Genomic DNA, 144179 nt, shown 5'->3' on the forward strand with positions numbered 1-144179 from the left:
AGCTGACAGTGCAGCCTGCAGTCTGTGGCTGAAGGCCCTGGCAAATCACTGATGTAAGTCCAAGAGTCGAAATTTGAAGAACTTGGAATCTGTTGTTCGAGGGCAGAAAGCATCCAGCACAGGAGAGAGATGGAGGCTGGAAGACTCAGCAAGTCCGCTCTTTCCAACTTCTAGCTGCTTTATTCTAGCTGTGCTGGCAGCTGATTAGATAGTACCCACCTAGATTGGGGGTGGGTCTGCCTCCCCAGTCCACTGACTCAAATGTTAATCTCTTTTGGTAATACCCTCACAGACACACCCAGGAACAATACTTTACATCCTTCGATCCTATCAAGTTAACGCTTAATAGTAACCATCACGCCCTCCATACATCTCCTCTTCTCCTTTTGCTAGCCTTGGTCATCCCACAGGACATTCCATTCAAACCACCCCTGAGAGGAGGGAAGACAGTGAATCCATGATTGGGAAGGGCAGTCTCAGACAGTAACTAAACTGGTACAAGCGCTTGGGAAAGGGGTAGGGAGAGAGGAATGCCATATGGAAACAGTAGAAAAGCATTTTTTTTTTTTGAAAGAAATTGTTAGTAACTATGTCACAAATATGGTATTATGTTATACAGGTAATTCCAAAGTGTGAGTATGTATGTCTATGTATGTATTTCAATTAAATTACTTCGACTATAACAATCCAACCCAAGCCAACAAAATTAAGTTATTTATTATAACTGTAGTCTGTATATGAATGTAAGGGATAATATTTACAATCCTTTTAGTATCAAACCAAGTCTGTGCCTTTTACACATCTACGCTGTCCTGATGCCATGTAGCCAGTACCCAGATATAAAGAGTTCTGAACAGTGAAGCCCTGTTTATAATTAAAATTCTCTTTCTTTGATCAATGTTTGGACTTCTTAGCTGGCACCTGTGTTCACCAAGATCCTGAACTCTTGCCTTGCATACAGCTAGGGTCCTAGTGCTTACTCTTCAGAAGTAACTGATGACAGATACATATTGGCTTGACTTTTGAACCCTGAATATCCTTCTTAGATGTGGCATCTGGTTCCTCAGAGTATCTGACTCTCCTTTCTCAGGTGCCCCTAAAGATAATTTGTAATTAGCATTCTGTATGAATTGAATTATTCTAAATTGCTGTAAGGTTTGTTCTTAAGTATCTTAACCATTATTCTACCACATACTCCAAACTTTTTTAAATAGTATCCACATAGTATATCTAGAAATATCGATTATGGAAAGCAAAAGAAAATGTATTCTGGGTGCACATAGAATTAATGAGGTTTTCTGATATACATTTTAGTCTCTTAATACATAGTCAATATTTATTCATCATCGACAATAAGATCTGCATAGCTAATGCAGGCAAAGGAAAGTCTTGAATAAAATAATAGTTCTAAAATAAAAATTAGAGGTCAGAGAAACCAAAGGTCAAAATCTAAGAGGTATATGCTATTAAAGAGTCATGTTCCAATTTTCACACTGTAAAAGTAGTAAAAAGTAAAATCAAAAGGAATGATCTTGCATATTGGATTACTTGTTCATAGAAATAATGGCAAGAGAAAGGGGATTAGGACAGTTCAAGGGGTCTGTGAAGGGGACAGAGAATGAACAAGAAATATTTCCCCTTCTTTTCAAGGCAAAGGCACTATTAACTTGACAAATGGCTAGTTCATGGTTGTGCTGTTGATCACATATATTTATAGCGTCAGAAAGATGTGGTGTGACAATGAGAAATAGGGTAGTTTGAAACTGTGGTTAGCAAAACAAAGGCAGAAAAATAAATGAAAAATTGTCTTAAAAGTTTCCAAGATAATGGGGAATAAAGAATCCATGGCCATTTGCCATCCCCTAAAGCTCCCTAGCATTTGGCTATCAAAATCAACAGAGCTAAATTTATCTAAGAATGCCACCAGCACCCAAAGTTGATAATTTCAAAGGGAAACATCTAAGAGCTTAAATTCATTAAAAAGATTATGCCAAGAGATTTTGATGAATACTTCCCCAGTCTTAAAACATATTTCCCTAAGCTAGAATTGGGAGGGATAAGATAAAAGGGAAAGTGAACTGGGGGATCCTAGAAATAGCGAAATTGACAGCATGTTAGGAATATAGCAAGATCTGAGACAAAAATGACTGCAGATACACAGGCAGATAAACTATACATAGTATTGAAGAAAAATGTTCCATGTCCTTAGCATGAAACTAAAATAGCAAAGGAAGTGCAGAGGGCTCCTATGTATGGTTTTGAGTACCCGTGGGGCATATGGGTAGCTGAGTCCTCCAGGGTAGAGCAGTTATCCTTCCCTGTACATATACCTGGGGTCTATGATGCTGTCTATATGGTCTGTCAATTTTTGATGTAGACTTGTATTCATCAGCAGCTTGAATGACCTAGAGAACTTCCAGCAAGGACTTTATCCTTCCTCACACCCTAAGACATTGGCATCTGACTTAAGCTGTGTAGAAACTCATCAACCATATATACAATGTCCAGTGATGCCCACAAACTTAGGAAGCAATGTAGGCTCTCATGGATGAAGAAGAGGGAAGTACTTGCTTTGCGGGTAAGGTTGAATAAGCATTGTAGTTACATTTTTATTGAATCTAACACATGGCGCTCCATAAATGGTGTGTTGATTGTTATCATCATTATTATTTTATTTAATGCATGTCATTTGTCATTTTGGGAAAAGTAATCCTTTAAATAACTCCTGAAGGTATTGCAGCAGAGAAACACATAAACTAGCTGAACTCATAGTGAAGACTCTGATGCTCAATGACCAGTCTTCCTCACAATGCCATGTCAAAATAGGACTTGCCTCTGGCTGGGGTGGCTGTTAGCATATCTAATAGGCAAAAAACTATTTTTCTAGGCTTGATTAATATTTGCATTACACTTCTGGGAAACATTTTGCACTTCACTTGTCACAACTTATCTATGTGTTTTATTCTTTTTTATCTTTATGAATATAATAATGATCTAACTGCCATACCTGTCTCTCTATGTTCCCTAAGGTTGGTTCAAATGGTGTGTTCGGCTAGCAGTTGCCCACTCTGTCCTTTAATGGTCAAACCTTTCTTTCTAAAGCTGTACTGCTGACTGAAGGGATAACCTTTTTTATTCATTCAAATAATGTTTATTACGACCCTGGCCTCAAGGAACTTAAGAGTCTGTTGGAGGGGATAGACAGTTGAATAAGTCAAACTGATTATTATGCAATTAAATACCTATGTGAACTAATGTTAAATTTTTGAAAATTTAACAAACCACATGAAGGGAGATTCTCAAGACTACAGTAGTGCATAATGGAGGGCCCTCCAACCAGATGGGAGGTGAGATGGTCTTCATTAAACGCTTTTTTGAGGAAGAGCTATTTGTACTGAGATTAAAAGGATATACATGAGTTTAATAAACCAGGGGAGGGGAGGGGAGGAATGGGGATTGAGAAGACCATTTGAAGACAAATATTTTGCTAGACTGCAGTTTGATTTCCCAGCAGTGAAAAAGGGGGTTTTATACTGCTAATTTTCATTAATTCATTCAGCATGGATTTATTGAACACTTATTGCATGCTGAGGCTTTAAAATATACTGGGAATACAATGGTGAGGAAATGGCTATTCCCTTGGCTGTTTATTTATGCAATCACTTATTTGTTTAGCTTGCAGTCTAGTTGGGACAGACTAATTAAATGATAACGAAATAAAGTATAAAATTTCAAATGCAACAGTGCTATAATAGATACAAGATACATTTGTAACATATGATAGCAGTAAATCTTCTCTGAATTGATATTCTTAAGCTAATAGTTGAAGGATCTGTAGGTATTAACTAGGAGAAGATGAGAAGTTAATTTTAAGACAAAATAATAGAAAGCCAGTGTTAGCGAAGAGAGTACCAGAGAAAGTATGGTATAAAGTGAAAATGGAGAAGTAGGTGGAGGCTAAGCCATGCAGAGTGTTATAAGTACGATGTGTTAGTCTGGGTCCACCAAGAAGCAGAAGCCCAGACAGGGTCTTATTAGGGGGAATGGTTATGTGAAAAGAAATAGGAAAGGGTCAAGGAGATCTGGGAGAACCTTTAGACCATGCTGTAACTTGAGTAGAAGCATCTTAGACTGATATTCAATCTAAAGAAATTCAATAAAGCTTCAATAAAAGGATATCTGGCACCAAAGTCCACAGACAAAGGAGTACTCTGCCTCCTAAATAAGGTCTGCCTTAGTATTGTTGGAGAGCCAGCCATGTGTGGTATGGCTTATGGAGGCAAGCAGAGATGGATTTCAAACATTAGCAGCTTTGAATGTTTTGGATTGCACCTCTGGGGTCACTTAACACATTCTTCTTAATTTATAATATCTTTAAACTGGTAGTTATGTCTATCAACAGGATGAGATTAAAGATAAATTTTGTTAAATATAGCTTTTCTCTTAACATTTGTAAGGATATCTTTTGATAATCAGATATTTTATGTTTTGCTGTATTCAAATCTGTCAATATTTTCCTTTTTATTCCTTTCTTTTGTTTACAATGTTTTATCTGTGTCTGTGCAGCTTATTTTAGCACGTTAGCGCATACGGACTTTAAACTTCCTGGGTTAAAATCCTGTCCCTGTAACTGTATAACCTTGGATACTTTTCTTAATAAAAAATAGTATTTATTGTAAAAGAACTGAAATCACAACAAACAGTCTCTCAGACCACAGTGCAATCAAATTAGAACTCAGGATTAAGAAACTCAGTCAAAACCACACAACTACATGGAAATTGAACAACCTGCTCCTGAATGACTCATGGGTAAATAATGAAATTAAGGCAGAAATCAAGAAGTTCTTTGAAACCAATAAGAACAAAGAGACAACGTAACAGCATCTCTGGGATGTAGCTAAAGCAGTGTTAAGAGGGAAATTTATAGCACTAAATGCCCATATCAGAAAGCTAGAAAGATCTCAAGTCAACACCCTAACATCACAATTGAAAGAACTAGAGAAGCAAGAGCAAAGAAATGCAAAAGCTAGAAGAAGACAAGAAATAACTAAGATCAGAGCAGTACTGAGGTGGATAGAAACACATAAAACCCTTCAAAAAATCAATCCGGGTCCTGGTTTTTTCAAAAAATTAATAGAATACATAGACCGCTAGCTTGATTAATAAAGAAGAAAAGAGAGATGAATCAAATAGACACAATAAAAATGATAAAGGGGATATAACCACTGACCCCACAGAAATGCAAACTACCATCAGAGAATACTATAAACACCCCTATGTAAATAAACTAGAAAATCTAGAAGAAATGGATAAATTCCTGGACATGTACACCCTCCCAAGACTGGACACATACACCTTCCAAACCAGGAAGAAATCAAATCCTTGAATAGACCAACAAAAGTTCTGAAATTGAGGCAGTAATAAATAGCCTACCAACCAAAAAAAGCCCAGGACCAGACGGATTCACAGCCGAATTCTACCAGAGGTACAAAAGGAAGCCAGTACCATTCCTTCAGAAACTACTCTAAACAATCAAAAAGGAGGGACTCCTCCTTCACTCGTTTTATGAGGCCAGAATCATCTTTGGTGTTGTTTCTGTTTTGTTTCCTTTTAATCTTGTTTTGCTTTTATCTGTGGTATATTTTTCCATTCTTATACTTTCAAGCTTTTTAAAACTTTTTTTTTGCATTTTAGATGTGTCTTCTGTTTCTAGATTTTGTGTTTTTATTCATTATGATAATATTTCCACTTCTAAGTGAAGCATTTAGTCTACTTCCACTTAAAGTCATAACTATATTTTGATTATTATAGTAAATAAGATCAGAAAATTCCATGTGAACAAAGGGCAATGGGTTATTTTCTATATGAAATTAGGGGAAAAATTTTTTAGTAAAGATAGTTACCACCTTATTTTTAGAAAAGGTAACTCTAGTATCATTATAGAGGGAAGTCTTTATAAACAGGGCAATAATTGAGGACACTATAACAATAATCTAGATAACAATGAAACAATGAAGACTTCATCCAGGACAGTTATGGTTGGAAAAGAAAAGAAAGGGTGGATATAATATTGGAAAAGTTAGATTCAAAAGGATATATTTTTGAAGTACTATAAATAACTAAGCTTATTGGCTGAGGAAGAGAAGAACACCTTCATAGTCTTTCTCAGAGTTTTCTAGACTTTGTAACTTAAAAAATATATCATTCATTTGTAGAAGAAATAAAGAGGTATAAGCAGACTTCTGTCAGAGTAAGTAATAGTTAGGATTTTAGATATTTTAAAATTGACGGGACTGAAAGTAATCTAGGAAAAGATGTCCTGGGGAACTTTAAAGGACCTCTTCAAGGAGAACTACAAACCACTGCTCAGTGAAATAAAAGAGGATACAAACAAATGGAAGAACATACCATGCTCATGGATAGGAATAATCAGTATCATAAAAATGGCCATATTGCCCAAAGTAATTTATAGATTCAATGCATCCCCATTAAGCTACCAATGACTTTCTTCACAGAACTGTAAAAAACTACTTTAAAGTTCATATGAAACCAAAAAAGAGCCCGCATTGCCAAGACCGTCCTAAACCAAAAGAACAAAGCTGGAGGCATCACGCTACCTGACTTCAAACTATACTACAAGGTTACAGCATGGCACTGGTACTAAAACAGCGTGGTACTGGTACCAAAACAGAGATATAGACCAATGGAACAGAACAGAGTCCTCAGAAATAATACCACACATCTACAGCCATTTGATCTTTGACAAACCTCAGAAAAACAAGAAATGGGGAAAGGATTCCCTATTTAATAAATGGTGCTGGGAAAATTGGCTAGCCATAAGTAGAAAGCTGAAACTGGATCCTTTCCTTACTCCTTATACAAAAATTAATTCAAGACGGATTAGAGACTTAAATGTTAGACCTAAAACCATAAAAACCCTAGAAGAAAACCTAGACAATACCATTCAGGACATAGGCATGGGCAAGGACTTCATGTCTAAAACACCAAAAGCAACGGCAACAAAAGCCAAAATTGACAAATGGGATCTGATTAAACTAAAGAGCTTCTGCACAGCAAAAGAAACTACCATCAGAGTGAACAGGCAACCTACAGAATGGGAGAACATTTTTGCAATCTACTCATCTGACAAAGGGCTAATATCCAGAACCTACAAAGAACTCAAACAAATTTACAAGAAAAAAACAAACAACCCCATCAAAAAGTGGGCAAAGGGTATGAACAGACACTTCTCAAAAGAAGACATTCATACAGCCAACAGACACATGAAAAAATGCTCATCATCACTGGCCATCAGAGAAATGCAAATCAAAACCACAATGAGATACCATCTCACACCAGTTAGAATGGCGATCATTAAAATATCAGGAAACAGCAGGTGCTGGGGAGGATGTGGAGAAATAGGAACACTTTTACACTGTTGGTGGGGACTGTAAACTAGTTCAACCATTGTGGAAAAAAGTCTGGCGATTCCTCACGGATCTAGAACTAGAAATGCCATTTGACCCAGCCATCCCATTATTGAGGATATACCCAAAGGATTATAAGTCATGCTGCTATAAAGACACATGCACACATATGTTTATTGCGGCACTATTCACAATAGCAAAGACTTGGAACCAACCCAAATGTCCATCAATGACAGACTGGATTAAGAAAATGTGGCACATATACACCATGGAATACTATGCAGCCATAAAAAAGGATGAGTTCGTGTCCTTTGTAGGGACGTGGATGCAGCTGGAAACCATCATTCTCAGCAAACTACCGCAAGAAGAGAAAACCAAATACTGCATGTTCTCACTCATAGGTGGGAATTGAACAATGAGAACACTTGGACACAGGAAGGGGAGCATCACACACCGGGTCCTATTGTGGGGAGGGGGTAGGGGGTAGGAATAGCATTAGGAGATATACCTAATGTAAATGACGAGTTAATGGGTGCAGCACACCAACATGGCACATGTATACATATGTAAAAAACCTGCATGTTGTGCCCATGTTCCCTAGAACTTAAAGTATAATTAAAAAAAAAAAATTAAATCTAAAGGCTGAACACAGTGGTTCATGCTTGTACTCCCAGCACTTTGGGAGGCTAAGGCAGGAGAGTCACTTGAGGCTAAGCGTTTGAGACCAGCCTGGGCAACATAGAAACACCCCATCTCTACCAAAAAAAAAAAAAAAAATTAGCTAAGAATGGTAGCAAGTGCCTGTAGTCTCCGCTACTCAGGAGGTTGAGGCAGGGTGATCACTTAAGCCCAGGAGATTGAGGCTGCAGTGAGCTATGATCACACCATTGCACTCTAGCCTGGGCAATAGAGTGAGACCCTGCCTCAAAAAAATATTTTAATAAAAATAAATTAAAACATTTTTTAAAAATCTGAAGTTCGAGCATTAGAATGTAAAACGCCACTTAGGAAAATACCAACATGTAAGTGATAGAGATGACAGTTGAATTTATATGAGCAAATGATTTCAAAACAAGAGTGTGTATGTGGAAAAGAGAGGAAAACCAATAATAGACCCATAAGGAAAAGCAACATGTTGAATGATGAAGAGAGAAGACCAGAAAAAAACACAGTGAGAGAGAAAAAACATTATGTAGTATAGTGTGATGGAAGCCCTGGAAGAAAAAGTATTTTCAACAGCAGGAAGCAATATTACTGTCTGGGACTTCAGACTTCAGACTTCACTTTACTCTCTTAAAGTAAAAATGAAAGGAGAGCACCCACTAGATCTGGAAAATTGCAAGTAATTTGAAAATCTTAGCAAGAATATTTTAAGAGTTTCACTGGTAAGGACAAAAGGACATTTTCCTAAAATTCTTGCCCCAGGTCACAAGGGCTAGGGCCGATTTTTTTGCAAATGAGCTAAGGCATTATCTAGCCATTATACTTTTATGCACTTCTGCATGTGGAGCCTGAAAAATCCCCATCAGCCATGACAGCTACTGGGAGTGCTGTTGTGTTCGGGCGATGAAAGCATCAGCTGTCATCAGGATCATCTCATTCATCCTGAATCCTACAACCACTGTCCCTGCGGCATAGAAGATATTCATTTGTTCAACAAACATTTACTGAACATCAACTCTATACCAAGCATTGGAAATACAAAGATAAATAAGACTTGGCTTCTCCATGTGAGTTTCTCTTTGGCTAGTCAAAGAAACAGATGGGAGCACATTGGGGAACTGATTTTTCATTCTATAACAACATAACCTACCAGGTAGGAAGCAAATATCTATTATTAAAAAGCCAAATATATCTACTTATTTGATGAGCTTAAATCTTTTACAGCTAGAGTATCTTTTTTTGCTTTTTGTAGTTGAAGACAAATAGTTGAAAGTGTGCTCTTCCATAACAAAAATACCTGTATAATCAAAGTAATGTACTGAAAGACAGACATCTTCACTGCAAATTCAATACCTGACTCAGATCTTCTCTGCAATAGTTGGTAGATGCTAAATTATTATTAATTTTTGTCTATACAGAGCCAGTAAAATGATTTTTATTCTGTTTTGATACAGAGAGCCAATGAAATAACTTAGATGTAAATATTTGATTATTTATATTTAGTTTACAGCCAATATACCAAATATCTGATATGCGCACTTGCAGTTTGTTTTTTTTTTTTCTGCACCTGAGGCTACCACTACTAATCAAACATGACTTATAGGTGTGGACACACAATCCTTTTCAGCACAGTGTTCCAGGCTGCCCTGCCATTACCAGTCAAATGACAATGGGACGTGAAATATATCTGTCTTCCCTGATCTATGTAGTGTAGAACATATATTAAAACATAGATGGCCTAATCAATCAATCATTTTAAACAAAGCCTCTTGAATATGTATCTCCCTACTACGTATTTACGGAGCTCCCAAATAGAGCTAGAATTTTTTGGTAGTTTACTGTATATTAGATACTTTTTAAGCGCTTTCTTTATATTAACTCATTTATGTGTCATAACACTCTAAATTCTATACCATTGTCAAACTCATTTCATAGGAAGAAAACTGAAGTGCAGAAAAATTGAGTAACCTGTGTGCCTGTCACACATCTACTAAGTAGGATACTTGAGATTCAGTCTGGTCAGAGCCCATGCAATTAGCCACAACTCCAAACTGAATCCATGTAAAGATGTGCCTGAAAATTACTTTATTCAGAAAATTAAGGATAAATTAATTATAAAATTAAAATTAGTGCTAAGACATTGTATATTTTTAGGAAATGTTATTGGAAGTTAAACCACAAGATGAAATAGGCAGGTGCATCTACTAGATTAATGTATACTTTTTGCTCATATGATAGGTTGTGCTGAAAGCACTAGATAAAAAAAGAGGTATCGATGCTAGGCTTTGTGTTGCTGCTTACCTCTTCATGCCTCAGAAAAACAGAGTATTCATAGCATTTCAGGGGAACATATACATGTATCCATTGCTGGTATCATAGTCAACCAAAGTGATATTTTTGATACTGGTTTGGTAATAAATGTCTTTAAAATAATAATATTTTCTGACCCAGCAATCCAACTCTGAAAAAATCCAAATAAATATTTCAATGTTTCTGTAAAAATTAAAGACCTTGTACACAGATGCTTATACAGCAAGATTACTGTAGTAACATAAAGTTGTAAACAATAATATGTCCCAAACTAAGGTGTTGTGGAAGTAACTACTGTAAATTTATTATTACCCTTTTCAGTATCATAGATTTAGGTGTTAATAATGGTATAAAATAACAGTTATAATAACATAAGGTGCCAGGAGTAAAGAATAATTGGAATAATAAATTTAATGGGTCAGTTGTAGATGAAATGAAAATTGTAATAGTGAACCAAAATGATTTTACGTCAATAAATCAGTGAGGAATGAGAATCTTCCAAGTATATATTAGTGGGTACATAGATGGGAAATTGCCAGAGAATAGAGCTGGTTTGAGCAGGATTTCATTAGCGTTGCTTAACCAAGAAAATTCTTCCAGAAAGAATTACAAGAGGTTATTCTGATGCCAGAAATCCTAACATTAAGATACTGACTTGCAGCCAAAGGAATATACTTAAATTAAGATGCCAGGAATTTCCCTCATAACCTATTATACTAGTTATTTAGTGCTTCAGAATGGACAATGGACCTTGCAGAGTGACAAAGAGGGAAAGTAAAGTCACTTCAGGCAGAAGGGGTAATATGTGTGTCACATTCCCATTATTGTACATAAAATGTCTAGGAAAAAAAATGAATTATTTAAGATATTCCGTCAAAAGTGTGACCAGAGTCTCTTAACTTTTGCAAATAAGAAATTAGGGCAGTTTATTACTGTAATATATCTATTGAATATCCATTATGTGCTAACCACTCTATTAGGCTATTCCCAAGTGTTATCGCATTTAATCCTCATAATCGCTTTACCCATGTATTCAACAAATAACCATAAGATAATTATTATTATTTTCCCATTATAGACAAGGAAAGTAACACTCTGAAACATTAGGTAACATACCAATGTAAGAGCAACTATATGCTAGAAGTATTTGCAATCTGATTTGCCTAATACCAAAGCTCTCTCTGCTAGTTCATTTTGCTCCTTAGATGAATGGAGGGCTCCTTTTTTTTTTTTTTTCTATGCAGTAATTTGGCAGATATGGAGGACTGCTCAGGTCTCCCTTGAAGAAAGAATTTGTTGTCAGCTGTGAGAAGTGCAAAACTCCTAGTGCAGCACATACATAATCTGCTGCTGCAGTATTCAAGCCAAGGCCACACTCTTTGTGGAAGTTCCTAGTCGATGTTTGAGCACAGTGAGAATAGTAGGGTTTGCAATTTCTTCCCAGCATTTGACTCTTCTAATGGGAAATCTTTGCTGCAGAGTTGCCTGTTTGGTTGGCCAAGACTTTTCCAGTTCTCCAACCCTGATTCCTTCTCCTTTATCTTTCGCAGGCATTGAGAAGTAAAAGATAAGGGGGGATATTAATACAAGTAAAATAAAATGTCTGGTTGTTATTACATTGTACTGCTCTACAAAAGGAATTTTTCTTTTTTTTTTTTTTTGAGACAGAGTCTCGCTCTGTTGCCCAGGCTGGAGTGCAGTGGCGCCATCTTGGCTCACTGCAAGCTCTGTCTCCTGGGTTCACGCCATTCTTCCGCCTCAGCCTCTGGAGTAGCTAGGACTACAGGTGCCCACAACCACGCCCGGCTAATTTTTTGTATTTTTAATAGAGACAGGGTTTCACTGTGTTAGCCAGGATGGTCTCCATCTCCTGACCTTGTGATCCACCCGCCTCGGCCTCCCAAAGTGCTGGGATTACAGGCGTGAGCCACTGCGCCTGGCCCAAAAGGAAATTTTTTAAAAGCTGAGGACGTTTAACAATTAAAAAACGGTGTCAAAGTGATAAGCATCTTCTGTCACGGTAGGGTTAGTGTTTCATTCTCATAGATACAGGAACATATTCTGGATACAGATTTGCCTTTCCTGCCTGCAGAATTTCACCTAGCACCACTAGTTCAAGAGTGCCTGAACCATGAACCTTAGTTATAGAATATCAACAATATAACATCCAGTCAGGAGGCCCTCTTCGTGGTAAAGAACATGCTGGAATGGGTCAATGACCATGGGATCCACTGGTCATATTATATACTTGCATCACCCAGAACCATCTGGTCTGAAGGAGCAGTGCAATGGCATGATGAAGAAACAACATACGTACTACTAATCCAGAGGCAGTACTCTTTGAGGATGTGCTGCTGACTAAGCATTATGTACACTGAATCAGAGACCTTCTTAATAGGGAGAATACCTCAGTCCAGAAACCATATGGTAGAAGCAGAAGTGACCACTATTACTATAATTCTCAATGACTTACTGGTGGAGTTGAGCTTCTCGACCCCACAACTCTGAGCTCTGTAAGGTTAGTGGTCCTGGGCTCCAAAGAGAACACCCTGTAGCAAAGGGGTACTTCAGGGGTTCCATGGAAATACGAGATATGGTTCCTCCTTGGGCACTGTGGATTCCTCATATCTAGAGATTAGCAAGCAAGACAAAGAGTCACATTTTTGACAGTACTTCACTCTGATCCTCAGGTAGGTATAGAGTTGTTGTTACATAAAGTGATCAAGAGAGAATATATGTGTAAGTCAGGTGATCCACTTGGGCATCTTGTGTATCCCCTTGCCTAATTGCAACTCTGAGTGTACAAACACTACAACACCAACCTAAGAAGGATATGATTATCAGGGTCTCAGATACCTCTTCAGTAAGAGTTTGGGCTATACCACATACTAAACTATCAAGACCAGCTGGGGTAATAGCTGAAGGGTAGGGAGATTTAGAATGCATAGAGGAGAAAGACTGTGAGACCAATTGTAATCCAGAGACCACCTGCAGTGACAAGGGCTACTCATCCCAATAGGCTTCCTCTTCTAAGCTTTTCCTTGGGAAGAGATGTACACTAGAACTCAGCAAGACCAGCTCCCAAGAAACATTTGACTGAGCACCAGAGAAGTATTAAGTTTTGGTCTTTTTTGTCCAGTGTGGAGCATTGAACAGATATTCCATAATCTTTTTTCCCCAAGTTCCCTACTGGGTCAACTGAGTCTTTATTAGATCTGCATGTTGAGCTGAAATATCCCCTGCCCAATTCTGCATCCTCACCTCATTATTTTTATGGGTTTCAGATCTGTAAAACAATAAAAGTTTTCTTCTGTTTGTCCTAATGAAGTCTGTCTGATCGTAATAGGGATAGGGCAAGAAAGCTTGCTTTAACCTCTTTGTTATTTGACACAAGATTTGTCAGCACATCATAAGCAATAATATCATTCCACATGAATCTGTTATTAGATTTTTATTTTTATCATCTTATTCCAGTAAAAACAGGATCCAACTAAACAAAAACAACTTACCAAGCCCAAAGGTTTAGCTGCCACCTAGAGTAACAGAACTGTGGTCTAAATACTGTACCATTTATTGTGTTGATATGACCATATGTAAATGAATAAGAAATAAACTGAAAAATCCTAAAGATGCTTCAAGAAGGTGGTAACTAACCCTCGTTGTTGACATCTGGCTATGTTTGGGCATGAGGATAAAAAGGAGAGTCAGTTAAAGTAAGAACAAACCTGTATTACTTATCTAACATTGTATTTATTTTCAGTGTTTTTTCCCCAAGGAGATTTGGGAAATCTAAATCCCTCCCAAATCTTATGTTCTTCTCACATATGAAAACCAGTTATGCCTCCCCAATAGTCCCCCAAAGTCTTAACTCATTTTAGCACTAACTCAAAAATCTAAGTCCAAAGGCTCATCTGAGGGGAGGGGCTGGCATGAAGGTCTCTGAAATGCTGTGGAGGCATTTTCCCCATTGTCTTGGCTATGATCACCTGGCTCTTCTTTACTTATTCAAATTTCTGCAGCCTTGAATTCATCCCCAGAAAATGGGTTTTTCTTTTCTACTGCATGGTCAAGCTGCAAATTTTCCAAACTTTTGTGCTCTACTTATAAGACAAGTCCCTTCTACCTATGAGCTTGTAAAATCAAAAACAAGTTAGTTACTTCAAGATACAATAAGGGTACAGGCATTGGGTAAATACTTCCATTCCAAAAGGGAGAAATTGGCCCAAACAAAGGGGTTATGGGACCCATGCAAGTCTGAAACCCAGCAGGGAAGTCATTAAATCCTAAAGCTCCAAAATGATCTCCTTTGACTCCATATCTCACATCCAGGCCACACTGATACTAGGGGTGAGCTCCCACAGCCTTGTGTAGTTCTGCCCCTATGGCTTTGCAGGATACAACCCCCATGGCTGCTTTCACAGGCTAGCATTGAGTGTCTGTGGTGTTTTCAGGCACACGGGGCAAGCTGTCAATGGATCCACCATTCTGAGGTCTGGAGGATGGTAGCGCTCCTCTTACATCTGCACTAGACAGTGCCCCAGTGGGGACTCTGTGTGGGGGCTGAAACCCCACATTTCCCCTCTGCACTGCCCTAGTAGAGGTTCTCCATGGGGGCTCTGCCCCTGCAGCAGACTTCTGCCTGAACATCCAGGCATTTCCATAAATCCTCTGAAATTGTGGCACAGGTTCCTAAACCTCAACTCTTGCCTTCTGCACACCCACAGGTCCAACACCATGTGGAAGCTGCCAAGGCATGGGGCTCACACTCTCTGAAGCAACAGCCTGGGCTGGACCTTGGCCCCTTTTAGCCATGGCTGGAGCTGGAGTGGCTGGGATGCAGGGCACCACGTCCTGAGGCTGCACAGAACAGAGGGCCCTGGGTCTGGTCCATGAAACCATTTTTCCTTCCTAGGCCTCTAAGTCTGTGATGGCAGGGGCTGCCAGGAAGGTCTCTGAAATGCCCTGGAGGCATTTTCTCTACTGTCTTCGCTGTTAACATTTGGCTGTTCTTTCCTTATGCAAATTTCTGCAGCCTAGAATTCCTCCCTAGAAAATGGGTTTTTCTTTTCTACTGCGTGGTCAAGCTGCAAATTTTCCAAACTTTTATGCTCTGCTTCCCTTTGAAATATAAGTTTTAGTTTCAGGTCATTTCTTTGTTTATGCAAATGACTGTAGGCTTTTAGAAGCATCTGGGGCACATCTTGAATGCTTTGCTGCTTAGAAATTTCTGCCAGATTCACTGAATCATCTCTCTCAAGTTCAATGCTCCACAGATCTCTAGAGCAGGGGCACAATGCCTTCAGTCTCTTTGGTAAACATAGCAGGAGTGACCTTTACTGCAGTTCCCAATAAGTTCCTTATCTCCATCTGAGACCACCTCAACCTGGACTTCATTGTCTATATCACTATCAACATTTTGATCACAACCATTCTACAAATCTGTGAAATTTCAAACTTTCCTATGTCTTCCTGTCTTCTTCTGAGCCCTTCCAAACTGTTCCAAACTCTTCCCATTACCCAGCTCCAAAGCTGCTTCCACATTTTCATATTTATAGCAATATCCCACTTCTCTGGCACCAATTTTCTGTATTAAGTCATTTTCATACTGCTACAAATAACTACCTGAGACTGGGTAATTTATGAAGAAAAGAGGTTTCATTGACCCACAGTATCATAGGCTTAACAGGAAGCATGACTAGGAGGCCTCAGGAACTTACGATCATGGTGGAAGGTAAAGGAGAAGCAGACACCTACTGTGATGGAGCAGAAGAGATAGAGAGTTGGGAGGGAGGACTGCTTTGCACTTTCAAACAACCAGATCTCATGAGAACTCTATCAGGAGAGCAGCAAGGGAGAAGTATGTCCCCATAATTCAACCACCTCACACCAGGCTCCTCTCCTGACACATGGGGATTACAATTTGACATGAGATTTGAGTGGGGACCCAGAGCCAAACCATGTCAACCATGAATACATAGAATTTTTATTTGTCAGTGATATACTTCAGTTAAGCTGAAAAAGGAAAATCAAAGAGAAGTTACACTAGTTTCTTGTGGCTGCTTTAACAAATTAAAAACCAGCTTTGTGGCTTACAAAACCCAACACTTATTCCTTCATGATTCTAAAGGCCATAAATTCAACATCAGTTTCACTGGGCAGAAATTGAGGTGTTGGCAGTGCCATACTCCCTCAAGAGGCTTGAGGGGGATGTCTATTCCTTGCCTCTTCCAGCATCTGGAGTTACATTTCTTGGCTCGGGTCCCCTTCCTCCATCTGCAAACCCAGCAGTATAGCGTCTTGCAATACCTTTCTCTGATTCCACTGTCACATTACTGTCTTCCCTCTTTGGTCTCCTGTTGAGTCTCCCTCTGCTTATCTTTTACAAGGATGCATGTGATTGAATTTGGGGCCCAACCAGATAATCCAGGATAACTCTCCTCTCAAGATCCTTAGATTAATTGTGTATATTTTCATATAATCTCACACTCATAAGTTCTGTGGATTAAGAGGTGACTATATCCTTGTGAGGGAGGTCATTATAAAAGTCTGCCACAGAAGTTAATACACAAAATTCGAGTATAAAAAGATACAGGAAAGAGTGTGGTTCATATTGAAGAAAAAGACATTCAGTAGAAATTGACACTGAGTTGGCTTGAATATTGGTATTATTAGCAAGTGAACAGATAGAGAATATCAATGGAGCAATGTAAATTATAAAAAAGGGAACAAAGGGGAAATTATATAAATCACCAAAATGAAAAAAAAATTACTAAATAGGTTCAACTGCAAATGTGAGAAAACTGGAAAAGAATAAGTGAATTTAAATGTAGATTAGTAGAAAGTATTCCATTCAGAAAAAAAGAGAGAAAATATTAAAGCAAATAAAACAGTCTCAGAAACCAGTGCAACAATATAAAATGACCCAGCATACATATAATGATTCAGGAAAAGGGAGGATCAAAAGAAAGGGCAGAAAAATAGTTGAAGAATTAATGCCCACAAATTTTATCAATAGCGTAGAAAATATATTCAAAGTTAAGAAAATGAAAACTAAAATTGTAGTTTAAGTTTGGATGAAAATATTTACAACATGTCATTTAACAAAAAATTGTATTTAGAATATGCAAGGAGTCCAATAACCTAACAGTAAGTTGTCTTCTTCATCAATAAAAAAGCAAGCAAATTATTTGGACAGATACTTTGTAAAAGAAGATATGAGAATGGAAAACAAGTTTATGAAAATGTGTTCAACATCATTAGTAGTCAGAGGAACACAAATGAGATAGCACTATTTACTCACTAGAATGACTAACATAAAAAGATTGAAAATGCCAGTGTTGGTAGGGCCACTTTGATAAACCAGCTGGCAGTGTTTTATCTTTTTCTATGAAGTTGAACATACTATTATCATATAAGACTCAGCAGTTGTACTCCTATGTTTCTATCCAAGAAAAATAAAAGTATATATCTACACAAAGGCCTTTACCTAAATATTCATAGCAAATTAAATAACTCCAAACGGAACAACCAAAATGTCCATGAACTACTCAATGGATAAACACATTGCAGTATATCTATACAATAGGGCACTACTTAAAATAAAATAGAACAAACTACGGATACATGCAATAATATGAATGAATCTCAAATATGTTATGTTAAGCGAAAGAAGCCAGATGCAAAGTCTGTATTCCTACGCTCTGATTGAATTCCTGCGAAAGTCCACAAAAGGTGAAATGTGTTGACAGAAAGCAAATTATCAATGCCTGGGGCCAATGATTGAGGATATTGGCTGCAAAAGGGCACAAGAAAACTTTTTGTGGTGATGGAAATGCTCTATATTCTTATTGTAATGGTGGTAACATGATTGTGGACATTTGCCAAAAATCACCTTACTGTGTACTTAAAAGGGATGAATTTTATTTTAGTATAATTTATACCTCAATAACACTGTTAAAAAACACATGTAGATGTTGGCTACATTATTGTTTTGCTGTATGTAAGGTTTGTGCTATATAATTTTATTTTGTATTCACAAGAAACCCTAGAGTACATACCAACTGTGAACAACCTGAAAAAGATAATTCCATTTACTATAGTCACAGATAAAATTAAATGCCTAGATATTAACTTTAATAAAGAAGTAAAGATCTCTATAATGAAAACTATAAAACACTGATGAAAGAAATTGAAAAGGACCCCCCAAAATGAAAAAAATTCCATGTTCATGGAATGGAAGAATCAATATTGTCTTGGTCTATTGTATGCATGTGGCATTGATCATTGCATACATCAGGAGTGGGAAAGGAAAAATTTCAGGAAAAAAAGTTATCCTCAGAGAAAAAAAAATTACCTCAGAAATTAAAAAGATGTTAACCTAGAAAATTTCTAATAGTCTTATGTTTTACTAAGCTAATTCCATTCCATTCCATAATATTAGGACTCTTTATTCACCTTTATTCCTCTTGCTATCTTTAATTCAAAGATTAGTGTTTGACTAATACAAACCAGTTCATATACAGCGGGAAAATAGCAAGGAGCACACAAAAAGACATAAAACCAAAGACCCATATCTACAACATCCACTATCCCTAGTTCTTAATACCTAGGGATTCTCTGTTGTTTAAAGCAATTTAGTGCACTTCTACTACTTCTCATCCCCCTTCCCAATTATCTTCCCATTAAAAATATGAAGTTGTATATGTGTACATGTGTGTATGTGTGTATGTGTGGTTGTCCTATAGGTAATATAACTTGAAATTAAATACATCCTTAAGTTTCAATTGATTGGCTTTATAAGATGAGTGAATTATAAGATTCCTTAATATCTATTTAGAATAAATACATTTTAATTTTCACTTTTTAAAATCTCTGATGACTATTTTCTTTGTCGTTTTTCTGTCAGGTGAACTCATAAATTGTCATGATTTATAACATTTTCTTTTGCTTCTGAAGTATAAAAATCTTTTCTTTTTAGCCTATAAGTTTATTCTAAATATTAATCAATGTAGAAAAAATAGCATTCAAAATGTATAGGAAAGCAAATGTGATTGTAAATTCCAAAGATCTTGTCAGCTGAAGAAGAATCAAGCATCCAAGTAAACAAATTCTATTTTCCCATGCTTTATCAACTATTCACAATTGGGCCACATTTGACTTTTTATTCTGGTACAGATTTTTGTCTTCTCAATAATTTTGACTTGTCTTTCCTTTCGCCATTGTTGATAGGTGAGATTTGCCCATTTTTAAATTGGATTGTTAGACTTTTTCCTATAGAGTTGTTTAAGCTCCTCCTTATATATTCTGGCTTAATCCTTTGTCAGGTTAGTTTGCAAATATTTTCTCTTATTTTGTGGGCTCTCTCTTCACTATGTTGATTGTTTCCTTTGTTGTGCAGAAGCTTTTTAACTCAACATGATCCCATTTGTCCATTTTTTCTTTAATTGCCTATTTTTGTTGGGTATTACTCAAGAGATTTTTGCCCAGACCAATGTATTAGAGAGTTTCTCCAATGTTTTCTTGTAGTAGTTTCATAGTTTGAGGTCTTAGATTTAAGTCTTTAATTCATTTTGATTTTGTTTTTGTATATGCTGAGAGATAGGGGTCTCGTTTCACTCTTCTGCATATGGATATCCAGTTTTCCCAGCACTGTTTACTGAAGAGACTATTTTTCCCAGTGTATGTTCTTGGCACCTTTGTCAAAAATGAGTTCACTGTAAATGTATGGATTTGTTTCTGGGTTTTCTATTCTGTTCCATTGTTCTGTGTCTGTTTTTATGCCAGTGCTGTGCTGTTTTGGTTACTATAGCTCTGTAGTATAATTTGAAATCAGGCAGTGTGATTCCTCTAGTTTTGTTCTTCCTGGTTAGGACACCTTTAGCTATTCTGGAACTTTAGGGTTTTCATATAAGCTTTAGGATTTTTTTTTTGTATTTCTGTGAAGAATGTCATTGATATTTTGATAGGGGTTGCATTGAGTCTGTTGACTGCTTTGAGTAGTATGGACATTTCAACAATATTGATTCTTCCAATCCATGAACATGGAACATCTTTCTGTATTTTTTTTTTTTTGGTGTCCTCTTTGTTTTCTTTCATCAGTGTTTCATAGTCAAAATAGAAAAGGCAGAAATCATGGACACTCTAGGAGCTTCAGGCAATAAGTGTCCATAAATCTTTCAGGGCCAGAAATTGTCAGTCTTATTGATTCTCATTCACTGTATCCATTTCCAATTCTTGAAGAGAGCTATGGACTGGTTCAACGTTTGTTTGGAATCTGCCTCTCAGTTAAGGGTAAGGTGATAGAATATAAACAGAGCCGAAGATCATCTTTAAAAACATTCTACTAATAGAAAGCATTAACAAAATGTTCATGCTTATATGGCAACTGTGATTCTCACTTCACTCAAACAAACATTTCAGGGTTCAGTGTCATAGTGAGGCTTATTAGCCACTGGACCTGAAGGTCAAAGAATCCCTCTAAGAAACTTTTCTGGTGCCTGTTGCTAAACAGGAAATTAAATAGTTCATATTGACTACAAAATATTCCTTTCTTTCTATGTATTTTTCATGGTTTCAGATGCAAAGCACACCTTGGCCTCAAAAAGCAAAATGTAGTTTTAAGTTGTATTATTCATATACATTAATATTCCTTGTAAACAACAAGTAAACAAAACCCAACAGACTTGAAAGTGAAAAAAAATTAGTGAACCAACGAAAAGAAATAGAATAAATAATTTACCATAGAAAGGTTTTTCACAAATAAGTCAATTGACTCCCAACATCAGCTTATAATAGCTTTCTGCTTTCAAGTTAATAGATAGTCCTACATTAGAGATTATGACATTCATGCTTAAAATAATAAAAGTGTGTGTAACTCAAAAAAGACCTCGTCAGTAAATTGCCTCATTTTGTAGACAAGAAAACAGCATCAGAGAAGAGAAATAATTTTCTAAGATTAAAGAGTTTGCAAGACAAGAGCTGCAATTGAGACGTGAATCAGAATTCAGGGCTCTTTGGACTAGGTTCTAAAACGGTACTTCATCCAGTATTCTAAGAAGCTTCTATTATCTTGGCTGTTGAAATCTTTTGGTCATAATAATTGAGGTTATTATATTTGAAAAACATCCTGCTATGTTCTATAACAGAATGATTTTTTCACCAAACTGATTCTCTAGTTTATTTTTAGGCTGAATATTTGCCCAGAAAGATAAAAATTGTCAGTGATATTATTTTGGTTATTTTTGGACTTGTATTTGAGGACATTTTATGAAGCTAAGCATTTTGACTAAGCTTATTCCTCTTAGATATTATTAATAATTCATTTTATTTTTTTTCTGATGACTTTTGAGTATCTAGTTTGAATTTGACTAAAGTACCTTTAATAATTTTTTTAAATCTTTAGTTTAATGCTTATTTTAACAGCAAGTAGGAGCTATTTTTAAACCTGGACGTATAAAACTAAATAATGCATGGTTTCTATTTTTCAGGAATTCATAGGATAACTAGGAGGAGAGATGAATTTAAATAATTATAATGCAATGTAATAAGTGGCATAGTTTGGAGAAGAATTAGAGTGTTATGAAAACATATAGTACTAGTTACAGGGAATAACTGTAACAGATCCATATATATCCATATATATATATATGAAAGATTATGATCTTTTACTCAAGGATTTCACAGTTTCAAGGTTTCAATATTGTTCTTGATGCAACGGGACAAATGCTCTATTGTGACTACAATTTGCATGGTCATTTTTAACAAAAATAGATGGTAAAAAACCATGAGGCTTTGCTAGATTTTTTGAAATAAAAATAATCAAACATAAATTTTTTCCTCTATTTCTAATACGGAAATAAGCTATCAATAACACAACAGAAAGTTACAAATTTTATAAAAGCGGCGTAGACGTTGATTTGGAGATTTAGAGATGGGAAGGAAAGTTATTTCTAAATAGGAAGAATAAATTTCACAGATAACCTGGTAATATAGCTTGGTGAATATGATTAAGATAAAAGAAACTTATCAAGAGTTGTTAAGGAAATTGCTAAAATGTGAATACCATGCTTAGAATTTATTTTGCACTTATTGAGGGGATCAGCTATTTCTATCTGGTTGGAGTGTTTTCAAAAAGTGGTACAAAATATTTTTTAAAAAGAAATGTGAACCCAATCTGATAAGTCATTAAAGGGCAAGGTACTAATTTAGCAATTTATTCAATAACCAATTTGGAGTAATCCAACATATCTGAAATAGAAAGTTATAGGATCGGCACGGTATTTCAGGAAAATTAATCCACTAGCTTCAAATAGTCAAGTTAGATACACTGGAAAGGATGGAGATCAATTAGAATACAGTTTCAACAATCTAGGTACTACTTATAAAGACCTAGACTAGGACAGCTGCAGGAGAGATTGCTAGGAAAGGTTTTGTAAAATACAACATTATTTTCACATAAAATGTATGTACTCTATATGTTATTAACATAATTAGAAGTTATTTCTTAAATCCCATGAGAAATATGCTGGAAAAATAAAACATGTTCTTAATGAAAGTTACCCAAAATTTCATGAGTTTTAGAAAAACAAAAATAGAACCCACATGAATGGATTAATGTGATGGATTTAATTTTGCCGTATAGGTTAGGGTGTTTAGGGAATGAGATATGGAAAGGCAAATTAAAAAAAAAACTAGGTTAAGGTGTGAAGAGAAGTTATCCAAGGAAGAATTTTTTGTTCAATAAAGGGTATGGTCCAAACTAAGGAGGAATGCTAAGGAGCTAGGGATATGGTGAGATTGAAAGATTTCTGGGGAAGGAGAATACTTTCCCTCTCTTTCTAGCTGACTGACCCTATAGTCTTAAACTTTTGAGTCTCAATTTTCCTTTTTTTAAAAATGAGTATAATATTATCTACTGGCTTTTGGTAATGATTAAGTGAGAAAATGAATGTCTTAGAACATAGTACTTAGTACTTAGTATGCACTCAATAAATATTAGTTGGATGTTCGATGGTTGGGAAGTGGAGATGGAGGAAAATGCCATCTAAATGGCAGAAAACAAAGGGTTGGAGTGAATGGTATAAGTTAACATAAGTGAAAAGGAAAGTAATGTGTACCAGCAACAGAACACAGCCAAATTTCTGGCACATAGGCAAAGTTTATAAAATATTTTTTAAACAGAATTTAAAATATGGGTTTTGTAGCTGACTACACACGTATTGCTGGGGATACAATATTTGGTACCTAAAGACCCCAGGAAAATTTAACAGAAGAATTAATGTCACCATGAATGTTGAAATTGGCAATTGAATCAATTTGTATTTATGTCTGTATTGGGGAGCCATAACTCAGTCCCGTTGGATGCCCCAGTTAATAATATGTTTTTGTCTTAGTGAGTTTCCCCATTGATATGGCTTGGCTGTGTCCCCACCCAAATCTCATCTTGAATTGTTTTTCCCATAATCCCCACATGTAGTGGGAGGGACCCAGTAGGAGTTAGTTTAATTATGGGGGCAGTTACCCTCGTGCTGTTCTCATGATAGTGAGTGAGTTCTCACGAGATCTGATGGTTTTATAAGGGACTTTTCCCCCTTTTGTTTGGCACTTCTCTCTCCTGCCACAATGTGAAGAAGGACACGTTTGCTCCCTCTTCCACTATGATTGTTAACATCCTGAGACCTCCCCAGCCATTCAGAACTGTGAGTCAATTAAACCTCTTTCCTTTATAAATCACCCAGTCTTGGATATGTCTTTATTAGCAGCATGAGAACAGACTAATACACCCATAAAACATGTTTTTGAATTTAAATTAAATGAGAAAACCAGTTTCCCATGGCTCCCTGGGATTTTGCCAAGAGGCAAATTCCTCTAAAACCCCAAGTACCTTTGTTGCATTGCTTTAATGATGTTCTTTTATGAAAATTAAAATTAAGACATTGCATATTTATATGTACACAAACAGGTTAAAAAGATAAAAATTTTTAACTCCAGTACAAGGTATAGTTGCCTGTCTCTTTTTCCCCTACCACAATTTGCTGAGCAATTTGAAGAAAATTTGTGATCTGCAGTGCACCCTGCAGAGACTTAACATCATCCTGCTGTTTCTGCAAGAGTAAACAATAAACTCTGCTTGGGTGTCCCACACAATTATAAGATAATTAAGCTTAGCTCTTTAAGAATGAGTTCAAGACTAGAACTGACCTCTTCTTCGCTAAGTGGTGTTCTGAGGGCAAAACAATTACAGATCATCTTAAACACACACAAATGCACAGGGTAATCCCTGTCGTTTGTAACTGCATCTTTAGAAAAGACTGCCATCCTTTTCATGGTTTTAAATGTGCTTTGGAAACCAAAAGGCTTTCTAGTTACAAATTAGCAGAAATGGAAAACTATGCCTTGAGAAAATATGACACACGTGCAACCTCTCACTGAGTATAATCAGAACATTAGAAGCCAGCAGCAAATTTTCCAAATCTACCTCCTCTGAAGAACACACAAAAATCTGTAGTTTATGCATAGAAGTTTTCTAGAATACCCTCAAATCATTCCATTTCTACAGTCACTTCTGCTTCTTCGACTCTGTGTTTTAGTGAAAAGGAAGTACTCACTCCCTACTTAGACCTTGCCTCATATACCCCTTCTCAGAGAAGTAAAAATAAGATGCCTCAGACAGAGGGGCATGCATGATTTATCAGAGTGGCTATCCTGAATCCCTTCTTCCCTGCTACCCTGGTGAGTTGGCTGGGACTTTGTAGAAAAATAAAACTTGAGGTTTATCTCATAACCTATTTTCACATCTGTAAATTGAGGCTATGATCACTTATCTCATAGAACAGTGTAAGAATTAAAGCATCTATGTAAAAGTGTTCATTAAAATTTTGAAGACTAAGTACTCAAAGTATGTTGAACAAATCAGGTCTGTTTATCATAAAAAAGTCTTAATATCTGTGGAAGTTAGGGTTACAATAAGAAAATGTTCTTTACGAAATTCAGGCAAAGAAGAGGAAACTATTGTATAGAGTATCTTTATTGGCCAGAGACTTGGACTTGATTTACAGAAATTTTATAATCTAATAATATGACTAATTTAATTTTTTGGGTATTAATGCAATTCAAGAATCCTGTCTGGAACAAGATTGAAATAAGCAGTCTAGATTTATTGGGGTCTTACCAAAATAATTGATCTTAAAGCCCTGTTAAGATAACAATGAGACTTTTCCCTTAATGACTTTAGTTATCTCCCAGGTAGAGAAAGAAAAGTTTCTGATTTTTCTATGCAACAATCACTTCATTTATGACAAAATAAGGATGAATCATCTCGCAGAGGTCAAATTTGTTAGATTTATCTTCTTCATCATAGTGATTTTGACTAGACTGGAAATGGGGCATAGTGATACGATCTAATGTGGCAATGGTTAAGAAAATGTATGTGTACACAATGTTTTGAGTAACTGTCACAGAGATACCAAGAACCTGCAGGCCTTGAGACTTGAAGTTTCATAGCTCCTGTTTCAAAGCCCAACCTCTGACTATTTTGTGGGTTTTAGGTGGAAAAGCCATCATTGGTGATCTTATTAAAGTTCTAGGAGGCATCTCCAAATAGCAGGACTCTGACTTGGAAATGCATGATAAGGAGAGGTAACTCCAGGGACAGTGAAATGAGTTATAATATTTTCTCCTCATGATGGCCTTATCAGATATTTAATATTTAACTGTTACTGGCTTCCTAAAACAAATTAAGAAGAGTTCCCTCTTTTTAAGTATTTGTCTAAGATTGGAGTTATTTTTTCTGTAGATCTTTGGAAAAATTTACTGTTGAAGCAAACTGGACCTAGAGGTTTCTTTATAAAAGTATTTCGAATTACAGATTTAGTTTTTAAACTAGTTACTTTTGTAAACACTGAAAATCTGAGACAGGTCTTCGTTAATTTAGAAAGTTTATTTTGCTAAGGTTGAGGATGCATGCTTGTGACAGAATCAAGAGGTCCTGACAACATGTGCCCATGGTGGTAGGAGCACAGTTTGGTTTTATACATTTTAGGGAGACATGAGACGTCAATCAATATGTATAAGATGTACATTGGTTCAGTGTAGGAAGGTGGGGCAACTTGAGGTGAAGACAGGACAACTCAAAGCAGGGAAGGGCTTTCAGGTCATAGGTAGATAAGAGACAAATAGCTACATTCTTTTGAGTTTCTAGATTAGCCTCTCCAAATGAGGCCATCATATGCATTTATGTCTGTGAGCAGAAGGGTGACTTTGAATAGAATGGGAGGCAAGTTTGCCTTAAGAAGTTCCCAGCTTGACTTTTCCCCTTAGCGTAGTGATTTTGGGGCCCCAAGATTTATTTTACTTTCACATTTTCCTCCCTTTTCTTTTTTAAAATCTGTTGGAGAAAGCATTTCAGGAAAAAATGAGTCTCTGGTCTCAGGTTTTGTCTTATCTCTCATGACTAGGATGGTTTATTCCTAGATGGGTAGGTCCTGAGTTATTAGGAAAGTTCATTTTTAGCAAGTCGCGAAGTCTCACGTCCTGTGAAGAGAAAATAGGGATAGGAAGGGAGAAAAACAACAACAAACAAAAGAACAATCCTGGAATATTGATATAGGCCACATTACTCTGAAGTCTATACATCAGTAGGCAGGTATGAGACTTGTTTATGTATGTAAATAGATTGCTGTTATTTTTTTCTGAAGTTTAAGTTTTCTGGCTTCAGTTCACAGGGCTTTATGAAAACACAGCTTAGTTTTCAGTGACTTCAAATGGGAAAAATCGGGGGTGGGGGAAGGACAAAAATTTGAAAACATTATTTTTGAAGACTTGTAGTCCAGAAAAATTAGAATTCAGTCCAACCTGTAGAAAATAATAAAAATTGAAAAACATTAGGTAAGGCTAGAATCTAACAACAGGTGTACTATTGTTTTTGAAACAAAATTTTTCTCTCTCTAGTTTCCCATTTTTATTAAAGACATAACATGGTAAGACTGATTTACTTTATTATACTTGGCCTGCTTATTTGTATATAGTTCAGCAAGAAGAATATTTTTTACATAAACTTTTAAATTGGCTTTGATGGAACTTTGTTCCATAAAAGGAAACTTAGATAAGACTTTAAGCCAAGCCCAGCCATGGATTTGTACCATTGAATACCTATGAGTTGGGTGAATTCCTCTCATCTTGAGGTTCTGAGATAAACTTGGAGCTCCTGGGCCTGCCAGAAAGTGACATTTGTTACTTACCATAGGTCAGGAACCCTGGACAGGAGCTGTGTAGACAAGGTATGAGACCATTTTTCCCAAGGGGCTTTTATTGGCTCCATAAGTCATGTTTGATCCTTAAAGGAAAGCGCACGATTCCAGTCAAAGGCTTCGTAAAATAACCAGTTTCTCCAATTGTATCCTGTTTTAAATGAAAACAGATTCTTATTGCACTTATGCAAATAACGATATTGCCATAAGTTAAGAATACTCACAAATGGTTTCCAAATTCTGGAGAAATCAATGTGTTCTAAATTTTGTTCATAGAAATATACTAAATTGTTAAAACCTCTCAATAGCTCAAAAGAAAAATTTCCTTGACTCTTAAAAAACTAAACAAAGGATTAGCAATGTTTTAAGCAAAAGTTAAAAAGATTACTTCAGTCTTATTAGTTCTGTCCATGTAGCTAATCCCTGTTCTGCTTGATATTCATCAACATTTCAGTTCTCCATGAGTCCTAAAAGTTTTTCTTCTATTCTGATATCACAATCTCCAAAGTTATTAGAAACTTGTATTCAAGAGCACCTGTTAGAGTTTTAGAGCTGATTATAAAACCACCTTCTAAAAAGGACCAAAACAAGACAACAATTGTCCGAGGATGACAAAAAGTTTTAGGGCAGCCATAGTCAAGGACACAATTGACAAGGAAATTTGTTACCTCTGTGGTGCACAATAATTTAACATAAAATTATAATTATTACTGATAATGTACACTAAGTCATATCAGAATTATAGGAGTTCCCCATAATTTTGGAACACATACCAATAACATATTTATACAAATACAGCCCAAAGAAAAGCAAACACCATTCCATATTTGACAGTGTTTCCTATATAATTTTTATAACAAGCCAAATTATGTCATTTTTGGATCTTAGGGAATCTAATATCTTAAAGGATTAATTAGGTCAGAGAAAGACATAATTTACAAGTTGATTTTGGAAAGTTTATCAAATATCAGAGGTTTAAAACACTTGATATCACAGGTCATTGTAAAATAAGTCATTGATTTGACCAAAGTGATAATTAAATGATTTCAAAAAAAGGTAAAAATCTTCATTCTTTGAGAGAGAAGACTTAATTTTCTGAACAATAAGTCCTAATAAAACAGCATGAAACCAATTAAATTTGTTTTTCAAAATTTTATAAACAATCTATAAAATTTTAATCTTGACTATAAGATGTAACTTCCATAAGCCTTTTATAACCATTGTAACCTTTATTAAGGAGTCAGTTAATGCTTAAGAAAACCTCATTAATCTGACACAGCGGCCCATATACTGGTCTTGTATCAGTGTGCCTTTGATATTGATGATTAATTTATAGATAAACTGAACTTATTTTATCTCTCAAAGTTGGCCTTACAATCTCACATGCCCACCTCTTCCATAATAGTCCCTGGGCCTTGAGAACTTGAATAGCTTTAATTTCTTGTCCTGTATCTCAGGAATGCAGTATATTTTGATTGAGATCTTCTACCTGACCTGAAGATGAAGTTTTAGTTGCTGTCAGCACTTAAGATTTAGCAGGACGTGATGTCATTTTTAGACCCAGGAGTCAAAGCCCTGTAACTTAATGTCATAAGTACTTTAAAAGAGCATACAGAAAGATGCAAGGATATAATAGCCTTAATTTTTAAAAAAAGTTTTTAAATCTCAGTATTTTTTTCCTAAGCAAACCAAAATTTAATAATATTGGCATAGGAATTGTTTCAATAAAATGAAAAATCTGTTAGGCAAAAGGAAAGACCTTCTGCACTGCACAGAATATTATGTTGGAAGAAGACATTTTCTTTAGACCTTTAAGAAAACATTGTTAGCATCATGCCACAACAAACAGAACTTGAGGAAAAAAAACTTAGCTGAAAATGAGTTGAGAGTGCTACTATTTTGTACCCTTTAAAAGGAGAGAGAAAACTGAAAATTGTGAGATGCAATAAAAGTTGAACTTTCAGTTAAAAAATTAGTATCTCTTATAATTTTTTAAGAGTAAATCAATCCCTTAAGAAAATTTCACTGTTCTTGAGAACACTTAGACACAGGAAGGGGAACGTCACACACTGCGGCCTGTTGTGGGGTGGAGGGAGAGGGGAGGGATAGCATTAGGAGATATACCTAATGTAAATGATGAGTTAATGGATGCAGCACACCAACATAGCACATGTATACATATGTAACAAACCTGCATGTTGTGCACATGTATCCTAGAACATAAAGTATAATAAAAAAATTGCATTGTTCCAATCAATTATTTAGTATATGTGTTTTTTACATTAAGCTTAGCTCTAGAAAGACCACTATGATTTTCCTTTAATTGACAACTCGATTATATAAAAGTTTTTTTAAATAAATCATCTTATTGTGACTTAATAAATCATCTTATTGTGATTTACACAGACCATTCATGACATGCTTGAACTTTTTGGTTTGTCCAGGACATCCTTCTTAAACAATCAGTCATTTAATTTTAGGACTAAATGTACCATGCAAGATTCCTTCTCATATGAAATTATTTCTCTTTAAACTCTCTTACCAAAAAACCAAAAAAAAAAAAAAAACTATTTTTATAACTTTCTTTACATCTCTTATTTCCTGGTTTCTTTTACCTTGTTTTATACATAACCTTTAAATAAGTTTTGAATTAGAAAAATCTTCATGTTTTTAAAAAGGACACACTTGTTTTTTAGAAAGAATGTTTTCCCATGAAAACATTTTTATTGGAAAATAACCATATAATGTAATATCTATTATTTAACTTAATATAACTTTATATTCTAAATTATGATGAGTTTGTTTACATGTATTTATCTCATTACATTTACATAATTATTTTATTTTAATCATTTACCTAGATTATGAAAACTGTGATAGTCATTTAAATTTATGGAACCACTATTGCAAAATTATAACTGAAACAGTGAAAAATATCTGACCTAACTGACTCCTTCTTGCTTCTAACCTCCAAGCTGTCCTTGTTCATTCCTGGGCATAGGCAGAACTAGCTTTGGAGGAACTTAGCTTATAGTTTAGCTTTGAAACAAAGATGATAACAATCCCTTCCCAAAACAAACCTTACTGCCTGTGGACTAAAACATCTAAAGCCACAAGATTAGAAGTTATGTTAATCTTAATAAATTCAAGATGTAGCTATTTTTATTAAGCCAACGTCTTATTTATTAAAGATTATGCAAGCAAAGATCATTTTGTTTTGGGCTGGATTTATAGTTTGGTAACCCTTATGCCAAATTTTGACACCTTATAGTTTTTGGCTGGGATAGTATGAAATTACTTAATACATGCAAAAAAAAATATGCTGGCAATTCTTAAGACATTTCTAATAAAGCCAGTTTATTTATTATTTTACTTAAGTTACATAAACCTGAAAAAGCATTAGACTAGCCTTTTCTTTTTTCCTGATAAAGTGTTTGATTCAAGTGCTTTTATTTTCATAAGCCAATTAAAATGGATTTAATTGCCAATTATACATAAAATTATGGAAATAATAAAGGTCTTTTAAATATATATAGACACACACACACACACACACACACACACACACACACACACACACAAAGATCCTGTAGCTTTTACTTCAGTACTTTAGTCATGAGATAAATACAAATTTACCAGCTTACAAAAGAACCTGTTGAATCCAGTGATTTTTATCTTAATATAAAAATAACAGATTCAAAGAAGGCAGAAAAGAAAAATAAAGAAGAAAAGAACTTAGAAATTCTGGACTTTGCAGGTTGACCATAGGACTCTTTTTCCTTAATATAAATGTGCACAAAGACCATATTACTTAGATTTTTCATAAACTCTGGCGAGTAGAGGTACCATAAAACCGACAGAGTGCTTGAAAGGGGGTTATTCTCCTTGTTTTCACCTCATTCTTGGATTATTTGTTTCCCACTTTTTTTCTCAGAAGGAGGAACTCAGCTGTAGCCTAGGGTTTTTGTGTGCTGGATCGATGTTTGCTGCTTGTGGGTAGGACTGCACAGTGTGTCACCACTGAGTCATTTCCACCTTCTTACATGTCTCAGTTTCTCTCTCCAGAGGTCCACGACCCCTGAGAGGGCTCAAAATGTTGGGCAATCCACCCTTATATGTGTTTCCTGGACAAGCCTTTTTTTAAAATTAATTTTTGTTGGGGATTTCCCTGTGGCTCCCTGCACGTTGCAGGGAGTCAGCACCCCCAATACTCCCACAACCACTCCCTGGTTACCCAGGAGTGCCTTTCAGCTGGGAGGAGCAAATGCCCCTTCTCTTCAGAGCTGAGAAACTTCAGTCTCTCATTTACCTATGAAAACAATAGTTCAGTTCCTCATGCAAGCTCAATGAAGATTGATTTTGGGAGAAAAAGCAATAGAGAAGACCCGTTAGAATGCATCTCCAAACTAGAATTAGGATCCTTAAACAACAACTTCCTAGGAGAGAAAAAAACAACAGCCAAGACCACTTCCTGTAAACTATGCTTTGCCACCCCTAACTCTGTAGCTCTCATCTGTCATTACACATGCCAAAGTCAAATCCTCTCACAGTACAAGGTACTGTGGTACACCAAAGCTGGAGGACAGGTCATGCAATACTGGAAAACAGAGCTTTAGACCTAAGAAGAATCTTCCCATGACTCTTGAAACTTTGCAAAGAAAACAGAACACCCCAAAATGGGTGAGTCACCCTTTGTTCTGAATTCTTTCAAGGGGTTCAAGTCATTGGAAGCCTTCTCTGGATTTTTTGGTACTGCATATGGCAAAGGGGGAAGCAGGTATAGGGTGTGAGAAAAGTAAATTAAATAATTTTTTTTTTAAGACAGGAAGCAAACACAGAAACCAAGCACATGTTTTTTTTTTTTTGTTTGTTTGTTTTGTTTTTTCTCTTTTGTAGTTGCGAGGAATTTTAGCCAACTTACAGAGGCTCTGTTACCCATAATTTGGAATTCTCACTCGGATTTGACCAAGCCAGGTAGAGTTGGTCAAATCTGATAGGAGAAAGACCAGAACAAACAACAACAATAACAAAAGCTCAACAATATGATCACTGAGTGTTCTAATGGTAAAGACCATTAAGACCAGCTGGTTGTTAAACTTTAGCCAAGACGAAACCCCAGTTCAGCTACTTATGCAGGGATGGATATCAGCCTGAAGACTGCTTTCTACCATCCTAGAAGCAGGAAAAAAAAAACCCTTCAAACTCATCTTTCCTGCTGGGAGCAAGCTCAAACTCTGTAAAGGGAGTTGCCTGCCTTCCATCGTCCTGGAAACAGGAAATCTTGCCTTCCTTGTTGGAAGCAAGCAAAACTCTGATAAAAAGGAAGAGGGGAGAGCAGGGAATTGTACAGCAAAATAAACTTTAGATCTCTACCAACTTTTGGGAGGTCAGGGATTCTCTGTAGGGTGTGCTCCAAGACCTCAGCAAATTATCCTATTGGTTTGAGCCATAAAGTAAGCTCATGTTGGTACTAAGCACCAAAAGGACATTTGTCAATGGTCAGGGGCATCTCCACTTAGAATCTCTCTGTGGTTACCAACATATGGACCACAAAAATCTGAGACAGGTCTCAGTTAGTTTAGAAAGTTTATTTTGCCAATATTGAGGACACAGACCCATGACACAGCCTCAGGAGGTCCTGAAGACATGTACCCAAGGTGGTAGGAGCACAACTTGGCTTTATATATTTTAAGGAGACATGAGACATCAATCAATATGCATAAGATGTACATTGGTTCAGTGCAGAAAGGTGAGACAACTCAAGGTGAAGGCAGGACAACTTAAAGCAAAGAGGGCCTTCCAGGTCATAGGTAGATAAGAGACAAATGGTTGCATTCTTTTGAGTTTCTGATTAGCCTCTCCAAAGGAGGCACTCAGATATGTGTTTATCTCAGTGAGTAGAGGGGTGACTTTGGATAGAATGGAAGGCAGGTTTGCCCTAAGCAGTTCACAGCTTGACTTTTCCCTTTAGCTTAGTGATTTGGGGCCCCGAGATTTATTTTCCTTCACACTTTAACAGACTTTTATATACCCTGGGATTGAATCTGGTTTTTGATTCCAAGATTTGTTTGAAGCCATTTAAGAGTTTTAAGTGGGAAGGAAATGTGACATAATTTGACTTATATTTTTAAACTATCACCTTGGCAGATCTGTGGCAAATTCATTAGAGAAGACAAGTTGACAGGGAACCACCTGTGAGGCCCTCCACAGTGGTCACATGGGAAATGATGGTGACTTGGGTCAACTGTTGTTGGGGGAGATGAAGTAAGATAGAAACAAAAGGGCTTGGTTAAGAATTGGGTGAGAGTTTGTGGCAAGATGCTAAAGGGAAAGAAACAATTGAGAATGAAACCTGAATTTTGTCATAAGCAACTGGGAGGACATAGTAGAAATGGCATTGTAAACTATGAAGAAAAACTGGATTATACAAAAAATGTGTTGGAACATTTTATTAAAATTTTTGGAAACACAATTTAAATCATTTTCTCATATCATGTCATCAAAAAAGTTTCAGATAGATTACAGAATTGAGTAAAAGAAACCCTGACAACTAAATGTAATAGAATAAAATATAGATACATATTTATCTTATCTTTATTTGAGGAATGTGCGTGTGTGTGTTTTTTTTTTTTTTTTTTTTTTTTGAGATGGAGTCTTGCTCTGTAACTAGGCTGGAGTGCAGTGGCGATATCTCAGCTCACTGCAACCTCCACCTCCCGGGTTCAAGTGATGCTTCTGCCTCAGCCTCTCAAGTAGCTGGGACTACAGGAGCATGCCACCACGTCTGGCTAATTTTTGTATTTTTAGTAGAGATAGGGTTTCACCATCTTGGCCAGGATGGTCTCAATCTCTTGACCGCATGGTCCACCCACCTCAGCCTCCCAAAGTGCTGGGATTACAGGCGTGAGCCACCGTGCCTGGCTGAGGAATGTCTTTCTAATCTCAAAAAACATAAAGGAACAAAGCACATGGGGAAAATAAGACAATTTACCTATAAATCTTTGAAAACATCTCAACGCCAATATAATTAGTTTAAAAGCACAATGACATGAGGGAACAATTGGTAATACAATTGTTGAAAAGAAATTGCTATTCCATATTGATCAACGGCAAATTGGAAGGGTAATTTTAAGCAGTTCAATAAAGCTACAGAGCAAGTAGGTAGGAGGAAGGATCTAACAGAAAGCCTTCTACATAGCAAGCTCCAAATTCCTATTGTAGGGTTGAAGCAAAGTTGCCTGCACATGAGGAAGCATATTAAAATGTGTGCACAGTATTTTATCTAAGGGACAGTGGAATGAGGATCAAAGGTGATCATATGACTAAAAGAGATGATCCTGGCCACAGAGAGGAGAGTGGATTGGTATGGTCAATACTAGAGGCAAGGATGTGATTATAATCTTACAGGAACCAGATTGTTCCTAGTCCCTCGGTTTATATGTCCCACATAAAAATATGGCAAACAATCGCTTGGTGAAGTAAGGAATATTATTACAAATAACTTCTAGGAAATTGTACGAGATTTTATTTAAACACTTTATTTATGTCTAGAAAGCATCTAGAAAGCAGTTCTATTCTCTCTACACATAGACATCTGCAAAAAACTTCTCTGTTTTGATACAGTTTTCAAGTTATGTATGCCACATGGTTTTTCCCCATTCCCATCTCCTCTACTTCTGGCCAAATGTCTTTCAAGCTAAAGTGCTTTAGATTTTATGCTTCATTTTGTGAATGTAAAGTGAAAATTGCTATTGTGCTTATATTTGATTTTAGTTTTTTAAAAATATGGGCCAAATCTTTGACCCAATAAGCCTATTTTCTGGGACCCTATCATACTTAAATAATCCAAAAGCAGACAAAGAATAATATCTGGGGCAAAAGAATTGTAAGTGATTAATTGAGTAACATAATATGGTCCATATCACAATAAAATAATATGTAGCCATTAAAAATGACTATAAAAAAGACCGTAGCAACAAGAACATTCTTATGAATCATTTAAGCAGAGTATAAGTGTGTATCTCTAGTATGGTTAAAATACTGTAAAAATGATATATACTTGGGGCAAGGTCTGGAAAGGAGCAGTGAAAATTAAAACAGTTTGATTCACAGAGGTAATCAAACAGTGGTTTTCAAACTGGCATGTACAAATGAATCATCTGAAGTGCTTTCTAAAAATTCACATTTCCAGGCCCATCCCAAGAGATTTGTATTCAGTTACTCTGAAGAAGGGATTCAGAACTCATAGGTTAAAAAAGCATTCCCAAACAATTTTGAGGCAGGTCGTGAGTAGTCTGCTGTTGGAGGCACTGTGATAGGATCCCGATGATTTAAAAGATGATAACCAGGCGGGCGCTGTGGCTCACACCTGTAATCCCAGCACTTTGGGAGGCCGAGGTGGGTGGATCATGAAGTCAGGAGATTGAGACTATCCTGGCTAACACGGTGAAATCCCATCTCTACTAAAAATACAAAAAATTAGCTGGGCATGGTGGCGGGCGCCTGTAGTCCCAGCTACTCGGGAGGCTGAGGCAGGATAATGGCATGAACCCGGGAGGTAGAACTTGCAGTGAGCCAAGACTGCACCACTTCACTCCAGCCTGGGTGACAGAGCGAGACTCTGCCTCAAAACAAAACAAAACAAAACAAAAGATGATGACCACAGTTCACTAATGTGATTAGGTTGTTTGCCCCACGAATGTCAGGAATATGCTACACTTGATAGAGCAGCACCTAGTCAACATGCGATAGACTGAATTTTACAGAGTTAATGTAAAATAATATGACATCTGCATATTTCTGACCTACATTAATCATTTTTTAAATTGCCCATGACTGTGGGCCTCCATTTTCCCCATCCACTCTTTGGAAGAGCCTGATTCCATTTGTTAACTTATTCCTATATAGTTCTCAGTATTGAGCAGTGCCAAGACAATGAATGTATGACAACAATGTATTCATTGATGAAGACTGTGCCATGACAGTTCTCTAACTGGGGAAAATCGGAGCTAAGCCTGCTATCGTGGATTCAGTAACCACCTTTCTGGGTAAATCTACACTTGTTGCCTGTAGGCTATCTTCCTTCCTCCTCAAACCTGGTTTTCTTTTTCCCTGTTGAAACTGAAAACTATTCATGACCAAACGCACATCATACCTGCTGTATTCTTGCTAGAACTCTCCCTAGGATACTGAAATGCCTCTGTTGGGTCAACTCTTTAATTAACTTCCAGCTTTGAAGGGACTTATCAGCAGGAAGCCTTTAGCTGTGGCCTGCTGTGATTTAATTAATGATTGCTACCTAAATGGCTACTGTACTTAGAACTGTGACAGGCACATAGAAAGTGTAAAATGAAGGTTATCTATTATCAGCCCACTTGATAATCCAGATACACAGATATCAACACTGGCCCTAATACTAACCCCTCTGCATCTGCATTAGATACTTCCAGTAAACTTTAAATAACTTAACCACTATGAGCCTTCATGAGTGTTCCATACCTCCAGCTTCTTACTTGTTCTTATTTCATCCTTATCCCCATCTATTCTTGGGGGTTGAGTTCCAGTCAATCCTGTACCCAACCTCATGATATTTAAAACAATTAGATTAGACATTATACTTAGTTTCTACTATAGACACAGACAGGGCAGGCACATAAGTTACCTTTGTATCCAGTATTGGATACAAACTTACTATGCATTAAGGAGAAGGGCAAGAAGCCAACCTTATGTTAGGTACTTGGCACACATAATAAAGTTTATTCTCACAATGATTCCATATGACAAGAGTAAACTCAAGTTTGAAGATAATAGAGGTTTAAGTGAAGTGAGAAAGGCAAGATTCCGTTTCATATCTATCAGATTGTCATGCATTTTTCTTTCCTACTATATTGCAGTGCCACTCAACCAGTCTGGTTTATTGACTTTAGCTTAAAAGATTACCAAAAAAAAAAAAAAAAAAAAAATACACTTGGGAGGAAAGGTTTGTTGTTAGCATGATCTCAGGTGAGCAAACTAGTGGAATGAAAGTTGTTTTTTGTGTGTGTGTCTTGTTTTTTGAGAACTGCTTATCTCAACCATTTGGCTATTTTATAAATTTAAATTTTGACCAAGCCCAGACATAATAAAAGAGAGAAGAGAGATGAGGTTTTAAGTGAAGATACTATAAACAGATTCTCAACAGAAAATTAATGTGCAGGGCAAATGGGGAGCTGAGCAAAAATGATTAATTGCTCATTAAAATTTACCTTGGTATTAAAGTGTGTCAAGGGCAGATAGTTCTGAGAGGTTATCGAACGAGAAGACGAGTGTGAGAAAAATAAGAAATGACTATGAGGTCATTCTTTTGTTCTATTCTGTGAACTTAATAGCCTGGGAACCATTGCATAATGACTGACATGATGATATAGATCAAAAAGGAACAATACAACAATGCAAATTAAGAGGCTGCTGTTGGTCTGACTTAAGAGAGAAATAATGAATAAGCAAGGTCAAGTCATGTGAGAATTTTTCCTTTATTTAAGAGCTTTAATAAGAATTTTAAATAGAAATTAAATTGCAGTTTATACTTTAAAGTTATCAGTACCTTTTCCAGTAAAATACTCATGAAGGCAGTTAAAGATAACACGTAAAAATTATTCTGAGAGCTAGGGATGTGTGTTCACCATTGGGAAGGGGCCCAGAGGAGTTTCCATGAACCACCAGAAGCAGATAAAGCTGGATTGAGAAACACAATTATGACCTATGTATTGAATCCTTGTGAGAGGAAGAGGAAGATTGAGGAGAATGGGAAATCAGTTTAAAATAGAGTTTTATTACTCATAACTTAGCTTGGAAACTTTGGAGAAAAACAATCTGGACAACTCAGCATTTCTCTGTGGGTATGCTTTCTTCACAGCTAGAGCCAGGGCTGCCTGCCATCCTCCTGTATCCCTCAATGCCTCTCCATCTCCATCCATTCAAGGAACAAATAATATGGCAGGTGGCAGAAGAAGACCAATAGTTTATTGTATTTGATGAATTTTTCAGTTATATGCAGAGATATATGTGCAAAGAGAGACCAGAATAATTTTAAGGTAATAATCCTGAAGATAGTGGGATCATATGTGCTTGAATGAAAAAAAAAAAAAAAAAAAAAAAGAGCCACAGACACATTTTTATCTCAGATTTACTTGTTGATTTACTGGAATTGAGATAACTTTAATTTATATTAAAATCAACTTTTTTTTTCTTTCAATTTAATGTGCTTTTGACTCTTACTGCTAATTCTTCACACTACCTGTTTGTTATAAATGAATTATGTCCCCTCCATGGCAGGTTGTATGTTAAAGTCCTAGCCTCCAATGTGGCTGTATTTGGAGATAGGGTGTATAAGGAAGTAATTAAGGTTAAATGAGGTTATAATGGTAGGGCTCTAATTTGATAGGGTTGGTGCCCTTAAAACAAAAATAAAAGATACCAGAGCTCTCTCTCCCTCTATCACGTAAGAACTCAGAGAGAAGACAGCCAACTACAAGCCAGGAAGAGAGCCCTCGTCAGGAACTGAGTCAGCCAGCACCTTGATCTTAGACTTCCCAGCCTCCAGAACTGCGCAAAAAGAAATTTCTGTTGTTGAAGCCACCCAGTCTGTGGTATCTTATATGTCAGCCTTACCTGATTAACACATTGATATTAATAATCTTAACAAATATTTTCAGTATCCTATTTATTTTTAACTTATTTATTATCCTTTCTCAATTCAGTTTTCTTCTACTTCTCTGACATTTGATTCTTCTGCTGGCAGCCTATTTCTTAGGATTATATATTTCTTAGGATTATATATTGTGATAAAGTATTTGGTAGTACAAGTATCACTTAGTCTGTCAAAAATGTTGACTTACCTATTCAATCTGCCTTTCTCTCCAGAATTATCTTAGCTATTTTCAAATGTATCTATATGCAATTTTGGATCTTGAGAATATGAAACCAAAAATTATTAAGGAAGAATTGTCATATTTGTGAAATTTATTCTTCACACACAGGGACTCCCTGAAATACTTTGTAATTTTGGTTAGAGTTTTGGCACTCCCTATAATAGAGTTTCCATACATTTCTTGCTTAGTTGTTTTAATTGTATATAAAAATTTCATTCCTTTGTATTTCCAAGGTAGTTATTGTTACTATTAAGGAAATGTATTAACATTAAATTAGAAGACTATGATAAGAATTCAGAATAGAAAAGAACCTTAACAGACAATGATTTGATCAAATGACCTTGACGACTTGAAAATTAAGTAATTATATGACTCAAATTAGAGACAAGGACTCTGTGACCGCCTCCTTCTATAAGTTATAGAATTTCCATTTCTCATTTTAACTTAGATTCAGTATCTGTCACCATTGTCACAGATGAGAACCCAGTCATGTCCCAGCCAATAGTCCCACTTATTAGAAAATTACAGAATCTGGGAAGGCAATCCCCAAAATTATTTGCAAAGTTTATTTCAAAGTTTGAATGACACAATAATTTCCTAAGTGAGATTGGGTCATTCAGGAATTTAGAAGTAAGAATGTAAGTGCTTGAGAAAGTCACAACTGTATTTATTTATTTATTTTTTTTGCTTAATAAATAAACTTGTCTTTCAGGTAGCTATAGAGTGTATGAACTGATAGTAAATAATCTTCTAAGATTTCTTTCACAAAATACACGAAATAGCCTCACATCACACAGTTATACCCTAAACATTACTTAGAAAGAAAGCTGAAACTTCAATGTGACTGTGAGGAAATGATATAAATCAATGGGTTCTGGCACCATACCTCCACTGGGATCTGACTTACCCCTGCCTACCACAGAGTTTTAAGGCAAGTAAAGGTGGACCGAGAAAAATGTCCAACACTGAAATTCAGCTGGAGCTATCACTAGAAAGATTAAAACCTCCTACATCTCAAAATATTAAAAATAATAAGGCAAATAAAACCAATTATGGACATGCTTAAAACAAAATCATAGAAAGTATCAGCAAATAAATAGAAAATTTCAGCAAAGAAGTAAAAGATGTATCTCAAAATTGCTAAAAGAGTAGATTAATACTTTCTCACTATAAAAAGATGAGGTAATGAATATGTTAATTAACTTGATTTAATCTTTGTGTGATGTATGCCTATACCAAACATCACATTGCATCCCATAAATATATACAATTGTTAGTTAAAAAATAACATGTAAAAGTATTCAAACATTAAAAAATAAAAGACATAAAGAAGACCCAATAAAATTTTTAAAACTGAAAAAATAGAATAACTGAAGTATAAAAACTCAGAGAATGGGCTCAATGATAATACGATATGAAAGGGAAAGAGAAAAGAATAAGTGAACTGGGTGATATAAAATAGAAATTTCCCAGTGTGAACAATAGAGAGAAAATAGACTGAAACAAAAAAATGAACAGGGCCTTAGGAACCTGCGGAACTGTAACAGAAGACCTAACCTTTGAGTCCAGGAAGGAGAGAAGAAAGCGGGCATGCTGAAAAAGACTCAAAGGAATAATGGCTAAAAACTTCTGAAATTCAGCAAAAGATTTAAACCTACTGATTCAGGAAGCTGAGCAAATCTTGAACAGAATAAACCTAATGAAACACACATTGAATTATCATAGTCAAACAACTGAAAACTAAAGAAAATATTGAAAGCAGTAAAACAGAAGTGATGCCAAGTGTTGAAAGAAAAGAACTGTCACCCACAATACCAAATTCAATGAAAACATTCTTCAGAAATGTAGAGGAATCAAGACATTCTCAGACGAAGACCAGCTAAGAGAATTTGTCACCAACAGATATACACTAATGACTGGCTAAAGGAAATTCTCTGGACAGAAAAGAGATGGGATAAAAGAAAGAAACTTAGAACATCAGGAAGGGAAGAGAACACTCTGAACAAAAATGTGGGTAAACACATAGACTTCCTTTCTCCTTTGCATGTTCTAAATTATATTTGATAGTGGAAGCAAACATTATAATACTGCCTGGTATGGTTTTAAATGTATGTGGAGGAAATACTGAAGACAGTTATATTATAACCGAGGAGGGTAGAGGGATGTAAAAGGTGGTAAGGTTTTTATACTTCACTTGAACCAATAAAATGATAACACTGGTAGACTATGATAAATTATATGTATGTAATATAATACCTAGAACAATAGACAAAATAGCTATGCAAATATATACATTTTAAAAATTACAAATAACTCAAATCGGAATTTTAAGAAATATTCAATTATCCCACAGAAAGGCAAAGCAGAAGAAAACTTAAAACAGAAAGAGAAATTTAAACAGAGAAAAAAATGGCGAACTTAAGCTACAATGTATCAGTAGTTACATAAAATGTAGGTGGTCTAAATATACCAATTAAAGGAGAGAGATTGGCAGAGTGAATTAAATAACTTTTCAATTATATGTTGTCTACGAGAAACTCACTTTAAGTGTAACAATACACACAAGTTAAAAGTAGAAGGATAGAAAAAGATATATCATGCAAACATTAATTAAAGGAAAACGGGAACGGCTGTATTAATATGCTTCAGAACAAAGAAAATTATCTGAGACAGAAAGGGATATTATATAATGATAAAGATTAATCCATCTAGAAGACTTAGCAATCCTAAAGGCATCGAAAAACAGAGCAGCTAAGTATGTCAAGAAACTCACAGAACTGAAAGGAGAAATAGACAAATCCACAATTATAGTTGAAGATTTCAACACCTTTCTATTAACGATTATTAAAACACATGGACAGAAAATTGAGAAGGATATAAAATAACTGAATACCACCACCAATCAACAGTGTGTAATGATCATTTATAAGATATTGGACATTATATTCAATAAAATCTAAACACATTTATTTTTAAGTGTCCATGGAACTTACAACACTATAGGTTATAACCCAGACATACACACGCGCACACACACACACACACACACACACACCTCATCAAATTTAAAAGTATTAAAACTATATAGTGTGTTCACCTACCACATGGATGCAAACTTGAAGTCTATAACAGAAAGATAACAGGAAAATCTTCAAACAGTTGGAAACTAAACAATATATTTCTAAACAATCCATGGGTCAAAGAAGGAATCTCAAGGTAAATTAAAAATTACATGAAACAGACTTAAAATTAAATTACAATCAATATATTAAAATTTATGGGACAAACTCAACAATCAACACATGGCCCAATTAAAAATGGGCAAAATAGATGTCTCTCCAAAGAACATACATAGAGGGCCAGAAAAGCATATGAGAATCTACTCAATGTCACTAATCATTAGGGAAATCAAAATCAAAACCAAAATGAGATATCATTTCACACCCATTGGGATGGCTATTATGAAACAAATAGAAGATAACAAGTGTTGAAGAGAATATGAAGAAATTGGAAGCTTTGTGCCTTGCTAGTGGGAATGTAAAATGGTGTAGCTACTGTGGAAAATAATATGGGTGTTCCTCAAAATAGTAAACACAGAATTATAATATGATACAACAATTCAATTTCTGGGCATATACACAAAAGAATTGAAAGCAAGGACTTTTATGGATATGTGTACACCGATGTTCACCACAGCATTAGTCACAAGAGCCAAAATGTGGAAGCAACTCAAGGGCCCACTGACAGATGAATGGATAAACAAAATGTGGCATATACAATGGAATATTGTTCATATTTAAGAAGGCAGAAAATTCTGACACTTACTACAACATGGATGAACCATAAAGACATGCTAAGTGAAATAAGCCAGTCACAAAAGGACAAATATTGTATTATTCCATTTATGTGAGGTACCTACAATAGTCAAATTCATGGAGATGGAAAGTAGAATGGTGGTGTCCAGGGTTTGGGTGGAGGGAGAATGGGGAGTTAGTGTTTTAACAGGTGTGTAGTTTCAGTTTAAGAAGATGAAAATTTTCTGGAGATAGATGATGGTGTTAGTTTCAGAAAAAATGTATGTGAATGTAGTTAATGCCACAGAACTGTGCACTTAAAAATTGTTACAATGGTAAATTTTATGTTATATGTATTTTATCATAATAAAAAATTGTGGAACATAGTTAAAACACTGTTAAGAGGGACATTTAGAGTACTAAATGTATACATTAGAAAAGACAGTCTCTCAGGGCCGGGTGTGGTGGCTCACGCCTGTAATCCCAGCACTTTGGGAGGCCGAGGCAGGTGGATTACCTGAGGCCAGGAGTTCAAGACCAGCCTAGTCAACATGGTGACACCCCGTCTCTACTAAAAATGCCAAAAAAAAAAAAAAAAAAAAGAAAGAAAGAAAATTAGTCAGGCGTGGTGGCTGGTGCCAGTAATCTCAGCTACTTGGGAAGCTGAGGCAGGAGAGTTGCTTAAACCAAGGTGGTGGAGGTTGCAGCGAGCCCAGATTATGCCATTGCACTCCAGCCTAGGCAACAAGAGCAAAACTCCATCTCAAAAAAAAAAAAAAGTCTCCAATCAGTAATGACACATATAGAATTGTCCTTCAAAATGATCAATATAATTGATAAACTTCTACCAAGAATTAACACAGAAGAAAAGAAAAGATTCAAATCACCAATATCAGGAATCAAATACAGTATGTCACAACAGACTCTCTTGGAGTCTCTCTTGGAGACATAAGACTGTCTTAGAGACATAAATTTGATACATACCATGAAACTTCCAAACCGTTAAGGAGGCACTGGGATTCAGATGCCTTGGTTCACAAGGACCATTGTTGAAAACTGCTTCAGCAGGTCAAAACTGTTTTTTGGTCATTTGCCATGTGACGATGCTTCTTTCATCTGAGAACAAACAAACATGATTAAACTGCTATGTGGGGTGCATTGCATAGCAACCTCAGTTTGTTTCATTTCATTGAGATCATATATTTAAGTCATAACAGGAAACAAAATATGAGCATGTGTTTCCTTATATATTTTTCATTATGTCATGAACATTTTTACATGATTGCTGCTGTATAACGGCTTCATCTGAGAAAAACATCAGCCACTTCTACCTCCCAAATGATGTCAGCATTGTCACTGGATGTGAGTGAAGGAAGGTCACCTCATAGAAGAAAGAAATGACAAGGTTATGTCTATGCAGCATGACTGTCGATGAACCTTTTTATCTACCTCCTAACAAGATAGCTGGGGGCTGGATGATTGACAAGATCACATATTCTCCAGTCCTGCTCAGACTTTTGAAACTCAGAGTAGAAAATGTTCACTCTCAGAATGCTGAAAAATCAGAATGGGTGATATCTGATTGCTACTCAATGTTGTAGAAAGTGGATACTTTGTTGAGAAACCTCTCCTACTGTTTGTCTCCAAGTTCTCAGCATTTTATTCACTGACTTATAAAAAGAATACATTATATAATTGGGCCCTGGAGAGGGAGGAAGTAGTCTATACTGATTTTGGGTTACAAGTTCTACTAAAACATCAGGGACACATTATTATACACGCTATTTAATTAATATAATTACATAGAATAATATTTCTCAAACTTGGCAAAATTAGGTCACCAATTTCAAGCATGTTTAATAAAAATCTCATTGGTCCAGTTTATTACTTTATTTCCAGCTTCACCAAGGCTTAATTAATAAACAAAAATTATATATGGTATAAAATGAAATGTTGCGATATCTGTATATATTGTACAATAGTTAAATCAAGCTAATTAACTTATCCTTTACCGCTCATATTTTTTTTTATGGTATGATAACATGTAAGATCTACTCTTTTAGCAATTTGCAAGTATATATTGCATTATTACTAACTGTAGTCACAGTGTGGTCCATTGGTGACATAAGTCCAATACTTATTTTGGAATAAGTGTCCAAAACGTATTCCTCTTACCTAACTGAAACTTTGTACCCTTTGAGCAACATCTCCCCTTCACAGCCCCTGGTAGCCACCATTTTTCTCTCTGCTTCTAGATGTTCAACTTTTACAGATTTCACATATAAGTAAGATCGATCATGCAGTATTTGTCTTTCTGTGCCTGGCTTATTCCACTTAGCATAATGCCCTCCAAGTTCATCCATGTTGTCATAATTGACAGGATTTTCTTCTTTTCAAGGCTGGATAGCATTTGTGTGTGTGTGGGGGCGGGGGGGGATGTGTGTGTGTGTGTGGATGTGGATGTGTGCATGCACACACAAACCTCAGATTTTCTTTATCCATTCATCCACTGATGGACACTTAGGTTGATTCCAGACCTCAAAAACTCAAAAACACAGGCAGCAAAAGCAAAACTAGAAAAATGGTATTGCATCAAATTTAACAGCTTCTGCACAGCCAAAGAAACAAATAGCAGTAAAGAGGCAGTATACAGAATGGGAGAAAGTATTTGCAAATCATACATCTGATAGTGGGTTAATATCCAAAATACATAAGGAACTCAAACAATTCAATAGTAAGAAAACAAAGAACCCAGTTTAAAAATGGGCAAAGAACCTGAATAGACATTTCTTTAAAGAAGACATAGAGGCTGGGTGCGGTGGCTCACGCCTGTAATCCCAGCGCTTTGGGAGACTGAGGCAGGTGGATCATGAGACCAGCCTGGCCAAGATGGTGAAACCCCGTCTCTACTAAAAATACAAAAATTAGCCGGGCATGGTGGTGGGCATTTGTAATCCCAGGTACTCGGGAGGCTGAAGCAGAGAATTACTTGAACCCAGGAGGTGGAGGTTGCAGTGAGCTGAGATCGTGCCACTGCACTCCAACCTGGGTAACAGAGTGAGACTTTGTCTCAAAAAAAAAAAAAAAAAAAAAAAAAAAGACATACGACCAACAAGTATATGTGAAAATGCTCAGCATCACTAATTATCAGGTACATGCAAATTAAAAGCACACTGTGCTATTGCCTCACACGTGTTAGAGTGGCTGTTATCAAAAAGTCAGATGATAGTAAGTGTTGGTAAGGATGTAGAGAAAACGGAACCCTTGTACACTTTCAGTAGGCTTGTAAATCGGTACAGTCATTTTTGAAAATAGTATGGAGATTCCTCAAAAAATTAAAAATGGAACTACCATATGATCCAGCAATCCCAGTTCTGGATGTATATCCAAAGGAAATGAAATCAGTGTGTTAAAGATTATATATGTACTCCCACGTTCATTGATGTATTCTTTTTAATGCATTTTTCCATTAAATTAGAACATTCTAATTTACAACTATAGTTATCAGGAAGGACGACAGTGTTCAGTGTCTCTGTTAGATGGTTCTAGAGATTCAGATTCAAATGGACCCAAAATGCATAGACAGATTTTTTTTTTTCAGAAACTACGACACTCTGTAATTTCTTCTCAAAAGCTGAAAAGTAAAATGTCTGAACATGAAGTATAATAGTCAGTGGGTCTCTATCTACTCCTTGTTTTAGACATCTCTGAAAATCTTCCCTTCAGATTTTGAGTAAACATGCCTCATAATATATACCAACAACTTTATTCTCCAGCAGGTTAAAAAGAAAAAAAAAATTAAGTATTGTGAAAGAGTGAAACTGTCAGGCATCAATCCATCTGCACATGGTTGAGTTTTCTCATGAAAGCTTAATACAGTATCCTTAACCCGAAAAATGTATATTTTAGCACCAGTATCATAGGTTCAGACTGTGCTAGGTCCTGCTCATATTGATGAGAAGCACAGTATAGCTAAGTAACTGAAAATCCTGGAAATGACCTGGCATTATCAGAAATGTTTCATCTAATAGCTCATTTCACTTACTTAGGTGCCTCTACAATCAGTGTTCTTACATACAGTAAAGCATTTATCCACATAACACTTTGGGACACATGCACTATTCAATCATATTGACAATTATCTTCTTTTCTTTTGACCGTGAATTGAGATTAGGAGTAGGCTGTAGACTGGACAGCCTGGGTTTGAACCTCCGCTCCTTCACTTACTTGCTGTGTGGCTGTGGACAACTTCCTTAACTTCCCGGTTTCTGCACTGATGAGGCAAAGATCCTACCAGATAGTAAAGACTTCATAGGTCATTATAGGAATTCAGTTAGTTCATATAAAGGTTTAGACCAGTGCTTGATACATAACAAATGTTTGGTACGTGTTATCCCTTGTTACATGTGACTAACACAAAGGCTAAGAAGTTACTCAAATATCAGTGGTTTTATTTAATTGTGAAGTGAAGCATATGTAGTACATGTGGTTTTAATTTCTCTTCTAAATAATTATGTTTTATTAATGAGAACTCTTTCTGATGCAAATTGAAAGAAAACAACTTATAACTTGCTTAATTAGGAAAAAACGATGCATTGTGTTAAACACACTGCAATCCTAGAGGAGACTTTGCATTAAGCCTGTCTGAATTAGTAATCAGAAAATGTCATCAATGGTAAATCTCTCTCTCTTTCTGTCTTTTCCCTCTCCCTCTTTTCAGTCTCTTGGTTCTGCTTTTTCCTGATTTAGCTTTATTCTCAGGAAAAATACCCTTGAACCACTCGGTGCATACAGTTCTTAATCATCACAACTCAGAAAGAAAAAGAGACTTTCTGTTTCAGAACTTCTATATAAATCCTCATGAAAAATAAATACATGAAAAAAAAATCAGTCTCTATAGTTAAGTTTTGTTTATGAAAAAAAAAATCAGTCTCTATAGTTAATTGTTCCTTCCAGCCTATCCTCTAGAAACATTTTTCCTAATCCCTGGATGAAATCTCAGCATGTTCTGTATCTTTCAGATAGTAACAAATAGTTTTATTTCCCAGTGTGAAAAATCCAGGCTCATCTTAAGGCTTCAATGTTTCATTTACTTTAAAGTTTCTTCTGCTTCCTAGCTTGGCCCTTCTTCAGACTGAAAATTCTGGAATGGGAAAATGCAGATGATATTGGTTCCGTCACCTATTTTCTCTTTTTCTTCTTGTCCTCCTTCTCCAGTGTTGGAATGAATTCTCTAGTGTTGGACTGGGGAGCAAAGAGAGGTTAGGGTACATGAGCATGTACCCTGGCTAAACACCTATTGTTTCCTGTTTGGTTCTTGGGTTCTGAGAGGCATCCCAGGACTTTCTCTGGAGAGTTTACTCACCACTTCAGATGGTGCTCTTGATAGGAAATCCTGTAATACGATCAAATTCAGTTGTCTTCTACAGGATCTATATCTGGCCTCACATTGCGCCTCCAAACTCTGGAAGTCTGGGCCATCTCTAGCACAGCTTTCTTGGCTGAGGTTGGAAATGAGACTGCCTGAGGGCAGCCTGAACTGGCCTTGTGCTCTTATCTGGCTTGGTCAGGCCTCCCCACAGCCCTAGTCCAGTGCTGCCTGACATTGGGTAGGTAAACTTTTCCAGTTCAGGAGTTGTCTCTGAAGGTGCCTTTGGCTCTTCCACATGGTCATCTTGGTACTTAACTTTATCAGTAGCATTGGTAATATTTTGGCCTTCAATTTTATTGTTTTATTTTTGACACTGTTCAGAATCTAGGTAGGGCAAAGGGTTTCTCTTTTTGGATAAGCTGAAGAATGTCAGTGGTCTAGACCACCACACAAAGAAACATTAGTCTATTGGGAAAATATAGAATGAAATGGGAGATGGTATAGGACATGCCTCTGCCTTCAAATGTTTAGTCTAATTAGGGAACTAGTCAAATAAGTTATCATGAACAATTCAATGTGCTGAAAACAATAAGGGCTGCATTTATTGAGTATTAACTATGTTTCAGGTTTTACATATGTTTTCATTTAATCTTCACAGCAACCCTGATTTAGAGGCTATTACCGTCTCCATTTTACAGATTGAGGCTGAAAGAGTTCAAACAGCATGTCTCAAATTAAGAAGAGTCAGAGCTTATATTTGAAACCAGATCTGTCTGATCCCAACTTCTTAATCGGCAAGCACCCTGTAAGGCCTCGCTTGGACTTTTAGAAGCTTAGAGTCTAACAGAGAGCCTGACATGCAAATCTTCCACTTTACAGTAGCAAAACGAGAAAGACATTACTGCTATCAAGTGCTTTGATATAGTAAATATCCTATTAGAATAAGGCTTTTCTTCATATGCTGACATCATTACCTGGCAATGGTAGAATATCCTAGGTATAAATCCTTGCCTCCAGCACCTAACCAGTTCAGACACTCTCCACTTCACTTATGGATACTGACCACCTGTGTGTCCTGGCCAAACCCCAGTGCATTTTTAGAATATTCCCAAATGTAGGCAAGCTCTACTCAGAATCAGAAAATCCCCCAATTTCTGAGCTTTCAAATATTTTATTTTTATTGTACTTTAGTAATATAAAGAACTATGACACTTTAAATTTCATGAAATAATAAGTAACATTAGTTTTCGATTTTTATTTTCCAGATGATTTTATACACATCTGTTTATTTGATACTTTTAACAATGTCATGGCATATACTATTATTATTATCAACATTATAAGTATTATATAAGGGAACCTAAGACCCAAAGTTCTAAACAGGTAGGTTTATAACTAAGTTACACAAAGATTGCAGCTGGGTGGACTCTCTTTGATTGTAAATTCTATGCTCTTTCTATTCTACCTCAGTGACTCAGATACTGCCAGCAATCATTCTAGCTTTTCTTTAATGAGTTCCTATAGAATGATAAATATCTTCACAAAGTTGCCAACATCACTGCAAGAGCTGATTATTGGCTGGCTGGAAACAAAACATATATCAGACACTGTGGGAAAGTACAAGTGCATTTTTAGAGGCATTGTTTTTAATCATGAAAAGCTGGGACGACAGGCAATTTTTTGAAATATTAAATTGTGTTTTGCTTTTCCAGCTATAAAAATGAAAAAAGAATGAGTAGTATTTCTGCTTTATGCTTTGTATTTTCCTCCTCTCATTCTAAAAAGGCAACAGAACTTTGCATTCCCTTCCCTTTGATGTAATTGCTGAGCCAAAGCAAAATAACCAGAAGAAAATCACTTTTTATGGCCTTTGTGGAGGCTTAAATTTATGAAGGATATCATGAGAGGGAGGGAAGAGAAGTATCATCTGGAACGAAGAAAAATAGATAAAAGCAGTGAAATCTTGGGGTATACCACACAATTTAAAAGGGGATGACAATCTGCTAATTTATGTAATATTTGACATGTGAAGTTGGCTCCATTGTCAATACCCATGGGTGCAGGAAGGACCCCTGCACCCCCGAAAAGGGAATGACTATTTGGTAAATCTCAGGAGGCTGGACCCTAGACACTGGGACTGGAATGCAGGCTGAGATTCAGATAGCAGAACCTGGTACAAAAGCTCCAGAGCCACAGGACTTGGAAGTTCAGTGTATGATAAATGACAGGTTTACCAGCTCTTCTAGAATGTTCTAAGGGCAGGAGAGGCCTATGTGAACATATCGTTTTACAGGAGACTTCATCACCATCTTTGAGTGAAGGCAGGGTCAGAAAGAAGATTCTCAAAAATTATTTTTTCTGAACGGCTATTATCCGGAAACTTGACGTTATATTTAATTGTAATTTAAAATAATATATATATGTATGTATATTTGTGTGTGCATGGGGTGAAGTTGAATAGATGAAATGGACTTTCAAATTTTAAATACTTTCTGATAAACAGTAATGCGTACATGGGGGCTCATAATACCATTCTCTTTCTTTGTATGTGAGAATTTTTTCATAAGAAAACATTTTTAAAAGACAATAAAGTAAGGTAACAATTCTTTACTTATCTTTTATAGACTGAGGTTCATGTTGGCTATGCTGGAAGGATCCTAAAAAGTACAACACAAAAGGAGTAACTAAGTAGTGATGCCTGCCATGGGCTTAGAATAGACTAGTGGCAATATATGTGATATGTATTTTCCATCCTTTGACAAGATTCTCCAACTATTTTTGACATAAACGAAGTCATCGGAAATCAAAATATTACAACTCAGTCATCTTCCCACAGAAATAGAACAAATATATCATACTTTTGTGGGGATAGATTAATAATTTGAAGCAATAGCCATATCTTTTATTAGAAATAAAGATATTGCCCAATATTTGGTTCTACAGCCCTTTTGCAAACACCTAAGTGAAACATTTCTACTTGCTTTCATTCCTGGAAAGTATCTACGAGGCAATAGAGATGCGATTTAACTAGAATCCCTGATCCACTAAAGCTGCTAGATGCAGTTAATCCTGCTAGCTTTGGTCCGCAAGCCTGAAAGAGATAAAATAAAACCTGCCTTGGATCCTCCCCAGTGTGTAGGGGCTGGACTTCATTTCCAAACTCAGAAAAAAGCCTTGGAATCCAACATTTGCCTCTACCAGCAGTCCTGATGCTCTTAGCCTTCTCCCCATCTCCTGCTGGCTCTCTGGGGTGGCGCTATCAGATGCCCAGTGCTCCAGGGTGCTCAGATTCTTGCTCTTTCCAGAGCCCAAGGGCTGTCAGCTTCACCGATGCTTGAGAGGTTCTAATTCTGCCATAGGACCTGCAGCTTGAGCAGGCCCAAAAGCCTGAGCCTACACGTCTCCTTCTTCACGATGAGGTGTGTAACACTAAGATACCCTGAATGAAGGAAAGTCCGGCTGAGGGAAGCTAAAACACCACCCCAGAGAGGCCTGGAGCAGCCTCAGAGAATGCCTGCTCTGCAAGTGGAGGCTGCTTCCCAGAGGAGGCTGTGCTCCCTTGAGCCAGTCTCCATGAGCTCCCAATGGAAGGTATAGAAGTTACTGGAAGCTACTGGAGATTTAAAGTTAGCTTCTGTGACACACAAAATACCAGCCAACTATCCGCAGACACATCTAGGTCTTTGGGGGTACCCAACTATACTTCTACAGAACTGGCCCCATAGCCAACAGTTTCTGCTTTGGAACTACCACCAATATGAAGGCTCCTGAGAATTCTTGTTTTTTGGGGCAGAGGACAAAACATCAAAACCCGAAATGACACAAAGGCCTCCCAAAGTTCTCCAAAGTGATGAGGGGAAGGAAATGTTAAAACTGCTATTTATGGCTGGGCGTGGTGGTTCACCTGCTGAAGCAGGTGGATCATGAGGTCAGGAATTCAAGACCAGCCTGGCCAACATGGTGAAACCCCGTCTCTACTAAAAATACAAAAATTAGCCAGGTGCGGTGGTGGGTGCCTGTAATCCCAGCTACTTGGGAGGCTGAGGCAGGAGAATTGTTTGAACCTGGGAGGCGGAGGTTGCAGTGAGCTGAGATCAGGCCACTGCCCTCTAGCCTGGGCGACAGAGCAAGACTCTGTCTCAAAAACAAAAACAAAAACAAAAAACCTGCTATTTATATTCACTTTTGTAGAACAGCCTAAAAATTATGCTTTAGTAATATATATGATTGGCAGTGGCTTCCTCACTTGGGCCATGTGTCACTTAAGGTATAAGTTGTATCCTGAGGGAAGAGTATAAATTCCACAACTCAAAGGGGTTGACAGCTGCACACTCACATGTCCGTTCATACTCAGTGCATCATAGAGCAGTTCTCACAGGCTTGGTTTTGTGGATTTATGAATTTTGTATTATAACGAGTAAAATATTTATAATACTGGAATGTTATAATACTGACACAAGGTGGCGTCATATAAATCTATTTTATGTGTTGTTTTTATTTTTGTTTTGTTCAACACAGATCCCCTGTTATCTTTTGGCAAAGAAATAAGAGAGTAACATTTTTCTTACACTAAATGACAAGAGTTCCAAATTTCCTGACCTTTTCTGTAATGACAAGTAGCTGTCAATACACTACCACCTAACAGAGATCTTCAGAAAAGATAAAGACACTTCTTGTCTCCTTTCAAGGAAAAAGGTGACATTCTAACAATGAGTGAGAAAGTAACTATTTGCTTTGGTTTTAATCCTGCGATGGGAAAAGAATGTTGAAAATGGATGTTTGGAAACGGTTGTATCGTTGTCAAAAATGATATGTCTCATTTCGTATAAACTTCTCATACCTTAGATTAAAATAAAATTGAGATAGAATTCTCTAACCTGTCTTAAAATCCTCTAAATAAAGAATTTCAGCAGATTTTAAGGCCATTCAATGAAAGTATTAAAATGAAATCCCTTCTGATTCATTCACCAAGAGTCTGATTCCGCAAGGTATACATATAACAAAACATCACACTGTATCCCCAAAATATATATAGTTCTTATTTGTCAATCAAAAAGTAAGTAAAACTTCAATAAATATTTTTAAATTCTGATTTTGACATTAGGGAGGAGGGAATTTATTAAATCTTAACAAGTGAACAAGAAATGTGGGATTAATAAATTAATATCATGGTTTAGAAAGTATAGATAGTGATGTAGCTCTTGGATCCACAGATCTCTTGAGAAATATTTTGTAGCTATGACCGTCATCAAAGCCAAATATCAAAATACAATGAATAGAAGCAGACCTTCAATTCTGCATCATAAAGCATTAAACCAAGATTACGTTTAAATGATGGAACATAGTCCATCACATTACAGTGTTCAAAATATTTATAATAAACTTAGTAAGATTTTGAATACAGATTTTTATATGATTAAAAAATATAATTGAAGTGCTTCACTAATCTCAATTCGTGTTTGTTATATTCTTTGTAGAAATATGTGTTTTAGTAAATGATTTGTACTCTGCATAATACCTAGTACTGTATTAACTTATGTGTGTTTGTGTTTATATGTGTATCCATCCATCTATTTAGAATTTTTTAAATATGCAGGGGTGTACTTGGATCACACATGAATTCCAGAACAACTGGGCATAGCTTTTGAACTGCAACTTGAAACAGGAGCTCTGAGGATGGCTCATTTCTGTGTCCCTAGTGTTAAGGACAAGGCCTGGCTAGGCTCAATAAATGTTTGATAAATGAATGAAAATTTCAACATGGCTAGAGGTTGGAATTGTTCTCATATAAAAATAAGCATCCACGAGTTCTTTCAAAATGAGTTTTAATCCATACATATATGCAAAGAGCAGTGAAATAAAATCACAAAATATTTATGCCTTCGAAAAAAATTCTGTTCAGATGAAAACGTGCCTGATGGTTATTAGCCACTAGATGGCAATAGCTCTACATTACTCTCCATTTCTCTCTTCCTAGGGATCCTTCTCCATAGGTCTTGAAGGTGCCACCTAGAGTGATGATCTCTGCAGATACTTGCCAAAAACAAGGCATATCTACTTTAGGAACTCTGAGATTGATATTACTAATGAAAATGCATTTCTGTGCTTGTTTCCTGTTGCATAAGTCTAAGACTATTCCAAGTTATCCACCAATTTGATTACCTTGGAGCTGTAAATGACTACAGCGAAATCAATGAAGAATTTATTTTCAGCCATAGGAGTCCATAAAGGTCTGCATATGGAAAATTCAAGATAATTGCATGCTCTTATGGAGCATTCCGATTTCTCTTCTCTCCCCTCCTTCTCCCCAACCTCATAGCTTTGGAGCATGAGCACAGCTACAAATACCAAGATGACAGAAGTGAGAGTTCTGTTCCTGCCTCTCTGTCTGGCTGTTTCTGTGTATTCACAAATAAACCACCAGACCGTGACTGAGAACGGTCCAGTTGCTCATTCATGGAACAGATCTACTAAGAGAACCTGGAAAATGCGTGAGATTTTGGAAGGAAAATGACAGAATTAGAAACGTGGTGATGACTAGACAGCAGGAAAATTGTAGCTCTCCTCTTTAGCTCAATACCTGGAGAAATGGTACTGTATAATTTTCTTCTATAGGAAGAGAATATGATTCAATGCTTTCCTGGGCTGTTTTGTTTGAATTTGAATTTATTCATTAGCCATACCAGGGTAGTAGAAAGAAACTATGCAAAATCCCAGGGTTGCTGTGATTACGATCTAGCTGGGTCTAAAGCTCTCACAGGTAAGACCTAGATTTCTTTGCTCTCTAGATGACTCAAACATTGAGGAAAGCAAGAGGTTATACCGAATTCTTAAAAAAAAAAAATCTCTTCACATGATTTTTATCTTTCTGTTTCTCAAGTACTTTTGGCAAATACAGCTCTGATGGGTTCAGAAGTTTAATTTTACTTCAGCATCTTCTTATGCCATGACAACCATGTCCTGTCCCCCCTCTTCCAATTTTAAGATAATTCTAAGGGCAAGATTGGGGGTGGAGGGGGTGGTGAGAGAGAGAGAGCGCGCACGATTGTACACTAGAATGCAGATACCCTGAGTATTTCTTTTTAAAATTAAATATTACAGATGAAGAAACAAAATGCCACATTTATTTCAGTCTACATTTGGCTCTCTTATGATGGAAAATAACCCAAGTAGTTAATCTCCCTCATGTTTCCTGCATTTATTTAACTTAAATTCCATCTCAATCTTGTTCTAATTGATTTCTTCCAGAGAGAACTCTAAAGGATTATTTTGGGATTGAATCTTCTCTTGACTACCTACAACCAGTTGTTGTTTCAAATTATTTTAAAAGCTGACCAAATCGATGTGATATCTCCAGAAAGGCATTTATTAATTCCACACCACCCAGCTATTGTGTCTCCCAGAACAGTGTCCAGAGCTGGAAGGTAAAAATGTGGTAAGGGGTCTCCTAGTATATCTCATTTCTTTTCTTTGTTTTTGTTTGTTTATTTGTTTGTTTCAGGGAGAATAGTCTTTTCAGGTACCTCCTAGCTTATTTTTCTCGAATCTTTTTGGCCACAACTAGGCTTATGCCTCCTCTGGACCAACCAGTGGAAAAAGTATATGGGGTTTCCTTACTCTCTTAGACCAATCATGAGCCATTCTCTAGATCTGGCTGTAATGTCACCTAAACACACCTGGGGATCTGTTGGCCAGGAAGAAACAGAAGGGTAGTGAAAAGAGAGAAGAGAAGTTGAGCAGTCAAGGAACTGTGTCAGCTACAATTAGCTTTGTATGTGTTTTGGAGTACACTTTAATATGGCCACATAGAATTCCATGCGAAAAGTAAAAGATAAGGTTGACAGTAAGCAGAATCTGGATTGAGGGCGTCCTTGAATTAGTATGTTCCTAATAGGCAATGAAGATTTTGTGAATGGCTTTTATGTAATTAATCTGGCGCACTTTCCTAAGTCTCGTACTTACAACTTGAAAAGAAGAGTAACCAATGTGTGTCTCAATGTGCCCTGAGAGAACCAAGGTGTTTCCTATACCGTATGTTCAGAAGATACTGTTTACAGCAATGGATAGGGGATGGCAAGAAGAGAGTAGCTCTTATTTAATGGATGAATGGATGGGGGAGGCTAAGTCTATTAGACACATTGACTGGAGAGGGGAGGTGTCTATAGCACTAGAATGGCAGTGATTGGTTCCTCTGTAGTTCTTGGCAATGCGGTACTTTGAAGTTCTGTTTAATTTCTGCCTAGCTGGGGAAGGAGGAGATCACCAGGGGATCGATAGGGGTAAAAGAGCCTGCAGGTGTGGTTGGAGGGAGGCAGGGTTGTCTGCAGCCTAGAATATGAGAAGAGCCAGGTTTCTGCAGCACTTTATGGGGGAATGGCTGATAAAAGGTTGTGGTGGGACACAACCTGTGGACAGTACAGAATAAGAATAAAACTCTTTAGGAGAGAGGTCGACGGATTTAAAGAACTAGCTAGGGCTACAAAAACCCTAGTAGATTTGTAGCCCTAATTAAGGCAGAACTGGAATGGAAAGGTTCAAGTGTATCAGAAATGGGGGAGGGTAGAGAGGGTCTCAAAAAGTAGATTGAGGAGGAGACAATGTTTGCAGCATGGGATGGCCAAGGCCACAGCATATTCAGCATCACGGAAGGGGAGTCTGTCTCTCTGCATCATTGTTAGGGATGAGATTGGTACCTCTTCAGCAGTGAATAGAAGAGAAATTCCTCTCTGAAGCCTTGACTGGGGAGGTAGTCTGTCTCAGGCACTGGATGGGAGTTTGATATGTGTAGCCTTTTTTGGAATTGCTCAGGCTGTTCAGCACATGTTAGGCTTGTTTGCTTCACTGTGAGGGGGTGTGTAGTGTCTGGTGTACTTGCAGAATTCATCTGGGGTTTGTCCTCTTATGGCTTCACCCTAAATTCTGGGGTTCATCAATGAATCCACTAGAGTGGACAAAGTGAGGCCAGAATGTCCACAATACTGTGGGGAAGATTCCAGTGTGTCTGCCTCACTAAGATCTTTGAGAGATCCCTGGTCAAGTGCCACTGACTAGAGAGGGTGTGAGAAGCCTTGGGTCTTAATCCTGGGTATCTTCAATATTGGAGACAAGTGTAGAGAATTGGAAAAACTGTTGGATCAAGCATCAATAACGGGACAGAGCTGATACTTCCAAATCCCTGGAGGGTAAGGCACCTCTGTGTGTTGTTTGCAAAAAGCTCCGGGTTAAGTATGACTGTGTAAGGGAGGATTCTACAAAGCAGAGGACAAATTGTATTCTATTTATTGTATTTGGTCTGTGTGACTGTATGGAATTGTATATTACCAAATTTGCGTCACCACCCTGTTCACATATCTCTTCTTCTAATGACAGTAGAGGACAAGGCAAATTCTACTTTCTAGAATGCTCTTCCCCATTTGGTTCAAATTAAAATGTGCCAATGAAAACCACTCACATGTGTTTTGGAAAGTGGATGAGAAGAAATCACTGTTTCCTGGAAATAGTCACAGGCTGACACCTGAATAGACATGAGGTTCACAGCAGTTCCCTAGAGAGTAATAGGACCCATCCAATTCAGCAAATCAAGCTGAGACTGTTGGGATAGCTTCTTTGACCTTAGCGCTCCTAGCTCTTTCAGTGGTAGCATAAGTGCCTAATTTTCTATTTTAAACTCCTTCATATGTGGACAACATGGGGTGGATTCTGTTTTCCTAATCTGAGTCTGGGCTGATATTATGATGCCGACACTCCCTGTGCTATTGAATTGGACACAATAGAGGACAGGAAACACAAATTAGGCTTAAGCCATTTCCATAGATACCTGGCCCGGTTGCATTAAAGTTGAATTAATGAATTCTTTTGTGACACTATACATTTTAAAATATTTTTTGGTTATGTTGGTTTTATCTCTGTCAGCAATTGTCCATTGAGACTCTCATGCCAATTTATGATTATGGTAGAAACAAGAAGTGAGATTTTCACTCTGTGCTTAGTGCTGCCATTCTTTGTGAAACAAACTGAGATTATGACAGTATATAATGAAGCGACAAAATGATAACAAGAGTGCAAGTCTCAGGGGTCCAGAAACAAGAGAGAGTAGTCAGGACCAGAGTTGTTAGAAAAGACTCTAGGATGTGGAATTGTGTGTGTGTGTGTGTGTGTGTGTGTGTGTTTTAATTGCAGTAAAATATGCATAACATAAAATTTATCATTTTAACCATTAAGTGGTTCAATAATGTTAATTATATTCACATTGTTTTGTAACCTATTCTCCAGAATTCTTTTCAGTTTGCAAAACTGAAATGCTACACTCATTAAACAACCCTATTCTTCTGTCTGCCTTCTTCGCTTCTAGACACTGTCAACCACCTTTCTATTTTTTATCACTATGAATTTGAATACTCTAGGTACTGTATATAAGTGGAATCCTACATTAGTCTTTTTGTGTCTAGCTCATTTTACTTGTATAATACCCTCAAGTCTCATGGGATGGGGGAGTTTCAAAGAAAGCCTAGAGGAACCTGTAGGATTTGGAGACATGGAAAAGGGAAGCACAAAATAGTATTAAACAAGTCTTCTTATTATAATAACCAAAAAGAAAAAAAACAAAAAACAAAAAACACCAGGGCCAGGCACGGTAGCTCACACCTGTAATCCCAGCACTTTGGGAGGCCAAGGCAGGCAGATCATGAGGTCAGGAGTTCAAGACCAGCCTGGCCAACATGGTGAAACCCCCTCTCTACTAAAAATACAAAAATTAGCCCAGCATGGTGGCAGATGCCTGTAATCACAGCTACTCAGAAGGCTGAGGCAGGAAAATCTCTTGAAACTGGATGGCGGAAGTTGCAGTGAGCCGAGATCACACCGCTGCATTCCAGCCTGGGCGAAAGAGCGAAACTCCATTTTAAAAAAAACAAAAAACAAACACAGAAAACAAACACCAAAGCATGTAAAACAAAAATATTAGAAATTTGAAAAAATGAACAAAACTACTATTACAGTGAGAGAGTTTAAGAAACCCGTCTGTCATTGCATATCAAAAAGGCAGTAAAGAAGTAAAATAAGGATGTAAATAATTTATAATTGATTTTTACATACTTATCTCCAGCTGTGAGTCCTACAGCTAGTTGACTTTTAGGTTATTTTTATTACCTTGATAACTATTGGCAGCCAAGAAAAAAATATAATCTAAAATATGAAATTCCCACTTTAGGACATCAATTAACAAGTTCCAGCTTCAGGTTATCCAAAAAGACAGACAGAACCATGGAAAGAAAGCCAGAATGGGTCAGAGGTCCTGTTGCTGATTATTTCTAGGTCTTTCTGTGAGGTACTTTCTTCCTTTACTTTATTTCCTTATCCATAAAATTGCAAGAATCATATCTAAGGTCTTCTTCAAGTACAATATTCTGTGATATTATGCATATAACTATTATTCAGATAAAAGGAGATGAAATTTTAATATTCATTTGACAAGTGTTAATGATGGTATGTTTCATGCAGGTCCTGTACTATTTGGTGGGCATGGATATGTGAAGTTATAAATTAGGGACCACCCAACTATGTCTGAATGTTTGGGGAAGGGTCTACAGGAGATAGACTTTCCTAATGTTTCTCAAAAACATTTTGAGAAAATACATAGTATATTTAAAGAATAGAAAAACATATCCATCATTTTCTTTCCAATGAGTAATTCATGATTCTCAAAATATGTTGCACAATTCTCTTTCATGCTAGTGGTTCCTGTGATGATTTTAGAACTAGATCAAGAAAACAAGTTATTTCATCTGAGAAATCACCCCACTGGGCCAAAGCATAAAAATAAGATGTTATAAAGGAAGATGGGAGCACAAGAAAACAGGAATCAAGCAGACACTCAAAAGTTTGAAAAATCAATTGGAGTTAAAAGAAGATCAGTTAAGAAAGGAAGCATAGTAGCAGTTGCTCTGAAGGTTAGTTATTGATAGCTCAATCCAAGCTGCTCCTAATGGGCCCTTACAGATACCAAGAGAGGGTGGTAAAGAATGCTTAAATTCTAGTAAGATCATTTTCATCTTGTCACAAGGAAATACAATTGCTATTTCAATGAAAATTAGAAAGGGCATTATTCAATAAGTATCTAGGAAATTTTCTAGTGCTAAATAGGAAAGTAAACCTAAAGTATATTTCACCTTGATATTGCAATGGGCCTTAATCCAGAAAAATACAAAGCTTAATCTCAAACTAATTTAATAGCTGAGGGATGGTGGCAAATCATTTATTTTTCTGATCCTTAGGGTCCTAAACTGTAAAATCACATCAGTAGTAGTATTCTGCAACATAAAGTTGCCATCATGATTAAATGAGATGATGAGGATGAAACACACAACACAGCTTCATTTAGAGCACATGCTCAGTAAATGTTAGTTCCCTCTTGTATTAGTCAGGGTTCTCTAGAGGGACAGAACTAATAGGATATATATATATTTGAAAGGGGTTATTAAGGAGAATTGACTCACATGATCACAAGGTAAAGTCCCACGATAGGCCGTCTGCAAGTCCGAGTCCCAAAACCTCAAAAGTAGGAAAGCCGACAGTACAGCCTTCAGTCTGTGGCCAAAGGGCTGAGAGCCCCTGGCAAACCACTGGTGTAAGCCTGAGTACAAAAGCTGAAGAACTTGGAGTTTGATGTTCGAGGACAGGAAGCATCCAGCACGGGAGAAAGACGAAGGCCAGAAGACCTAGCAAGTCTGCTCTTCCATCTTCTCTTGCCTGCTTTATTTTAGCTGCACTGGCATCTGATTAGATGGTGCCCACCCAGATTGAGCATGGGCCTGCCTTTCCCAGTCCACTGACTCAAATGTTAATCTCCTTTGGCAACACCCTCACAGACACACCCAGGAAGAATACTTTGCATCTTTCAATCCAATCAGGTTGACACTCAATGTTAACTGTCACACCTCTTCTTCCCGGAGTAGTGCCAAGCCTACACTAACCTGCTTGTAACAGGTAGGGTCTAAGCAGGAGACAGAAAACACAGTGTGTTTTGAATACAGGAAGTTTAAGGAAAAGAGCCTGGCCAGGCTCGGTGGCTGATGCCTGTAATCCCAACACTTTGGGAGGCTAAGGTGGGCGGATCATGAGGTCAAGAGATCAAGACCATCCTGGCCAACATGGTGAAGCTCCATCTCTACTAAAAATAAAAAAAATTAGCTGGGCATGATGGTGTGTGCCTGTAGTCCCAGCTACTTGGGAGGCTGAGGCAGTAGAATCACTTGAACCTGGGAGGCGGAGGTTGCAGTGAGTGGAGATTGCCCACTACACTCCAGCCTGGAAACAGCAAGACTCCGTCTCAAAAAAAAAAAAAAAAAAAAAAAAAAAAAAGGTGGCAATGATAACTAGGGATTGGAGTAACAAAGGAGCTGCTAATAAAAAATAGAACTCTAAAACATGTAAGAATGGCAGATATAATGAATACCTCTAGGGGTCTGATACAGCATCGAAAAAAGAGCTCACCACACCTTACTCCCATGGCTGAGATTTAGATCTTGGAGAGGGGTGGCTATGACCCACTGGAAGGCAGAGAAGTCTGTCTGCTCACCAGAGGGAGTTGGCGGAAGTCCTTCTGTTCTCTGTATTGCTGGGAAAACTGTTCACAGGGTTATCTTGCCCGAGATAGTCCACTGCAAAACCACCCACAGGGTGCTAGAGGAAGCTGCTGGTTTTAAGTGCTGTTATCCACTATGTACAGCAGGAGCGAGGTACTGGCAAAGACATCTGGGCTGCAGAATCCTCCTGCTGGAGAAGCCATGCAAGTTGTAGGAGCCATGTGCTGGGGAAGCTGCCCATGCTTCAGAATCCAGGATTGAAGAGGAGTGTACACTGCAGGAAGTGGGCACGGAAGAAGCTGCCCCACACTGCCGGAGCCTGCGAAGTGGAGCACACTGAAACCAGAGGGAAGGAAGATCTTCCTCCTCCACTGATGGTCTCCCCAGAACTCTATTGGCAAAGCTTAACGGCGTCCCATATGGTGAAGAAGAAATAATTGAAGAGATGAGTTCCATTTCACAGGTCAGGTAATGAGGAGTGGATTTGGAGCTGGGAGGCAATAAAATGATAATTTGCGCACTGGCTAAACTAGGTTTCATCTTTGCAGTGCATCATTGGGGAATACTACCCTATGAATTTACTCAGAGATCTGGTTGGTGTGAATGGTCAACCAGAGAAAGACAGCCTGGCTCCTGGAAAGGGCCCTCTAGGGCTGCTCACTGCCAAGGCAGAGGAGCTTTTAGCTTGTTTCTCTCCATGTACATATCTTTGCTCCCTAACCTCTTATGAAGAAATTGCTCATCTTACTCATCAAATTCTTGGCCATAGATTTGTCCACATTTGCTGGCAGGCAGGAACACGGTGCCATAAATAACAGGAATCAATGCCACACTTTTTTTCTCTTTCACTCCTCTTCTATGGTTCTCTCGAGAGGAACTCAGACACTTCTCGTTTTTTCCCACAAAATTGTACAAGAACCCGGTCACTGTGTCAGGTACCTGCACCATATAGCTGGTCATTAAGTAGTGAAATTCCAAGATCCGAAATTAGGCTAGCAGCAAACAAAGAGCTGCAGACCTCCAACTCAGCTCTAGGCACTCACTCAAGTAATAATAAAGAATACTTCCTGTATTCAAAACACACTGTGTTTTCTGTCTCCTGCTTAGACCCTACCTGTTACAAGCAGGTTAGTGTAGGCTTGGCACCACTCCGGGAAGAAGAGGTGTGACAGTTAACATTGAGTGTCAACCTGATTGGATTGAAGGATGCAAAGTAATTGATAAATAATTGATAAGGATGCAAAGTAAATAATAAATAATAAAGTAATAATAAAGTAAAAAATAAAATAAATAAAAATAAATAATAAAGTAATAATAAAGTAATAATGATTTCTCACTGGCTTTGCTTCCCATGTCTATCTCCTTGTAGAATCTGCAAGGACGAATTGTTATTTGCAAAACAATATTCAAGGATTTACATTTTTGTCCACAATACCAGCAAACACCTTCAAAATGCCATCTTAACAACTGCCATCTTGTTATTGCAGCCAAACACTTGAAATGTTGGCTTTTTAAAAAAACTTACTCTATTGTTAGGTTGGTGCAAAAGTACTTGCAGTTTTTACCATTGAAAGTGATGGCAGAAACCACAATCACTTTTGCACCAACCTAATAACAATCATAAAAACAGACATATTTAAGTAGCCATTTATACTTTTTAACAAATATTTATATAGAAACTTTCCAAACTTTTCACATGTTTACTTAAGGCTTCACAATTTCCATATGAGATGATTATTCTTACTCCTACTTTACACCTAAGAAAACTGAAATTGAAAAGTTAAATACATTTCCCAGAATCACATAATTTTTAAAAGTCAAAGTAGAAACGTAGGTGCAGGTGTTCTGATTCTTAATCCCATGTTCTCTCACTTAAATAAATACACGTATTTTAAAAATTCCTGGCACATAGTAGGTTTTCATAGATTTAGATCTTACAAGTTCTTGTAGTCTGCTTGTGTTAGCCACCTTCTTTGCACAGGAGGGGATCTGCTAATGCAGCTTATACCCAGCTCCCATTGCTATAATAATGCTAATTATTTAACATCTTGTTCTAAAGGCCAAGATCCCAACTGAGATCATACCCGGAGCTCCTGCTATAATGAGCATGGCTTCTGGTGGGATAAAAGATACATTTTGATCCCTTTCTACAGCATTACAAAGTTCTTTTGTCATTTATAATTTTTGTTTATTGGGAAACAAGACAAATTCACCCCAGCATGCTCATGTTACTTAAACATCTACATTTTTTAAAGTTATTTTCAGGAAACGTAATGCTAAAAACGGCATCTAGAACAGGAGGGTCAATTCTTATAGTTACATTAAGAGAGTTAGTGGAAAATAGAGAACATCTGACGCCTTTAAAGGGAGCTTTTCCAATTATATTTACTGTTGGGGACTAACAGCTTTTGGAAAGAAATCAATGTTCACCTACTGTTGTTCCCATACCATATTTAAACAGTCCCCTTATTCATTTACTAGACATGGTCCACACAAATGTACCATTTTATTGGCAATGTAGAACACTTAGATTAGTCTTCTACTAAGAAAGAAAAGATGGGGCGAGATGCTCTTCTTCCCTGTCTCTCTGGTTCTAGATGATCTCTGTGAGTGCTTCCTGAGCTTGCTGGGCAGCATCCCCAGAAATAAATATCCTCCTGAACTCTAGCAACACCACTTTTCCCCTTTGTTCTCCAGCCCTAGGGGAGATACCTGTTTTCTGTAGGTATTGTTCTCTGGGTAACATTTCCTCTCTCATTTTATTTATTTTTATTTTTATTTATTTGAGATGGAGTCTCACTCTGTCACCCAGGCTGGAGTTCAGTGGTGTGATCTCGTCTCACTGCAACCTCCACCTCCTGGGTTCAAGGGATTCTCCTGCCTCAGCCTCCTGAGTAGCTGGAATTACAGGCGTACTCCACCATGCCTGGCTAATTTTTGTATTTTTAGTAGAGACAGGGTTTTATCATGTTGACCAGGCTGGTCTCAAACTTCTGAAATCCAGTGATCCTTCCACCTTAGCCTCCCGAAGTGCTGGAATTACTGGCGTGAGCCACTGCGCCTGGCCCCGTTCTCCCATTTATTCAAGATTCCTCCTCATTTTTGCTCTTCTATTTTCCCAACACTAGGATTACCAATTCCTTCTGTTTAAAATCTTAAAAGGATATTTTTTCTTGATTGAACCTAACTGACAGAGGAAACAAATCAATATGTTGATTTTTAAATGTGTCCGATGCTTTGAAGGAGGCAAACAGATTAAACTGGGGCTCTTTGGATATTATTATCTAAGCCCTCTTTAAAAGTAAAGATATTTGATGTTCTAAAGTATGAGAAGGAGATTGTAGTAAGGATATCTGGAGGCAGTGTGTTTCAGCCAGAGGGAACTTTTTTTCTGGGTGATAATTAGTGGTAGCTTGGATTAGAGAGAGAGCGGTGGAGATGAAGAGGATGGATTGTAAAGTGTATTTTTCAAGTAGAACCAAAAAGAATTGCTTATGAAAAAAAAAGTTGGGGTGGGAGCAGAACAACACAAGATGGTATGACAGCCTAAATAATGGCCCCCAAACATATCCAGGTCCTAATACTTGGAACCTGTGAATGTTACCTGCTATGGCAAAAAGAGACATGGCAGATGGGATTAAATTATGGATCCTGAGATGGGGTGAATTAATTTGGATTATCCAAGTGAGGCCTAAATGCAATCACAAGTGTTGTTATCAGAGGGAAGCAGAAGGAGATTTGACACGAAGAGAAGAAGGCCATGTGCCATAAGCAGAGGGAAGCACAGTCAGAGAGAGGAGAAGTTATACCACTGGCTTTGAGGATAGAGGACATGGCCGCAGGCCAGAGAACACTTGTGTCTATTACAGAGTGGAAGGGGCAAGAAAAGAGACTCTCTCCTGCAGCCTCAGGGGGAGCACTGTCCTGCTGACACCTTGACTGTGGCCTGGGGAAATCCATTTTGGACTTCTGGCTTCTAGAACCGTAAAGGCAATAAGTTCGTGTTATTTAAAAACACTAAGTTTATGGTGATTTATACAGCAGCCAAACAAAACCAACACAGATGACTTCCAGGGTTTTATTTTGAATAATAGGGTGAATGTGGTACCATTTACTAAAATAAGAAACATTGAGGAATGAAGAGACAGGTTTGAAGGGTGAGAAGTATCATAGAAATAATATGAAAAGATAATGCTTGAACTTGCTAGTCATAAGGTCCATCAAAAACCCAAACTGAAGTGATTAGTTGGCTACTGAATATATCTTACTAGGAGTTTGCTGAATTTCTTGGATCTATTGATGTTTTTATATCACATTTGAGAAATGTTCAACCACTATCCCTTCAAATATTTATTCTGCTTCATTATAGCTCTCCTCTTCCAGAACTCCTATAGTGTACCTGAATGTACCACATGCCATTGAATCTCTGTTCATTTTTTTCCATATTTTAAAATATTTTTATAAGTTTGGAAACCTCTATTCACCTGCCTTCCATTTCACTGACACTTTTATTCTGAAAGCACTTCCAATTTTGATTTCAGGTATTGTATTTTTCAGTTCCAGGATATCCATTTGATTCATTTTTTAGTTTCTATATGTTTTATAAAATTTCCTCTATCTTTACTCATTATATCTACCTTTTTCTATTAACTTCTGAATATATCTGTACTACTCATTTTAATTTCTTGTTTTCTAATTCCAATATCTTGTATATCTATGTATCTGGTTTACTGACTGATTTTTCTTTTGAATATGGGTCATGACTTTCTACTTCTTCATTTGTCCAGCAATTTTGATTGTACATTGGACAATATTTTGTAGAGACTCTGGATCTGCTAAACTTCCTCTGAAAAACTGTTAATTTTGTGATAGTAGGTAATTAAATTGCTTGTGGACCAAACTGATCCTGTGGAAAGTTTGTTTTTGGTTTTATTAGAGTGGCTGTAATATAATTTTTTTCTCTCAGTCTCAGGGTATAGACTTTAGTCCTGGGAATGATACTTACTACTATCAGATGTGGCCTCTCTGGGGTATGAGTGATAAGCCTAAGATTTAAATCTTCTAATGAAGCACAACTTGAACTCTAAATTGTGTCTCCCCAGCACCAGGCAGCTACTGGAATTGTTGCTTAGCTTTTTAGTCTTGCAACTTGCTGAATTCATTGGAGTCTCACTTTACATATGTGCAGCCAAACTTTGGGCGAGTTCATCTGCAGATTTGGAGGCTGTCCCCTCTGTGGTTTCATCATTCCATGCACTTACCTCTTTTCACCAAGTTAGACCCCCTGAACTCTGCCCTCAGGCTTCTGCTTTCTCCTCGAACTTGTCTTCCGTGCACTGAACAGAGTGCTATCACAGGAAAAGCCAGTTACACAGGGACTTCATCCAATGCACTTCTGTTCTTAAAGTACCATATCAGCTCCAGTTTCTGCCTGCTTTTAGTTGATATAGATGTAGACATAGATATACATCATTGCTCAGAGTTTATGATTGTTATTGGCAGGTGTATTAGTCTGTTTTCACACTGCTGATAAAGGCATACCCGAGACTGGGCAATTTACCAAAAAAAAAAAAAAAAAAAAAAAAAAAAAAAAAAAAAAAAAAAAAAAGAAGGTTTAATTGGACTTACAATTCCACATGGCTGGGGAAGCCTCACAATCATGGCAGAAGGTAAGGCGGAGCAAGTTATGTCTTACATGGATGGCAGCAGGAAGAGAGAGAGACAGAGCTTATGCAGGGAAACTCCTCTTTTTAAAACCATCAGATCTCTTGAGACTTATTCACTATCTGGAGAACAGCATGAGAAAGACTGGCCCCCATGATTAAATTACCTCCCACAGGGTCCCTCCCAAAATACATGGGATTTCAAAAGGCAATTTGGGTGGGGACACAGCCAAACCATATCATTCTGCCCCTGGCCCTTCCCAAATCTCACATCCTCACATTTCAAAACCAATCATGCCTTCCCAACAGTCCTCCAAAGTCTTAACTCATTTCCACATTAATTCAAAAGTCCACAGTCTAAAGTCTCATCTGAGACAAGGCAAGTCCCTTCCACATATGAGTCTGTAAACTCAAAAGCAGGTTAGTTACTTCATAGATACAGTAGGGGTACAGGCAATGGGTAAGTACAACCATTCCAAATGGGAGAAACTGGCCAAAACAAAAGGCCTACAGTCCCCATGCAAGTCCGAAATTCAGCAGGGCGATCAAATTTGAAAGCGCCAAAATGATCTCCTTTGACTCTGTGTCTCATATCCAGGTCACACTGATGCAAAAGGTAGGCTCCCATGATCTTGGGAAGCTTCACCCCTGTGACTTTGCAGAGTATAGCCTCCCTCCCAGCTGCTTTCACGAGCTGGCATTGATTATCTGCAGCTTTTCCAGGTGCATGGTGCAAGCTGTCAATGGATCTACCATTCTGGGGTCTCAAGGACAGTGGCCCTCTTCTCACAGCACCACTAGCAGTGTTTCAGTAGGGACTCTGTGTGGGGGCTCCAACCCCATTTCCTACTGCACTATCGTAGCAGAAGTTTTCCATGAGGACCCCACCCCTATAGTAAACCTCTGCCTGGCCATCCAGGCATTTTCATACATCCTCTGAAATCCACGTGGAGGTTCCCAAACCTCAATTTTTGACTTCTGTGCACTCGCAGGCTCAACACCACATGGAAGCTGCCAAGGCTTGAGGTTTGCACCCTCTGAATCCATGGTCCTGGCTCTGCATTGGCCCCTTTCAGCCATGGTTACAATGGCTGGGATGCAGGGCACCAAGTCTCTAGTCTACACACAGCAAGGGAACCCTGGGCTCAGCCCACAGAACCACTTTTTCCTCCTAGAGCTCTGGGCTTGTGATGGGAAGGGCTGCCATGAAGACCTCTGACATGCCTGGGAGACATTTTCCCCATTGTCCTGGGGATTAACATTTGGCTTCTCATTACTCATGCAAATTTCTGCAGCTGGCTTGAATTTCTCTGCAGAAAATGATATTTTCTTTTCTATCACATTGTCAGGCTGCAAATTTTCCAAACTTTTATGCGCTGCCTCCCTTTTAAAACTGAATGCCTTTAGCAGCACCCAAGTCATTTCTGAATGCTTTGCTACTTAGAAATTTCTTCTGCCAGATACCTTAAATCATCTCTCTCAAGTTCAAAGTTCCACAGATCTCTAGGGCAGGGGCAAAATGCTATCAGTCTCTTTGCTGAAACATAACAAGGTCACCTTTGCTTTGCTCCAGTTCCCAACAAGTTCCTCATTTCCATCTGAGACCACCTCAGCCTTGACTTTATTGTCCATATCACTATCAGCATTTTAGTCAAAGCCATTTAACAAGTCTCTAGGGAGTTCCAAGCTTTCCCACATTTTCCTGTCTTCTCCTGAGCCTTCCACACTGTTTGAGTTCCAAAGTCGCTTTCACATTTTCGGATATCTTTTCAGCAGCACCCCACTCTACTGATACCAATTTACTGTATTAATCAGTTTTCACCCTGCTGATAAAGACATACCCTGCTGATAAAGGCAATTTACAAAAGAAAGAGGTTTAATTGGACTTACAGTTCCACATGGCTGGGGAAGCCTCACAGTCATGGTGGAAGGCAATGAGGAACAAGTCACAGGTTACATGGATGGCAGTAGGAAAAGAGAAAAAGAGCTTGTGCAGGGGGACTCCTCTTTTTAAAACCATCAAATCTTGTGAGACTTATTCAGTATCAGGAAAACAGCATGGGAAAGACTTGCCTCATGATTCAATTACCTCCCACTGGGTCTCTCCCACAACACGTGGGAATTCAAGATGAGATTTGGGTGGGGACACAGCCAAACCATATCAGCAGGAGATAGTCCAATATAAACTATTTTACCACACTGTCCCCTGGATTCCAGCAGTTGAATGAATGAGTCTTTATCTTAGATAAGACTTCCGGAGCAGAAATATCAAAATTGGTGTTTATTAATAGGAAGAAACAATCTAGTAAAGTGCTTTTCATTATCAGTTTCACATGAAAATCTCCCAGTGAAAACTTTAATAATCTATGCGACCGGTACTACCCCAAATCAATAATCTTTGGGGTTAGACCAGGCATCAGTATTTGTGAAAACTCCCCAGGTAATTTAAATTTACAGCTAACGTTGAGAAACAATGACTTTGAAAGAGGGTGAAGGGTAAGAGCAGTATATTCACATTTGAACCCTGAAAACTTTATTTCTATAATAGCTCTCACCCAAATCTTGAGCCTTCTATTCTTGTATGGTCATAGGAGAGAACCTTAAATTACTCACTGTAGCTTCTGTCTCTTCCAGTTTGAAATAGTCTGTTTCAACTTAAATCAAGCCTATTTCAGACACTTTGTCTTGACCACAAGTTGAATCAATTTCTACTTTTTCCCTCTGTCTTTTTCTGCATTTATGTGGTAGTGAATGCGGAGACATAAGTTCTTGGGTAGCATACATACTATTTGGGGTGTTAGGTTGATGAGTAATGGCTGTCCTGTGAATCTTCATTAGCTTCCTTATATGTGTCCATTACCCATCAAGTCCCCGGGCAACATGTTATGCCTTGAAGGTTCCTTGTTCTTGCAGCTGATGTTGAAGTCTGGTGTCACAGCTAGAGCCTCTGACGTTGAGGTTCCCAATTCTTTATTCCCCTCAACCAGGACCCAAGCCTCCATTAATTTACCATTTCCTCATTTTTAATTCCCCATGGTGCATCTGAAACCAAGCTAGTTTTTAAACAAGGATTTCTTAAAAGTGAAACTTTAGTAATTAATAAATGAGAATATTGCAAGTAACACATAGTTAGAATGTAAAAGAAAAAGACATTAAAGCGTATTTATATTAGAAGTTCAAATTAATGAGAACAAAACTTAAAGAGGTATCTAATAGCAGTTATGCCTCTTACCTAAATTCTGCCTTGTTAATCACTTCCTGTTTTCTTCTGGGTCCCTTATTTTAGGAGCTGCGTGTTCTAAGGATAACTGACTCTGATAATATCTTAGCCTTTTAGGAAGATTTCCCCAAAGTATCATCAGAATATCATAATTCAACTATCCATTTTATTTACAAAAGAAAAAATACAGTATCAAGTGACTCATTTTCTTCAGTTTTGAATAGCAAGCTATAAAATATATAAAATAAACAGAAACTTTTTAAAATGATTAAACATTAAAGTTATAGACATACCAATTTTAAATAATACAAACACATTCGAAAGCAAAAGGCACATTTCTGTTTGAAATACAATTGAAATGAGAGACACATAGATAATTTGAATAATATAATTAGTAAGTTTGAAAACATAGTGCACATTTTGCAAGAATTAGGAGAAGGTTTGTACAAGTTACATACACGTCTTTCTTCAAATTCGAAACACACTTCCCTCAAACACATGAAGAATTTCAGACTCAGACTAATTAATTTGTCTCATCATTCACTCCTACTAAATATCTCCTTCCTGTTTGTGGTACTTTTCTTGGAGGTGAGTCTTTATTAGGCTGAGAGGTAGGGGCTCCCAGGGCAAAGTATGGAGCTGGGGCAAACGGAATCTATTCTGTGGTCAACTAGACAACCCAAAGTCTCTATCCAAAGAACATTATTGCGAATCTAGGGAATAAGTGAATGGCCATAAGCATAGCATAAAAAAGCAAGGGACCAGGTGCCATGGCTCTCGCATGTAATCACAGCACTTTGGGAGGATGAGGCAGGTGGATCACCTGAGGTCAGGAATTTGAGACCAACCTGGCTAACATGCTGAAACCCCATCTCTACTAAAAAAAAAAAAAAAAATACAAAAATTAGTCTGGCGTGGTGGTGGGTGCCTGTAATCCCAGCTACTTGGGAGGCTGAGACTGGAGAATTGCTTCAACCCAGGAGGCAGAGGCTGCAGTGAGCGGAAGTCATGCCACTGCACTCCAGCCTGGGCAACAAAGTGAGACTCTGTCTCAAAAAAAAAAAAAAAATAATAAAATAAATAAAATAAATAAATAAATAAATAAAAGAAGCAAGGAATGCAAAGGAGCAAGTTCAAATAATTGTAATTAATTGAAATTATCTAAAACCTTATTATTAATACTAAAACTGTAGTTCCTCGATTAACATTGCCTAGGTGCATGTTAGAAATGCATCATCTCAGCCAGGCACAGTGGCTCCTGCCTGTAATCCCAGCACTTTGGGAGGCTGAGGTGGGCGGATCACGAGGTCAGGAGGTCAAGATCATCCTGGCCAACATGGTGAAACCCCATCTCTACTAAAAATACAACAATTAGCTGGGCGTGGTGGCACATGCCTGTAATCCCAGCTACTCGGGAGGCTGAGGCAGGAGAATCGCTTGAACCCAAGAGGCAGAGATTGCAGTGAGCCGAGATCACGCCACTGCACTCCAGCCTGGTGACAGAGCGAGACTCCGTCTCAAAAAAAGAAATGCATTATCTCAGACCCTACCACAGACCTATGAATTTTAAGATTTCTAGATAGTTTGCAGGCACATTAAAGTTCAGCAACTGATCTAGGATGTAGCTGAAAAACAAAGCAAAGGTCTCTAGAGTTCTAGGGTAATATTTTGATCCTTCGTTATTACAGAGCTAACTTGGATAATAGATGATATTAAGGAGTGGAGAATAAAACGGGGTAGGGAAATCCCACTTATTTTGAATATAAAAAGACTCATGCAATGATTTGGCCTCAGTATGGCATTTAGTGGTGGAAAGTAAAAGGCAGTGAATGGTAATTGTTTACTGAATGATGTAAGTTAAGACAAGAATGAATTTATATTAACACTAATTCCGGTTAAGGAATGTTTGACCTGGAATGCCTCTCCTGTGATGAGAGTCAATGCTTCTCCTTTGGTTAGGCTGGAAGGAAATGAAAAGCATTTCTAATTGAGCTTCAAAGGTCCAGGAATAGCAGTGATAACTCAAAATAAACATTAAATGCTAATTCAAATATTTGATGGTAACAGGGATTGAAATTGAAAGCACACTTAGTTAATTAGCCAAGGTCTTAAATCCTGAGTTTTATCACACCTCATAAATGAGACTTGAGTGAATTGTGAGTCTGATATGACAGCTTCTAAAATCTTCCCTTCAAAACAATAGTCGATGTTAAACATCAAAGTTAAATTGAAGGTTGGAGTTGTTTCTCTCCACATGGCTTTGCATAACCTAACAATTTTCTTCCACTGAAATGGCTTTGGTAAAAATGTATTTGCGTGTAATTATGGTTTCCTGATTTCCATTTGTTCTTTTATCAGACATTTATTAACACCTTTTATGTACTGGATAATGAGCTGGGTTCTGGGAATACAGAACTAAATAAAGCCAGTCCCTGACCTTCGGGGGCTGAGGAGGTGGACAAGCATCCACATCGGTAGGGAAAAATTCTTAATAGTTCTTTAAATGAGGGATAAGGAAAAAGTGGAGGGACTGGTGGAATATAAGACTAGAATGTCAGACAGAGGACAGAAAATACATTGAAAAATGTTGAATATGTATAACTTTTATCAGTGTACAAAATGGTTAATACTGAATATCTCAATCATTTCAGGGACCATGTAAAGTAGACATTAATCCTCTTTTACAAATGAAAAATCTGAACATGAAGGAAGATTAGAGACTTATTCAGGCTCTTACAGGCAAATGGTGGTACCTGAATGAGAAACCAGGTTTTCCAACCTTAGAATCCCACATAATTAGTTCATCAATCCAGGACTACAATAAGTAACAACGTGTCCAAGAATAACGTTTTAGAATATTTTGGGATCCTCATCCATATAACTGTGACTGTGGTCCTGGTAAAGGATATATCACCCGATTAATTGATTGACTGATTGACTGATTGATTTTGTGTGCTTTGCTGATGAAGTAGATTCCCCTCCTCCCCTTGCTGCTCTTTCTCTATTCCTCTGAAATCTGGTCACTTATAAAAAGTGAATATATAAGTAAATAAATAAATACCTTCCAATCTTTAGTTAAAGATTGCTGAGTGTATAAGCTCCATTGTGTGAATTTGCAAATATACGTATCACTTTATTCAATGACTATTTATAATGCATCTACTATGTGCAAAGTATTATGCTGAGACTCTGTGGAACTTAAAGTTTTTTGTAATCTATCTCAAAGCAACTAAATCAGAATCCCTGGTAGTTAGACACAAGCATCAGTGGTTGGTAAACCTTCCCAAGTGATTTCAATGTGCACTTAGAGGCCATGACTAAGTATAATGTGGTGTGAAATGGCTACAGCAGAAGTAACAGCAGCTAATTGTTACTGAACACTCATCATAAGCCAGGCAACATGCTAAGCTCTTTCACTGGATAATCTTTTAAACAATCTTAACAACAATGAAGACAGTGTTATAGTTACCCATTCTCTCCATTTTATACCTAAGAGAAGTGAGGCTTTATTAGAGGCTGATTAGTGTGTCCCAGGTCAATGGTGAACCTAAAATTTATGACTCTAGATTCTAGGTACTAGCCACAAGATTATACCGCCTTCCTACAATAAAGCTAAACAGAAGTAAGATGTTTTTGAGAACTATTTTCACGAAGTTAAATTTGGAAAACAATTTGGGTAAAGCTAGTTGAATATTTAAGTAAAAAGTTATCTGTCCAGTGAATAAACAAGAGGAAGAAAATAAGGAAAGGGGAAAAATAGGCTCCAGGTGAATTAAGATCTCTTCCATTATTTCCTTTGAAATTGGGATAAGTATTTTGACGCAGACCTGTGGATTAGAAAAATATACCTACAGAATTTGAGGATGAGTGGTCAAAACAAAAAGAAATAAAAATTAAAACTATCCCTAAACAGCCCTCAGGAACAGCGTGTCCTACAGCTATGGGGAAGGAGGCCCAGGAAGGTAGCAGATCTTGAGGCAAACATCTAAGAAAGGATCTGTGCCCTCAGGAGAGGGAACAATGAATAGAGAATGGAGTGTGTGTCTTCGATGGGATTCTAGAACATCAGACAAAGATGACACCTGAGGTCTGTGGCCATGCACACTTCCGGTTTCATATGCTGAGGAATTCTTAGCACAGAAATATAGTCTGCCTGCTTGATGTTTGTCTTATGTGAGGCATTGTAGCACATTGGCTACCATATATATATAGCATGTAGCCTGAGCTAGGTTCAATCTTGGCCCTAAAATAGAGTAATAATAATAATTTTATAGGGTTATTGTGATAATTACAAGGTATTCTATATATAAGAATATAGTAATATATTCTTAAATATTGGACTATTGGGCCTATAGTATCCTCTCAATAAAGTTTAAATTATTTTTATTATTCCATTAAATAAAAACACAACTATATTAGTCCATTCTTGCACTGCTATAAAGAACTACCTGAGACTGGGTAATTTATAAGAAAAAGAGTTTGAATTGTGTTCATGGTTCTGTGGGCTATACAGGCTTCTGCTTTCGGGGAGGCCTCAGGACACTTACAATCAGGGCAGAAGACAAAGGGGAAGCAGGCACGTCTTCACAGGGCTGGCAGGAGAGAGAGAGAGCACAACAAGGGAGGAGCTACACACTTTCAAACAATCAGATCTCGTGAGAACTCTGTCATGAGACAGCACGAGGAGGGTGGTGCTAAACCATTAGAAACCACCCCATGATCCAATCACTTCCCACTAGGCTCCACCTTCAACACTAGGGATTACAATTCGACATGACATTTAAGTGGGGACACAAATCCAAAGCACATCAACAACGTAAGAATAATTCACTATATTTTGGTTAAATCCAGAATTTCTGAGAAAGAGGGACGATGTACCACATAACAATATTCTTTGAAAAAGGCCATAAAATTTGGGGAAAATGTACAATTTTTGGTGCTATATCTAGACATACCAAGATAAGTGTGAGGGAGCATTGTTTAATGGTTAAGAACACAGGTGTTGGAGTTCCATTGCCTGCCAGTTATTAACTTTGTGACATTGAGCAAATTATGTCATGTCTCTGAGTTTCAATTCTGTCATATTCAAATTGAGGGTAAGAATAGCATTAAATATTTTAGAGTTGAACGTGTTAATATTTGTAAAGCTCTTGAGCAGTGTCCTGTGTATAGTAAGTATGATATTGACAGGTGAGGCCAGCTGGACTTCTTAGGTTGAGTGGGGACTTGGGGAACTTTCCTGGCTTACAAGAGGATTGTAAAACACACTGACCAGTGCTCTGTAAAACGCACCAATCAGCAGGATTCTAAAAGTAGCCAATCATGGGAAGGATTGAAAAAAGGGCACTCTGATAGGACAAAAATGGAACATGGGTGGGGACAATAAGGGAATAAAAGCTGGCCACCCCAGCCAGCAGCGGCAACCAGTTCTGGTCCCCTTCTGTGCTGTGGAAGCTTTGTTCTTTCACTCTTGGGCTCCGTGCCACCCTTAAGAGCCTAACACTCTTAAAAGCTGTAACACTTAAGACCCTTAAGAGCTGCTCACCGTGAAGGTCCGCAGCTTCATTCTTGAAGGCAGCGAGACCACGAACCCACCAGCAGGAACCAACTCCGGACACAATATTCGAGTGTACTGAATAAAATTAACTGTCACATAGAGATACAAGCTTGTTAGTATGATTCAAGGGAAGACCTGGTTAATTCTGAATGAGTACTTTGGGGAAATTTTCTTGGTAGAAGTGGCATTTTAGGTGGCTTGCACACTATCACTACAAGGCTTTTGACTCATACCCCAATGTTTAGTGAGTCAGGAAGGATATTTTTGGATGATTCTTCCTACTGCCTATACCAGATGTAAGGCTAAATGGCCTCCAACATTAATGGAAAGACAAGGAATTTTGGCTCATGATAAAGACAAGTCCAGGGTTAAATACATGATAGAGATAATCATCATCTAAATAGAAATTAGTTACCGTAATGACAGGAGAAGAGAGTGTCTACCTTTTCTTGTCAATCAAAGCCCATGTCCTAAACCTAGACCATCTCAGGGTAAGGAAACCTGGCATTCTTATGCCTTCAGCTTTGTGGAAGGAAAGGAGATTCTACAAAGATACAAATCTCATGGCCCTAGCACTATGGCCCAATGTATATCCTTGATCCTAACTCATTCTTAGAGAACCAGTGACAATGGGGCACAAAAAAGAGCCTGGGCAGCCTTCAGAAGTCAATTTTCCCCCACCTTTGATACTTTCCTTTAATAATCTCAACAAGACTAGCAGTCAGCTGGAGACATTGTTGAACCATTTAGAACAGGAAAATGATCAATGCATTAACAGAAAACGCCTCCTTCTACCTTTGTGTGGTCCCATGACTAAATGGTTTAACAAAATTTTGTAGAGAAAAACAGGTTCTTGTCACATGACCAGGAAAAGTTAGGCACACAGACACTTTGAAGGGTGAAGGGGAACGGAATTTTTTGGGTGAAAAGGAAAAACACCTCTCAGCAAAATGAGAGGGATTCCTGTTAACAGGCCCCCATCTCACAGATTGCATCCCAGGTCAACATACAGGAACAGGAGAGGCCAGGCTCCTCCCCTCCGCAAATAGCGGGAACTTTCCGTGGCTCCACCCTGTTTTCCCAGTGCCCAGGCCAGTGGGAGGTTCTCCGGGGACCCTCCCCCTTATCTTCCTCTTGCGTCTATCAAAATTACATGTAATCATGTGGTTTGAAAGTCTGGTTACTTAATTTTTGCTAAGCAATAGGAATGTGGTGATGAGGGCAAAACAAATCTGGGGTCTGCTGTCAGGGAGCAACTGAATTAAATTAGGCTTCAAATCATACTGAGGTCAGATCAGTCAGAGGGGACTTAAAAAAAACAAGAATGCTGAAGGAGACCAAAATTATCTCAGTCTAACAAAAAATTGAAACACAGAGTAAATAATAGGGAATGAGTTTAAACAAAGTTAGCAAGATTATATACAAAGTGAGAAAGAAAATTCAAGGTTTAATGCAAATATGTAATTTAAGCAAACAGATATAGCATCCTATCATAGAAATGCTTAACAAAATCAACTGTTTGAAGTCTTATACTTAGAAGATGTATAATCAGACAAACTGCCCGGAAAGTCCTATTTTGTTGCCCTAATTATTGACAAATATAAAAAGGGTCTCTTAATCCACATTGACAAGAAACCAAGTATGCACAATTTCATCTTTCAAAAAACTATTTTCTATCTACCTAATATCTTCATTTATGTTATTCCTGTGGTTACAAGATGTATTTATGTATTCTTCCTCTTTCAATTTTTTTGTCTTGTTCATGAGGAAATTTTCCACAGAGCATTTGCATTCAAGTACATGTCTATAAATATGATTTAACCTACATTTTTATAACTAAAGTATGTCTATGTAATTAAAATTTCCTAATTTTGATTTTTACAGAGCTTATAGTCTTGCAGGGACCAATTAGAATGGCAGATCATCCCCTCAGGCCTTCATCAAAATCCCTTTTGATATTGTTCTCTAAAGCCTATAAAATGGGTCAGTACAGGAATTAATTGAGTGACCCCAAGGGCATACTATACATCAGGATAATTATCCATGCTTCTATTTCCCCTGCTCCTACCTACTCACTGGACAAGTTTATAGGAGACGTGGCAGCCCAAGGCAGAGCCCAGATAATATAAGATCAGCATTATAAATGCCCCAAATTTGCCACCAAACCTATACATTTTAACAATATTAACCCTTCATGTTATCATATAATCCTGTTTCTACTGCTGGGAAACTTAACAACTGAAATGAAATAAATTAAAGATCCAGATTATGTCTAAAAGCATCTTCTTTCCTGCATTTCCTCCTTATTTTACTGAGTGTCAGTCAAGGGAAAACTCACATAGACTCCTTGGTAGAGAAATAGCGTCAGCTGTGCCGCATACTCCCTTCCGCTAGAAGTAGTGGAGTATTTTGGGCACCCCCACTGGGACTACTTCTAACTAGACAATTCTCCCACATTCTTCTAAAGTCTCTCTAGGAGAGACTTTAGAGAGACCACAAAGAACTTCACAACACCAGCCCCACGCTTCATTCACAAAATGCCCTGGACTCACAGGACATTGGCAGCCCCTAAAATCTAAATATATTCCCATAGACAAAAGCATTCTTCACCAAAGACCTTGTCATAACTAAGGGACAAACCAAGAAGGAAAAATAATAGTTTAAAATAGCATTTTTTTTTTTTTTTTGGTTTATGTTAGCTCCTCCAGGATTCCCGTCAATTTCCCAAGTCCAGGGCCTATGAATGAAAACCTGATACCTGATATGAGAGAAATCTCTCACTCAGAGATTAGTTGTGATACTCTGCTTCTTATATTCTGAGGGAACAGTAAAACAAAAGAGACGGCAATAACTTTGTGAAAGCTGCCCTGAATATACATACATAAATTAAGAGACATTTATTAAAATATCCTTATCTTGAACAAATGTATAAGGGACCGGGTGTGGTGGCGCAATGCCTGTAATCCCAGCACTTTGGGAGGCCGAGGCAGGAGGATCATCTGAGGTCTGGAGTTTGAGACCAGCCTGGCCAACATGGTGAAACACCATTTCTATTAAGAATACAAAAATTAGCCAAGCGTGGTGGTACGCACCTGTAATCCCAGCTACTCAGAAGGCTGAGGCAGGAGAATCACTTGAACCCAGGAGGCAGAGGTTGCAGTGAGCCAAGACTGCACCACTGCACTCCAGCCTGGGCAACAGAGCAAGATTCCATCTCAAAAAAAAATAAAAAATGTGTAAGGTAGTATTCAACAATTTCTCTTTATAGATGCTATTTTTCCCTTTTATGTCACTTATAGTCCATTGGTCTTAATTCACAGTTCCTCTTTAGACCAGAGTTCTTGGTATCCCAATTTTTTATTGATTGTGGTCCCTCACTAGGGCTAGAATTTCCACTCCTTCATGAGCTCACAATTTTACTTACTACAAAGACTGGTATCACTTATGACCTTGCATTTCCTCTTCTCCCAAATTCTTGCTCCCCTCTCTGAAGTGTTCTATTCTCAGAAGAACCACCATACCATGTTCCTTAGCCATTTGCTCACATTTAAATTACTATATAACAATAGCTGCAGCTTCAGCCCCCGACTCCTGAATTCCTTAGACTCTGGATTCTCCCTCCCAGGGAAGCTTTTCTTCCTGGGTCTACATTTGTCCCTTCTGCAGAATAGAGTTACGAACTGGGTATGCTATTCCTTTTGCTTTTTTTTTTTTTTTTTTCTGGGGTAGAGTCTTGCTCTTGTCACCCAGGCTGGAGTGCAATGGTGCAATTTTGGCTCACTGCAACCTCCGCCTCCTGGGTTCGAGCGATTCTCCTGCCTCAGCCTCCTGAGTAGCTAGGATTACAGGTACCCACCACCAGGCCCAGCTAATTTTTGTATTTTTAGTAGAGACAGGGTTTCACCATGTTGGCCAGGCTGGTCTCAAACTCCTGACCTCAGGTAATCCACCCGTCTTGGCCTCCCAAAGTATTGGAATTACAGGCGTAAGCCACTGTACACGGCCTCCTTTTGCTTTCTAAACCTGTGCCTTAGGGTACAGTGTGAGTATCTGCATATGCTTCTCCCTCAAACATTGTTTTCCTTGAATTCCATGACCTTCGGAAACCTTTTCTACTCTAGTTGCAGCGGAAATACTCCTTGCATCTTTAGCTTATTACATATATCAGTGAAATCTGATTAGACTGCTTCTAGAAATTCATTTCTTTTTTACTTTAGTGTTTCTCAATGCCCTTTTGAAAAGGCCAGTTGAGATTTTAACACTACAATGTGCTTCTTGATAGACTTTGTGTAAAACTGATGTATGCTGAGTTTGAATGTCTTCCTTCCTCTTACTATTTCCCACAGCTTGTTTTAGATCGATCAAAACCTTGTATAAGATTTTCTTATTCCTGAAGTTTCTGATATTTTTCTTATAAAATGCAAACAACTGTTTTCTGTTGCCAGCCTTCTTTATTTGGAGACAGAGTCTTGCTCTGTCACTCAGGCTAGAGTGCAGTGGTGGCTCAGTGCAACCTCCACCTCCTGGGTTCAAAGGATTCTACTGCCTTAGCCTCCTGAGTAGGTGGGGTTACAGGCGTGTGTCACCACACCCAGCTACATTTTTTTGTGTGTAATTTTAGTAGAGATGGGGTTTTCCTGTGTTGGCCTCAAACTCCTGACCTCAAGTGATCCGTCCGCCTTGGCCTCCCAAAGTGCTGGGATTACAGGCGTGAGCCACTGCACCAGGCCTGTTGCCAGCCTTCTTACTTGCTGATTGTGACTGCCCCTTTGCCTATCAGTAATTCTGATAACTAGTGTCACTGTGTTGGATATAGACCATTTACTTTTCTTAATAGCAATTGAATTTTTAATTAATTCACTTAATTTTTCTTCACCTCAGTGCAAGGAGAGGGCACAACTTTTATGTACTAGTGATTCCCATTTCTCTTTATCTTTATTGATAGACTCCAGAAAAGAACTGTGCTGGAACTCATGCTCTGGGGTCTGGGTCCCCTTAAATCCATGCTATTATCAAAATTTAGTAATAAGCTGCTCTCTTGGAACTTGGCTAGAGACAGAGGGGAAAAAAGATGAGAAGATTCTGATATAAAATGCATCCATCTGAAAGTCAGAAAGCTCTATATAGGGGTTCTGGCAATTGTGAAGTGAGTTTTCATTACCTTGGAAATGAATGTGAATACTTTTTTTTTTTTTTTTTTCCGGAGACAGAGTCTTGCTCTGTCACCCAGGCTAGAGTGCAGAGGCTAGAGTACAGTGGCACGATCTGGGCTCACTGCAACATCCACCTCCTGGGTTCAAGTGATTCTCCTGCCTCAACCTCTGGAGTAACTGGGACTACAAACACCTGCCATCACACCCGGCTAATTTTTGTATTTTTAGTAGAGACGGGGTTTCACCCTGTTGACGAGGCTGGTCTTGAACTCCTGACCTCAGGTGATCCACCCACCTCGGCCTCCGAAAATGCTAGGATTACAGATGTGAGCTACCACGCCCAGCCAGAAATGAACATGAATACTTGAGCCACAATAAGTACAAGAGTGGAAGAGAGTATGTGTTTATGCAAACCCATGTTTTCCTTTCTGGGCTCACAATTAGAGGACATTTCTTAGTCTCCTTTTCAGTCTGATGGTTGGCATATGAGTGAAAGTAATGCGTGCTACATCCAGGCATGACTCATAAAAACCTTCAGTGAGATCTTCCATGCTCGCTTGTCTCTTTTCCCTTGTCTGACAGTCAAAGAGGAATCAGCTGAGGACTCCAAGGCCCTTGAGAACAGAGAGATGATACAATAAAAGGATCCTGGGTTCCCAAGAGACTTCGTGTGAAGCAGAACATTTGTCCTTTCCCTCTATCCTGTTGGATTTCACATGAGTAAGAAATAAAATCCTATTTTACTAAGCCACTGAGATTTGGAAAATTATTTGCATTAGCAAATGGCCTGCTCTGCTTAATACAATAAAATGAAGATCAATAGAAGAGCTTTTTTTCTGTATCAAAGATAGATTTCTTCAGCATTGGGAGAGATTTTCTGACTCAAAGCTCAAACAGTAGTGTCCTGAAATCAAAGCCACTTCAAGATAAAGCAGGATTCTAGCACTCTTTTTGTTTTTTAAGTTTTATTTTAGTTTCACAGGGTAAATGTTCAGGTTTGTTACAAAGGTACACTGTGCAATGCTGAGGTTTGCAGTACAATTGTACCTGTAGTGAGCCCAGGTAGTGAGCATAGTACCCAATAGGACATTTTTCGACCTTTGTCCCCCTCCCCCGCTCCTCTCTTGTATTCCTCAGTGTCTGTTGTTCCCATCTTAATGTCCAAGTGGGCACTCTTTTTATCATCTTTATTTCCTCATCTGTTAAAATAACTACCTAGTGATAGCCCATGACTTTTTTTTCTTGGAGTGATTTGCCTTTATCTTTTATCCCAGTTACTGCATATGATTTCTCTTATTTGAACATTATTTTTTGCTATATTAATGTTGCACGCATAGGAGTGATCCAAGCAAGACTAGGGACATAAAACTGAATATCACAAAATGTTGAGAGATCAAGAGGAAAAACATGTAAAGAAAATTTTCCAAGGAAATAGCTCTAATTAGCTAATGGTTAAACTTAAGTTAAAGCTTACTTTTCTCTTGTCTCTTGATAATGTTCAAAGAAGGCACTGCCAAATTGGTGGATGGAGTTGTAAAGATGCCAAAAAGGCACTGAATTGGCAAAGGATTATAAAATATTGCAATAGGAAAAGGAGATTTTTTTTCCTGTAGAGGACCTGGTCAAAAGATCTACCTTGAATTCAGACCAAAGATAACCACAGCTGGGCTCCCACGGTTTAGAGTCAGACAAAAACACAATAAAGCTTTGTTTTTATTTTTCGTACTTTGTGTTTCAAAGTTTTGTCCTTTATTTAATATATATTCTCACCATTTCACCAAATTACATCAAAGGTAAGATATGTGTGTTTTAGGATTTCACAGAAGAATAGTAGTCATCCAAGTTTTTAGTGGTTGCCTTTTAATAAAATTTGAAGAGAATAATATATGGATGGACAACAAGACTATGTGAGGAAATACTTTATTTCCTAGGGTTTTTTCCTCAAGCTGCAGCGTGGAGTCTTAAAACTGTAGTGAGGTACAGTGGAGTGTACAGAACTCTGAGGATCCCGTGAACTGTGATTAGATAGGCTTATATTTTCTCCTTTCCAATAGGTTTTATTCTCTTTTCAAAATGTTATCTCAATGGGGATGAAGAGGTAGGTTCAGGAGGTACCTACTATCATGTGCTCCAGGATATTGCGACCTCCACATGCATAAAGTACTGAAATAGAACGTGCTGTGATTAAACTCAGAGGCTAAATGCTTCTCTCATCAACTCCAAAGCTCCACCCTTAGACACTATGATATAGTCAAGGAGCTCTTAATGCATTAACAGAACTACTTTTCCCTAGAGATGGAATGAAGGAGAAAGCAATAGTTTCCACGTTAATTTTTTGAATCAATAGACATATTGTATAGTGGTAGGAATCTTTCATCAAGGGGAATAGCCAAGCTTTTGAAAAGAGAGGCAGCTATTAAGAGAGACTTGAATATTAGCAGGTAAATATTTTGTCTTAACTTTCCCAAATAAAAAACAACTGTGGCCTGGCATGGTGGTGCACCGCTGTAATCCTAGCACTTTGGGAGGCCAAGGTGGGTGGATCACATGAGGCCAGGAGTTTGAGACCAGCCTGGCCAACATGGTGAAACCTCGTCTCTACTAAAAATTCAAAAATTAACTGGGCATGGTGGTATGTGCCGATAGTCCAAGTTACTTGGGAGGCGGAAGCATGAGAATTGCTTGAAGCTGGGAGGAGGAGATTGCAGTGAGCCCAGATGGTGCCACTGTACTCCAAACTGGGTGACAGAGTGAGACTCCATCTCAAAATAAATTAAATAAATAAAGAAAGAAAAGAAAAGAAAAGGAGAGAGAGAGTGAAAGAGAGGGAAAGAAAGAAAATTGTAAATAATGTTTTCATGAATCAGGATAGAAATTTGAAGAGGAGCATAGATAAAACACAACACAAAGAACCAGAAGATCTGGGTTGCCGATCGACTTTTCTTGTCTTTAAAAAATAAATAAATAAATAAACTCCTCATTTATGGTCTTTGGTTTCCCAAGTGATCATGCATAGGTCTATAGCCTTGCTGTTATGAATTTGATATCAAATAATTAAAGATCCTTTTTCCAATTGATAGATATGCTGGAAATTATCTTCTCACATTCTGAATAACATTCCGGATTGCTCTAGTGATAACTGCTGGCTGTACCACATAGAATTTCACCAACAATCACAGATAGAGAAGGATTCCAATTAAAAAAATATATAATGTTAGCAAAATACAAAATAGAAGCTTAGATGTCACAGGAATTGATAAATTATATCTGTAGGTTTATCATACAAATTATGACTATTTTGGCACAGTTTATTTATTAAGACCAAGTTAGGTGATCATGGGGTAAAAAAAGGAAAATAGTCAACTTTATTGAATCATTTTAAAATTACAGGAATTCAAATAATAATAAAGAAAGCTTAACATGAAATTAAAATAACTAAAGACTGTTTAGACTGTTATCAACAAAAATGAAATCTCTCTGGTTTAATGAATGTATTGGAAACTGAGTAGAATATCTTAAAGAATCAAAATACAGTTGAAAAATTAAGTCTCAGAAAAGAAGGGAACGAGAGATGCTTTGAGGGTCCCAAAAGCATGAGATTAATAACTTTGCTAGAATACTGCTAATCTCTGCAACTCATCTCTGAAGGAATAAAGTATAGTGGTTATTTATTGCTGCATAGCTATCACCCCAAACTTAGAGACATAAAACAAGAAGATTTATTTCTCAAAATTTCTCTGGGTAAGATACCCAGGAGTGGGTTAGCTAGGTTCAATTGCTTCTGGAATCTGTAGTTTCCTCAAGGCTCAACTAAGGAAAAATCCATGTCCAAGATCACTTGGATGATTGTTGGCAGGAATTAGCTTCCTGTGAGTTGTTGGACTGAGCACTTCTGTTCTTGCTGGGTATTGGGCAGAAGCTACCCTTAGTTCCTTATCTTTTTTACATGGACCTCTAACATGACAATTTGCTTTGTCAAAGTGCAAAAGATGAGAAGGCAATAGAAAGAATGTCAGTAAGAGAGAAGTTATAGTGCTTTTGTTTTTGTTTTTGTTTTTTTGAGACAGAGTCTTGCTTTGTTGCCTAGGTTGGAGTGCAGTGGTGAGATCAGGGCTCACTGCAGCCTCAAACTCCCTGACTCAAGCAGTCCTCTTGAAAGGTGACAATGTGTTAGCAGCCCTCACTCTCGACGCCTCCTTGGCCTTGGCATCCAAGCTTGAGGAGCCCTTCAGCCTGCCACTGCACTGTGGGATCCCCTCTCTGGGCTGGCCAAGGCCGGAGCCGGCTCCCTCTGCTTGCTGTGGAGGTGTGGAGGGAGAGGCACGGGCAGGAAGTGGGGCCACGCATGGCGGTCACAGGCCAGCGAGAGTTCCTGTGGGCACAGGCCCGGGCTCGCCGGGCCTTGCACTCAGAGCGGCTGGCCGGTGCTGCCGGCCCAGGGCAGTGAGTGGCTTAGCACCGGGGCCAGCAGCTGCAGAAGTTGCGTCAGGTCCTCCAGCACTGCTGGCCCGCATGCACCGCTCTCGAATTCTCGCCGGGCCTCAACTACCTCCCTGAGGGACAGGACTTGGGGCCTGCAGCCCGCCGTCCGAGCCCCCCCTCCGCGGTGGGCTCCTGCGTGGCCCGAGCCCCAAGAGAAGTGCGCCCCCTGCTCTGCCGCACCCCCTGCTCTGCCGCACCCCCTGCTCTGCCGCACCCCCTGCTCTGCCGCACCCCCTGCTCTGCCGCACCCCCTGCTCTGCCGCACCCCCTGCTCTGCCACGCCTGGTCCCATCAACCGCCCAAGGGTTGAGGAGTGCGGGTGCACAGTGTGGGACTGGGGGGAAGCTTGGCCTGCAACCCTAGTGCGGGATACGCTAGGTGAAGCCAGCTGAGCTCCTGAGTCTAGCAGGAACTTGGAGAACATTTATGTCTAGCTAAGGAATTGTAATCGCACCAATCAGCACTCTGTATCTAGCTCAAGGTTTGTAAATACACCAGTCAGTACTCTGTATCTAGCTAACCTAGTGGGGACTTGCAGAACTTTTCTGTCTTTATGTGGTCATTAGTTCCTTATATTATTCTTTGAGGCTTAAAAACCTCATAGTAGTTAATCCTGACAGGAATGAAAGTAGTAGTTCAAGTTACACTTACTTCTTTCTTATTTCACTGAGTTCAAAATGGAGATAAAGAGTGTGTGATGGGGAGTCCATCCTATTGTTAAATGAGGTTTCAATTTCTCTTTGGTAAACTATTCTTGAGTTGAACATTTTTGAAGGCCAAGGTACCTAATTAATTCCTTTCCATGTAGTTTAGGTGGATGTTCGTCTACCCTCAGCAGTCAGCATTTTACAAAGATTCCAATAAAATATGAATATCAGGTTTTTTTTTAACCTTTATTTTAATTTCAGAGGTACATGTGCAGGTTTGTTACATAGGTAAACATGTGTCAGGGTGGTTTGTTGTACAGATTATTTATTTCATCACCCACGTATTAAGCCTAGTACCCATTAGTTGTATTTCCTGATCCTCTCCCTCCTCCCAGCCTCCACCCTTTAGTAAGCCCCAGTGTGTGTTGTTTCCCTCTAGAACATAGGTGTTAAGTACAGCGTAGAAAACATTATTTTTATCAGATAAGTCTGATCTTAAAGCCTAACAAGTAGTATTTTGAAATTGATACAATGAATCATTTTTTGCCATATAATTTATCAGCTGCTAGGGCTCATTGTACAACATAAAATGCATAAATTGATTTCAAGGCACGAGGTGTTTTGAGAATTGATATGTTTTAAATATGATAGAGATACTACGGAGTAAATAATCAACTATGATTGATGGTGCTATATCCCAATGTCACTTAGCCAAAACAAAACAGAAACAAAGAGTTGAATACCTAACTACCAGACACCTAAATTAAAGAGCAGACAGTTTATCCTACACCAATGACTTTTACCTGATTAGATCTTGGCTTTTATCTTTGCTTTTTATTACTACACATAAAAAGTCTTTCAATTAGTGGAGATGGTTGCTTGTGGATTTGTTCGTTTTAATTATTCAGAATGTAGAATCACTAGAGGGTAAAAAAGGTTCGTACTAAATTTAAAATCAAGGATTATGTATGTTTTAAAAATGTTAGGCACAGACAAGTGGGTCTTATCAGGGATATCAGAAAAACAATTTTCTTCTTTCCTCGATTGCCTGTTCAAACTCTCTTTGTGAGGTTAATTCTGCCCTTATCCCTCACTTAAATCCCATATTGGCTCCAGAGATTTTCTAGTTTCTTCTTTGCAAAAAGAGCATCAGTTACCTTCATCCTCCAAACAGTTTCAGGTTGATAATGACATATCTAATTCAGGAAATAATCAAAACTGAATATCTATATTATGAACTAACATCATACACACACATACAAATACATTTTAAATGCACAAGAGACAAGTGTTAAGAAAACAAAACAAATGTGATGAGACAACCAGCTGAATACCACAGATTCATGCTGCTACTCCACACTGGAATTGCTGCTGAGTTGAGGCAACCAGCCAGGGTCTACTTTTCTGATTTCCCTGCCTGTAGGTAGTGCCATGTGAATAAATTCTGACTGTTGACATGTGAGCATTTCATCAGCTTATATAATCTACTTCTAGTACTGAACCATAAAACACACCAAGTGATTCTCGACTTTTTCTCTTTCTCCATCTGTTGGCTAAACGTTAACCTTCAGGGCAAATTCAGAGGCATGTTGAATCTAGGTGACAGATATTTGGAAGTTCATTATAAAATTTTTAAAACTTATTTATCTATTTCTAATATGAAGTTGCAAAGACATAAAATCAGTTAAAAACAACAACAACAACAACAACCTCTCATTTAAATTGAAAGCATCCGATGGATAAAAAATACAGTTTCTTACTACCCCTACCTGGGCTTGATTTGGAAGACTATTTTCAGTGAGAAAGCAGCCATGCCCAACTCTTTCTCTAGTTCCTTAATTTATATTTTTACTCCTTCTCTCCTATACTGCTAATCATAGTTTTTGATATGTACAAGGTTCGTGTGAAGAGAAAGGAGGGCGAATGAAGGAGATGTAAGAAAACAGTATGTCTTTCTTGACTGGCTATATTGTAAGTTGTTAATAAATTCTCTGTGATGGTATGAGAATAAGAATTACTTTTTATTTTTTTTAATGTTGTGTGGGTTCTTTAGTGAGCCCATAAATATCTGGGGACTTTTTATATGTAGTTTCCTTTTAGATGAAGTCTCATTTCCCCACCAGATAGATATTTAAAGCTGTTTCTAAGACAAATTTATGACAGTGTTCTCACTAACAGTCTATATCTGGCCCACTGATATCCGCTCCTTAGACCTTAACATCAGCAGGAGTAAACCTACTTCCTAATTAAATTTCCCCACTCTGATGCCGTAGGTTAATTTTGACAGCCTTTTGTTTTTTATATTTCTCAAGTGGGCATCATATGCAAGCCTACTATGCCCTCCAAATTCCTGGGGTCATACATAAATCTCACTCAGTGTTTACTTAAAGTTGCTATCAGTAGGCTTTAGTTGAAGTGTGAACCTGTTGCCCCTTCTCCATGGGAGTAGAGACTCATAGCATGCAGTGAAAAATTGTCTCCATTGAAATCCTTTCTATAAATACAATTTACTTTTGCTTCTCTAATTCCTTTTCATTTTTAATACTCTAGCATATGTGGAAAATAGATATCCCCTCCCTCCTTCCATTTCTCCCTTCCTCCCTTCCTCCCTTCCTTCCTTCCATCCTTTCCTCCTTTCCTCCTTCCTTCCCTTCCTTTTTTTAGAGACAGAATCTTTGTCTCCCAGGCTGGAGTCCAGTGGTGTAATCATGGCTCACTACAGCCTCAAACTCAGACATAAGCATTATTCCTGCTTCAGCTTTCTGAGTAGCTGGAACTACAGGTGTATGCCACTACACCTAGTTAATTGATTAATTTATTTGTAGAGATAGAGTTTTACTATTTTGCCCCAGCTAGTCTTGAAACCTTGGGCTCAAGTAAGCCTTCTGCCTTGGCCTCCCAAAATGCTGGGATTACAGGCATGAGTCACCACATCTGGCCCCCATACTTTCTTATAATTGGGGTTTCACACCCTCTTCTTGGAGTGGGAACCAAAGCTAAGTACTTTAGAGAAAAATGGCCAAGTTCTACTAAAATTCCTAAAATTACAACAAAACAAAACTCTAAACAGCACTATAGTACAGTTTTAGACACTATCTAGACCTAGGGAAAATAAGACTCAAATTGGGGAAGGAAAGAAATAAAACCTTAAATAAAGATTAATTCACAATCACAAATTAGAAACCACATGATAAATATCTATAAGTGAGGTATGGTAGGAAAAAATAACCCAATTATAATATGGCAGAGTACTCTAAAATTAAAATTTTAAATTAAAAATTAAATTAAAGTGAAAATACAAATAGAAGACTTATGAAACAACAGGACAATATTCTAAAAATGCAGGTATATTTGAAAAAACCAAATGGAAAATTTAGAAAGTTAAAAATTTAGTTAAATTAGATGAAACCAAATGAATGAAATTAATCTTACTCTAATGAAAAAAAATTAATCTTATGTTTGTTTCAGTAGAACAAAGACTGATACAAAAAATTTTGGACTAAGACATGGATCTCAATAAATCACCTGGAACGAAGCATAGAGAGTAAAAATTAGAGAATATATAGCAAATAAAGATAACCCACATAGCTGAAAGAAGATATTTACAATGCGTGTAACCAGTAAACTCTACCTGTCCCTCCCCCCATGCTGTCTCATTCTCTCCACACTTTCTTACAAAGCAGTAAGAAATAGAGAATAAAACACTATATTTTTAGAAAACAGAAAAGCAATACCAAATATAAATAAGAATGTAGAGAAAGGGGAATTCTCATCATATTGGTGAGAATATTAATTGCAACCATCCTTCTGGAAAACAAAGTTGAAGACGGACATAATCTGCGACTCATCAATTCCTCCTTTAAGAATAGAGCCCAGGCTCTTTGAAGTCTTATTTATTACAGCTAAAAACAGGACTCAGTTTAATTATTTAGTGATGGAGGAGGATTAATGAATTATTATAGACTCACAGAATGGAGTCCCACACAAAAGTTAAAATGAATGAAAGGAATATACATTAATGAACAGTGATAAATTTCAAAAAAAAATTTAAAAAAATAGTGAAGTAAAAAAAGGCAAGTTATCTCATTATCTTCAGTGTGTGGCATTTGTCTTGACGTATCTCTGCTTCTCCATTTATATTCATATTTGTTCTCTCTATCTCTTTCCTTTGAAGAGTCCATCTTTGGATTCAGGTGTTTGAAAATAATTTTTTTTCTGGATTTAACAATGCATATATATGGTTCTCTGTTCAGAGATACCTTCAGATTCTGTGTGCAGAGATCTTGAAGATACTTGAGTCTCTGCAAATCACTGGACTGGTGTCTGTCCAGTGAGCTTTCTATGCTATCACAACTTTTTGTTTGAATTGCCTCTTCAAATTATTGCTGCTACTTTCTTTTTTTTTTTTTTTTTTTGAGACGGAGTCTCACGCTGTTGCCCAGGCTGGAGTGCAGTGGCGCGATCTCGGCTCACTGCAAGCTCCGCCTCCCGGGTTCCCGCCATTCTCCTGCCTCAGCCTCCTGAGTAGCTGGGACTACAGGCGCCCGCCACCGCGCCCGGCTAATTTTTTGTATTTTTTTTTTTAGTAGAGACGGGGTTTCACTGTGGTCTCGATCTCCTGACCTTGTGATCCGCCCGCCTCGGCCTCCCAAAGTGCTGGGATTACAGGCTTGAGCCACCGCGCCCGGCCTTGCTGCTACTTTCTTTAACAATGGTATTAGTTCTCCTGCCCTAACTTCAGAGATGTCCTCTGCATCTCTGCCTCTTTGTCCTACGTTAAACATTTGTTTTTATTAGCAAGCCTCTTTTGATATTTCTTTAGTTCCTTAATGTGTTTGAGCTGTACCTAGCGCTTGAACTCTTTTTCCTGTAATGTTCTTAAATGCCTTTGAGAATCATTTTATGAATCCTGTGACCCCAAGGCTGAAAACAGAATAAACAAGAAACATCAGTCCTATTGATCGAATAATTTCAACTGCTCCTATTAATTCCCACATTGGATTATCCTTATTATTATTATTATTTGAGACAGAGTTTTGCTCTGTCGCCCAGGCTGGAGTGCAGTGGGGCGATCTCTGCTCACTACAAGCTCCACCTCCCGGGTTCACGCCATTTTCGTGCCTCAGCCTCCCGAGTAGCTGGGACTACAGGTGCCCGCCACCACACCCAGCTAATTTTTTTGTTTTTATTAGAGACGGGGTTTCACCGTGTTAGCCAGGATGGTCTCGATCTACTGACTTCATGATCCACCTGCCTCGGCCTCCCAAAGTGCTGGGATTACAGGCATGAGCCACGGCACCTGGCCTAGATTATCCTTATTTTTAAGAGAAGTAAAGATGAGTCGTCTTTCTCAGACATGTATCCAGCATGTTGTCTGTAAACTAAACTAGTCTGCACTCAGACCAAAATAAATGGGAGTTACTTTATGTTTCAGAACCATTCAGAAGACATGCTTGGGAAAAATGCACAATGAACTATTTCTGAAGATCTCGTGTTTATGTTTTTAGGTAAAAAGTTTATTCAGACTTTTGCATTTAATAATATATGCACCAAAGAGTAGACGTGTCATGATTTCTAAGAACCGGTTTCACAATTTGAGAAATTTCCTTTAGACTGCTCTGATTTGAGCTTAAAACATCCTTAAGCCTTTAAGACCTGTTAAACAAGATAAAGGAAGGCATTACAAATTCATCTGGTGAACTTAATGAAACCAGTCAATCTGACTTTAAAAGACCTTTTCACTCTTCTCTTTAGTTGGAATGTGTTTTTCTCTTTATTTTTGAATAATGTCTTTTTCCAAATAAAATGTCTTCATACTTACAAAAAACAAACACTTCCACCAGTTATCCAAATATTTACTCTGCAAAACTGCTAAACATACAGAATTTGGGGAACATCTAGACAACTGTTATTTAATTTGATCTGGGTGTCTGCCACTCTGCCCAAATCAGTATCTAACCATGTAGTACATTTGCATGATTTTTTTTTTGTATTTCTCTATTTTCATTTGCATTTTCAGTGAATCTCTTTAATAGATGACTGATAGTGTCAATATTAATATATATTTTTGAAAATATATTACAACACAACAATTTGTGCTGGTTTTCTAGGACACATAAGAACATTACTGCCATTCACATCCATTGGCCATACAGTATTAATTGTAAGAGCAGATTTTCTCTGAATCTTTAGAGACAAAGAGTTTCCAGTGACCTTAAAATAAAGACAGCTTTGAGGAATATTAAGAATTATTTTGATAAAGAATAAATTCTCCTTTGCTGATAATTATAATGGAGCAGTTGGGATCATAATAAAGTATTAAAATATATATGATTTTTATTCGCATATGTTTTTATTTGTTTTGTAAGTTATTATATTTTAGATAATAATGTTTATAAACATGCCAATATGAGGAATGATAGCATTTAGAGCTTGCTAGTTGTGGAAGAAGCTCCCAATCTACTGCTTCAATATTTCATTTCATCCTTAGTTAACAATGTCATCTCTATCCATTTGCTTCTTAGTTTAAAAACCACTATTGAGTTCTGGCAAACATCTGTATTAAATCCATCTCCTAGAATGACATACAAAACACTTTGTATCAATCAGCTTAAGTGGTGTTATGTAACATAAATGGCTTCCAAATAACAATGACTTACAGTAACAAAGATATATTTGTTGCTATGATTCATGCAATTAACTAGTTGACTGAAGATCTGCTCCAAATTATTTTTATTCTGGGAATCAGATTGAAGAAACAAACCCAATCTGGGCATGCCACAAAGATAAAAAATCTATCATGGACTGTATACTGGTTCTTAAAACTATGGTGAAAGTGGCAATCGTTTTTGTTCCCATTTCATTGGTTGAAGGCAGTGAAGTAGACAAGGAAATATCAATGGAGTATGAAATTTAATCTTCCTCCACCACACCCTTCGTGAACTGATGTTTTTATCAATCTCTCAGTTAAAAGGACTCCCTATTAGCTTTCATAACTTGCTATGTCCTAATGTACCATGCTTGCACAAGGGTCTGAAATTTTCAATCTGTCAGAATCTCTTGTCTCTTTTATCTATTGGCCATTTCCTATTCATTCTTTATGAACTCTAAAATATAGAGGTCTTTTTAATACCAAAAATCTATGTGGAACATTCACAGTTATATTTGTTGGAAAACTTCTAGTAAACATGTAATCCTCTTCTATTACCTTCACTGTAGCCACAGCTATATATATCAATGAATGTCTGATCCTCTTGCAGTCTCTTCTACAGCATCTAAAGTGGAAGGCTCCTAACTGGGGGCCAATGCCATGTTTGCTTTATTATAAAGAAGTCTAGTCCAATTAAACAGAAGACAGACAGGTATCTGATTTTTCTTATATTCAAAGGAAGATATATTTATCTCTTGAGTTCTCCTGATGTTGCTCTGAGTTATCAAACCCACCACTACACCTCTTCTGGTGGAAGACTTCCATACAGGTTGGGTGGGCTGAGTATCAAAGGATCACCGTCTTTATGGTTGAGCAGTCTTGTTCTTCCATGGAAGTAGTTTGGTGTTCTCCAGGCCATCCTTCATTTCATGGCGGAGACTTTTGTGAATGCAATAAAGTTTTGCTGTTACAGAAACATATAGGGGCAGGAACTGAGATAATAGATGGAAATATTAACATTATAAGATTAGCAGCACACTCTTGCTCTTCTCCTATCCTTCTGAGAATTCTTCAGGCCCTGTATCTCTGGGGGATTTAGTTGGCTCTAGAGTTTCCTTAACATGAGCCTATTTGAAAGTTAATGAGATTCTCATTATCTTCTGTATTTTAACGACAGATGAGAACTAACAGAGCTGCCAGCTGCCAGTAAAAACTAGTAGGTTTGCTGAATGCATGATAAATGTGTTAAAGTCTGCAACTTGAGGGCTGAAAGGAACTCTAGACATAATCCAGTCTGGAGGATCCAAAATAGAGCTGCACATCAGAATCACTCTGGCAGATTTTTAAAAAACAGATGCTAAAGTCAAAACTGCAGAGATGCTGACTTTTTAAATCTGGAGTGGAGCCCAGAAAACTTAGTCATTGACTCCAAGCCTCTCTTTACAATCTATCACTCTCTTCTGTTGTCTTACCACAGTACTCAATTCAAGAAGCTATAGAGAGAACGTACATTAAAAAATGTAATTGAATTACATCTAATACAGATTAAGAACTCATTGTTTTTACTGAAACTGTATCCCATGATAATTCTTTTGATGGAGTCTCACTCTGTCTCCCAGGCTGGAGTGCAGTGGTGCGATCTTGGCTCACTGCAACCTCCGCCTCCTGGGTTCAAGCAATTCTCCTGCCTCAGCCTCCCGAGTTGCTGGTACTGCAGGCACATGCCGCCACACCCAGCTAATTTTTTTTGTATTTTAGTAGAACGGGGTTTCACCATGTTGCCCAAGGCTCTTTGTGAACTCCTGAGCTCAGGCAATCTGCCCGCCTCGGCCTCCCAAAGTGCTGGGATTACAGGCATGAGCCACTGCACTCGGCTTGATTTTTCTTATAAGCTAGACAACTAGAGTATTATTTCATCATGTAACTTTTAAGCTTCTTTAATTTTGATGGATATGACTGACTCCTATTTGCTGGTTCCTACCTGTGTTCCAAAGTCACAGAGTAATCTGAATATCACCCTACACACACACACACACATACACACACACACACACACACACACTCTAAGAGAAACTTCTTTTTGACCTACTCTGCTGGAAAAGAATGCTCATGAACATCCTGGGGTGTTTCTCAACTCCCTATCCCAATAAAAATTTTCAATTTTCTAATTCAATGCAATAAATAATTTTGAGCACATTCTCTGGCAGATATTCTATTAGGTGAGGGATTATGTGACCTTAATTACACTGATAAAAAGCATGCAAGATCACAGCAAAAGTATGAGCTGATTATAATCCTAGCAGCCTCCATGCCCCTCACTCTCAGCTTAATATTGTGTCCCTAACATTTGGAGGATGCAATTTTAATGCCTGCATCCATTCTATTTCCAGTGCCTTTATCTCTTTGAAAGTTGCATTGAACAAATACCTGTTTCTACTCTGCCCTCTGGCTTATCCTTCTATTTTCTCTTCTTAAGATATGGTATATTTTTCTTCCTCAGCTCTGCTCCTGAAATCTAAAATGTTTTATCCTGTTGTGAATTTTTGCTTTTTGAACATAGTTGTGTTTAATTCTTACATCATTCCTTATCAGAAGAGAATACCACCATCTCTTTTAAAAAAAAAACCGATTTAAATTTGAAGTTTCTGCCACACAGATACCAGTAAGTTGTGTCTCAGATGACACTAACTACCTCACAGCAGTCTAGTTAATTCTTAGGTGTCATTCTGACTGGTTCCAGGACAAATTTCTTTTTGTTCCATACTCTTGTCATTGTTGATGTCTTGCTACCATGTTTGCTAAGAGGCATCATAATATAACAGTCATCACGTGATGTATGAATTTGGTCAATGCTGATCATATTATCATCACGTTAACTCAATCGTGTATAATTGGTACCATTCATGTTGAATTTATTTGCTTTTTATAATGTCCTCAAAGAGTGTTACAATTTGCCATTGAAATAAAAAGTATATGCACAATGTCCTGAATACAGAACAGCATAATACATGATAATATTCTAATTATTTAAAAATTAAAATGACTCTTTCAATGACTATCAAATAAATATTCTAAGTGGAAAGAAATCATGACATAGTTTCACCAGCACGAAATTTCTTTCCCTCAGTGGTAAATAATACTGTGCTTAACACTCACTATTATTAGAAAAGACGCTGTGCTCCTCAAAAGATTGCATTCCCCAGCTTTGCTTACAGATCAATATGACCAGATAATTTAGTACCACACGTTGAGATACATAGAATTAGAAGTCACTTGGTTGGGATTATTATTATTTTTTTTTAAAAAAAAAGGAAGAAAAAAACACTCCTTTAAAAGCCAGATTAACTGACATATGCTATCTTCATTCTTCCTGGCTGGAATGAGAACATTCCTTATGACCATGTGAATTTGAATGCGTAAGGAGGACACAGAGAAATATGGGAGCAGCCTGAGTATTTTACACTTTGTGGGACTAAGATACCAGGCTTGGATTTCTTACCTCTAAACACCCTGGTGCATGAGAAAAATAAAACCCTCTGTCTGTCTGTCTGTCTGTCTGTCTTTCTCTCTCTCTCTCTCTCTTTCTTTCTTTCTTTCTTTCTTTCTTTCTTTTCTTTTTTTCTATTTTTAAGATAGATATAACTCACAGCCAATCACAAATCTCAACTCTACATATAGATTTAAATATCTAACATGAAGTGTATGAAGCCTTGAATAGCTCCCTAATGAAATTGTTTCCTGATAACCCAGTAAGAAATATTTTCCAGAATGTCATGCTCTTTTTTATTTATATAAGTTGTCTTAGTCCTTTGGTAATAAAATACCTGAGAGCAGGTAACTTATAAACAACAGAAAATTACTTCTTCTAGTTCTGGAGGCTGGGAAGTCCAACATCAAGGCACTGGCAGGTCTGGTGTCTGGCGGGGACTGTTCTCAGCTTTCAAGATAATGCCTGTTGATGCAACCTTCAGAGGAGGAACACTATTTCCTCACAGGGCAGAAGTGACAGAATGAAGGAACTTATTTCCTTAAGCTCTTTTATATGGTGTTAACCCCATCCATGAAGACTTCACCCTCAGGAATTAACTACCTAAAGCCCCTACCTCTTAATATTATTGCATTGGCAATTAAGTTTTAGCACATGAATTTTGGGGAACATTCAAACTATAGTACGAATTTTGGGGGACATTCAGACCAATACAATGCATAACCATTGTTTTAGAATATGTATAGGAGTAAATTAAAAATAAATTAACATCATCTAAATTCCCAACATTTGGATTTCTGATTGACATTTCCTAATGTAAATATTAAATATAAACATTAGATTCAAACATTTATAAAAGTAAGTCAAAATAACCTGCTGGAATGAAAGTGAACGATATAATGGTGTTCATTGTACTGTTGTACATTTACATGTTCTTTCCATTTTTTTGTAGATTTGAAAATTTTAAAATTAGAAATTATGTATACATACATATCTGTATATATGTACATGTATTCCTGCCTTTTCCAGAATATTGACAAATCCCATACTGGGAGAAATACTGGCACCTCCTTTAAGGCTTTGTTTGGAAAGCTCAGGACTCTCACACTGAAAACCAAGCGTTTAAGTCTCCATTACACTGAGCCTAGTCCCACAACTATCTTCACACACAGACTTAAAGGAATTCTTTTATTCTTTCCCTTCTGTTTCAGAAATACATTCACCCACCACTCAAGTTTAAAACTGAAATGAAAATTCTGACAATCCAGAGGTCCGTTATATTATAGGACTCATTAGAATCCTTTAAATTTTGATGAAAAAAGACAATCTGCTGCATTGAGGCAGATACCAGAAAATTTCTGCTCTCAAGTATATTCAAATTTGATAAGTGAAATGGCTTTCAACACGTTATTTAGTAATCCCGTAGTAAAGCATTAATGAGCTTGTCATCATAACTGATTACGAGTCAGTTCTGGCCAAGGGTATAATTAAAGTCTCAAATGTTTTGATTTTCACAAACAGAAATTTGTCCTCCCTTGGTGCCTTTTATCCATACTCAGAGTTCTTTGCAATTATTAGCTCATTAGTCCTAGTGGATTTTTTAATTTAATTGTAAATTAGTGGACCCTACAGAGTTAAATATAAAACAAACAATGTTAATGGCCCATTTCATGAATATATATACCAATGGCTTAACCTTTATTATCTCAGCATATACATTAATACCAATGGTGTCTTCAACTCTCCTCTGAAGCACAGTTCCATGCTTCTCACATATTAGTATTGCACAGAATTTACTTCAACCTGAAAACTAGTTTCATTTTTGTTTTTTTTTTTTTTTAACATACCCACTCCAAAGTTTAGCTTTTACTAGAATTTCTACATATGTTCAATCTTTTACTTTGGTATGTTTTGAATATATTAATATAGCAAAACCTCCCTTATATATCATGAAAAGTAAGTAGAAGATTTTGATCAAATACGCTGATTACTGAGATATCATTGTAATTATTTACCAGGGATCTTCCATTATCATTGCTTCATTCAACTTGGGAAGGAAACCACGGTCATTTTCAATGTTATAAATGAAGTGAGCCCTCATGCCCTTAAAATTGAGAAAAGATGAGAGCTATATAGTTAACAGCTGAAGTTTATTCTACCCAGCTCCCATACATCCTCCAACTCTAACTTAACAGGAGAAGCACCCTTCCCCTCAACTTGTCCCAGTGCTATCATTCCATGCCTGGTGTTGTGGCCTGCCTGTGACTCAAGCCTGACCAGAGTATTGCTTTCACCTGGCTCTGGTGATGGGTCTATGTATTAGTTTCCTGGTATTGTCTTAACAAAGTACCACAACTGGGTAGCTTAAGTAACAAAAATTTATTGTTTTACAGTCTTACAGTTCCAAGATCAGGGTGTCAGCAGGGTTGATTCTTTCTGGGGACTGTGGAAGAGACTCTGCCCCTGGTTTTTCTCCTAGCTGGTGGTTTGTCGGCAAGCTATGGAGAATGAAAAATCATCTTTAGATAGCTCACAGGGCCCTCAAGAGTGAATTTGTAAACTCTTTGTGAATTATAGGCTAAGTTACACAAATATAAACTCTCCAAATTTGATAATTGGCTTGATATTTATGTAGAAATATCAAGAATGAGAAAATATGGAAGAATGAGAGTGGAGACAGGGAGTGATGGTAGGAGATACTTACCTACCTAGAATGTTTTATTCACAAGCTTGTTTGCACATCAGAATCACGTGGAAAAAATATTCTTTAAAGAAATGAGGATTCCTGGGCTCCTCCTGTACAAGTTCTGACTCTGTAGATCTAGGCACGAATCCCGAGAACTGTATTTTTGAAAAGCTCCCTAGGAGAATCTATTACACAGCCAAATTAGGGAAACACTAATCTAAATAATTTATATAAGGGAATTTAAGAAAATTTGTTTCCTAAAACTATAAATTTTTCTATAACAGAGTTGGAAGCTTGGGCACTTTCAAAATCAAATTTCTGTATTTTCTTTTTTTTTTTTTTTCTTTTTTTTTTTGAGATGGAGTCTTGCTTTGTCGCCCAGGTTGGGGTGCAGTGGCCGGATCTCAGCTCACTGCAAGCTCCGCCTCCTGGGTTTACGCCATTCACCTGCCTCAGCCTCCCGAGTAGCTGGGACTACAGGTGCCTGCCACCTCGCCCGGCTAGTTTTTTGTATTTTTTTAGTAGAGATGGGGTTTCACCGTGTTAGCCAGGATGGTCTCGATCTCCTGACCTTGTGATCCACCCGTCTCAGCCTCCCAAAGTGCTGGGATTACAGGCTTGAGCCACCACGCCCGGCCTAAATTTCTGTATTTTCAAGTGAGAAAGGTCTTAATTTCTTGATGTATAAGGGGAAGTTTAGAATTTAATTTTCCAAATAAAAGGGGCTAATTTCATATATTTTGATCTTCCTGAAAATTAACACTAGATATCTCTTTTTTTTTTACATACTTGCATTTATAGACATCTATGGGCATGCTTGGTTTAAATGAAATTACTTGTTCGTTTAATTTAATAGAAAGTGTACTGAACTAATTAGCATTAATTACCTGTACAATTAAGACTTGGATTGACAATGGTAATTAAGTTGATTCTCCTTCTCAAATATGAATGTTCCCAAAGTACTCATTAACTGGTTTCGACAAAATATTCCCTAATAGATTTCCAGAATAGATACGGTATTTCTTCTGCTTTTCATATCTTCCTTTAAGAAATGATTGCCTTTTCTTCCTTTAAGAAATGATTGCTCCTTTGTGTTCCGTGTATTCACAGCTTCTTGACATTGCTGAAAATCTTGAATAAGTTCAGGTACTTAGTAAAAGGGTATGGGGTGTTCCCTTCAAACCAGATTGTCTTTATTTCTGTTTTTGATTGGCTGTGCTTTTTTAAATAGAAAAAAGGTGTCAGAAATACATAAATACATATTTTAATAAGCAAGATTGTAAATATAAATTGGCCTCTTGGTATAATGTTACTTGGATATGTTCTTTAGTTAAGGGATTTTCTGACATGATGAACTTTTTAGGTGAAAAGGGGTTCTTAGGAAGAAGAAGTTTTAATTTGTAGAATTTTAAATCATGAATTAGAAATATGAAGTTCTAAAGATTTATTTTGCTTCTCTGTGACAGAAATGTACATCTACCATGGAATATAGATAGAGAAAAGGCAATCATGTGGGTTCAATCAGACTGCAATGAAACCGATAGAAAACTAGTAAAGATTATTAATCTAAAATTTGTATTCATTTGTTTAATCATTCATTCAACAAATATTTATTTAGTATCTACTTTCCTAAGCGCTATTCTAAACACCAGGGATATATTAGTAAACAAAATAGACCAAGATCCCTGTCCAACTGGAGACTTCCATTTTATGTTTTTTGATTCTATTTTTTATTAGAAAAATTTCTGTGGTGTTACAAAGAGTAACTGAGAATTACTTATTTTTGCTTGTTTGAACAGAATATCAAAGCAGAAACACTGGAAATATAAAGAAAATTGCAAATTATAATACAGGTATTTCAGCTTCACCTTCTTTTTGTGATGATTTGTGGGGACACCTGCAATACACCAGCGAAGTATACATGGACTTATAGAAATCATCCTATATCGTGAGACTGCAGAGTATTTTCTGCACCATTGATATAATTTATGAAACCATCTAATTTGAACTACCTGAGAGAAATTTTGATATTTGGCTATGTTTCTGATATTTACAAGTCTCAAGAGAATATACTTAAAAGGATATGAGTTTTTGACTAGTAGTAAACTGAGATAAACTATATCTAAGGATCTTTGAGACATTATAGTCATTAGCAGTTTCCTAAGAAACTTAATCTGCCAAAAAGCAACTTCTTAATGAATCTAATCTAAATTATTGGGTTTCTCCAAAAACAATGATTCAAGTTCAATATCTTTTCCCTAATCTTATTTTGTCTATGGCTGCTTCTTTTGTATTTGAGAATCCCTTATTTCTTTCCCTTGATTCTTGGAAGTAGAATGTTTTATTGTATCTCATTAATGGCATTAGGGCCCTCGTGGGAGTGAGCAGTCTTGGATTTGGAGGTGTAGAAGCTAAGTGTGGTCCAGAATTTGCCTGTTCTAATAATTTGGCATATTGTAGGGTACTCTAACACCAGTATAAAAAAGAGAAACAGATAAATAAAATTCACAGTAAAAGTCTCTCTGAAACAAAGAATGATTAATGGCCATACATGTTGACCACTGTGGAAAGAACAGAACTTTAGACAAGCCATTTTTTCATTCTCTTTATTTTTCCCTCCTTTTTCTTCTTTTCTTTCTCACTTCCTCCTCCTCTGTAGTCTTCTTCACCTTTGTCTTCTTGTTCCTCTGAATTAAGATAGGAGGATGGTATTCTTTGAGTTATACTTTGAGTCACATTGGAATTCCTGTAAGTAGGAAATTTGGCTTTCTCTTGTCTTTCCAAGCTGCAGTGTTGTTGTATGTAGATCATCATGCTGCCAGTAGGAACCAATTAAGGACATCTGTGCTAAGATCCAGGCCACAGGAGCATGGTTATCAGGTGGGAGCTGGGGGTGAGGGTTCTGATGTGTAGTGATTATTGATTTCTGTGGTTTAAAGTACTCTCACTGTGGCTGATTTCAAGATAACATGATATAACTGAACTCAGAGTTAGGAAGAGTGCCATTTTACACTCTTATTTTCTGAATCAGCTTTATCTTTTCTAAAGCCCAGAATGAAATATTTTGGGGGTTGATGTAAAGATAGTATGTTATTAAATGAAAGAAATACAAAATTATAATATAAAAACTGCATAAGGAGTTTTACTATGAGGAGTTTAACTAAAATTGGAGGAGCTATAATAAGCTCCCTACTGGAAGAGCAGGGAACTTTTCTGGGGCTGTTATTCCTGGTGTCCAGGAATGGGCACTATTAGAGCCTTCTATTATCCAATGTTTTCCTATGTATTACCTGTAGTTACTTGCTATTTCATTTTCCCAGACGATTTTGCCTTCCACTTTCTTCAGGTTTAGAATTTGTCTAGCATTTGAGTGCCATCTGATTTATCAAGGAAGAAAACAGAGAGATTGTCAGGTGATATATCAATACCCTGTTGAGGATTCAGGTCCATCTGCAAATATTTTGACACTCACGTCTATAGGAGTTTCCTAAGATTATCCAAGCCTGATGGATGTTTATTTTCTCTACCTTATACAGGACCTGCAGGGACTATATCTTCTAAGGTGGGACAGGGGAACAAGAAGACTCCTTGAATTGGTACTTTCACAAAAATTTGGTCAAACTCATCTGTTATTACAAGTTTGCTGTTTAAAAAGTGGGTGTTATTGATTATTTTCTCATAAACTCCTTCATATGAATCACTAGCCTTGACAGCAATATCTTCATGAGGACTGAAAGTATGTGTTTTTCACCTAAACTTATGTTGCCCCTTATCACTGCTTTCCCTAAGTGTGACTAATTATATAACAGGACAATGAGATTAGAGGAGGAGGAAATTGAGGGAATAGCGAGCAGAGCCTCATAGAAGTAGAGAGTAGAATAGTGGTTACCAGAGGCTGGGAAGGGTAGTGGGGAGAGGGGGATGCAGAAAGGTTGTTTAAAAGAGTTACAGTTAGATAGGATAAATAAATTCTGATTTTTTTGCACATTAGTGTAACTAGAGTTAATAACAAGGTACTGTTTATTTCAAAATAGCTAGAACAAAGGATTTTGAATGTTGTCACCATAAAAAAATGACAAGTGTTTGAAGTGATGGATATGCTAATTACCCTGATTTGATCATTATGCAATGCATAAATATATCAAAACATCACACTGTACCCCATAAATATGCTCAATTATTTTGTGTCAATTAAAAACAAAATGAAACTTAAAAAAATAAAAACTAAATGTGTCATGAGACCAAAAACATGTTTTGAGTGATTTGAAGCAGATTCATGGTCTGAACAAAACACATCAATACTCTGACAATTTTAGTGTCAGGAATCTTTTGGTTCAATGACGTTTCTAAAATCTATTTAGTAACATGAGAAATGTATATGCTATAATATTATAAAAAAGTACAACACATGTTGTTACCACCTGTGATTTCCACTGATCCCTCAAACTAAAACCTTCCAAACCCCTTGTGATCCCGAGGCAGTTTCTGATGACTTAATGTTTTCAGGGAACGCAGGGCAAAGGTTGATGATCAAAGGACATCTTCAGATATCAGATACAGTCAGAGACTGTTGATGTTGGAAACAAATGCTCGGTGTGGCAAAGACCTAGCACTGAGACAGAGGTCAAAGGTTCTCTCAGCAAGGCAAATTTACTTCTGCAGGAGGGTTCGTCTGGCTTATGGAGCAATGGTGGGAGCACCCAGAACAAAGGAAAGCAGGGGTTTTTATTATCTCTAACGCAGTTCGTCCCTGTTACTGTGTCCTGCCTCCATTGGCTGGAGTTGGGCCGCACAATCTACGCTGAACCTGGTTGGCTAATTTGAAAAGTGCAGGAGTGGGGTTATACCAGTGGGAAGGCGGGGAGATCAGTTTCAGTGGGAGTAGCCATTGCAATTGGAAGGGTAATTCACAAGAATGGGTAGCAGATGTGGAATGGGGGCTCCACAGATAAGGACTGGTGGGAAGGTTGTTTACCAGGGCAGGGGGACACAGAGCATAAGGAAGTCTGGACGTGAAAGCAGGGAAAAAAGGACAAGGAAACTTAAGAGAGCTAAACCTTTGAAGAAGAGTTTCTTACTGTATTTAACAGTTGAGAATATCCATACCATCTGGGAGGCAAGAGCCAAAAAAGGTTGTTAAATATGCTTAAAAATACAATTCATCAGAGGTTTGACAGCTCTCTGCAGGTGACTTACAGCTTTAGGTATTTTCATTTTAATTTTATCCCATGTTAAATGAAGTTACTGCATTATTTTTAATGATAAAATATATGCTTATTTTAGAGGATGCAAACTGTGGAAAAAGAGAAAGATGAATAAAACCAACAATAATCTTACCTCATGAAGACACAAATAGCTAATATTTGATTTCATTTCCTTTTAGGATTTTTCATGAATATTTTTGCTCACATATAAGATCAAAAGTATTATAATATGCACAAATTAAGTTCTTACTTTGCTTAACACCATAAAAATTTCTGTTATATCTGCAAACACTAAATAAAGTTTAAACACAAATAAATGGGATCAGAGAGGGGAGAGTACACCAAAAAAAATGGGAAAACCCACTCAATTGGGACTTGAGAGCCATGGGTTTCAGTCACCATAGTATTCTTGTCTGGGAGTGCAAGTGTGGTTACTGGTTTCTCTGGATCGCAAGGATGCTGGAATGGGTAAACAAGTCAGCTCAATGAGTTGGTACAAAACAATCACCTAGAAAAGAGCCTTCTATATCATCAGTGTTTTCCTATAAAGATCTCCAGACTCAAGTCCCAGGTATTCTGATTTGGGAACAATGAGGTTCCACATTTGAATAAGAACCCCTAGTGACTGTTGCAGGAGATTCTGGAACCATGCATTGAGAAATCAATGGATGAGATGACCCTTTGCTTTCAAAAATTGTTGGCGAGGAGCTGGAAAAGTCCATAGAGAGTGGAGGATTTGCAGGAAAGATATTAAAATTGCCAGCATTGCATCTCTTAAAGTCAAGAAACCCACGCTATGTGGCACCCCAGGCGTAGCTGGTCAAAAGGCAACAGTCATACTCCTAGGAACTTTCAGTCTTTCCTACGCAGCTTGTGTTGAGCATTCTTCTCTTTCATATTATCTATTCTTCCTATCTAATCCTTTCGTACACACTTCCCATTATCTTTCAGGTTACAGTTTAGTTAGTATTAGAGTTCATATTGAAAATGGGAACTCTTGATTCTTTTCCAAGAATCTTCCCATGGTACCATCCGTCACATTTTGATTTTCAAGTTATCCCAGGCAACATCTCTTTCAAGAAGACTTTCCAAGTTTTCTAGTCTTTTCTGTGTGTCTACAGTACCTCCCCCCACCTCTGTGTGCTTACTTCTTTCATCGTATTTGTAATATAGTTATTTCACTTATCATACTTTCTCACTAGACTATCCTAGTGCCTAGCACAGTCTGTCACAGAATGCATACACAATAATGTCTTACAAATGAACAAATATGAAATCCTCTTAAGACATCTGTAGTTTAAAGGACAGTACATCTATATAGTACATAGTTTTCCCTCCTTGGTTAAGCTGTGTTTTTCAGATGCTAATATTTTGAAGTTTCTCCTCTTGTTTAGGCAGCATTTATAGTAATTCATCTTTTCTGAAACAGCAGGAGTATATCATCTGACTCTATTACACATACATCTTGAAGCAGGATTTCTTTTTAAATGTATTTCAATCAGTTGGTCTGATTTCCATCAGAAACTGGATTTTAAGTTATTTTATCCTCTGATCAGAATAACTGCTTTGTAAAGGAAAGGAATAAAATGTTCAAATAAGATGGTCATGTCTATTGACACTGTATTAAAATGTAAATGCAATGCAAACTGGAAGATATCAAACTGCCAAATAATCTGGAGCATTTCTGAGTCCAGCAGAACAATTCAAACTACTGATTTCCTCTACAGTTGCAAGTCTCTACATGCAGTTTTTTTTGAAAGGAAACTAATTGCAGAAGTGAAGCAGATATAGTCATTTTTCATGCTTGGTTATCCAATGAGGATACCCACTGGCATTTTCTTTTCTTTCTTTCTTTCTTTTTTTTTTTTTTTGATATGGAGTCTTGCTCTGTCACCTAGGCTGGAGTGCAGTGGCACGATCTCGGCTCACTGCAAGCTCCGCCTCCTGGGTTTACGCCATTCTCCTGCCTCAGCCTCCCAAGTAGCTGGGACTACAGGTGCCCGCCACCACGCCCAGCTAATTTTTTTTTTTCTTAGTTTGTATTTTTAGTAGAGACAGGTTTTCACCATGTTGTCCAGGATGGTCTCACTCTCTTGACCTCATGATCCGCCCGCCTCGGCCTCCCAAAGTGCTGGAATTACAGGCGTGAGCCACCACGCCCGGCCCCCACTGGCATTTTCTAATGTATTTTTAGGAATATGCTTTTATATGTGGATGGATGGATGGATGGATGGATAGATAGATAGACAGATAGATAGATAGAATGCAAATTATTTCTGAGCCATATTTTGGGTCTCCAGGAAATCCCAGCCCCACCTTCTTAGCTTTAAGTTGTTTCCATGTATCTTTCATACAGGTCAATAGACCTTTGAAATTCTCCCTGTTTTGTTCACTTGTTAGTCGTCATTGCCCTTGGGGATACACCTCCCTTGAGATTGCTGAAAAACTGTAGAGAGCCTGTCCAGCTCCTTGCTTTCTTGTAAAATGTGGATACAAAGTTTCATAATTTAAGAATTTCCTTGATAACCCCCATCTCACTATGTTATGTGGCCCCCAGTTACCTCTTAAATTTTCTCTCTTAAATTTGTGCATTACCTCACTCCATTCCAGCTTCTTTTATCTCCTTTCTGTGCCCACCCCACCATCCACACTCCTGACTCAGGGCCATTGCTCTTACTGTCATCTCTCCTTGCAGTGTTCCTCATTTTGTCCTGAACTCAGCATAAGCCACTCCCTCACCTCCTTTAGGTTTTTTTCCCAATAGCAGAAAGACAAAGAGGCTGTTTTCTCTATTTCTTCACTCTGTCTTTCTTCATAGCACTTATCACCACTGACATATTATATATTTAACTGTTTTATATCTATCACGGGGTATCTGAATATATGCTACATAAGAACAATGACTTTAGCACTTGAAATAGTAACTGGCACATAATAAGTGCTGAATAAATATTTGTTAAATGATGATTTCAATGGGAAAACAGCTAGGCAAGTTTTGAAAAGGATAAATGATAAAGGTTCTGAGGCGTTTAAATAGTATTGAAAATGCATTCCCTAACCTTCATTTCCTAACTCCTTTGTAGACAGTTCTTAGAATCAGGGATGTTTACAGACTCACCTTTCATTTCGGAGAGGAATCCCACCACTATTTTCCACTCTTGCACATCTTTGACTTTAAAAACAGAACAGCATTCTCAGTAGGAAGGTAGATTATTAGTGCCAAAAACATTATGTATAAAAATATCATCATAAGTATATTGTTTTATAATCTGATATTACATAAGACTAATACATGAGTATCCCTCTGTCAAACATATTCCTTGTATGGCTTTAAAGAATGAAATAATGTCCTTGATAAATACCCAATATTTGCACATTTAAATTGTGTCCAATTTTTTTTTTGGTCTTCTAAATTATAACGAGATGTCCATTCATGTAAAGAAATCTGTAAATTCATTCATAGCTCCTTCCATTGGATAGCTTCCTAGATGGAAAATTGTCATCTCACAAAGCATTGCTTTTTTTTAAAGCTTTTGAAGAACACTCCAAATCTCTTTCCAGAAACACAGTAGCAATTTACCAGCAGTGCAACAGCATGACTTATGGTATTTTTGAAAACATTATTTATTATTGTACCTTAAAATATTTGTCAGTTTGGTAGGTGAAAACTTGTTCATTTGCATTCTTTGGCTACTACTGAAGTTGAAAACTTTAATATGATTCTTGACTATATATTTTCATTGTGACATATTCCTTCTTCCTTCTTCATCTTTTCTTGAAGTGAATTTAAGAAATTTTTATGTACATTAAGACTATTAAATCTCAGTCACATGTGTGCAAAGATTTTCTCATTTTTTTGGCCATTTATATAACCTCTTCATGATAAACTCGATTCTTTATTTTTTCTACTTTTTCTCATTGGATTTCAGGAAATATATATGTACAGGTGGATACACATATATAATGATCATTATTTAAGAGATATTTCTCCTTTTCTTCTTCATTAAATTTTGTTTCTGTGTGTTCTTTGTTTCCACTCAAAATTATTACTATATTAGTTCATTTTCATGCTGCTGATTAAGACATATCCCAAACTGGGAACAAAACGAGGTTTAATTGGACTTACAGTTCTGTATGACTGGGGAGGCCTCAAAATCATGGCAGGAGATGAAAGGCACTTCTTACATGGTGGTGGCAAGAGAAAAATGTGGAAGATGCAAAAGCAGAAACCCCTGATAAATCCATCAGATCTCGTGAGACTTATTCACTATCACAAGAATAGCACGGAGAAGACCAGGCTCCATGATTCAGCTATCTCCCTCTGGGTCCCTCTCACAACACGTGGGAATTCTGGGAGATACAATTCAAATTGAGATTTGGGTCGGGACATAGTCAAACCATATCAATCACATGCGTTTATTGTTTCTGAAATTCAGTGATATTTGCTTAGGATGTTCTTTCCATAAACATATTTTGGTGGATTTTTAAAGAAATGTTAAAATCTTTCAACAATATGGAAATTATTTTGGTGTAATGATTAGCTGGTTGCCCTATTATTACCATTTATTAGTTATCCAGTCTTTCCCTGCAGATCTCATGTCACCTTTATTATATAACAAATTATTTATATATACATAGTTCTATTTCTTGACTTTCTATTCATTTCATTATTCTGTCTCTTCCTACACTAGTATCACATCATATCAGTTACTGGTGCTTTATATAAATCATTTTATTACCCTATAGGGCAAGTACTCCTTTATCATGTTTTTTTGTTTTGTTTTGTTTTTTACATTTTCTTTGTGTTTTTCTTTTCACGTTTTCTTACATTAGTCTCAAAACAATTGTTCTTTCAAATGAACTTTATGATGAGTCTGGCACAATGCTCCCCTCCAAAAAAAATCCCAGTAAAATTGCCTTGCATCATGTCATCATAATTTGTAAAGAATGTTCATGTCTACAACGTTTCCTTATCTAACATATAACATATCTAAAAGCAATAGTAACAAAAACCACTTAGTGCCTGCCTGTAGGGCTGCAAGTGGATGAGCGCTCAGTGGTCCGCAGGCTCCATTGAGATCAGACACTGCGGCCTAGCGCTTTCTTCCCTGGCAAAGCCCTGCCTGATCCAGCCTTCGGGTCTCCCCTAGCAGCAGGTAGGGCTTAGGAGGGCATGACCCGCCTGAGTGGTGCCATGAACCTCTTACTGTGTAATCCCCACCGCAACCAAGGGCACTACCCCTGCTTCCACAGGGACCACGGATGCGTATACATGGAATGGAAACTGGATTCCAAATCTATAATGCTGATCCATTAAAAGAAGAAAGAGAGGACAACAAGAATTTTTAGAAGGAGGAGTTGGCCATGTTGAAATGTTATTTTGCCATAGCTATTTAGCTTGCTTTAGTGGCCGGTGGGAAAAAGCTGAAAATAGCCTCCTGGTAAAGTGACAATCTGGGATGATCAGAAAAAGACTGTTACTGAAGTGAAAGTTTCTACAGAAGTTAAGGCGGTCAAATTGTGACAAGATAGAATTGTGGTCGTTTTGGGTTCCTTGATTAAGTTATTTACAAGGATATGCAGTGTCCATCAGTCACACGTCTTGGAAACCTGCTCTAACCTTAAAGGCCTTTGTGCCTTGTGTCCCAGTAGATATTAACAGCTCTCTCCCGACCTCCCCCATCACACACATTTGTTGTGTGAAGCTTGTGGTCTTGCACCAAGAAGCCACCTGTAGACCTTCTTGCACACAAGGGCGTCCTAAACTGGTGGCCCTCGACCTGTAGGGAACAAGAATTGCAACCACATCTTAAAAAAACAGACCGTTGTAAGAATATTTGCTACCATATCAGGGCCTTTTATCCAGGAACTATGAAAAAGATCGCAAGTGGCAAATATTTATCGCATCAACTTCAATTAGGAAGCTTCCCTCATATGAGTATCTGATGACCATGGCAGAGTACATATTTTTTTTTCGCTGCTGAAAATCCAAAAAGTTCGGTGTTCAAACTAGAGCCAGCATTCTTCCAGAATACTTCAGTTCCAAGTGGAATTTTTCCAACTATCAGATTCCTTCCGGTTTGCCATGCATTTGTGCCTTTGGAACAGAGTCAAATGCTGTCATTGTGATTTGTGCATATGGCATCTACTACAGATTCCTATTCAACCCCAAGGGGGTGCATCCAAAATGTCTAAGTGCAGTTTCTAGCAATGACCAGTGACAAGCTGTGACTCTTTACAAGTGTGTGCAGTCAACACCCCACGCCTGATTGCCCCTGTTAAGCACTGACTATGCCCCTCAAACTGCTCTGGGGCTGGAATGTTCACCGTGTGGGGAACAGGTTGGAGAGATTGCCCTGGGTGACTCTTGGTCTTAAAGCCATATGTCGCTGTTTGCTTTCTTAGGGAAGCTTTCTTATTTCCAGTATTAAGAGGAAAATCATCAAGGCAAAGTAAATATTCAAGTGGCTTCGAACAATTTGTGCCTGATTGTTGGCTTGTTATCTTTACTTCAACTGTGAAGTCCAGGTTTTGCCGTTCCAACCGCAATCTTTATGCTTAAGATCTGGGGGCTTCCATATGGACTAAGGGGCCGGTTTGAGAGAAGGATAAATAAATTGAAATTTGTCCTTGGCAACAGATTGTCATTTTATCGAGTCTACAGTAGAGCATGAACAAATGTGAAAATATTAGTTGTTACAATATAACAAGATTTAAACAGCATAATAACAGCAACTTGCCTTAGAACAGGAGCAACAAATTCCTACTCTAGTCTGAACATGAAGAACAAAGACATAACTATGATAGTGTGTCCAGAATTGGTGGTTTCTTGGTCTCGCTGACTTCGAGAATGAAGCTGTGGACCCTTGTGGTGAGTGTTACAGTTCTTAAAAATGGTGTGTTCAGAGTTTGTTCCTTCAGATGTTCAGATGTGTCTTAAGTTTCTTCCTTCTGGTGAGTTCATGGTCTTGCTGACTTCAGGAGTGAAGCTACCGACCCTGGTGGTGAGTGTTACAGCTTTTAAAGGTGGCTGGTCTGGAGTTATTCATTGTTGCTGCTGGGCTCCTGGTCCTGCTGGCCTCAGGAGTGAAGCCGCAGACCTTCGCAGTGAGTGTTACAGCTCATAAAGGTGGAGTGTCTGGAGTTGTTCGTTCCTTCCGGTGGGGTCGTGGTCTCGCTGTAGAAGCAAGGCGGCAGACCTTCACAGTCAGTGTTAAGCTCTTAAAGGTGGCATGGACCGAAAGAGCGAGCAGCAGCAAGATTTATTGCAAAAAGGAAAATAACAAAGTTCCAGGGCGTGGAAAAGGACCAAGTGGGTTGCCACTGCTGGTTGGGGGGGGGAGGGTAGCCTGCTTTTATTCCCTTATCTGGCCCCACCTACTTCCTATTGATTGGTCCATCTTACAGAGAGCTAATTGGTCCGTTTTGACAGAGCGCTGATTGGTGTGTTTACAAACCTTTAGCTAGGCACAGAGCGCTGATTGGTGCATTTATAATCCTTCAGCTAGACACAAAAGTTCTCCAAGTCCCCTACTGACTAGCTAGACACAGAGCGCTGATTGGTGCATTTACAAACCCTTAGCTAGACACAAAAGTTCTCCAGGTCCCCACCCCACGCAGAAGCCCAGCTGGTTTCACCTCTCAATGGCACTCAACCCAGGACTTTCCGTCACCTAGCCTAGGTACTCTAGCAGCCCGGAGGGAGTTTGTATCCCAGCAGGCTCCCGCCAGCCAGGAGGAGTGTGGGGCCCACGGAACCCACGCCCACCCGGAACCGGCACAGGCATGCCAGCGCTGCAGCTCCAGCCACAGCCTCTCCCTCCACACTTCCCCGTGAGCAGAGGGATCCGGCTTCGGCCTTGGCCAGCCCCAGAGAGGGGCCCCCACAGCACAGCGGTGGGCTGAGGGGCTCTTGGAGTGCAGCCAGAGCGGATGCTGAGGCCGCGTAGGCGCTGAGAGTGAGCGAGATCTGCCAGCATGTTGTCATCTCTCAATAGCAAACACAGTGTAGACATTGTACTTTGTGTAAATTCAGCATTGTGATTTTTTCAATGCTTGTCGTTTTGTTTGGTTTTGTATGCATACATTCTGGTGTGTCGCTGCTTCTGTGGTGTAACTGTTAGAACCACAGCAAACAACAGATCTGTTACAGGAAAGGAGTCCAGATCCAGACCCCAAGAGAGGGTTCTTGGATCTTGCACAAGTAAGAATTCAGGGCAAGTTCACAGAGTAAAGTAAAGGAATAAAAGAATGGCTACTCTATAAACAGAGCATCCCCAGGGGCTGCTGGTTGCCCATTTGTATGGTTATTTCTTGATGATATGCTATACCAGGGGTGAATTATTCATACCTCCCCTTTTTAGACCATATGGAGTAACTTCCTGATGCTGCCATGGCATTTGTAAAAAGTCACCGTGCTGGCGAGACTGTAGCAGTGAGGATGACCAGAGGTCACTCTTGGTTTTGGTGGGTTTCAGCTGGCTTTTTTACTGCAGCCTGTCTTATCAACAAGGTGTTTATGACCTGTATCTTGTGCTGACCTGTCTCATCCTGTGACTTAGAATGCCTTAACTATCTGGGAATGCAGGCCCATTAGGTCTCAGCCTTATTTTACCTAGCCCCTACTCAAGATGGAGTTTGCTCTGGTTCAAACGCCTCTGCGAGATCCGAGGTGTGAGCAGAGGCCTTTGTGGTGTCAATAATGGGAGTTGCCAGCCCTCACAGGGGGGTATGACTGGGTTTCAAGAATAAGGAAAATCTGCTTTAATTCTGAGTGAAAACTAAATTTCTCTTTTATGTGTAGGGAACAAAGTTATGCATAGACTTTAAAAATTAGTCACGGTAGAAAATGTTATTTAAGTTACAGTATATGAAGAGAAGCATTCAAAATCTCTTTCAACAAGTGATTTCCAAAGTGTCCTCTGGCAATGTCTTTTAGTGTAACAGCATAATGCCTTCGTCTGTCATTTCCACTTATCTTTCTCACCATAGTTTTCTCTCCCAACCACTTATAAAGATAACTACACACTAGCATATTTGAGAATCAAAGGCACATAACATTTTAAAAAATATTTGGTAACTGTAATAGTTTGTGAGCTCTATATTGTACTGTTTCAGGGATTTATTTAATTTTCTTAAATGCCCATTAAAGAGACTGAATTTTGTGTTATTGATTTCAGGTTGTAAACCTTTAAAATATGCATAACACCAAGTTCTCAGTTTTGCCAGTTCCATGACTGGCATCTAATCAACTAAATTTGTATGTGGATTTCCGTATAAAGTATACATGTTACTTTTCTGTATACTTAGTTGTGAAATTTATTTTTTCACAATTATTTGTAACATTTATTTTAACTAAAAGTGAGCAATTTTGCTGTTGAAAAAAATATAAGTCCAATATCAAGGTCTGTCAAAACTTTATCCAGGGAATATTTGAATTTATATTCCTACATAAGAAAACTCCATAATGTAAAGAGGTTCTTGTTACTTTTTATAAATTAATTTATATATTGCAATCAATACCCCTTAGGGACTTTACTGACTTTTCAAATTTACAGATTTTAAGAGTAAACTGAAAGAAATAGTTAAATTTAAAAAATGAAGGGGTATTTACCTCATCGGCTACTTGAAGTACTATTTAAAAATTGTTAGGGTAACCAACAGAACTAAAAGGAAAAACCCAGGAAAGGCATAATTTAAGTGCAGGGTAGGGGGTAAACTGATAATGTTCTGCTCCCAAAATGAACACACTCTTACACTAATTCTTAGAGGCAATTAATATTAGGCAAAATTTATTTTCAAGTTAATATAAGATGTCTAGTAATACAACCACAAACATGGATTAAACAAAACTCAGCATAATTCAGCTAAGGTACTAGTTAATTAGAAATGTTAGTAAGGGTAATATGAATTTCAAAATAAATAGGAGAGGTCCTCAGAATGAATATAATCTTTGAAGTGGCAAAATTTGTGTAACCTTTCAAATTCTCCATACTCAAGGGGAAAACTAGCTACAGCAAGGAGCGAAAGACTCCCACTCCCTGATTATACCTTTACCAACACTACCACTCTCCTTTTAATTTTAGGACAATTTCCAAAAACCTTCAGCAAAGACCTTAAATATGGCAATAAGTATAGTCAGTGAAGCTTGGTGTTGAAAAAGATGTTTAAGTGTTTTGAAGGAAAGCCTTTTCTTTCTTTTTGAGACGGAATCTCTCTTTGTCGCCCAGGATGGAGTGCAGTGGCGCAATCTGGGCTCACTGCAAGCTCCACCTCCTGGGTTCATGCCATTCTCCTGCCTCAGCCTCCCAAGTAGCTGGGACTACAGGGGCCCGCCACCATGCCCGGCTAATTTTTTGTATTTGTAGTAGAGAAGGGGTTTCACCATGTTAGCCAGGATGTTCTCGATCTGCTGACCCCATGATCCGCCTGCCTCGGCCCCACAAAATGCTGGGATTACAGGTGTGAAGAAAAGATATTTATACAGTTAACCAAAGTGAACCCCAGTATAAACATTATTTAAATAAAGCAAAAACTACAAAGTAAAACAAAAAGTAAAGCATAAAACAATTATACAAGAAACATTAGTGCATTCGTGATTATTTCATTTACTTAAAATGAGAGAGATATATTTAATACATATAGCTATAATTTTGTGCAAGGAAACAAAAACAGGCATATTTTCTAAAGGAAATATTAAATTTTATTACACTGCAATATAAAGTATATTTTTATTTCAAAGAAGATAATAAAATAAGGCAAACAAAATATGGGGAAAATATTACAAAAAATATGACAAGGAGGCTAAAATATGAGCATAATATGATTATCGTGTGCTTGGTGGCCTTGATCTTAACCAGGGTGTCCTTAAGTGTGTTTCCACAGGCAATATGATCTAGCGTCTAGACCAAACACCCTCACCAGCATGCAAAGAAAAAGGAAAGCCCACATTTTCCACTTTAGGGGTATTCCTGAGCATCCTGAAGTATCTGTAATACAAAGAAAACTCCCCTTCCCCCTTAATTTAAAAGAGGAAGAAGATGAAGAAGACAGACCTTTCAATAGGAAACCTGTAATAGGACATGGGGAAACAGTTCATAGAATGTAATTGTCCAGTAAATATTATGAAAACATCCCACTTTACATTTAATAAGGGAAAGTAGTTCTTAATTATATACCATGTTTTTTGTCTGTCTAGCTATGCATTCCCAGTGCAACTACATATTAGCAAAACCTGCCCCCGAAGCAATTTGGCAGTAAGTGGCAAAAGTTTTAACAATGTCACTTATACTTTGACCCAACAATTCCAGTTCTAAACCTGCCCCTAAGCAATTTGGCAGTCAGTGGCAAAAGTTTTAACAATGTAACTTACACTTTGACCCAATGATTCCAGTTCTAAGATTTTGCCCTTAGGAAATCACAAAAGATGTGGAGATGTGAAGAATGATTTATTTTCAAGAACGAACGTTGCAGAATTCTTAAAATACAGAAAATTGGAAGCAACCAAAAAGCTCAATTGTAAGTTAATAGTTACATAATTTATGGACTAGAAATGTGGCATAATATTATACAGCTATTAAAATATTGTTTTCAGAGAATATTGAATATTATAGGAAAATGCTCATGGCATAATTTAAATGAATACAAATAAGTGATAAATATATTATATATGTGCATGAATGGAAGGATTGTATAAAATATTTATGATGGACATTTCTGGGTCTGGCCTTATGAATGATTTTTTATTTTCCCCTTTATACTTTAATTGTGAGTGTTTTACTATAAGCATGCAGTCCATTTATAACAAAAAAAGCACTAAATATTATTTGAACACTTAATAACTTCAGGAAAAGAAAAACTTACGAAATGCTATTAATACAGTTTACTTCCAAAATATATTGCATATTGACTAAGTTTTTGTTTTGTTTTAATTCCAAATTTGTGCCTTAAATTTACCTTTGTGAATTAAAATCTTCAGTTTTAGGAAGTGACATTTTAGCACATATTATTCTTTTGGGAAATTTTATCAGACTCACCCTCAGCTCAAGCTGGTAGAGATTGATGGGCACATATGTTGAGTAATGTGCACTGATTTTTCACAGGAACAGAAACATTTGTAGAGATTGATAGTGCAATTCTTTTCAGACAATATACACTTTGCCTTTCTAGCCATTCACGTTAAAAACAAAACAAGACCAGTTTTCTTGGTTTGATCTTTTCACTTCTCTATTTGTTTTGGCCTAAAAGACAAGCATGTCTTCTGAAGTTGTGTGTCTATACAGTGGTGCTTCAGAGTGAAATAAACATAAAGAAAATATAAATAAATAGAAAATTTGGGGGCAACTGAAAAATTCGTTAGTTTTATGCAGAATCCTGAGGAGAGCATTTAGTGACCTTTTATTTTGGGTCTTGCATTTTAAATATTAATATAATATAGGCTCTATCACTGTGGTTTTAAGTTTTGTGTTTCAAAGAGACTTTACTTCCTCATTCTATTCAGGAGGCTTTGCAATAGTTTTGCTCTTTTCCATCCATAGTACTACCACAGAAATTTACTAACCCCCAATCTGATTATGTTTCTCTTCTTTTAAGAATCTTCAGACTCTCTCTTTAACTTCAGGATAGTTGTGAAGACCTTGGCATTGTTTTGTAGAATTTTCAGCCTACTTCCTTTGCCAAGCTGCCACCCTTCCTCGCACTGCTCAAGCTATGTTCCAGCTACCAACATTTTCCAAACAAGCTGGGCTCCTTCCAGCCTCTGTGACTTTGTTGGCTGTTCCTATTTTGATCAAGTATGCCTGTCCCAACTTCTCCGCCTGGCAAGAAAAGCTTCATTCTCTAAGATTCATCACAGATAAATTGTATTGTGAAACCTGGCCTGCGTCCCCAAGCTGAATTAGTTCTTTCCTCTTCGCTCCCTTAGCACCCTCAAGTCAGCTTCTATTATACCATTTATTGTACTGTTATATAAGTACATAATTGTTCGTTTTGGGCTGTGTCCTCCACTAGACTGGGAATTTATGAGGCTGAGGACTGTTTGTATTTCTGATTACTGAAGGTGTTCAAGTCCAGTGCTGGAACCAAAGGATGAGACTAGCAGTATTATAAACTCAATTTTAGATGGGTGATTTGCCAAGATGACAATGGATACCCCATTTAGCTCTAAGCAAATAGCATTTCCTTGCCTAGCTTACCATTCTCACTGGGGAAGGAGGAGAAGGAAGTTAGAATAGGAGAGGGGCAGGAGGTGAAGTTTCTGGTATCGATGTATCTCTTCCGACTTTAATCAGCAACTTTAATAAACATATTCTTTGCTCCTTACCAGTTCCTGAGATTTCAGGGCTCTGATAAATGAAAAGCAGCTCTCCTTACTATAAAACATTTGAGGCAACCACTGCACTAATAATACCTAATGTTATTAAGCATTTTCTATGTGCCAAGTATTCTTCTCGGTACTTTACATATGTTAATGCATTTAATTACCACAATAACCCCCATAAGATAAGTATCAGCACTATCTTTATGATACAGATGTGAAAAATGCAGAGTTCATAAAACTTGCTTAATGATAACATTTTATGAATAAGTGGCAGAGCTTATTCAAAGCCAGGCAAATGATCCAGATCCCTACAACTTGCTGCCAGCCATAATCAAAGATACATTGTCCTCAGAACTATTGTCTCCCTCTCACATTTTTAGCCTCTAAACATTTAGTTATGAGGCTCAAGGTCAGCACTAAGTGACCATAGGTGTTTTCTGAAGTTGTTTCCTTTTAATGTCCACAAAACACATACCGAGTTCATGTGTCCTTGTTCCCCGTTGCACTTGTCATTCATTGTACTCCTGTTACCTCTGCTCTTCTTTGCTTCACTCCTGCTTACACACTGCAGATGAATGATCTTAAAACACACAATCTGATCATGCTAAAACAGTTGCTCAATATTACCCCCACTGCTTTTAGAATAATATCCAAACATAAAATGAAAAGCCTTGCATGAGGTGGGCCCACTCTTCTAGTGTCAGGTTTGGGCTTGATAGAAGTAAAAAACAAAATAAGAAATTAGGCCATAAGGATGCCGTGAGCATAGCTTCAACATGTGAGGCTCACCATAACATCTGTGCCCTAAATGACCCAGAGCTGCTTCAAATTCACTGGGTTCTCTCATGCTTTTATACATTGTTCCTTCCCTGACCATTGCCCCTTTCTCTAGAGTTTACCAAAGAAGCAGAACCAATAGAATATATATAGGTACTGTATATAGAAAAAATATTTATTATGAGGAATTGGCTCACATGATTATGGCAGGTGAGAATTCCGAAGATCTGCCATCTGTAAGCTGGAAAACCGGGAAAGCCAGGAGAGTTGTTCTAGTACAAGACCGAAGGCCTGAGAACCAGGGGAGATGATGGTGTCTCAGTCTGCGTCGAAGACCTAAGACTCGGGAATGCTGATGTCTGAGGGTAGGAGAATCTGGCTGTCCCAGCTCAAGCAGAGAGAGAAAATTTGCTCTTCCTCTATCTTTTTGTTTTATTTGGGCCCTCAACAGACTGGATGATGCCCATTGGTTTTGGTGATGGCAATCTTCATTTTTCAGTCTACAGAATCAAATGCTAATCTCTTCCAGAAACACCCTCACTGACACACCTAGAAATAATGTTTTACCAGCTATCCAAGTATCCCTTATTAGCCCAGTCAAATTGATACATACATTTACCTATCACATTCTTCTTCTTGACAAATTCTTACATATCCTCAAGTTTTGACCTAAGCCACAAAAAGCTAGAGCCTAAGAGAATGACTACTTAGACTTGGCTTAGTTTGTTTCACAGGATTGGCAGAAAGAGAAGTTGAACTGAAATGTAATTGTCAGAAAGCCTCAGCTGATCCCAGGGAATACTCATTTCCTGTGGCTGTTGTAACAAATCCCTTCAAACTGGGTGACTTCAAACAGCACACTTTTTTTCTTTCAAAGTTCTAGAGGCCAGAAGCCTGAAATCAGTATCGCTGAATCACAGTTAAGGTGTTGCTAGAGCTATCTCCCCTGTCAAGGCTCTAGGGGATAAGCCATTCCTTTCCTCTTCTGGTGGTGGCTGGCATTCTTTGGCTTGTGGCTGTATCACTCTGATCTCTGCCTCTGTCCTCAAATCGCCTTCTCTTCATGGGATTGCATTTAGGAACCACGCTGAGAATCTGGGATCATCTCCCAATCTCAAAACAATTTAATCATATCTGTGAAGACTCAGTTTCCATATAAAATAACATTAACAGGTTCTAGGGATTAGGATGTAATGTCTTTAGGGAGCAGTTTTTCAGCTTCCCACATATGGGTAGCTCTGGAAGTCAGATGGCCTGTCATAATTACCTTGCAACTAAGGAAAGGTTTTGCATCCCTAAATTGATAAATCAGATGAATTATGTTACCTCTGAGGATGGAAGCATACTCTTGGTTGAGGGGGCTTTGGGAGAATGCAATTTCCACGGAAAAGATTCAGCTTTGAGTCTTCATCTGGTAGTTGGCATTAATGCTTTGGTTCTAAAGTAGTGATCTGGGTGACACATCACCACATCCAATCAACCTACTACCTTTTATGTCCCATGACTGTGCCATAGTTACTGAGTTTGGGGCATTATTTTTTACTGTGTCATGAAGCCTTTAGGCCTGACCATTACTTACCCCAAAGATATACATTAAATGTCACTGTGTTTGTAAAACCTTCCTGTATCCAGCCTCTCTCCACTTTTCTCCCATACGAACGTATTTTTTTCTCTGTTTTTATATTATGCACACCTCTTTTAGTACTCATTCTTGCTGTGTAATGATTAGTATTTACATATCTGTTTTCCCTTACTACACTGTTAGGTCCTTAAGAGTAGGATTCCTGATTTGTTCCTATTTGCAACTGCCTCAGTATCTGGCAGACAGTAGGTGCTCATAAATTTTTAATGAATGAACTAATAAATGTAGCTTAATGCAGCTTCTTCATCAATTGGTGGAGCAGACGGAACAGCCAACTGTAGGAACGAAAGCCATCAAGCATGTCCAACAAAAGTGACTGAGTGTGTATCAGGAGGCAGTAAAGTAAACAATATCTCAAGGGTCACAGCTGTTTCACTGCCTTTCAGCCAAGAAATGCCATGATTTACTTTCTGCTCTTGCCAAGGATGAAGAAATAAAGTCATAAACAAAAAGTGAAGGAGTGAAGAATTACTCAGCTTGGATGGACAGGTCAATCTACTTGCCCACCTGTGGCCAAGCAAGCATGATCAAACGATAATATACTTTCCCCTTCTATTCACATCTCACAGTCTTTATTCTTTAACAAGAATGAAGGAATCCTCAATGGGAAATGTAGTTCCACATCTAACATCACTGATAAAGTCAGTTTTGTACACAGTTAACATTGAGTGTCCCCATTTTTGTAGGGACTGTATAAAAATCTGCCCCAAATACAACCCTTCTCTTTGCAGGTTGCTAAATTTCAAGAGTGCTCTTGCATAATATCTGCTTCACAGGGACATTAGAGGGTTTAACAGTTAAGAATTAATGAATATAGAAACTCCTAGAACAGTACACATGGCATGTATGTAATAAATGTTTTTGTTCCTTTATTTTCCTTTAACAGTTTCAGATCAATCACAGTTTACATATTCATATGGAAGATTTGGTGGAATGATGTCAATATGGCAGTTAATATGTGTCTTATTTTGGAAATTTTAGATTTGTTGAAATATGCATGTAATAAAAGTTCAGACAGTATGAAGAAATATTAAATGAAAAGAAATTTACTTCCGTCTTCTTTCCCTAAACCTTCTGCTAACAGAACGATTCTAAACAGTATGCTGAAATCTACTTTTCTCAATTTATCAGTTTTACATAGTAACTATAAACTTTGCCTATGAAAGATGAGGAATTTGGTTGACTTGTATTACTACCTCCCTCCTACTTTTGTTGTTTATATTGTTACTTGATTCTTCTATTGGTTTCATTTCTTACTCTAAGTAATATATATGTAAATCTCTGTTTCTGTCTTTGTCATAATATAGGTTTTTCTTTGATATTTACCATTTAAATCATAAAATTACAAACTTGCAAAGCCTCAGGCCCAGTGGTTTGATGATAAATGGACTCAGTGGTGGAGGAAGCAGAGGGCTGGTCTGTAGCATTTTACTATTTCTGTGGATGATTTTAAGCTACCAGCCTGGCTTTGAATTCCCTTCTATAATTATCATTACCTTCAATGCTTTCTCTATGGTTTAGCTTTTAAAAGATTAATAAGCTACATTTACAAAATTATTATTATGCAAATGTTATTCAGTAGAGAACCAAATATTGTGATTCCTAGTAGAGAAAGAAAAGTATCTTGATGGGAAATAAAGTCGATAATAAAATAATCTCTAATTTTCAAGTTCCAATTGTGTTTTAGAAATAATTAAATCTATCAATCTGAAGGAGAATATGCCTCTTCGAAAATTCAAAGGATAATACAAGGAAACAGGAGCAACAGTTAGAAAATAAACACTACTTTTACATAATTTTGATCACAGAAATATGTTTTGCAAAACACTTGGAAGGACATCCTGCAGCCTTAGCGTTATTAAGGATTACTACCCAAAATAGAACAGAAACAGAAGATTATTTCTCATCCTTATTATAATGCCTCACAAAATACCATAAATATGGAGCTAGATTCTAAGCAAGAATTTCAGTGGTGTGAAACAAAGGGGAGATGGGCTTGTGATTTTGTATAAACATGTAATATCCAGGCTTCCCTGCCTGAGAAGGTACTGGCAGCTGCAGACATGTTACTTGTCCAATTATGTATAAATGCTAGGATGCACTGTTGCATATCTTTTTTGACTCATTTTTTTCTACTGTTCTCCATCATTTGTTGGAATAATAGCAGTTTCTTCAATGATGGACATGTTCTGTTTCTTCACTGTTCAATTTTATGTATGTATGTATGTATGTATGTATCCATCTATCTATCTATGTGATGGTAGTCATGAGCCACTTGTGGCTATTGAGTACTCAAAATGTGGCTAGTGGCTGAGCGCGGTGGCTTATACCTGTAATCCCAGCACTTTGGGAGCCCAAGGCAGGTGGATCATTTGAGATCAGGAGTTTGAGACCAGGCTGGCCAACATGGTGAAACCCCATCTCTACCAAAAACACATACCAAAAATGAGCCGGGCGTGGTGGTGCACAGCTATAATCCCAGCTACTTGGGAAGCTGAGGCATGAGAATCCCTTGAACCCAGGAGGCAGAGGTTGCAGTGAGCCAAGATTGCATCACTACACTCCAGCCTGGGTGACAGAGTGAGACCCTATCTCAAAAAAAAAAAAAAAAAAAAAAAAAAAAAGGGTGCTACTGTGTTTAGAAAGGGAACTAGCTTTATGTAATTTTCACTTCACTAATATTAAATAGCCACACGTGGCTAGTGAGTACATACTCGTAGTGCAGTTCCCGCAGAAGCCATGGACTAGGGAAGATAAAGATTGCACCACTGGGAACTTTATAGTCAGGTCTGAGAATGAAGCAATCTGCTCGGCCATTACTTAGGAGGTTCTTCTTACTTTGGTGGGCTGGGATACACAGGAGAAAATAAGAATCAGCAATTCTGTGACACTAGACCTGTGCTACTGGGGGCCGAATATGCTAAGCATAAAAGTCAAACAGAGTCCTTTTTATTTCACTCTCTTTATTGCTCAGTCATGACGCATTTCAGTCAAAATGCGTTTAGCATTTTAGTTTATATTTGGACTATGATGTTCTTTCATTTATCTCTTTATTCCTGGAGATTCTAAATGCTTCTGCTTTTCTTGGTGGGCATAACAACTATATACCTTCAAAATATTAAGAGTTATTCTCAGAGCCCTGTGAATTTTTACACTATTTTAGGCCTTTTGTTTTACCCACAAAACAGCTGGCATCTTGAGCTTTCTTGTCATATTCCTGGGTTCATTCATTCATATAGTCAATAATTATTTGTTGAATACCTACTGAATGCCAGATACTGTCATAAACACCAGAAAATCAGCAGTGAACAAACCAACTCCCTACACTCACAAAGCTTATGTTTTAGTAGAGGGAGACACCAAGTAAACAAATAAATAAAAGTAATAATTCAGATAGTAAGAATAAAGCTGAGTAAGGAGGCTAGATACTGCTGTGAATGGAGAAAGATTTGTGACTGTTTCATATAGGTGGGTCATAGAAGGCTTTATTAGTATGATGACAGTTTGAGCAGAGGTCCAAAGGAAAAAAGAAGAAAGCCATGTGTAAATCAGGTGAAGAACATGCCAAGCCAAGGGAACATCACATGTAAATGTTTCCAGGCAAGACTGCTCAGGGTAATGACTCAAGCTCTTTGTTCACGGGCACAGTTTGTCAACCTGTCCCAATTTGTATGAATGGGAAAACACAGGCCAGACACCTTAAAGAGAGCTTTAACTCAGGGGCAGGAACACTATTATTAGAGATTTTACCTTTGCCCAGGCAGAAGGCCTTTATTTGTTTGAGAAGGCAGATTGCAGCCTGACTCACTGTGTGTGTGTGTGTGTGTGTGTGTGTGTGTGTGTGTGTGTGTGTGTGTGTGGTGGGATGGGTAGTAGAGGGATAACTGGTCTGGCTGTTCTGTAAAGTTATCTAATTACTTAGACTTCTGCATCATGACCGAGTTGGGGGTCTCTGTCCACAGCTTCCTCTTCAACTATGGATTCCTTCACTTGTGTTCTGGGCTTTTTTGCTTTCTCTGTTCTGGTTTTATCAAAATAATCGCTACTGCTTTCCATATTATAAAAATTCCTTACTATCTCTGATCACTGATAGACCCATTTTCAGATTGGAGCCATGTATGGATTATCCTCTATGTACTAACATTTTAATAGGATTTTGGAAGGAACATTAATTCATGTGCCACCTTGAAGTCTTAGGATGTGGCTGGAGTACAAGGCAGTAAAGACCATACGGGACAGTCCTGAGTGAATCATCACAGTGAGAAAGTATTAAAGAGTCAGCCTTTTATGGCTATGTTCTGAGATCCCTACTGTGTGAATATTACCGTGACTGGACTGTTACAGTTTTGTTGTAAGTATAACACTTACAAGGATTGCGAAAGATTCGTGTTGTGAGACTGCAAGGCAGGGGCCTCACAGAGTGAGTAGCTTATACAGGGTTCATAGGAAGGTGAGAGAATAGTCAAGATTTGAAATGCAGACACTAGTAATTATGATTCAGTGTTATCAATATCAGCATGAATTGGATAAATCCTTCAAAATATAAAGATATCTCAAGTGAGAGAACATGACCTAAGAAATCGTAGGTGTGTAGCTTAAAAAGATTATGTTTCAAAGCCTTCTACTTATTTTTCCTAAGAGGTGAAATCTTGAGGCGGGCTAGCCTAGCGGTTAAAAGTGAATACTCTAGAACTGGATTTCTAGGGTTTGAAATCCATCTGTTCAGTACAACAGCTTATTAAATAAGTGGTAGCCTGTAGGTCTGTGGGTCTGGAGACCAGAAGTATTCCTCAGAGATTTTAGCTCAATTGTATGAACGTGTACTGATTATCATTAGGTTGCAGTTCCAGAGCTGGTCCCTGAGGACAGAAACACAGGAAACATATTTTCCTAAATGTGGGGTGCTTACAGTTGGATAGATTGTCACATAAAGAAATGATTATGAGTAAAACCAGCAACGGAAGCATGGATAAAGCACAGAAGTAATACAGCAGGGAGGGTAATTGACAGCAGAGCCAGGGCAGGTTGTCAAGAGGATCAGCACCCATGGTCATGATTCTGGAGAATGAGTAGGATCCTTCCTATGGGACCTGGCAGGCAACTAATCCAGGCTAATGTGCTTATCTCCAGATATTTTCGTATGGTTATCTTAGTATGAAGAGATTTAGGGGTCAGACTGCCATATCCTGGGTAACAGTTGCTCTAGTCCATTGAGACCACTGTACCTTTTCAATGTTTTGCACATGAAATACTTTCTTAGCTATATCCTCTGCATTTTTACAGGCTGTAAAAACATCCTGTCACCCATACCACATCCTGTAGTGGAGGTAGGTGGTATTTACCTATCTGAATTCGTGGTATTTTTATTTATTTACTTCTTTTTCTGTTTACCAGGAACTGGTGGCAGTAGAGGTAAAGCCAATTAATCCCTGATAAGAATGGGCTGTTGGGAAGTGTTAATATTATTTTGCTGTTAAAAAGGGAGGGGCATCACAAAATGCTTAGTCTTGGGAATAGCTGACAAATATATTTCCCAAATCAAACATCTCTGCATTCCATTTTTAGGAGAGAAATTGAAATGGAAGGCATGATTTCAGTTACAAGCGCACTTAAAACTAAAAAATTTTCCTTTGCTATAAACTTTGCACGATTTCAGTTACAAGCTCACTTAAAACTAAAAAACAAATTTCCTTTGCTATAAACTTAGTCCTGCTCAAAACTGGAAAGTGATTATTTCTGAAGACAGGAAAATAAGAGAGCATTTCATTTTAAAATGAGTATTGATTTTTTTTCTTATTAGATCAAAACATGCACATTGTGGACAACAGAGAACTCAAGAGCAAGGGAGAGTATCTAGTGATCTCTTCTTTCTGGGTTAGTTACAAAGATAACATTGTGGAATATTTCTTTAAAGCCTTTTTCCTATCTATATGACATTACATTTGGAAGGTAAAATTATTTAAACCACTTGTCGTATTGCAGTATTACAAAAGAATCCAATTCTAATGCTCACAAGCTTTCTTATACTTTGTAGATCACAAGCAGAAATTATCTGCCCTTTTTGGATTTGCTAAGAAGGACCCAGAAGCTACTTTCTCTCTATTTTCAATATACTCTTGTCACTGTTTTCGAAGCTCCTTTCTTCCTCCCTCCCTTCTGAGCCTGGGATCGTCACATTATTCTGCATCTGTCAGGCTTCTGTCTTGGGGTCCTATGTCGCCTCAGTTGAGTGGAAACTCACACCCGACTTTTTGCGTAAAATAAAATTAATGATAAATAATTGATATTTTAACTTGGCCCAATTGGCCTCTCATCAAAATATTAGTACAATTTGTGAGAACAATAACATAAAGGGCTTTTAGATCTCTATATTCCACAGATATATAATACTATGTAACTCTGGGATAACCTTGCACTTTTAATTGAAGGGACAAGTGAATATTCACATCCACCTCAGTCGCACATCACCTTGTGAAGAAATCAAAGTAGAAAAGGAAAAATGGCAAGAACTTGGAAATTCAAATAGGCTAATTCTAGGGAAGCTGCAAAGGCTTCAAATCAAAACTCTTCATTCAATTACTGAGCAAAACATTATTCACACTATTGTGATTAAAGCAACCTTAAGTATGGTACTCCTCAGAGAATTTATCTTCAAAACAAATCATAATGGAAGGTTGTAACTAGAAATTGTTGCATTTTTTAGTTCTAAGTTTGTCAAATTATAGTCTAGGGTGATGCTTCCAGATGGTGCTTAACAAATAGTTGGTGTTCAGCAAGTATTTGAGCAAATGATGAATTAATGAATGAGTGAATGAATTAATACTGAATTGGTATTGGAAGTGTTTGATCAATTGTACATTGTAGGCTGTAAGGGAAAATAATTACATTGGTGAGTTAAGTTTGCTACAGGTGTCAGCAGATGACTCTGTGTGTTGAGTACCATATCAAGATATCACATTGTTGTACTTCTAGCCTAGGACAATGCCAGGTGCAGAGTAACTACTCAATAAATAAGATTTGGATGAATCTGAAATGGGTGGATAATGCACTGTAACAGAGAAAGGTGGGCATGCACACGCACGTATGTATTAGTGTGTGAGTGTTCAGAAATACCAGTTACAAGGCAGCAAGGAACAATTTTCTATACCTAATGAGAAATTGTCATTCTATCCATGTACATAGGTTTGCTAGGTTTACTCACACATACAACAGGCTTCACCCTGGCATTTCTCAAATGGTCCACATATCTTCTGCTGGAGCCTGAGAGAATTAATTCACATCACTTGGGGAATATTGGCAGATTTCTCCAAAAAGCAGAAAGCATTCATTGTCTGTTTCTTTTTAAAATTTATTTCTTTTTTTTAAAAAAAGAATGCATGTGCAGAATGTGCAGGTTGTTACATGGGTATATGTGTGGATTGTGGTTTGCTGCACTTATTGACCAGTCCTCTAAGTTCCCTCTACTTACTCCCACTCCCCACCAGGCCATGGTGTATGTTACTCCCCTCTCTGTGTTGATGCATTCTCAATGTTCAGCTCCCACTTATGAATGAGAATATGCAGTGTTTGGTTTTCTATTCCTGTGTTAGTTTGCTGAGGATGATGGTTTCCAGCTTCATCCATGTCCCTGCAAAGGACATGATCTCATTACTTTTTATGGCTGCGTAGTATTCCATGGTGTATATGTAGCATATTTTCTTTATCCAGTCTATTATTGATGGGCATTTGGGTTGGTTCCATGTCTTTGCTATTGTAAATAATGCTGCAATAAATATATGTGTGCATGTTTCTTTATAGTAGAATGATTTAAAGTCCTTTGGGTATATATCCAGTAATGACATTGCTGGGTCAAATGGTATTTCTGGTTCTAGATCCTTGAGGAATAGCCACACTGTCTTCCACAATGATTGAAATAATTTACATTCCCACCAACAGTGTAAAATCGTTCCTATTTCTGTACCGCCTCGCCAGCATCTATTGTTTCTTGACTTTTTAAATAATTGCCATTCTTTCTGGCTGGTGTGAGATGGTATCTCATTGTGGTTTTCATTTGCATTTATCTAATGATCAGTGATGTTGAGCTTTTTTTCATATGTTGGTTGGCTGTGTAAATGTCTTCTTTTGAGAAGTGTCTGTTCATATCATTTGCCCACATTTTGATGAGGTCTTTTTTGTTTTGTTTTGTTTTATTTTTTTTCTTGTAAATATGTTTAAGTTCCTTGTAAATTCTGGATACTAGACCTTTGTCAGATGGGTAGTTTGCAAAAATTTTCTTCCATTCTGTAGATTGCCTGTTCACTCTGATGATAGTTTATTTTGCTGTGTAGAAGCTCTTTAGTTTAGTTAGATCCCAGTTGTCAATTTTGGCTTTCGTTGCAATTGCTTTTGGCGTTTTTGTCAAGAAATATTTGCCCATGCCTATGTCCTGAATGGTATTGCCTAGGTTTTCTTCTAGGGTTTTTATGGTTTGGGATTTATATTTAAGTCTTTAATCCATCTTGAGTTAATTTTTGTATAAGGTGTAAGGAAGGGATCCAGTTTCAGTTTTCTGCATATGGCTAGCCAGTTTTCCCAGCACCATTCACTGAATAGGAGCTCCTTTCCCAATTGCTTGTTTTTGTTAGGTTTGTTGAAGATCAGATGGTTCTAGATGTGTGGTGTTATTTCTGAGGTCTCTGTTCTGCTCCATTTGTCTATATGTCTGTTTTTGTATCAGTACCATGATGTTTTGGTTACTGTAGCCTTGTAGTATGGATTGAAGTCAGGTAGCATGATGCTTCCAGCTTTGTTCTTTTTGCTTAGGATTGTCTTAGCTGTACAGGATCTTCTTTGATTCCATATAAAATTTAAAATAGTTTTTTTAAGTCTGTGAAGAATGTCAATGGTAGTTTGTTGGGAATAGCATTGAATCTATAAATTCAATAAATGGGCAATGTGGCCATTTTCATAACATTGATTTTTCCTATCTATAAGCATGGATTTTTTTTTTCCATTTATTTGTGTCCTCTCTTATTTCCTTCAGCAGTGGTTTGTGGTTCTCTTTGAAGGTGTCCTACACATCCCTTGTTAGCTGTATTCCTAGGTATTTTATTCTCTTCGTAGCAATTGTGAATAGGAGTTCATTCATGATTTGGCTCTCTCCTTGCCTATTGTTGACATAAAGGAATGCTTGTGATTTTTGCACATTGATTTTATATCCTGACACTTTGCTGATGTTGCTTATCAGCTCAAGAAGTTTTTGGGCTGAGATGGTGGGGTTTTCTAAATATAAAATCATGTTGTCTGCAAACAGAGACAACTTGACTTTCTCTCTTCCTATATGAATACCCTTTGTTTCTTTCTCTTACCTGATTACTGTGGCCAGAACTTCCAATACTATGTTGAATAGGAGTGGTAAGAGAGGGCATCCTTGTCTTGTACTGGTTTCCAAGGGAATGCTTCCAGCTTTTGCCCATTCAATATGATACGGCTGCGGGTTTGTCTTAAATAGCTCTTATTATTTTGAGATATGTTCCATCAATACTTAGTTTATTGAGAGTTTTTATCATGAAGGGGTATTGAATTTTATCAAAGGCCTTTTTTGCATCTATTGAGATAATAATGTGGTTATCATGTGGTTTTTGTCTTTGGTTCTGTTTATGTGATGGATTATGTTTATTGATTTGCATATGTTGAACCAGCCTTCCTTTCCAGGGATGAAGCCAGCATGATCATGGTGCATAAGCTTTTTGATGTGCTGCTGGATTTGGTTTGCCAGTATTTTATTGAGGATTTTCACATCGATGTTCACTGGAGATATTGGTCTGAAATTTTCTTTTTTTTTGTTGTGTCTCTTCCTGGTTTTGGTATCAAGATGATGCTTGCTTCATAAAAAGAGTTACGGAGGAGTCCCTGCTTTTTAATTGTTTGGAATAGTTTCAGAAGGAATTGTACTTCTTTGTATTTTAGTTAGAATTAATCTGTGAATCCATCTGGTCCTGGGCTTTTTTTTGATTGATAGGCTATTAATTACCACCTCAATTTCAGAGCTTATTATTGTTTTATTCAGAGATTAGACTTCTTCCTGGTTTAGTCTTGGGAGGGTGTATGGGTCCAGGAATTTATCCATTTCTTCTAGATTTTCTAGATTTGTGTAGAGGTGTTTATAGTATTCTCTGATGGTAGTTTGTATATCTGTAGGGTCATAGTGATATCATCTGGTTTTTTTTTTTAATTTGTGATGGAGTCTCCCTCTATTGCCCAGGCTGGAGTGCAGTGGCACAATCTCGGCTCACTGCAACCTCCGCTTCCTGGGTTCAATAAATTCTCCTGCCTCAGCCTCCCAAGTAACTGAGACTACAGGCATGTGCCACCATGCCTCGCTAGTTTTTGTGTGTGTGGGTGTGATTTTTAGTAGAGACAAGGTTTCACCATATTGGCCGGGCTGGTCTGAAACTCCTGACCTTGTGATCCACCCACCTCAGCCTCCCAAAGTGCTGGGATTACAGGCGTGAGCCACCGCACCCGGCCTCCCTTTATCATTTTTTATTGTGTCTATTTGATCCTTCTCTCTTCTTTGTTAGTCTAGCTGGTGGTCTATGTATTTTGTCAATTTTTTCAAAAAAACAGGTCCTGGGTTCATTGATTTTTGGAGGGTTTTTTGTGTCTCTATCTCCTTCAATTCTTCTCTGATCTTAGTTATTTCTTGTGTTCTGCCTTTTGCTAGCTTTTAGATTAGTTTGCTCTTGCCTCTCTAGGTCTTTTAATTGTGATGTTAGGGTGTTGATTTGAGATCTTCCTAGCTGGCTGATGTGGGCGTTTAGTGCTATAAATATTCCTCTAAACACTGCTTTACCTGTGTCCCAGAGATTTTGGCACACTGTCTCTTTGTTCTCATTGGTTTCAAAGAACTTCTTGATTTCTGCCTTAATTTCATTATTTGTCCAGAAGTCACTCAGGAGCAGTTTGTTCAATTTTCATGAAATTGTTTGGTTTTGAGTGAGTTTCTTAATCCTTAGTTCTAATTTGATTGCACTGTGGTCTGAGAGACTGTTTGTTATGATTTCAGTTCTTTTGCATTTGCTGAGGAATGTTTTACTTCCAATTATGTGGTTGATTTTAGAATAAGTGCCATGTGGCACTGAGAAGACTGTACATTCTGTTGATTTGGGGTAGAGAGTTCTGTAGACATCTACTAGGTCCACTTGACCTGGAGCTGAATTCCATTCTTGAATATCCTTGTTAATTTTCTGTCTTGTTGATCTAATACTGACAGTGGGGTGTTAAAGTCTCCCACTATTATTGTGTGAGAGTCTACATCTCTTTGCAGGTCTCTGAGAACTTGTTTTATGAATGTGGGTGTTCCTGTAATGGGTGCATATATATTTAGAATAGTTAGATCTTCTTGTTGAATTGTTCCCTTTACCATTACGTAAGGCCTTTCTTTGTCTTTTTTGATTTTTGTTGGTTTAAAGCCTGCTTTGTCAGAGACTAGGATTGCAACCCATGCTTTTTGTTTGTTTGTTTGCTTTCCATTTCCTTGGTAAACTTTCCTCCATCCCTTTATTTTGAGCCTGTGTGTGTGTCTTTGCATGTAAGATGGGTCTCCCAAATACAGCACACTGATGGGTCTTGACTCCTGATCCATTTTGCCACTCTGTGTCTTTTAATTGGGGCATTTAGTCCATTTACATTTAAAGATAGTATTGTTATGTGTGAATTTGATCCTGTCATCATGATGCTATTTGGTTCTTTTGCACACTAGTTGATGCAGTTTCTTCATAGTGTCATTGGTCTTTATATTTTGATATGTTTTTGTAGTGGCTGGTACCAGTTTTTCCTTTCTGTATGTAGTGCTTCCTTCAGGAGCTCTTGCAGAGCAGGCCTGGTGTAATGAAATTCCTCAACATTTGCTTGTCTGGAAAGGATTTTATTTCTCCTTTGATTATAAAGCTTAGTTTGTCTGGATATGAACTTCTGGGCTGAAAATTCTTTTCTTTAAGAATGTTGAATATTGGCCCCCAATGTCTTCTGGCTTGTGGAGTTTCTACTGAGAGTTTCGCTGTTAGTCTGATGGCTTTCCTTTGTAGGTGACCTGGCCTTTTCTCTAGCTGCCCTTAACAGTTTTTCCTTCATTTCAAGCTTGGAGAATCTGATTATCATGTGTCTTGGAGTTGATCTTCTCATGGATTATCTTAATGGTGTTCTCTGCATTTCCTGAATTTGCATGTTGGCATGTCTTGGTAGGTTGGGGAAGTTATTCTGTATAATATCCTAAAGTGTGTTTTCCAGCTTGTTTCCATTCTCCCCATCTCCTTCTGATACCCCAGTCAATTGTAGGTTTGGTCTTTTTATGAAGTCCTATATTTCTTGGAGGCTTTGTTCATTCCTTTTCATTCTTTTCTCTCTATTCTTGTCTGCATGTCTTATTTGACTAAGGTGGTCTTCAAACTCTGATATCCTTTCTTCTGCTTGGTTGATTCGGCTGTTAATACTTGTGTATGCTTCATGAATTTCTTGTACTGTGTTTTTCAGCTCCACTGGGTCGTTTACGTTCCTCTTTAAACTCATTATTCTATTAGCAATTGCTCTAACCTTTTATCAAGATTCTTAGCTTCTTTGCATTGAGTTAGAACATGTTCTTTAGCTTATCATAGTTTTTTATTACCCATCTTCTGAAACCTGCTTCTGTCAATTTGTCCATCTGATCCTCCATCCGTCCAATTCTGTGCCCTGATGGAGAGATGTTGCAATCATTTGGAGGAGAAGAGGCACTCTGGCCTTTTGGGTTTTCAGCATTTTTTTTTCTTATTGTTGATTCTTTCTCATCTTATGAGTTTGTCTAGTTTGGTCTTTGAGGCTGCTGATCCTTAGATGGGGTTTTTGTGGAGACCTTTTTGTTGTTTTTGTTGATGCTGTTGTTGTCACTTTCTGCTTGTTTGTTTTTCTTTCAATAGTCCAGTCCCTCTTCTATAGGGCTTTTGCAGTTTCCTGGCGGTTCACTTAAGGCCTTATTCATCTGATTCATTTCCATGCCTGGAGATGTCATTCAAGGAGGCTGGAGAGCAGCAAAGATGAGTGCCTGATCCTTCTTCTGGGACCTCTGACCTTGAAGGGCACCAACCTGATACCACTAGGATCGCTTCTGTATAGGGTGTCTGATAGCCCCTGTTGGAAGGCTTACCCAGTTGGATGGCATGGGGAGCAGGACTCGTTTAATGAAGCACTTTGTTCCTTGGTGGAGAGGGTGTGTTTCGCTGGAGGGAAACCCACTCATCTGGACTGCCCGGATTCCTCAGAACTACTAGGAGGAAAGGTTAAGTCTGCTGGTCCACAGAGACTGCAGGTACCACTCCCGCTAGGGGCTCAGGCCCAGGGAGATCCAAATTCTGTTCCTGAGCCTCTGACTGGAGGATTCTGCAGGGACCTCTGACTAGGATTCTGCAGGGAAGCCCCCCACCACTGAGGAAGGATGGGTTGGGGATAGGTCTAAAGAGGCACTCTGACTGCAGACTTTCACTGCTGGTATGTTGGGCTGTGGGGACAAGTCTTGGGACCGGGCCATCCAGCCTCCCTGGTTCCCAGCGGGGGAAAGGCACAGCCTGGAGCTATAGAAATGGGTGCTGACCTTCCCCCACCCAGGGAGCTTATCTTGTTAAGCAGTTGCCAGTCCCAGTGTTGGCTGCTTCCCCTCCCCCCAGGAGCTCAAAAGGCTTAGACAGCAGGCAGCCACAGCCAGTGCTGTGGCTCCCTCCCCGCAGGAGTTTGGTAGGCTTCAGCAGATTCCAGCTGAGAGTCTGTAAGAATCTGCATGTTCCAGGGTTGGGACGCTAGGCCCTGATGGCATGGGTTCATGAGTGGGATCTTCTGATCTACGAGTTGCATAGTTCTGTGGAAAAAGCACAGTTTCCTCAGCTAGGTAGTGCACTCACTCACTGCCTCCCTTGACTGGGGGAAGGGGATTCCCCTTCCCCATGTGGCTCTCAGGTGGGCCACTGCACCGCACTGCTCTCCCTTCTCTCCATGAGTAACGCCAGCCTTCTAGTCAGTTTAAATGAGAGAATTTGGATACCTTGGTTGCCAGTGAAGGATTCACATGTTTACTGTGTTTTTTTCTGATGGGAGCCTCCAAACATCATGGCTTCTAGTCGGCCGTCTTGGCACTGCCCTCCTTAGTGTCTATTTCTTAAGACAGTTTCACTTGTAAAATTCAAAATTTGAGAAAGAAGTAATGCAAGAAGTAGTATTTGCTTTTCTTTTTTATATTCTTTCAACTCTACTGCGTTGAACAGTAGGCTCAAGAGATGATACACATTGGTATTCATATTAGTTCATTCTTGCACTGATACGAAGAAATATCTGAGACTAGGTAATTTATAAAGAAAAGAGGTTTAATTGGCTCATGGTTCTGCAGGCTGTACAGGAAGCATGATGCTGGCATCTGCTCAGCTTCTGTGGAGGCCTCAGGAAACTTTCAATCATGGTGGAAGGGGAAGCAGGCATGTCTTACATGGCTGGAGCAGGAGGAAGAGGGGTTGGATAGGCACTACACACTTTTTAACAACCAGATCTTGTAAGAATTCTGTCAGAACAGCAGTAGTGGTATAGCGCTAAACCATTCATGAGAAACTGCCGCCATGATCCAAACACCTCCCACCAAGCCTCATCTCTTAACATTGGGAATTACAATTGAACATGAGATTTGAGTGAGGACACAGATCCAAACCCTATCAGTGTTACTTTCACCTTATAAATTGTTCTTTACAAAAATCTATGTGGTCAGTATTAAATCTAATTTTTATAGTTGGGAAAATTGGAATTTATTTAAATCAATGCTTCTCAAACTTTAATGTGCATAGGAGTCACAGAAATCTTGATATAGTGTAGTTTCTGATTCAACAGCCTCATCAATTTGTTCAGAGCTCCCCAGAATGTCAAACAGCCATTTGCCAAGCTAAGTTCAAGACACTGCCTCTTCAAAGAGACCTTCCATAATTCTTTCCTGTCTGTGCTAATACAGCACCTGTGTTTGTCTATATCTTAGCATTGGTAACACTGTATTACTTATTTATGTGAATGATTTTAGACTGTAAGAAGTTTGAGGATGGTGATTGTGTCTTGACCTCTGAGTATTCATTATCAAGGATTGTGCCTGGAAGAAGCTGGTAGCACAATTAACTTTTGCTAATGAGTGATGTTATTATAGAAGGGCCACTGTCTTGCTGAATTAGTCAGTGGCTTTCTTTCAGTGTCCCTGGACCAGAAGTACCTATTCCCAGAACCCTGTTCTGTGACCTTTGTGTTTTCAGGCAAGTTATCATGTACTTGAAATATCTTTTGTGAACAAGCTAGTTTAGTCCACTGATAATTCACAGATCATTTTCATGGTTGTTCATATATTAAAATTATTATAACTCATAAAGCAGTTATGGTACCTCCACAAAGCTCTTATTCAGGGCCTGATCATGTAGCCCTAGGTATAGGGTGCTACCTGTGTCTAAAGTTTGGTCTTGCAAAACCCAAAGCTTAAAGGAGGACTGGGGGATAGTGCCACACAGTGTAATGACCAAGTCCGTATTAGCATAAGCATCTCTGAGGGTGTGTTGAAAATTCAAATTTAAAGACCTTCTTTAGTTGTACTAGATCAGGGTCACTGGAGGTGACATAAGAACCTGTGTTTTAATGAGTTCTCCAGGTAGTTTTTATATATAATATAAAATAATATTGTATATTTTATATTATATATTAATATAATATATATTAATATATAATATACATATAATATATATTAATATATAATATACAATATATTTAATTTTTAATTATAATAAATTATATATAATATATAATGTAATATATTATAGTATATATAATATGTATAATATATAATATATAGTAACATAATATATACTATATATTATATATAATAATATATAAAATATATAATGTACATATATAATATATGTAAAATACACATTATATATTATATAATATATAAATATATAATATTTATATATATTTATATATAATAACATATAAAATATATATAATATATAATATCAATATATAATATCAATATATTATATATTAATATTATATTGATATAATATATTATATTATATATTGATATTATATATTATATTTAATATTTAATTAAATATAATATTTAATTAAATTAAATACTTAATATTTAATTTAAATTTAAAAATTAAATTTAAATATATTAATGTTTAACATATTATATTTATATTTAATATATAATACATATTATATTTAATATTTAATCATAATATAGTATTTATATTATATTATATATAATAAGAAAGCCATTAATAGAGAGTATAGTAGTGTCTGAACCAGAGTTTCCTAAATCCATATAGTATGATAGGCATGAATATACTTTCAGAACAATGGAATGCAACATTCAAAATAGTTTCTTGGAAAAATTTGAACACAGTATCCCCATACCCACATTAATATAAGAATAGATCCTGCAGAGACTGTTTTTAGAATAATTTCCTAGCTAGTAATAGTTGTAAAAATGTGAGATTGTATTGCAGAAACCACAATATTTGATTCTCATAGAGCATTGGATCGCAACCTTGACAGCACTTACAAATTACCTGGAGTGTTTGCAATAGAACTCATTCCTGGTTCTTACCTCCCAGAGATTCTGATTTGACTGATCTGGCATAGAGCCCAGATTTGGGGATTTAAAAAATAAAACACAAAAACACTCTCTAGGTGATTTTAATATGCGGGCAAAGTTGAGATCCTTTGATTTAGAGTGATCATCTTATCTTCGATATGACTCCCAGCAGAGAGCCAGGTATATTTGTGTCCACTGAGACCACAATACCAAATTCCAAGAGAAATTCCAGAAATCCCCTCTCCATGACTCAAACCTCAGAACGCAGTGTTACAGGATTTTTCATGAAATGTTGTTTGGGATTATAAAAACTTTGGTATTGAGATAAAATACATAAATCAAGTCTCACCCTGGGTTTTTGGTATTTTCCTATAGTAAAATTGGCCTTGGATCTCTTTTTTGTGGGGGATGGGAGATAGAGAAAAGGTAATGTTTTAGTACAGTGTTTTCCATCTTCCATTAGTAGATCATGAAGTCACTTTAGTGGATCATGACCAGCATTATTTTAAATGAAGTAAAACAGAACATGATAAAAAAAAATAGAGAATATAGAAGTACATTGCAGTTAATAAGAATAATTATTACTCCATAAAACTTTAGTCTCAGTTATATGTGCTTACATACATACAAGTATGTGGCTACTTTATTACAATGTAAAATGTATTAGTATGAGTCATGGTAAAAACGTTGTATGTCAACATTATAGAGGACATGGAATATTTGAAATACAAGGGCTCAAGGTGCAACTGTGGTATGAAGGAATGAGTACTGGATTTGGTATGAATATCTATGCTTCAATTTTGGTTCTGCCAGTGACTTTCAGCTTCTAGTTATACACCTGTAAAGTAAGAGTGATAGTATTCTCTTCCTTGGCTAACGCAGAGGCTTGTTTTAGATACTAAATGGTCTTGCAAATATTTACTATTTATCTTCTATAGATCAAACTATTCTGAGAACTGAAGATGTAAGACAAGACACAGTATGGCAATGTGAAGGGAAATTTTACTTTTTGTTGCTGCAAAAATAGTGTACGATTCATTCCATTCACTCCGTGACCCTTATTGTCTCATTGCTTTCTTCTTTACATCACCGTAGAAAAGGAAAGTCAAAATCCCAGGGAAAGCGGAAAACAAAAAAAAAAAAAAAAAAGAAAAAAGAAAAAAAAAAGAAAATTATTGAGGTTCATTGTTAAGATGTGATTTTTTTTCAAACTCAGGGCCAAGATGTGGACTCGAAGTCTGATATAACTTTGAATTATAGGACCTGGGCTTTTTGAGAGATTACAGGCTTTCTTGAGATGCATTTCAAAAACTTGGCTTGGAATATCAACAGTAAAAGATGAAATGACTTGCTACTACTATACTTTGTAATGTAAAAGGTACTTCTCTCACATGGAAGGAGGTGAAGTTTAACTGAGGAGATATAATGATTCAGGAAACTGACATAGAAAAACAATACAAGTAGGTGCTGGTATGGTTCTATGAGAAGTGAAGTCCTATGTTTTACTCTAATTCCTAATTCCTGCATCAAGCATGAATGAGAGAATTAGCAACCTGAGAAAACAAGCCCACGTGTGTGCTTCACCTTTCAAATGGTGGCCAGGGCAAAATTCTAACTTCATGGAGAAGCTTAATGAGGTGCTGAAAAAAATGGAATATCAGCTGAGTCAGCTACTTAAATGGATGGATCTGAGGGCAGTTTCAGGGAATATTAAACACCCGGGTATGGCAAATGGGCAAACATTCAAAAGTTTTCTATACTTCTCAGAGGGGAACATAAATGTCTGAGAGAGAGAAAGTGTGCAGCAAGTATCCCCAGGGCTGGGGTGAGGATGCATAGACCCAGTGAATAAACATAATGACAAATTCAAAATTATTTAGCAGACACCAACATGGTAGGTGCAGGAGCAGGTGCATGGGGATTAGGGAAGACACCTCAGTCTAAGATGTAAAGGATACAGAATGGCAATAGACTACCTCCTTTTCCCTTTGTCAAGATACATGTAAGCCCACTGCATTGGGGATGGAACCCAGAAGGAGAGAGAGGTGGAAGCATAAAACATAGAATTGACTGAGCTCAAATACTAAACATATTGGGTTAAAATTCCATATTTACTCAAAAAAATCTAAGAAAATCTGGAAATGGTCAGGTGTACCTGGTTACGTTTAATAAAGAGAAACACACTGGCAAACAAAAATGTGTGTTTTGCATAACTGCTGAGAATATAAAATAAGCATACCCCCTTGGCCTTGAGGAACTCATAGTGTGATAAGAAAAACCACATATTAATTAATTAATTAATTAAATGTTGAATGTACACAATTAAGGTAGGCATCTCAAATTCTTTTTGTTAGGGCAGAGTATGAACAAAAGAATCTATAATTCTATTGCTGTTGTTGTTACTATAGCAAATACTTGCCTCTGCACCAGTAAGGCTACTAAAAAGGACGAGAAGAACTTGTGGAAAAAGTGGAGATCTTTGGTCTTTTTACATATGTCTCTCTTCTATGCAGGGAATAGAATTCACTGGAGCTGACAATAAACGAGGTTTGTATAAGCTTTGAGTCAGTGCAAATAATCTGATTGTCAGACTCCCATAAACCAGAGATTTTTCAGACTATCAAACATTACCAATAGTTTCAAGAATATGGGCATTCAAGATGCTAATCCAAAACTGAGAGAGGTCTGGGACTTTAAGGACTATGCCCCAGGTCTTCCTTCTGCACTGGACACATAGTCTCTGGCTCAGAGTAGACAAGGTCTGTGAATAAGATACATAGGTTATTGAATCATACAGTGGGAAGCAGTTATTAGTTGTTTACAAAACATTCTATGAAGTGTCTTCAAAAAGTTCTTGAGAAATGTGTATTATGACAAATCTGTGCATTGATTGCTAAAAATTTTTTGCACCATAAAAAATTAGTATTAACTTTTTATGACATGTCTGAACAAGATCTAGTTTGAGGCACTGAGAAAAATAAGACATCAGTCTGTAAAGAGCATCTATCAGAGCTAAAATTGAGGGAAAAACAAACATCAAATTTATGGCGAAGCTTGGGTGGAAGAATGATGAAATTATTAACGCTCTATGAAGGGTTTATGGGGACAGTGCCCCAAAGGAATCAGCAGTTTACAAGTGGATAATTCATTTTAAGAAGGAATGAGATGATGTTAAAGATGGAACCTATAGCAGGTTTCATCTGCTGACCTGACCATCCACATCAATTTTCAAGAAAAAAATTCATTTTGTTCATGGCCTAATTGAAGAGGATCAAAAATTAACAGCAAAAGAATAGTCAACATCGTAGACATCTCAATGGTTCAGCTTGCCCAATTCTGACTGCAAAATTAAAATTGAGCAAACTTTTCAATCCGTGAGTTCTAAAATAATTGTGCCCAGATGAGCTGCAGATGAGAGCTGAGCTTTCTTGTTTTAAAAAAAAGTATATATTTTTTATTTCAATAGCTTTTAGGTACAAATGGTTTTTGGTTACATGGATTGTACAGGTGAATTTTGAGATTTTAGTGCACCTGTCATTCAAGTAGTTTACATTATATCCAATATGTAGTTTTTTCTCCCTCTATCCTCCCAATCCTCCCCTTTCTGAGTATTCATAATTCATTATATCACTCTGTATGCCCTTGCATACCCATAGCTTAGCTCTCAGTTATAAGTGAAAATATATGATATTTGATTTTCCATTCCTGAGTTACTTCACTTAGAATAATGGCTTCCAGCTCCTTTCAAGGGACATTTTAAACAAGGGGGATCAAGACCATGAAGCATTTCTTGGAAGAATTGTTTGGGGAGTTGAAACATGGCATTAGGACAATGCACAATTAAAGCAATGGCTACCAAGAGGTGATGGAAGTGGTCCAGTCAAAGCGAAAGCGACTGCTCAAAAGATCATGGCAACAGATTTTTGGGGATGCTCAAGGCATTTTGCTTGTTGACCTTCTGGAGGGCAAAAGAATAGTAACATCTGCTTATAATGACAGGATTTTGAGAGTTAGCCAAAGCTTTAACAGGAAACCCTGGAGAAAGCTTCACCAGAGAGCCTCACTTCACTACAACAATGCTCCTGCTCGTTCCTTTCATCAAACAAAGACAATTTTGCAAGAGGTTCAATGGGGAATCATTAGGCATCCACCTTACAGTCTTGATTTCAGTCCTCTGACTTTTAGTTTCCAAATCTTAAAAAATCTTTAAGAGGCACTCAGTTTTCTTTAGTTAATAATGTAAAGACTGCATTGACTTGGTTATGTTCACAGAACCCTCAATTCTTTAGGAATTTAGTAAGTGACTGGTTTCATTGCTTACAAAAATATTGATGGCGCTTATGTTGAGGAATAAAGTTTATATACATTTTTTATTTTTAGCTTTTAATTTCATTTTTTTAATGAACTTCTTGACATTTCCTCATATTTTATTTACCTCAGCTTACATGCCATTTTCCAAGGGGTTGGGGGGTCATACTCATAAACCCAGAGATTCTGGGTTTAATTTCTGTAGTACATAACCAGAGATATCCTGTTAAGAATGCCCAATAGTTAAAGACACTTATCTCAGCAAATATTATTAGATTATTTGCCAAGAGGTCTAATTATCATGTTAACAAAGTTGGACAGGGTAACCTGACCTATTCGCTTTTTCTTTCTAGCATGTTCTTGATAAAGGAAGTGAATGAATCTGAGCAGGCAGCTTCAACTCCCTTTTCCGTAACTTTTTTTTTTTTTTGAGACCGCATCTTGCCCTGTCGCCCAGGTTGGAGTGCAGTGGCGCGATCTCAGCACACTGCAAGCTCCGCCTCCTGGGTTCACATTCTCCTGCCTCAGCCTCCCGAGTAGCTGGGACCACAGGCACCCGCCACCAAGCCTGGCTAATTTTTTTTTTTTTTCGTGTTTTTAGTAGAGATGGGGTTTCACCGTGTTAGCCAGGATGGTCTTGATGTACTGACCTCGTGATCTGCCCGCCTGGGCCTCCCAAAGTGCTGGGATTACAGGCGTGAGCCACCGCGCCCGGCCTTCCTTAACTTTAATCAAGATGGGCTAGTCCTCTACTTATGATAGAAAGAAAAGATGAAATGCCTTAAATGGATACATAAACATAGGCTGTCTTTCTGTGAATACATTTTTTATTCTGTTTTCCAGAATCTTTTTAGTTAACGCATTTTTATTTTTGAAACAAAAGCAAAATAGTTCAAATTATAAAATTAACCTCTATTAACTGAAAAAGATTCGGCAATACAAAACACTCAGGAGATAAAAATATCACATATAATTTTGCATTCCTGTGATAAAGTGTTACCATTTTCACATATATATTTTAAAAAATAAATGGTATCACTTTATATATGCTGTTATGTAATCTTCTTTTTAAAGTTAATTATAGTATTCATCTATTTTTATTTTTTTATTTTTTTGAGATGGAGTTTCACTCGTTTCCCAGGCCGGAATGCAATGGCGCGATCTCAGCTCACTGCAACCTCCATCTCCCGGGTTCAAGCACACACCTCAGCCTCCCGAGTAGCTGGGATTGCAGGTACCTGCCATCACACCTGGCTAATTTTTGTATTTTTAGTAGAGAGGAGGTTTCACAATGTTGACCAGGATAGTCTTGAACTCCTGATCTCAGGTGATCCACCCGCCTCAAACTCCCAAAGTACTGGGATTACAGGTGTGAGCCACCGTGTCCAGCCAGTCAATATTCATCTATTTTATATGTATGTAGATATATCAAAATCAAAGTTATTCTCATGATTTAACAAAATTTTATCAAAGATATTTCAAAATTCAGGCTGGCAAATAGAGTAGAATACTAAGTACAGATACTGTAATTATTTTTAGGTTATCAAAATTGGAAATCAACAAACTTATGGGCTTTAAAAATATTTTTAGAACAAAATATTTTATTTATGTAAATAATTTGTAGAAAATAAAGCTGTGTTGTCCGGTATGCTAGCATTTTGCTGCATGTGTCTACTTAAACTAATTAAAATGAAATAAAATCAATAATTCAGTTCCATGGTTGCAGTAGCCACATTTTAAGTGCTTGATAGTCATATGTTGCTATTGGCTACAATGCAATATAATACTGCAATATACAAATATAAAATATTTCCATCATCACAGAAAGTTCTATTGGTGAGTGTTGGTGTAAAGTTCTAAATATGTCACAATCTAAGTTTAACCCATTTGTTGAGCACCAAGTATGTGTTAGATTTTGTGTTAGGCACTTTTTACTGTTCCCATGTGTTGTTTTACTTAAGACTCAAAAAGACTGTGGGAACGACGTTGTTATATCCACATTGCAGGCTTAAAAAAAAGAAAAGTGGTGGCTCATGAAAGTGAAGTGATTTCATTAAAAGCATAAGCAAGGGTGGGCACGGTGGCTCACGCCTGTAATCCCAGCACTTTGGAAAGCCAAGGTGGGCAGATCACCTGAGGTCAGGAGTTCGAAACCAGCCTGACCAACATGGTGAAACCCCCTCTCTACTAAAAATACAAAAATTAGCCGGGCATGGTGGCATGCGCCTGTAATCCCAGCTACTCGGTAGGGTGAGGCAGAAGAATTGCTTGAACCTGGGAGGTGGAGTTTACAGTGAGCTGAGATCTCGCCATTGCACTCCAGCCTGGGTGACAGAGTGAGATTCCATCATTTAAAAAAAAAAAAAAAAGCATAAGTAATTAGCTATATCCTGTCCAAGCTCCTAGTAGCTTTACATCTGGTTACTTGAGGCACTTGTTCTCATAGTGCATAGGCT

This window comes from Macaca mulatta, chromosome 15 (genome assembly GCF_049350105.2).
Source record: "Macaca mulatta isolate MMU2019108-1 chromosome 15, T2T-MMU8v2.0, whole genome shotgun sequence".
In the NCBI taxonomy this organism is placed as follows: domain Eukaryota; kingdom Metazoa; phylum Chordata; class Mammalia; order Primates; family Cercopithecidae; genus Macaca; species Macaca mulatta.